This window comes from Hirundo rustica, chromosome 1 (assembly GCF_015227805.2).
Source record: "Hirundo rustica isolate bHirRus1 chromosome 1, bHirRus1.pri.v3, whole genome shotgun sequence".
NCBI lineage: Eukaryota > Metazoa > Chordata > Aves > Passeriformes > Hirundinidae > Hirundo > Hirundo rustica.
The window spans coordinates 23,561,877-23,686,419 of NC_053450.1; the positions used below are offsets into that span (position 1 = coordinate 23,561,877).

At 42.7% G+C, this 124,543-nt stretch overlaps 4 protein-coding genes across 9 annotated transcripts; 2 read left to right on the forward strand and 2 right to left on the reverse strand.

Moving 5' to 3' along the window:
- Positions 1-2,582: 2,582 nt before the first annotated feature.
- Positions 2,583-14,494, forward strand: TP53INP1 (tumor protein p53 inducible nuclear protein 1). 4 transcript variants are annotated; one of them, XM_040077235.2, is made up of 5 exons: positions 2,583-2,683; positions 5,816-6,094; positions 6,603-6,954; positions 8,654-8,687; positions 11,018-14,494. In XM_040077235.2, exons 2-5 carry the CDS (start codon positions 5,983-5,985, stop codon positions 11,033-11,035), a joined length of 516 nt encoding a protein of 171 aa, XP_039933169.1. In that variant the 5' UTR covers positions 2,583-2,683; positions 5,816-5,982; the 3' UTR covers positions 11,036-14,494. The 4 variants fall into 4 exon arrangements, with proteins under 4 accessions (XP_039933169.1, XP_039933141.1, XP_039933159.1 ...); XM_040077225.1 differs by having other exon boundaries at positions 2,598-2,683; positions 6,606-6,954; positions 11,018-11,172; XM_040077207.2 differs by lacking the exon at positions 8,654-8,687.
- A 13,214-nt stretch (positions 14,495-27,708) lies between these two features.
- On the forward strand, positions 27,709-40,360 carry CCNE2 (cyclin E2). Of its 3 annotated transcripts, none has more exons than XM_040080881.2 (12): positions 27,709-27,755; positions 29,197-29,232; positions 29,321-29,429; positions 29,609-29,668; positions 31,714-31,865; positions 33,690-33,825; positions 35,922-36,068; positions 37,303-37,398; positions 38,123-38,257; positions 38,908-39,019; positions 39,675-39,829; positions 40,223-40,360. In XM_040080881.2, exons 2-12 carry the CDS (start codon positions 29,219-29,221, stop codon positions 40,322-40,324), a joined length of 1,218 nt encoding a protein of 405 aa, XP_039936815.1. In that variant the 5' UTR covers positions 27,709-27,755; positions 29,197-29,218; the 3' UTR covers positions 40,325-40,360. The 3 variants fall into 3 exon arrangements, with proteins under 3 accessions (XP_039936815.1, XP_039936890.1, XP_058279083.1); XM_040080956.2 differs by having other exon boundaries at positions 29,612-29,668; XM_058423100.1 differs by lacking the exons at positions 39,675-39,829; positions 40,223-40,360 and adding an exon at positions 39,199-39,342 and having other exon boundaries at positions 27,717-27,755.
- A 34-nt stretch (positions 40,361-40,394) lies between these two features.
- INTS8 (integrator complex subunit 8) lies at positions 40,395-61,867 on the reverse strand. Its single transcript, XM_040080745.2, has 27 exons — positions 61,663-61,867; positions 60,151-60,325; positions 58,111-58,251; positions 57,626-57,697; positions 56,430-56,481; positions 56,018-56,200; positions 55,385-55,492; positions 54,593-54,748; positions 53,989-54,089; positions 53,513-53,654; positions 52,368-52,438; positions 52,054-52,229; positions 51,096-51,229; positions 50,349-50,459; positions 49,481-49,682; positions 48,844-48,965; positions 47,650-47,834; positions 46,210-46,243; positions 45,520-45,576; positions 45,378-45,439; positions 44,841-44,959; positions 43,569-43,672; positions 42,903-42,953; positions 42,241-42,314; positions 42,100-42,164; positions 41,963-42,006; positions 40,395-41,706 (listed from the first exon to the last, which is right to left on the reverse strand). The coding sequence occupies exons 1-27, from the start codon at positions 61,790-61,792 to the stop codon at positions 41,590-41,592; spliced, it is 2,988 nt and encodes a 995-aa protein (XP_039936679.1). The 5' UTR covers positions 61,793-61,867; the 3' UTR covers positions 40,395-41,589.
- A 2,786-nt stretch (positions 61,868-64,653) lies between these two features.
- Positions 64,654-119,197, reverse strand: LOC120762303 (neural-cadherin-like). Its single transcript, XM_040084571.1, has 33 exons — positions 119,141-119,197; positions 106,331-106,525; positions 105,649-105,874; positions 104,073-104,277; positions 103,575-103,686; positions 100,185-100,434; positions 99,122-99,264; positions 97,832-98,004; positions 97,314-97,482; positions 95,460-95,630; positions 91,988-92,160; positions 91,717-91,884; positions 90,556-90,805; positions 89,192-89,319; positions 87,780-87,966; positions 87,495-87,638; positions 85,587-85,870; positions 83,025-84,642; positions 81,053-81,146; positions 80,107-80,291; positions 79,299-79,531; positions 78,065-78,342; positions 76,235-76,449; positions 75,813-75,940; positions 74,880-75,007; positions 74,546-74,675; positions 74,283-74,463; positions 71,369-71,535; positions 70,450-70,714; positions 69,416-69,596; positions 67,764-68,017; positions 66,719-66,873; positions 64,654-66,289 (listed from the first exon to the last, which is right to left on the reverse strand). Exons 2-33 carry the CDS (start codon positions 106,458-106,460, stop codon positions 65,888-65,890), a joined length of 7,527 nt encoding a protein of 2,508 aa, XP_039940505.1. The 5' UTR covers positions 106,461-106,525; positions 119,141-119,197; the 3' UTR covers positions 64,654-65,887.
- Between the last annotated feature and the right edge of the window lie 5,346 nt (positions 119,198-124,543).

Sequence of the window (124,543 nt, forward strand, 5' to 3'; positions counted from 1 at the left end):
ATACAGAACAAAAGTGTGATGGTTGCCAGGCTGAGAAAGAGTGTAGATTTCAGAACTGCCTTTCTCCTGCCAACAGCAATAATATTTGAGAGAAAGAATAAGCAAGTTCATTGTTCCCACCATCTTTGTTACAATTACAAGAGAATTAAGTGAAATGAAAATGGAAGAATTTGAGAGCAACACTACAGAGAGGTAAGCTTCTATTCTTTCAATTACTTGTCAGGGGACTTTCAAAAATATAATAAGTGACTTTTTATCTTCGTTAGGTGTCTGTGTCTCAAATACAACCCAGGCTTTCCTAGGGCTTGCCTACACTGGAAAAATACATTATGTTAATTGATTAACATGTAATGCTTAATATAACAGTCAGTATAAACAAAGACCAAGGCTTTGACATTTTTGTTGTTGTTGACCCAAGGTAACCCAGCTGCCAAACATGACAGTTCTTGTCTACACTAAGTGGTTTGTATCACCTTAATTAATGTGTTCTAACACCATGTATTTTTGCAATACAGATTAGTCCTTTAGGGCATTTATTATGTACATTTAATTTTCTGTCTCGCCTATCTTGAATTTGCAGATATGTGCTCCTTCTCCCCTCCCCCTTCTATCCTGAAGCCACTATCACTGAAAATTGAAGAGGCTTTGTAGGCATTCTCATTTCTTGCTTCAACTTATAAACTGAAAGCTGAATCAAATATACTATTTGTTTATGTTCCTTGGTAGTGCTGTTCTTATAAAGTTGATCTTTTAATTCAGGAACTGCTAGTTCTGCATATAAAAGTATCATCAAATGCTAGGTAATTGAAGCTTTTGCAAAAATATTGCAGATTGTACAACTAGGCAGTCTCTTGGTCAACTTACAGAGCCTATTCCCAGCCACAGGAAGGCACTTTGCAGCATTTTCCCAAAATCTATTTTATCTATTTTGTTTGACATAGAAAAGCCTTGTCCTTACAAGAAAATAAAGGGGGGGAGGTGGGGGGGGGAAGGAAAAAACAATAAAGCAAAAAAAAAAAGTAGACAAAACCATTCATTAAACATTGAGGTTAAAAGATCAAGTTTATCTGGACTGTAGCAACTGACAACTCATGCTGCACACATATTATTTTATTACAAAATGCCATTATTTTGTAATAAATCAAGTTCCACAGCACAACTGAAACTATGAGAAATCCTAAATTATTAGGACATGTTGCATATAAAATGCTGTTTGGCTACATATCACTGATTCTTTTCAGCATCTTCTGAAGGGCCTTTGCCCGTCCAGCACTCACTGCAGTCTGAAAAGACTATTAGCTTTCTGATATACTCAGTTATATTAAGTGACTGAAGGTGTGCCTCACAGCCACACCAGCTCTCCTGTACTGTAACTTCACTGTCTGGAAATTCCTTTCTGAGACATAAGCAGCTAAAAAGAAAAATGCTGCATTTACATTCATTACCGCTTCTTTTTTTCTCCTAAAAAGATGGGTTAAATGATGTAATGCATGAGTTTTCTAGGGCTTTACATCTGTGGCTTGGTTATTTTACAGCCCAGCTAATGTGCTTCAGCCTAATAAATGTTGAGAGATATGATTCTTCTATACTCTGCTCCCGTAAGACCCCACTAAGGAGTCCTGCATCTAATCCTCAGCACGGGAGGATGTCAGGAAAGACATGGACCTCAGTACGAGAGAGATATGAAGTTCCTGGAGCAGGTCTAGCAGAGAGCTACAAAGTTGGTCAGGGACTGGAGCATCTCTCTTATTAAGAAAGGCCGAGAGAGTTGGGCCTGTTCAGCCTCAAGAGGAGGCACCTGAGTGTCACCAATGTCTATCTGTCTCTGAAGGGAGGGCGTCAAGAGGATGGAGCCAGGCTCTTGTCCGTGGTGCCAAGCAATAGAACAAGAGGCAACAAGCAGAAACTGATGCACAAAGGTTCCATCTGAACATGAGGAAAAACTTCTTTACTCTGTGGGTGACTGAGCACTGGAACAGGCTGCCCAGAGAGGGTGCGGTGCCTCCCTCACTGGAAATATTCAAGAACCATCTGGACACAATCCTGTGCCCCGTGCTCTGGGATGACCCTGCTTGAGCAGGGAGGCTGGACCAGATGACCCACTGTGCTTCCTTCCAACCTCTCCTGTTCTGTAATTCTGTGACCTGTCGGAGCAAGTTCAGAGGATTGACACCAACACGATGGGAGGGAACGGAGCACCTCTCCTGTGAAGAAAGACTGAGAGAGTTTGGATGGCTTAGCCGTGAGAAGGCTCCAGGGAGGCCATGAAGTTTTTCAGGGCGAGGGTGGTGAGACACCGGAACAGGTTTCCCAGAGCAGCCGTGGCCGCTCCATCCCTGGAAGCGCTCTTGGCCAGGCTGGACGGGGCTGTGAGCAGCGGGGTGTGGCGGTGGTGTCCCCGTGCACGGCGGGGCCCCGGGACGCCTCCATCTCCGCGCTCCCCGCCAGCGCACGGCAGCGCCGCGGGGGCGGGGCGAGGGGCGGGGCGAGCGCCCGGGCCCCGCCCCCTCCGCTCCCCGCCCGCCCGCCCGTCACGTGCGTTAGCGACAGGCGGCGGCGGCGCCCATTGGCGGAGGGGCGGGGGGGCGTGGCCGGCGGCCGGTCCGTCAGCTGCGCCGGGCCCTGACAACAAAGGGCTCCGCGGAGGCGGCGCGGGCGCGGCGCTGGGCTGACCGCGGTCTGGGTGAGTTCGCTTTGCGGGGAGCTGCGGGCACCGAGCGCGCTGCCGCTGTCCCGGGTGCGATGGTCTCCCGCGGTCCGAGCCGTGGAAAGCAGCGGCGGCGGCGGAGCCCCCGTTTTCCCGCGCGCCCATCCCGGCTTCTCTCCGCTGGGAAGCCGCCGAGGCCGGGGGCTTTTGATGTTTTCCCGGCTGTGGAGCAGCCGGTGGTCTCGTCCGTGCGTCCCCCGCCCGGCCCCGGGAGCGTAGCCGGGAGTGTGCGCAGCTGTGTCGGGCGAGCCCCGCGCCGCTGGGCGCGGCTGTGGAGCCTCCTGGCGGCGGCGGCGGAGCTGCGAGCGGGGGCGCGGGGGATCCGCCGCTCGGCTCTAACAGGGCTGCGCGGGGACTGGGGGCTGTCTTCTTTTGGTTGTGTTTTCTTTTTGCTTAGCACATACCCCATCTCCTTTGCTAGGTTAGATACAAAACAACAACAACAAAAAAAGGAAAAAATACTTTTTTTTATTGCGGTGATACTGTTTTGTTGACATTCATTGCATGCGTTATCTATAACAGCCTCTTAATCGTTACTGTAGCTGAGTCAGTTGTTCCCAGGCTTGTGTTTTCCTGCAGCTGACAGTTCCTGTCTGAGAACTCGAAAGCCTCTTCGGTCTCTGTCGTGTTTTCCTCCTCGGACGATGGCCCTTGATAAGAGCCTAACTTCTCTTTTGCTCTCTGACTTGCACAATAGCGCACAAGCGTGGTCTTTTTAAAGGCGTTTGTCCAGAGGGATGTCAAAGCATCAACCACTTTCTAAATGTGCCGTGGTTTTAAGCCCAGCTGGAGATGAAACCAGGACAAAATGATTCAGATGTTTTTTTGGATCCTTCTTGGGGTGCGGGAGGGGGAAAATGGGACAAACTGCTTTCGATCTGCAGGAAGTCATTTGCGGGTCAAAAGCTGAGGTTTGTTTAGCTCACAATCTCAGGAACAGCGATCTCTCTCTTACTTGTTAGAGGTTAATTATTTTATGTTGCTGTGATGCCTCTGTTGCTCTAGCCGTACTAGAGGAGTGTGAGCTCTCATCTTGCTCCACTCTGCGCACAGAACAAAAAGACAGTCTCTGTCTGAAGGTGCCTCCAGGCTTGATCTAGGAAGGAGGCAACACGTGTGTGGGAGTACAGGGAAAGCCAGTGCTGACCAGCAGCCACAGAATGGCTTACTAGTTAGCCTAAAGAAAAAACGAACTCATTTTTTCATAGGCTTGGTGCCAGGAGAGAGTTAGGGAAGGATGTGGAAGGTAACTGGAAAACTACAGACTTAAAGCTTTCACTTAGAGTTCATTTCCTTTTCCGTAGTAAGCTCTGCCTATAACTGAAGCACTCAAACCTTCTCAAGAAGGTGCTTAGGAACACTGTAGGTGCTGGCATTTAGTTAGGTAACCCATCCAGGGCTTAGTGACCTTAATGGTTAAAAATGTTTCCTGCTACTAACCACTGAAAGTTGAACTTTGCTGCAGTATAAAGCCACTTCTGCTTGCTCTAGGTATAAAAGAAGGCAACAAATGTTTGCCTCCTTCTTCACCTAAGTGACTACTGTTGTAATTTTTACCTTCCTTCTATTGAACTTTTCCATTTTAAAATTTTTGTTGATTTTCTTTAGACTTCTGATAATTTTTGTAGCTCTCTTTAGGATGTTTCATTTTCAACTGTGGTCCTTAAAAATAGACCTGTATCATTATTGCAGCTGAGCCTGTTGTTTCTAGTCTTGTGTTTTCATGCAGTCTGTCGTTTCTCTTGAGGAACAAGAGTGCATAACTTCTTGAGTTTCACTGTACCTTTTCATATTGCTCCTGAATACTGCTTTAAATTCTGCTCCTGTCCTTCTGTGCTGTCTGAATAAGGAGGAAGATGCATAAATGTCTACAGGAGCAATGCTGCATGGAGCAAGTGTTTGTTCTTACCTTGAACAAGTGGGTGATGGGGGCTGGTTTCCTGGGATGACACCGGAGGCCCAAATGGCTTTCTAGTGTGGCCTGAGAGTTCTAAGGTGAAGCAGGGTATACTGGCCTATATATAAATAATATTCTTTATGAGGTGTATCTTTTAAGCTCTTGATTTGTCTACTGTCATGTGTCTTGCTCCCTTTCTGAATGCAAGCATTCATACTGTCTTACAATATATTCTTTCAATATATTCTTTCCCATTTCATTATCAAACAGGTATTTAATCTGTAATAATTCTGACCTGCTGTGCTGATTCAAATATTGCTATGGGCAAAATAGCTTGTAGTTAAGTTAATGAACATTTTCCCCATAGTTTGTATTTTTTCACCTGCTTTAATGGCTTCTATTTATTGACTCATACATAAATATCAAAGGCTGTAAGTGTGCTGATCTGAAGTGCTTAAACATTCAGCTTTTTGGTACTAAGATTTTTCATCTTAACTGCCAGATGCAGAGGTCAGGCTTGTGGTGACCAATAAAGTGTAGATTTAGGGAAATTAATTGAGAAATAAGCACTGGGATTAGTTAAACACATCTGATACTTTTCCATGTTCCTTAGACTTAGGATACATGACTAGTTGGGTGGTTGCTGTGAAAATGATCTCACTGCTAACTCTGTGGTGTACTTTGAACCTGAAGACAGGATGTGCCTTGCTACTGTATTAACTTGTAGTCGATGGCCCTGAAATGTGTGTGGTGGGAGGGGGAAGAAACACTGTTTTGGGCTTCCTTGGAGCCGTCACAGGGCTCCTCTCGGTCAGCAGAGGAGATGAGCTGTCTGGAGCAGGAAACATGCCCTTGTCCTTGGTGTCTCTCTGACATGGAGGGAGCTGGGGGAGCGTAGACACAAGAGTCCTGTACAAGAATCCTCTCCTTCCTTAGGAGAAGGTGGGACTGAGGTGGTCAGCTGAACAGACCTTTTCTTGGGGAGGAGGTCTGAGATGAAGGCAGACAGCTCCCAGGAGAGACCTGGCATTGGATTTTTTTGTATGTATCTAGTTGGGGGGAATGGTGAATGCCAATGAAGCTGCCTCTCCTCTTTGGGGAAACGTGTTCACTGGTACTTCAGACTGCACTAACAAGGGGCTTTTAATATGTTTCCCTAGGGGTGTTACCTGTGGTTTTGTCATTAACGTCCTTGTCATTATTCTTTACAGGTTTCACGTAAACTGTTTACAAGTCATGCTTTTGCATGTCCTGTACCTAAGCTGATAAAGCATCTATGCACTTTAATCTCAAGTCTATGCCACTCTGCTAGTGTGAGCTGTGCCTTGAACCTTGGATATAAAGACCTACCTGCCAAAGTCTTGTTCCTGCCTTAGTAATGTTCCAGAGGTTGAATAACATGCTCATGGGAGAGATTGATAGCTTGTCCAGCCAAGAGCCAGAGTTCAGTGAGAAGGAAGATGACGAGTGGATTCTGGTTGACTTTATAGGTAAGATGTCTGTCAGACATAAGTTCTGCCTTTGTCTTGCTCTGGCTCTTGCTTGTCTTACTTCCATGTGAACAAACCAGTACCTTGGGGAACCTTTATCTGAGCAAAATCGGTGTGGGATTAAAGTGTAGGGTGTCTCCCAAACAAATGTTACATGTTGTGTAAATTGGTGAGGAGAAATGATGTCAGGTTTATAAACCTGACACAGGCTTCAGCAGAACCACTTGTACAAATGTATTTGACTTATTTTGCAATTATATAGCTTTACTGATAACAGTTGTTTGACATGTCTAACGTGGCTTGTCTGGGAGCTCCCTTTTCCCCTCCCCTGTTTTTAAAAAGTAAAAACTTATGTATGTGCTAACAGGGTGCTTTTTTTTTTCTTTCTTTTTTTTTTAATTTTTTTTTTCATATCCCATTTCTGGCTATGTGCAACTGTGTTGTTTTTGACCACCTGCGATCACCAACATCCACGGGTTCCTCTCCACTGCTGAATCGTCCCCTGCAGCAGACACTTGCACTAATTGCTCTGTGGAGGAAGCAGACATTGTTGAAGCATCGGCCACGGACAGCTCACCCGTCTTCTCTTGTTTATCGTCTCCCTTGGAACACTTGCCGGAGGCCAGCGAGTCCTGCTTCATCCAGTTTGAGTCATGTCCTATGGAGGAGAGCTGGTTTATTACCCCTCCCCCGTGTTTTACTGCAGGTGGATTAACCACTATCAAAGTGGAGACCAGTCCGATGGAGAACCTCTTAATAGAGCATCCCAGCATGTCTGTGTATGCTGTCCACAATACCTGTCACAGCCTTAATGAGACTGGATGTGGGGATGAGGAGCTTCACAGCCCAGGTAGTCCCAGGTATGTCTGAATTCTCTTGTCAAGTAGCTCCAGTGCTGAAAATATCTGGTTTCTACTTGGATCGGCTTAGACACTTAATACTGAATTTTCCAGCTTATTTCAGGGGCGGTGAATAAAGCATGAATACTACACAAGGTGTGTAGAGTGGTCAGGTGCCTGCCTGCTCAGAAAAATGTTATACAAATGGCCACGTCAGGAAACAGTTGGGTATGCATTTAGGCACTACAGTGGATATTTATGGAGCCTTATTACTCCCTTGCAGACTGTGTTCCAGTCCCGTGTAAACTGGTGGCAGTTAACTGTATAGCCAGTAATGTAGATATGAAAGCACTTTGCCCCCTTCACAGCTATGTGTGTTTTTCATAACTGCTAGTCAGTACTCTTTCAGTCACCTTGTGAGATGAAACACAGAATTTTAATTATCCTGACAGGGAAGTGGCTTGGGGTTTAGGTGTGAGGCTTCTTTGTTGGTGTTTTGTTTTTGTGGGGTCTTTTTTTCATTCCTCAACCTATTGATGGATCAGGACAGGATTAATTTACCCACAAGTGGCTTGTGGAGCAAAAGCAAACTGAAAGATTCCACCAAATTGAGCTCCCTCAATATGAAAATCTGTGCTGTAAACTTCTGCTTTTAGCAAAATAAGAAGTGCTTTTTGGTTTTGGGTCCTAAAAATCTCTCCCCATGGAGGAGATTGTAGAGGCGTGTTTGCTGTGCACTGACATTCTTTGGTGTTGATGTATACAGCTGTACCAGTATGGCATACATGGCTATGTGCAAGTAAAGTATTTCTTTGCCGTTATGACCCCACACTTGCCTGTGTTGTTCATTGGTTTTGAAATAATTGGGTGTTTTGTGAACCCTGGTTAGTAACAAAGACTGACTTTTCATACCATCTAGTTCCTAAGTTTAGAAACAGTGATACTAAAGAAAAAAATCACAGCATACTAAGCTTTGATATACAGGAAGAAATGAGTATAGCAGTTGAGTTGCTGTAGTTAGAGGCCTCTTGACTTGTCTGATTAGCCCCTTGCTATATTTAAGTTTTTAGTTCAAAGAAAACAGGTGATTTTGAGATGACATGCTGCTGTATAATATTGAAGTATAGCACTGATACTGTTGATCGTGGAGCAGGATTTGTATAATTATTTGGGGATGACAGTTTATGGTGTTAAGCATCAGGGGTGTAGCTTAAGTTAAATTGGGGGAACTATGAGCAGACCTTTAAAATGAGGATCTGAAGAAATCTGCAAGAGTGCTATAGGCTGCAAGGCATGCCCTAGCAAAAGACAGTAAGCCACTTTATCTAAAATACCAGTTTGCAGTGAATAGTAACGCTTAAAATTGGATACTGACTTTTCAGTCACTTGAACTGGGGATACTGATGTAAATTCATCCGGAGAAGAATCCTGTCTTGTGTTGTACAGTACAGTTAAGCTGCTTTAATGTGTGGGGAAGCTAGAGGTGTGCTCTTCAGCTGGTGTGTAATTAAGTTTCTTCACACTGAACTCTGCTGTTGTTTTGTCAGAGGACCTAGGCTCTTGTACAGGGTATTTTGTGTGACAGCTGGGATGAGACTTAAGTCTAAAGCTGATGTAGACTGCAGAATTTGGGAACATTGGTTACACTGATACTGCAGTAAGTTTCAAAAGCTGTTATGAAGTCTCTAGTGGTTTAATGGTTGGCCATTTAATATTGTAGGGCCAAGAAAAGCTGCTTAAGGCACGCTGGCACAGTAAGTACTACTGTTCTGGAACAGTGCTTTTTGTGTGATCAGGCTGCTAGCAACACTGCTTCCTCTAGAGCCTTGTCTGCCAAAGCAATACTGGTTTTAGGACTAACCTTTGTGCCAAATTATTACTTGATCAAGCCTAACTACATCTGCTTTAACAAGCCAAAATGCTAAGTGCAGAAAAATTACTGAAATAATTGGGTTGGGGGTCTGAAGTCTTTAATATTTCTTGTGAGGTGTGGTTCTGTAGCAGAATGAGTAGGACACTTCTGCTTTCTAGCAAAGTAGACACTGGAAGCGCAGCAGCAAATGTATGAAGTGATGGTCTGGCTTAAGACACAGCCCCTCTGAAATTCCATTTTGACAATATGATGGAGACTCATCAGCCTTGTTCTCTCAATACCTGGAGCTCACTTGTGCCAGCCTACCAAATGCACCTAAGGTACCAAAATGCTGCATTAAATGTGGCCGTTTAACTAATTCAAACCACCTCTGCTGTCCCAGTGTCACTTTATGATGACAAATAGAAGAGTGTTGGTTTGCAAACCATTGCTGGAAGGGTATTCAATAAGGAGGAGGAGGGGAGAAGAAGCTTACGTATCTTCAGCCAGCAAGTTTAAACCAGTTTTTCTCCTTTTGTGGAGGAAATCTCTTTTTTTCATTTTGAATTCCTCTCAAAGCAAAAGGACGTTGTATAAACTTCCCTATTTGTCAGATTAGTCATATTTTTCCATAACAAAACCACAACAGATTGTATTAACAGTTGCTGCCCTTTGCTAGCTAAGGGCATACTTAGGAAATACAGGTTGCAATAACTGTGGTGTGGCTTCCTGGCTCCTTAATAGCTTTCCCCAGAAACTTGCAGTTCCACCTCCAGCTCTGTTGGATGTACTAAGGGATCACTCCACATAGAAAATAGTAATATTTGCAGGTGCCCTCATGTAAATTAAACTGGTGTAATCTGCAAAGAATGTATTTACAAGGCACTGTGAATTGATTTGTGCTTGTTATTCACTTATTTTTTGCTTGATATTTCAAGTGCTAGGTTTAGGAATAAACAGGGGAAGACCAGTATGTCATATATGACTGTTCTGCAGTCTCTAGTCTTCAGTCAGTCATATCAAGCTACCCAAGGACCCAAAAGCAAGATTAGGATGTTTAAAATAAGAAAAAAAGTAGAAAGGAGGGGAGTATTCCCTTGATAACAAGGAGTATTTCCCTCTAGTGTGGAGTGGGAGGAGGCAAAAGAGCTTACTTTGTGTCAGGCACCTGCAGCCTCCCAGAGAAAGGCTGCGTAGGGTGTACCGTGGGCTTGGCAGACCTGACTTATGTCTATAGAGACATCATACAAGAATTGCAAGTTAAGCTTTTCCAAAAGAAACTTTATCACAAAGTCATACTAATGTTGAAAGACCGACTTCCCAAGAGAATTCTTGCTCATGCCTGGGCAAGTTCCTAAGCAGCAGCTTTCCTGGGCACCACTGACCGGTTGACAGCTGGTTGTTGGGCCCTGAGTGGGGAGAGAGAAGGCAAGAAACTCTGTTGCCACTGCTCTCACACCAGCTCTGGCACTCAGATTAGGGTTTTGCTTTGCTTTTAAAATGGTAAGGCTATTTTTAACCTTACTTTGGAAATTTCAGGAAATGCCAGTGATTGTTCTGTCAAGTAGGGAAGTCCTTTTTCAATATGTCAGTCGCTGCTTGCATAGGCTGCTGGTTTGTTTTTCACTAGTGCATGATGGAGCAAGGGTTTGCCAAAACTGCTGACTCACTGCTCATGAAATTTAGGGGCCTGGTTGAGGAACAAGCTTTCTAAGTTATTTTTCATGTGTGTCACAACTGCTCTACCTTTCCATTCCTTTGCATGAACATTGTTTGGATTTACTTGTGTGGCTGGCAATTGAAATGCACTTTTGTTAGTGTGCTTCCGTTTTCAGGCTGAACCACCTATGTTCAAGATGATTTTAAACCAAACTTTCCCTAGTGGATAACTCCCAAGTCTTCTAAAGCTGGAGCAGTGTGACACACATTGCCTTCTGGTTTTGCATCTTGGGCTTAGGGAGGTGGTGTGGGGGCGAAAGAGCACAGTAGAGAAGGACACTGAAAGTCCTAAGGCTGTTGTGGGGCCCTCACACAAAAAGTGATTTAGCAGCACTACACATTACTTACCAGTGTGGTAAGTAGCTTGACCTCACCTCAGCCCAAATCTCTGTCCAGTAGAATAAGGGTAGCCTTTTGAAATGCTGGATGTTGATGTCTGTGTTCTGCCCTTTATTTTGCTTGTCTTTCCAATGCACCTCAGTGGTAACTGATACCTGCTTGTTACATTTCTAGACTGGAGGCTCGAAATGAAACGGGACAGCGTGTTCACTGCTATGTCACGGCTCTTGCTACTAGTTCAACTTTTCTGGAAAAAAACAAGAGCTTTCGTCCTACCCACTGGATGAAAGAACATCATGAAAGACACTATCTCAACAGAAACAGTCTCCGTCGCCAAAACCTTACCAGGGATTGCCACTCTCGGCAAATCAAGCACAACGGACTGTTTGTTCACCAGCCTTGCCAGCGTCAGTTCAATTACTGATGGTTCTTGTGGTTTTAATCTATGGTCTAATTGTTTCTTAGGTTGCTCTTGTTTTCGTGTGTAAGTAAGTGTGGTCAATCTGAAGCCGATCATCAATCCCTCAAGCGCAATCGTAACTAGTGTTGCATTATTTTTAAAAGACTCATAAATCTCCAAACTTCTTGCATCAAGTTCTAAATGTTGATGTTAAATATCAATGTCTTGGAAGCCTATCAGTACGATAGTTTGTGTGCTGTTTTATGAACTATAATGTATAGATGGGTTCTTAGTTGGTATTTTAAAGAAACTTAACTGAGATGGAAATCAGTTACGTTTTGCATTAATCAAAATGGAGTTAGAAAATTTGAGGTTAGCCATGTGCTTTAATGACCAGTACTTGACAGCTTGTGTATCTGTCTGTATTCAGCATATATGATTACTTTCTAACAAGGAAATGCTATAGCTGCCAGTGGATATTACATAGCTGCGCTGAGCTGTTTCAAGAAGGACATCTCATCTAAACTCCTAAAACTTATTCGTGTTAGTGGAGTAGGTGTGCTGGGTGCTTGATGTGGATATTGAAAGAGGGTTAAGTCCCCCACCATATTGTTTCACTACAATATGGCACTATTGTTACAGATGTAGTACCTCACAGTGGAGTGGGAGGAAAGCTGAACCTTTGGGTGACGTGCAGATGCACAACACAGAGAACTGAACTGGGGTTTACTAGGTAAAGTTTGAGTTTCTCTAACTATTTCTGCCTTTGAAGCATGTGTTTCCCCTACCCTGTCTCATTTAATCTCTAGTCCAGTTAAAGGAAGAAGAGGCTGGATTGACTGTTCTTTTAATCCTCTCAGTAGTTGACTGCTCTTCAGAGAGGTCAGGCTGATAGACAGGTATTTCTGAGCTACAAATTGCTGTTAGATTGTCTCATATTTACAGGCTGAGAGTAGCTTGGAAGTAGCTAGAAGGAAGCTTTTATTCAAAGTTCTAATTTTCTCTTTCTCTCTATGAAAATGAAATCCAAGTTAATGGGGACTGGAAATGAAGGGCAGTGTGAGGCAGGGAGAAATGGATGCTGAGCTAAACACAGCAATAGCAGTGTATAAAAATTGATTAATCAGCCACGGTTGTTCTCCTAGCCCACAGGAGGCAGAAGGACTGGATAGCAATTCCATGGGCCAACAGGAAAGAAAAGCCATTTAAAACTATCAAGTAGATTTCTTAAAACACTGTGCAAGATGTTTTGGAAGTTGGCAAGCACTGCCAACTACAACTACAGGTAAAGTCCACCTGTTAACAAAAGCTATATTACACAGCCGTCAGTGGTATGCTGAACCCTGATAGATCAATCTGGGAGTAGATTAAATGAGTATGGAAGTAAGGAAGCAGAAATCTGCACTGAAAGAAGCGGGGCGGGGGGGGGGGTGTGCGGTAAAAGTAAGTTTATCTTCCTTTCTGCCAGTGCTTAATGTGACTTGCTGTTTTCCCTTGAGTTTAGTGCCTAGGGCATTACAGTGTTAACATTACACTCAGCTGTGTCTTCCAGTAGTCCTTACACAGAAGTTGGTATGAGGAGTCTTTGAAATCAGGCAAGGTCAATAACGTGAATTGTTCCAGACCTATGAAGTATTTAAATTCAGCCAAATGCTTCAATTTCACTGAAGCAGAGCCCCAACAATTCAAATTGACCTTGGTGTAGTGGTACTGTTGCATGTTCTGCAGCTGGAATTTGTAGAACCTACTTAGCATTCAGGGAACAGCATTTATAACCTATGTTTCACTGCAGATGTGCTGCTTTTCTGGGATTAGGATTGTCACAAAGGGATGTTGAAAATAATAAAATGTATAAAAGCAAGAGGTGCTTTCCTGGATACGCTAGATTTTTGGGGTTGGGTGGGGTTTTTTGTGGGTGTGTTTGTTTGTTTTTTGTTTGGTTTTTGGTTTTTTTTTTTTGACAAATTGAATTCACATGGACTCTGAAAGAAAACAGAATTGGTCACATCATGAGTTTCCAAAAGAGATATTTTGTTACTGCTCTATTAGCAGTATGTACCCATGTCCATACAACAGTTCTTATGTGGTCCAAATACTTTGCTTTATCTGCAAATAGCTGCAGTTCACCAGTCTCTTATCTATTCACAAGTACTCTTACTTGCCTGAGATTATCTATCTTTATCACTCCAACTTTGTGTCTAATTTAAACTTGCTTGTCCTCTTTCCTGCCAACTTTCTAGCTCAGGAAAATTCTTTCCTTTCCTTTATATAGAAGTAACTAGTTTCCTTCAGCTTTAATTTTCTTAAAGTGCAATGAAGGAAGATGGAGTCTCCACCTCCCTGTGTTGGAAGGAGTAAATAATCCCTTACCTCCTAATGGGGAGATGGAGCTGAGAGTATAAGGCTCCCAGGCATTAAAATGAGAGCCTTGGTCTGTTCTTCTCAGTAGGCAAGTAAATGCAACTTTAGACTGCTCCTAGAATTGGGAGATACTGATCTTTTTATACTGCATTACTAGATGACTTTCTGGTGATGAAAACCTATATCTTTCAGGATATAAACTATTTTGTTGCACAAAGCTGTGCTTCTCAATTTGTAATATTGGAAACCGTATTATTGTGTGAGATAGTACTACATCAATGGCTTTTTGTTAATTTGTTTTACATATTTATGTTGGTCTAGCCCTGTTTTGTGCCTGGAGCTATTGGGCAATTAGATTTGTTTTGGTTTTCTGTTTTAATAGTGAGCTGTGTGGCTTTTTATATGGGTTTTTTTTTTGAATTGTATTAAAGTGTGTGTTTTTTCTTGTAAAAGTGGAGGCCTTTTACTGTCTCATACTGATTGATATTCATGAATCTTGCTGAAATTGTATTTTCATATGCATTGGTCAATGGACAGATTTGCATTTTAAACTGTGCCTTCTACACAGCAAACTTGAAGATTCAAAAGGGACATTTCAGTTTGGATTAATACTGTACATCAGTCTATGCATATATGGCAGCTTCTCTCCAGAGCCACTTCTCTATTTGTAGCAGTCCTTTTGATATGGAAGAATGTGTGGCTCTTATTTTTAATAGTTTAACCTGAGCTGAAAACAGACAAAATACAGCACTTTGCCAAAAAAAAAGGTAGCATTGCTTAACCAGTGTGTATTTACTAAAGTGATCTTCTGTATTTTGTTTCCACAGTGTGTTCTGCGCACTGTGGGGAAACATGATCTTAACTCTCAATAAAAAATGGCCTATTAAAAATTGTCAGTCTGTTCTTTTATGCTACAGGTTAGTGAAGATCCAAATGCCTGAGCATCCTGTTCAGGTGGCAGGTGCAAGTACTGGGTGTCTCAATGCCTGCTCTAGCACAGCAGTTGCTCTGGGACTTGGTTTGCGTTGCTGATCAGGTGATAATGTTGCCCATCTCTGCTGACTGCTGCCTTTCATGATCAACATGCAGGAACTCCATAGGTGAACAGGACAGAGATAAAAAACATAAAATGTGCATGGGGTGGGGGGAATTTCTTCGGTATCTTGGCTGAACCTCTCTTGTTTCAGCTCATGCCCCACTGCCTATCACTTTCCTGCTGTGCATCACCACAGAAAAAAATCTGTATAGAAAGCTGCTGGTACAGGTAGCCTCTGAGGGGGCAGAGATCCTGTGCAGGTGCCTAGGGATGGGGTTAGGGAAGGCAAAGCAAAGCCACCTGCAGCTGAACTTGGCAAGGGATGTGGAGGACAACAGTCTTCCACAGATACACCAGCTGCAAAAGGAGGACCAGAGGAAGTGTGTGTCTGCTGCTAAGTGGAACAAGAATCCATGTGACAAAGGACATGGAAAAGGCTGAGATACTCCATGTCTTCTTTGCCTTGGGAACGCCACCCTTTGGGATTGCAGGGCCCTGGTGCCTGTGGGAAATGCTAAAGCAATGAAGATCGACCCTTGGATGAGAAGTTTCAAGGTAAGAAATGCTTAAATAAATGCACCATACAGTTTTATGGGATGTGCCCGTGACTGGTGAAGGAGCTGGGTGATGTCTTTGTGAAGCTGTTCTTAATTATCTGAAAGGATTTGCCAATGAACAGGATTCCTGAGGAGAAAAGCAAGTGTCTTTCCTATCCTCAAGGCAGACAAGAAGATACAGGGGAACAAGACTGTTGCCTTGATGTCTGGGAAGGTAATGGAGCAAATAGTCCTGGAAATCATTTCCAAAATTAACAAAAAGGTGATTAGTAGTAGTCAGAATGGACTTATGGAAGGAAAAGCCTGCCTGACAACTGGATAGCCTTCTACAGTGCTGAGCCTTAGATGCCTGGCTCTGTGGATGAGGGGAGAGTGGTGGATGTTGTTAATCTTGCCCTTATCAAGGTTTTTGACACGGTTCTCCATAACATCTTCCCAAAGCAATGAATTATGGACTGTGTGAAGCAGATGGTGAGCAGTTGTGTTGAGCGGGCTGAACCCTGTGTTCAAAGTGCTGCCATCAATGACATGAAGCCAAGTTCAAAGCTTTTTACTGGTGCACCCTGTCAATGCAGGATCCCTACACTGTTAGAAACCTTCTGCCTGGGTCATAGGGTAGAGTTGTTTATGCACCAGAGGGCTGTGCTGCTATTCAGAAGGACCCTAACATGGAGAAATGGGCTAACAGGAACCTTGTGGAGTTCAGTGTGGGGAAATACGAAATCTTGTACCTGGAGGAATAAAAAAACCCAGGCATCAGGCCAAATGGCTGGAAAGCATCTTGGCAGATGGGGTCCTGGTGGACATGAAGTTGAGCATGAGCCAGCAGTGGACCCTCGTGGCCTCAGAGACTCAGAGCTATCAGGCAGGGTGTTGACAGTGAGGGGAGGGAGGTGATCTTGCCCCTCCACCCTGGGCCAGTGAGACACATCTGAATGGCACATCCAGTGCTGAGCTCCCAGTATGAGAGGGTGTGGATGTACTAAAGGGTACCCAGCAAGAGGCCAGGGAATAATAGGATTGAAGACTGAAATAACCAGGAGAGGATGAGAGCTGGGATTGTTTAGACTGGGGAAGAAAAGTCTGGGGGGGTCCTGTCAAGGTATATAAACAGCTGAAGGGGGCAATAAAGACAACAGAGCCAGACTCTTCTCTGGTGGTGCCTAGTAAAAGGACAAAAGGCAGTAGGTGCAAGCTGAAATACAGGAAATTCTTGAATGTGAGAAATGGGATCAGCGATCTCCACATTGTTATTTTGGCTTTTTCTGAAGCTGTATGAATGAGTGGGGTTTTTTTTGCCTCCAGTCAATGGGATCCTTGATCTCTGTGGCTTTCCAAAGATCATGGAGTGGCCTTGAAATTACATCAGCCAGCTCTCTCAACACATTGGATACAGGCTTCCATGGATTTGTACGGACTGAGTTGTTACAAGTAGTTTCTGATTTAATTCTCACCCACCAAACAAGCAGGGTGACAAAATGATCTATTTAACTGACAGCAGTGAAAAGGTATTTGTGCAACAAAGCATCCATCTTCCCAGAGAAAGAACTGAGTAAATTCTTTCCCTTTGAAATGTAGATTTCGTCCTGTATGTTTATCAAAGCAGCAAGTCTATGCTGAGAGCTGTACAGTATTCTTCAGGAGACAGCTTGATCAATCATGCTTGTATTATTGTACCTATACAGATAACCTAACATAGCTAAGCTGACAGTGTTCCTTTTGGGGGTGCTTATTTCAGACCTGATGCAACTTTTAAAATTTAGCTTGGACAGTCTCCAAAATACCATGAACTGTGTTCTTTGGAACTTCTCTGTGCTGAAGCAAAAATGTTTGTGTGAAGGGTTGCATCAATGTTGCTTCAACTATTGGCTCAAGTTCGCACTTAATGTTCTAATTTTTCTGTCTATGTAAATCCTTGTGTGTCTCTGATAGAGTGCTTTCATCAGTGTCAAATGTCAGAGAGAACCATAATTACCACACTGTTTCCTCTTCAAGCCATTCAGTATCTGCTTTTTGTCTCATTGACTTCTGGTGCACGTTTATAGCCACAAAATATTGTGACTGTTATTGAGTCATACTTGCAAGAAAGGTATGGGCTTTTTTGGAGCATGTAGGAATGATTCATCAAAAGAACATGCTGATGCTGCTGTGGCACTGCTGTTCCCATGGTGTGGTCATGATATATCAGTCTTGGAGTAAATGAGACTGAACTGAGACCTAACAGGATATGTTTTGCAGCCAGTTTTTCTTTATGAAAATACTTGCTTGTATAGCTAATACTTCAGAAGTCTCTTGACTTGTTCAAAAGTTCCGTGGGCAGACTGACAGCTGAACACTCAAATACTTTAATAAGGAAAATAAGTATTGTAACTTCATGAGTAAGCTAAGGAAAATGAATAAGAACAACAAAAACCCACCCAAATAGCTAAGAGTAACAAAACTAGACTAGTGTCCAGGAGCAGGCTTCAGATCTCAGCTTGCAGGCATGGGCTGTGCCATAGGTCTACTTTTTCCTCTATAGACTTCGAATTGTTGTGTCCAAGCAAGGTGACCTATGCAGTATAATAATAAAAAACCCCCATTATATTAAAAAAAAAAAAAAAAATCTCTATCAGAGTGCTAAAAGAATTGTAGATTCCCTGAAATGGGGCTCTACAGAGAATTAGCAGCAGAGAGAGGTGGAAAAGAAAAGGGAGGCCTCAGGCTTTTGGGATATGTGGTTATTGGCCATGAGCTGTCAATTTTTGCAAGCCAATTAAAGGAGATGAGATCTTGATTAAGAAAGGGGGGACTGACACAGGCAGAAGTGTCCCCTTGTCTACTCCCAGCACTGAATTTCAGTGGTATCTATGATATGAGACTGAGGAATGATTGATGGGCCAAAGACAGTGCTCTGAGATTCAGTAAGACCAAGTGCTGGGTCCTTCACTTGGTTCACAATAACCCCATGCAGTGCTACAGGCTTAGGGAAGAGTGGCTGGAAAGTGGCCGGTCAGAAAAGGACCTGGGGTGCAAGTTGATGTGGTTGGATAGTTACAGGATCTTGGGAGGGTTAGACATGGCAGAAGAGGTGGGGGTTGGCACTGTGTGTGATGGAAGGGCTGGAATGTGTGGAGCTCACAGCAGGCAATGGCACAGTTGAGACTCTGGAAAAGAATCAAGGGGCAAACAAACAATGTGGATGTCATCGTGGCATCTACTATAGACCTGCTAGACAGGATGATGACATCAACAGATTATTCTTTGAAGAACTAAGGGACACTTCCAAATCAACCATTCTTGTCCTTACGGGGAAGTTCAACCTGCCAGAAATTAACTGGAAGCATCACACAACCTGGGCCAGAAAATTTCTAGAAGACCTGGACAACAATTTTATGGTACAGGTACTAAGACAGCTGACTCAGAAAGACACCCTCCTTGATCTGCTGCTTGTCTACAGAGTGGACCTCATGAGTGATGTGGTGAGTGGTGCCATCTTGGCCACAGCAGCCATGAAGTAATTGAGTTTAAAATCCTTACTGACAGGAGGAAAAGTGCAGGAAAACCTCAGCTCTGGACATGAGAGAGCAGACTTCATGCTACTCAGGGAACTAGTAAGAAAAGTCCTCTGGGAAATGTTTCAGTAGTGCTGGGATCTGTCAGTGTTGGTCATTTATAAAAACATCACTCCCGAAGGGCACAGGAGCAGCAATTTACCAGAGTCAGAAGTCAAGCAGAAGGCTGGCTTGGTGAACAGGGATCTTCTTTTGGGTCCAAGGCAAAAAAGGAAGGTGTGTGCCCAGTGGAAGCAAGGGCAGGTGACCTGGAAGAATACAGAGATGCAGCTTGACACTGCAGGGAGAAAATTCATGCAGCTAAAGATCAGTTGGATTTGAAGCTGGCCAGAAATGTGGGAGACAATAAAAAGTTTTTTCAAATCCATTAATGGCAAAAGGCAGCATAGAAGTAACATCGGCCTGTTACAGGACGAGGATGGGCACCTCACAAACAGGGACATGGACAAGGTAGAGGTGTTTAATGCATTCTTTTCCTCTGTCCTCAACACAGATGATGGACCAAGGGAGTCTCAGTGCTCTGAGCTGGAGGACCATGGCTGTGAGAATGATCAAATCCCACCTGACCCTCAACTTGTGCAGGATCTACTCCTCCAGCTGGATCCCTACAAATTTATAGGGCCTGATGGAATTCATCCAAAAATCCTCAAAAAACTAGCTGATGCTATTACAAAATCTGTCTTGATGATTTTTGAGCTGGGAAGCTGGTGGACATTGTCCTGATTTTCAAGAAGGGGAATCCTGGAAAATACAGACCTGTCTGTCCCACTTCAGCGCTTGTAAAATCATGTAAAAAATTGTTCTGGGAGGTGTTGAAAAACACCTTGAGGTCAATGCTGGTTACAGCCAGCACAGCTTCATGAGAAGAAATTTCTGCTTGTCAAACCTGATTTCCTTCTGTAACAGGGTAACCCACCTAGCTGATCTAGGAAAGCCTTTATGGAATTCAGCAAAGCTTTCAATGCTGTCTCAGGATCCTTCTGGACAAAATATCCAGCACACAGCAGGATAAACGCATCATGCAATGGGTGAACAAATAGCTCAAGGGTCAGGCACAAGGGGTTAGAGTGAATGGGGTGACGCCAGGCTGGGGACCTGTCACTAGTGGGGTTCTGCAGGGCCCCATCCTCAGCCCAATTCTCTTTGACAGTTTTATTAACAACTTGGACTCAGCACTTAAAGGAATACTAAGTAAGTTTATCAAGGACACCAAACTGGAAGGAGCTGCCAACTCCCTTGAGGTCAGGGAGGCCCTGCAGAGGGACCTCAACTAGAGAGATGGGCAATCACCAACCAGAATGTAGTTTAACAAGGACAAGTGCCAGATTCTGCATGTGGAATGGGGCAACCCTGTGTGCAAGGACAGCCTGGGGAATAACAGATTGGAGAGCGGTGCCACAGAAAGGGACCTGGGGGTCCTGGTCAGTGGAAAGCTGAATGTGAGTCAGCAGTGCCCCAACAACCAGGAGGGCCAGCCATGTCCTGGGAGGCATCAGGTGCAGCATGGCCAGCCGGGCAAGGGAGGGGATTGTCCTGATCTACTCGGCACTGGGGCAGCCTCACCTTGAGTGCTGGGGGCAGTTTTGGGCACCACAACATAAAAAAGTCAGTAAACAATTAGAGAGTGTCCGAAGGAGGGCCAGGAGGATGGTGAAGGGTCTGTAGGAGAACCCTTATTAGCAGCAGCTGAGGTCAGTTTGTTCAGCCTGGAGGAGACTGAAGGAGAGACCTCAACATCCTCATGAGGTGAGGCAGAGAGGTAGGACTGATCTTTTCACTCTCATGACCAGTGGAAAGACCCAAGGGAACAGCATGAAGCTGAGTTGGGAGGTTTAGGTTGGATATCAGAAAAATTCTGGTTCTTCACCCAGAGGGTGGTTAACATTGGAACAGGCTCCTCAGGGAAGTGGTCACAGCACCAAGCCTGACAGAGCCTGAGAATTTTTTAGACAATACTCTTAGGCACTCTGTGTGATTCTTGGGGTGTCCTGGGCAGGGCCAGCAGTAGGACTTAATGATCCTGATGATTTCTAGACAGCATATTCTATGATTCTATGACAGTGGCTGAACATGAGCCAGCATGTGCCTAGGTGGCCAAGGCAGCAAATGGCATCTTGGCCGTCAGCAATAGTGCGGTCAGGTAGGACCAGAGATTGTCCCCCTGTACTTGGCACTGATGAGGTCACACCTCGAGTGCTGCGTCCAGTTCCAAGCCCCACAGTTCAAGAAAGGCTTTGAGGTACTGGAGTGTGTCCAGAGAAGGGCAGTGGAGCTAGGGAAGGGTCTGGAGAACAAGTCCTTCAAGGACGGCCTGAGGGAGCCTGAGGGGTGTTTAGAGTGGAGAAAATGAGGCGTGGAGGGGACCTTAATGCTCTTTACCTGAGAGGAGGTTGTAGCCAAGTGGGGTTGGTCTTTCCTCCCAGGTAACAAGTGACAAAATGAAAGGACATCACCTCAGGCTGTGCTGAGGGAGGTTGAGGTTGGACATCAAGAATTTTGTCACTGTAAGGGTTGTAAAGCACTGGTTGTAAAGGGTTGTAACACAATGGGCTTCCCACAGAGCTGGTTGGGTCACCATTCCAGGATGCATTCAAGAAAATTACTGGAGGTGGAATTTAGTGCTATGGTTTGGTTGACGAAGCAATGTACAGTCAAAGGTTGGACTTCATGATCTTGGAGGTCTTTTTCAGCCTTAACGATCCTACAATTCTATTAATATGTCTTATATTAAATGGGGAGGACAATATGGCTTCCGTGGCTGGTGACAAACTGCCAAACAGCTGAATAAGTACGTATATCTTCATTAATGGTGGGCAATTTGGGGTGGAGTTATCTCCTGCCTATCACCTTTGCCTCTGGAGAGATCCATGGTGTCCCCTAAACATGGCTAAGCCTTAGGCTATGGGAAATCATAAGCCTTCGTCACCAAGAGTTGAAAATGTGTTTAGACAGTGCTTGGAAGCTGGAGCATCAGCAGTAAACACCCTTCACCTTGCAGGCTTGGGAAGGAAAGTCCTGAGCCCAGGAGCTGGTAGCTGTAGGTTTGATGAGGTGATGTGAGTTGTCTGGATGAAGAATCACATATAAGTCACAGGCAGAGCCAGGCAAAAGAGGGCCTTCCCCTACAGCCAGCTGTCTGCTTCTCCTGGCAGCAGGGCGAAGAGGTGTCTCCTTACATGCCTATGAGGTGACCCTAGAATAAATTAAACTGTTTTGGTTTTTAAAAAATACTGCATTATTTTCCTACTTCTACATGGCTTTTTTCTGTGACTCCATATTCCTTATTTTCCCTTACTTACACTTATTTCCTGATCCAAAAAGTATCACACTTGCAGACCAGTGGTTAAGCGGTACTGGAAAATACGAGGGAAGTGTGCCTTGTTATTTCTTTGTGCTGCAGATAAGAGATTCAACACAGAGGTAGATGAAGATAAACTCAATGCTTAGCTGTTAGTTACAGGTGCTCCTTCTCACTGGAGAGACGCTATCCCTACTGGGGTGGGATCAGGCTTTGCTCAGGAGATCAAGTGAAAGTATTGTTCTTTAAAGGTGTTTCACCTTTTGGTGTGTTCACAGCAAGAGTTTAAATCCTTATGTACAGGAAAGGCTATGGGTCTCTGACACAAATATGAGTTTTCATGGATATGAATAAAGTGCCTTCTGCATAAAAGTACTTTCAGGACAATAGAATGTTTTTTTTTCCAAGCTTCTTTCTGATAAGAAAGGTGCAAGATCTCAAGAAGAAAGAAAGAAGCTACTAACAAGAACCGGAAGGACATAGTCCATTGGTTTGTTTTATAATTGCTGTGAAGTGACAGCGTCTACTTCTGAATATAAGTTTAAAAGGCTGGGTGACTCTGACTCCCCACCTCCCTTAAAAGTGTACATTCAAAAATTTAATTTAAAGAGGAAATCCTTGCATCATGCTATACTGTTCAAGGTTTGATACTGTAAATTGTAAGTGAACTAGTCACTTATTCTTGATCTCTACTTGAGTTTTCTTCCTCTATTAATAAAATAGTTTGTCTTGGGTTGCTATATATAACCAAAAGCATGTATTCTATTCCCAGTCTGTTGAAACCAGTTGAAGAGGTGTTTTTTTCTTTATCTCATAACTCTGGGGAGAAGGGGGTGGGTGTCTTCTGTTAACGGGCCAGCTGTTAAAACCAGGTAGAGCAATGTTCCTTATCTCTTCCACAACCTATCCTCCCTCCAGTGGGATATCTTCTGTTAATGGGCCATTAAGGCTCACTGCATGACTGATACAGTTACATCAGCCCATTGTGAGATGATCCACCCAGTGTGAGGAGCCAGCCATTCCTACCTAGATAAAAGCTAAATTCAGAACAGCCAAGGGGCCTGTTTTGGATTGGATTCCCAGAGGAAAGACTGGACCCATCTCACCACCACTGGATCCTTTCTACAGGACCATCTCTACTCCAACAGAACCACATCTATTACTCCAAGAGGACTTATTTGGACTACTCCCAACACCCTGACCCAGGGTGTCAGGATGTATTCTGACTCTGTCATTGATTCTAGGATTTTTTAATTGTTTGTTTGTTTGCTTTACTACATTTTTATTTTTAAATATCCCTAGTAAAAAACTGTTATTTCTATTCCCAAATCTTTGCCTGAGGGCACTTAATTGCAAAATTATAGTAATTTGGAGGGAGGGGGTTTACATTCTCCTTTCCAAGGAAGGCTCCAGCTTTCCCTGGCAGACACCTGATTTTTCCAAACCAAGACTCAGTTATTATCTTTTAGTTAAAACTCTTAGTTTGGATGGCTTAAGCAGATTTGATTGCCATACAAACTGCTTATCAATTGCTGGTCTATGCCTACGCTCTCTGTTGCTGGTGTTTGCCTTAGGAAAAAATATTCATTTGCTTATGACTAAAGGTTTGCTCTCCTACATTTTAGCTAATCGGTTCTTAATAATTGTAATATGAACTCTCTCCCCACCTAAATCGGGACCCCCCCCCAAAAAAAAACCCAAAACCAAAAAACAAAACCACAAAACAAACAAACAAACTCAAACCACAAAACAAATCAGTCTTGTAAGATCTTAAAAACACTCCCTAATGCATATTAAACTGCATCATGCCTTGTTTAAAAATAAAGAGGTTGTGGTGTCTCCCCTACTGGAGATAATCAAGAACTGTCTGGATGCAGTCCTGTGCCATGTGCTCTGGGATGGCCTTGCTTGAGCAAGGTTGGGCCACATGACTCACTGTGCTCCCTTCCAACCTTGTCCATTCTGTGATTCTGTGAAAAGGTCTCTGAATGAAATAAGCAGGAAAGTAAAATATCATAGGTTCTAATAAAAAACAAGAGGTTTTTAAACCTCAGGGTTTCAAGCTGTCTCATGCTCTTCAACAATAAAAAAAACCTTTATGGAAGGGTGCAACTTCCTGCTAAAATATTTCTCTTTAGGAGGTATAAAGCTTTAATGGTGCTTTGTTTAGGCTGTGTAGCTGGAGCCATAGATAACTTTAAAACTCCTCTTAAAAACAGTGAAGTTCATCCACACAAGAGCAGGCCTTTCCCTTAACTACCTTACAGAACAGCATTGACAAAACGGCTGTGACTGAAAAGGACAAAGCCTGACAGCAACAAGCAGATATAGCAATATACTTACTGCACAGTAGGAGGAACATGGGACATGATATTCCATGTAATTTTTGTGCCCAGATCACAGTGGAGCTTGTGAAAATGTTTTAATGAAATCCTGCTTCTTTCCTTCGGAAAAACTAAATGGATTCAGAAACTCCCTGGGAGAAGAGCAGTTTTAAGCACACAGTAACTGGATTGATCCTCATAGCTTTAGATCTCTGCATTTTAGATCCTTGGTAGATTCCAGGCTCCTTCAAATAGATCCATAAAAGAATAACCAAGAAAAACAACCTCAGGTGTGTAAACATGTAAGGAAGGCCTTAACACCTTCTCTGGAGCATACCTACAAGTGGTAATGGGCGGGGGGGGGGGAAGAAAAACAATAGACAAAATCCAAAAGGACTTGCTAGATCCTAGCACAAACACTGCTCAGCAGTAATATATTTCTAGAAACCTTAAAAAAAAAAAAAAAAAAAATCTTCTTTTACATTCATCCTCCCTAAGGAGGCATCCACACAGTAAAAGAGGATGTACTGTGTGTCAATCCTCTTGGAAATGTCACAGCATGGACTAACTCACTTCATTTTTATTGCCACATCAAAAAGGTCAGTGTGTTAGCTTGCATTAAAATCATAATTTCATTGTCTGCTGCAGGATTTGATTACACATTAGCTTCTGGGGGTTTGGTTTGGTTGGTTGTTTTGTGGGATTTTTTTACTGATGAATTTTTTTGGGAAAATTTGCTGGCAGGATAGGGAATGCTTATGGGACCTGGTGCATTTTCCACTACTGAATCAAAACCACAAAAATGTGTCAGGTGACCTGTGGCAGCTCACATCAATAGGTCTAGAAAAATGAGCAGCGTAATTGTTACAGTCTTCATGCTGAAACCTATTCATGGCCAATCTGACCCATTAAATTTTTAGCTATCATTCCCTTTACAGTATCCCTCTTTCACAATGTGCAATGGAACTTATTCCTGATGTACCAAACCTACTTTGCTGTGTGGAGCCTGGTTTTCAACAAGCCCTGATCAGGCATCTCTGAAGGGCAGAGGTTTTTTAGGGGAAAAAATATCATTTGTCTCTCTTCTCCTGCTAGCTGAAGTTTCAGTTGTTTTTAACAAATTAGCTATGGTAGTATTTCAACTTCAGCAAGTCAGCTAAAGGCAGGAGGTCAGATCAAGTTTGCCCAAATTCAGGGTACCAATTTTTTCTATAGTCAGCGGAACAGGAGATAAACTTCCAGACAGCAGGATACATTTTCCTGGTAGGTTTCAGTGGAACTCAACTAAATGAGATACCTGCATGTTTGCTGCAGGCATCATGAACTATGGGTTAGATTTCTTGCAATGAGCTGATGCAACATATTCAGCTGACAAAAGATTGTTTAAATGACAGCAAGTTTGGGGCTTTCTTTGCATATCTTTTGAGCCACAGCTAGCAGATTTTCTTCATGATGAGGTCTGGAACAGACATTTTGCAGAGCTGAGATGGCTGGCTGGCTGCAATGTCCATCAGTGCTTTACCTGAAGTTTTCAGGAATTGTTGTCCCCACTTCATCAGGTGCAGTAAGGACACACAGCTGAGAGATGGCCCTTGGTGCCCAAAACTTGGGACTGTTCAGCTGCTGTCAGCAACCTTGCTGTGGTATCTCTGCCTTGGTGGGCTGCACTGCTTTTTCTCCTGCCATTTCAAATAGCAAAGTTACCAGAGGATAAGCACCTGATTATTGTGTTTAATTACTATAGTACATACTTGGAGGCAAAACCTGTTTACTCTTTAAGAATGTTATGCATGTGAAAAGAAAGTAAGTGGAAGAAAAATATGGATTTACTTGAAGGCAGCCGTGGCTCCTCTTTGTGCTGTTTTGCAGTACATGTGCTCAGCACTACAAGAAAGTGCCAGTTGTTCCTCATCAGCAAAATGGCTGCAGGTGCCCTGGACTCAATGTCTCAAAGAAAAGTGTCTGCTTACAGCATTGCTAGGTATGTGGTGCTGTGGGGTTTGGTTGCTTTTAGGGTAGAGTGGATTCAATTTGGGGTTTTTTTTGGAATATGTATTAAAAGAACTCCATGCAACCATTGAGTGATATTAACAGGAGGTGTGCAGGCACTGAAGGTAAGCTTCGGTATCATCTGCTGGAGAAGGGGATTGCAGGGTGGGTGCTGCTGCAGTGGGCCCTGCTGCCCTTGGACACGGTGGGACCCTGAGGGGCAGTGGTGTGCCTGGCTGGCAGGTGTGGAAAGCTACCCTGTAGAGAACAGGACTTGTCCAAGTGGTATCGTGGAGGCTGTGCTTGGGAGGAGGCGTGCCTTTGGTTGGCACAGAATCACAGAAATAATTACATTGGAAAAGACATCTGGGATCATCGAGTCCAACCTCTGACCTAACACCACCACGTCAACTTGACCATGGCACTAAGTGCCATCTCCAGTCTTTCCTTAAAGAACCTCTAGGGATCGTGACTCCACCACCTCCCTGGACAGTCTATTCCAATGTCTAATCACCTTTCTATGAAGAAATTCTCTGTAATGTCCAACCCCAACCTCCCCTGGTGCAGCCTAAGACCCAGTCCTCTTGTCCTGTCACTTGTTACCCGAGGAGAGGAGAGGAGACCCTTACTTGGGGTCCTTTCAGATGGTCGTAGAGAGCCACAAGGCCATTCCTGAGCCTCCTCTCCACCGCGCCCTAGTGCAGTGGGGCGTGTGACAGCTGCCGGCGGCCACCCCCGTGCATGGTGCGGGGTGTCGGTGCGGTGTCGGCCCGGCGGGGTGCCCGGGAGGCCGGTGTCCGGGGCTGACAGCCGCGGCCCGGCGGCGGCGGGCGGGGCCGTGTTTACATCCCGGGCCGCCGCACGCTGCCGCGGCTCCGCGCGCTCCCATTGGCGGCTCCGCCGGCGGCCCCGCCCCGGGGCGGGCGGGACGAGCCCCGCTGGGCGCGCGGGGCCGCCGGCGGAGCCGCCGCTGTCTCGGCGGGGCCCGGGGCCCGATGGAGCGGGCCGGAGCGGGGGTGACGGTGCCGGGGGTGCCCCGCCGCCAGCGGGGCCGGGCGGCGGAGAGGCGCCGGGGCTGCAGGAGGCGGCAGCGATGGCAGCGCTCCTCCCGGCGCTGCCTGCCGCTCTCCCGGACGCCTCTGCCGGCGGATCCGGGGCAGGCGGGCCGGGGCGCGGGGTGTCCCGGGGGGCGCGGGGGTCGGCGCGGCCCCGCGGCACGGGGGTGGCGCTGGGGCGAGCGGGGCGCGGGCGGCCGGCGGGCGGGCGGGGGAAGCCGCCTGCCGCCCTCGCACATGCGCAGCGCGGGCCCGGCCGCGCTATATAGCGGGTTGGCGCCGGCGCCAGCTGAGCAGCGCGGCCCGGGCGGCGGCGGAGGTGTGCGGGGGTCCCGCCGGTGAGTTACGGGGGCTGGCTGGGCGATGGTGATAATTATAATAATGATGTTAATGGTGACGGCAGTGATGATGGTAACGATGAGGATGGTAGCGGTGGCGGTGTTGAGGATGGCGGTGATGATAGTAGTGGTGGCGGTGATGATAGTAGTGGTGGCGGTGGCGGTACCGGCAGACACGGTGCTGGTGGTGGTGGGGTGTGAGGCGGGCACTGGGAGCGGTGAGGCGGGAGCGGTGACCGGGAGTCGTGACCGGGAGCGGTGAGGCGGGCTGCCCGCCGCCCGGGCGGCGTTTTGGAGGGAGAGTGGCTGAGGAGAGCCTGGGGGGAGATGTCCCCCGGGCGGCCCCATCCGCAGGGAACGGAGAGCGGCGATGGCCTGGGTGGGCAGCCCCGGAGGGAGCAATGCGGTGGGCCGGGGTGCCGGCGGGATCCCGCCATCGGCTGCCCCCCTCCCCACCGCGGAGAGCCCCGCGGGGGGCGGGCTGCCCGCTTTTGGAGGGAGCCCGGCGCGCTGGGGGCGGGGATGCCGGCCGAGCAGCTTGGCGGGCTGACCCCGACCGCCCGCCTGCGCCGCACCCCGGCGGGACCCGGCTCCCCCGCCCTGGCCCTTGGAGCGGGGTGCGTGTGGGGACACCCCCTCACAGCCCCGGTGCCTGCGCTGGGGGGTCCCGCTGAGGGGTGTCCCGGCGGGGGGTGGGTGTCCCCGCGTGTGAGGCGCCGTCCCGGCAGCCCCTTCCTTCCCCTCAGGTTTTGGAGGGAGCCGCGCTCTCAGCCAGGCGGGAGCGCGGAGGGGGGGGCGGGGCGGCGGTCCTGCCCCTCCCGCGTCCCCTCAGCACCCTCGGGAGCGGGTGGGTGTCGGATCGGCCCTTGGGGAGGGGAGGGCGGGCGCCGGCGGTGCCCCCAGCCCAGCCTGACCCCGGCGCAGGCCGCCGCCGCCTCCCCGCTCGCTGGAAATTGGCGCGGAACCGGCGCGGCGGGAGCGCGGGCGGCGGCGCCCGGCCCGGCCCATCGCGGCCCGGCCGGCCCGGCAGGTGTGGGGGCATCGCTCCGGAGGGGTCGGCAGCGTCAAAACGCGTGTCTGTGTGGGTGCCTGGAATGGAGGGCTTGGGGGGACTAGAGGGGTCGCAGCTCCAGGGGCTCCCCACATCCTCTTGTGTGGGACGTGTCCCTTCATAACTTCCCTGCCCCCACCCCCAGGCAGCCTGGGCTAAACTGCTGGCATACCTGGGCACCCTGTAGCAGCACATGGAGCTGCATGTGCTTATATACCACAGTCATGCTCTGCTTGGGCATTCCTCAGGCCGGTGGAATACTTGAGCCCTTCTCTTTGAGCTGTGTGAACCATGCTGCTCTTTGTGATGAGTTCATGACACAAAGTAGGGAACTTGGCTCTAATTTTGCAAGGATGTGCTAACTGAGTTTATTCTATTTCTTTGATCCAGGTAGAGATCTTATAGCCCAAAGATGTCAAGGCGTAGGTAAGCTGTTAGCATTGTACTAAGATTATCTGTACTAATCTAACAAGTGCTGCTCTCCTAATGTCTACTGTCTTTTTTCTCTTTGCAGTAGCCGTTTGCAAGCCAAACAGCAGCAGCCACTGTCCTGTCAAGAAGAGGCTCCACAAGAACTGCAGGCACTAGATTATGTCCAGACCAGAAAAAGGAGAACAGCAGAGGTGAGCAGTTTGAGCAGCTTGGAAAGTTGAATGATACTGAAAGTTCTCCAGTGCATTTGGATGGGACAATCTTTATGTTGCCAAGTTACTAAGTAGGGTGGAGATATTAAGAGTTTGCCTGAGCTTTAGGAGGGTGTGTTGGCCACTGTCAGTGTATTGATGTGTGTCTCTCTTCTCAGCAGGAGATTAAGAAAAGAGAAGATGGCAAAATTGCTAAAAAACATCAATACGAAATTAAGGTAATTCAATGCTGAATACCATTTCACACTAGGTATGGGTGTCCGCCTGGTTTACGTTAGTGAGTGTGAAATCATGCGTTCCACACCAGAAAGTATCAAATAGGGGGAGTTTGTATTCTCAGATATTAAAAACTGCGGGAGCTTAGCACCTTTTTATCTGTTTCTGCTTTTTTTACACGACTTTGTTGCAGATAAAAGATCCTTCAATGTAAAACCCACTGCACAGTAAGGTTAGGTGAAAAAAAGAGAATAACCCCAGATATTTCAGAACAATTCCATATACAGAGCAGATAAGGCTTAGAGGCGAGTCTAAACAAGATCACTGCACTTGTTTTAACTTGAGGTGTTGTTTCATGGCCATTTAGTTAAGATTCATAACCATACAGGCTATCTTTACTTTCATTTAACAGTTATTTTGATTATTTAAATCAATTTAGGAATGTGTTTTCACTAACACAGGAAACTCTTAAAACTGACAGGCCTTACAGTTTTCTGTTGTAAAGCAGATTAGTAAAATATTACCAGCTTCTCTTGCAAACAGTATTGTTTGTAGTTGTTCCGTTTGTGAAGTAAATGAGACCAACAGCTATGGTGAAGCAAAACTCTTCTGATTGTGAAGTTGTCTTTGTAAATCTTGAGTAGGAGAAAATGCTGCAGAGGCAGCATCAGCTATACCTGGGGTTGAGCTTAAGTGTTACAACTTATCTTTGCTGAAAGGAGGATATCCTGCTTCCCTGTCTCTTCTTCCTTGATAGCTGGCTGTGTAGTCAGTCCATCCCCTGCCTTGCTCCATTCTTTGAACAAAGCAGTATGCAGGTTCATCTTGCTAAATTGGCACTACAAAATAAGTTCAAGTTCTGCCAGGTTAGTGAGTTAAATCAACCCAGCAGAGGTTGATCACAAGCATTGGAGTGGAACTTGGGCAGTGAGGATCGCAGGAGAGAAAGAGGAGTGGGACTTCCCTTTTCTCTTGGCTGCGTGCATGAAGGTCAATTCTGCTGGAATATGTAACTTCACTCTTGGGATACTTCAGTCTGGCCATAAATAAGTTTAGATATACTAAGGAATCCTGTGTAGCTTACCTTGCTAGTCAGCTGTATAGGAAAAGCTTCTGTGTTCAGGGACAGTATCCTGGGGTGACTTTATGGACCAGTTGGGGGAGGGGCCGTTTGGGTTTGCTCTCCAGAGGGGCCCTATTCAGGGGTTTTCTCCCAAATTTGCCCTAAACCAGGACAAACAGGTCTTACCATTCTTTGGGAATGGGATTCCCCCTATCTCCACAGAGAATAATTAAAGTTCTGTGTCACCATTTTGAAGGCTGTCAGCCATTACAGCATTGCGTGTACTCCAGGGATTAGATAGCTCCTTACTTGTATTTGTTACATACAACCAAATAAGCATTAGTGAAACAAGTTCTAGTTAACTACAGTAACCTAGAATTCCTTCTCTAGGGCTTTCTGCGTGAATACCTTTACACTCTTCTCTTTTTGAGTCATTGCATCCCATATTTGGCATTGGCAAGCTGAGAGAGTTCACAGCTGCTGCTTGCTCAGTGGGTATCTAGCTCTGGAGCTGAGATGGGTGGCTCCTCTCTGGAGCACTAAACTGAAAGATAACAGGTCACAGAATTTCCACTGAGAGACTGTAGAACCTCCACCCCCTCCTTTCTTTTCCCTCTGAATAGATAAGTAGATAGGACTAGCGAACTAATGTCTTGTGTTTTAGTAGCCATTAATATCTTTGCCTTTTGTACTGTAACTGAGCTTTTTAAGCAATGGATAGGCTACTTGTGGTTTCATAAAATAAAGATAGTCATCTTCTTTAAAGCTGAGTTCCCAAATGCATCCAATTTACTTATACGTGTTCTATCTCGACTACGGAAGGTTTCATTGGCATTTAATTTTCATGTTTCTTGGTATCAGTGCTGAGATCCAGAAAGACTAACGTACATTACATATATTGTTGCTGTTACTGTAATCTACTCTTTGCCTTTCTTTCTCTCATAGTAAACTCAGCATTTGAAAGATACCTTGTTTATTTTGCAGAGTTGTTGGCCCCCCACAATAACAGGAGGCATCTCACCTTGCATAATTATTGAAACACCTCACAAAGAATCAGTAACCACTGACTTCTCAAGATTCAAAAAATACAGATTCAGGAACCTCTTCATAAATCCATCACCTTTGCCAGAACTCAAGTAAGTTTAACAGATGCAGTAATTGTTAATATGTGAACTCCTCTAATAAAATCTGTTGTATTGTGCTTATATAATACACCTCTACTTGTCTCCTCATTCCACGAAAGATTTGATGTACAAGCAAAAGAAAGAAATTCTTGGGTTTGGTCGTTTGGATTTTTTTTTTACTTGATCTTATAAACGCACCAGACAGATAGTTTTCACCTTTCAGAGCTGTCCTTTTATAACTTAACACTGGACACTAAGTGGTTAAGAAGCACATGATGGTTAAACTAAACTTCTTTCAGTGCTATTGGAACTGAGTGGCCGAAAAATACTTAACAAAATTTTCTTAAAGAACTTAAAAATGTTCAAACAAACTTGTGGCAATATCACTGTGCCAGTAGCTTGCTAATGAAATGTGATGTGCTTGTTGTAGTCACAGTCCTGGACAGTGAACTATCACTATAGTGACTAAAACTATAATTTAGTCAGCTAAGCTACCCCTTCTGCAGAGAGATAGCTTAGCTAACTAAACTATAGTTTCCAATTGCAGAATTTCTTAGACATTCAGGTGTGCTAGATAAGTACCCCGTTGCTGTTTGCGTCAGCCTGGGGTTTAATGCAGGAGGTGGTAAATTTACAGTAATGTGTTAAGGAAAACTTCTGCTAAGGTGAATAAGAAGAGAAGCAGAACCGGAGAGCAAGGCAAGGCATTACTTTAAGAGAGCTTTTCTAGATATACCTTGGCTTTTTGTTCTCTGGGGGGTTTTTTTGTTTGGGTTTTTTTTGTTCTGGATTAGAACTTTGAGATGCTGCCCCGTGGTGCCTTGCCCCAAAGACGTATTCAGATACAGAGTTCCATGCAAGGTGTTTAATCCTGTTATTCATAGGTATCTGGTAAAGCTGAACTCCATTTCTGGTTAGCTGAATAAGAGGATAATTTACTTCTGCCTTCTCCATACTTCCCTAACTGCTGTAAGAAGATCATAATTCATTTCTCAAGGCCTGTATACTTAAACGGAGAGATTTGTGCATTAAACAAACAAATAAATACCTCCCCAGCTTTTAAGTTATGAGGGCAACAGAATGAAACTGACCTGGGTTAAGATTTGTAGGCAATACCAGTGATCAGCTCTGTCTCCCTGTTTCTGCCTGGGGAAAGGTAAATACATAACTCAAAAAATTTCAGTAGGAAATCATAATTTCATTGGTTAACATGCTTTTCCTCTTAGTATCTGCAGGATCAATTAATAATAACAATTACAAATAAAGCCATATTGATGATATAGGCATCATCTTCCCTAACAGACTGGAGCACTAATAAATTATAAGTTAGCAATAAAGAACTCATTTTTTTTCTCTAAATAGTCTGCTCCTTAGCCTTGAAGGAAATAAGGAAGGAAATAAAGGGATGGATGAGTGACTTTTAAACACTATCTTCAGTTTTTCTCCAGCTAAAGTGGACAGCTTATGTGTGCTTTGTGTTTCCTGAGGACGAGTATATTGTCCTTTTTTAGGGCGAGGGTTTGGTTTTATCTTGCTCTCTAAACAGCCACCAAACTAGGCAAAATAGGAAACTGGTTGCACATGCAACTTTGAGAGGCACACATTCAGTTTTATTACCTGTTCTGTAGGAGCGGACTTGCTGGTGATCTTGGCAAGCTGCTGTTGTGACGTAAAATGTTCCAAATATTCCTGCAGTTTTCCAGTTACCATAAGGATCTTATAGTATGTGGAATTTTTGTTTCTGAATGTCTGTAAATGATAAATAATGGTTTTATTCTTTTTTTTTTGTGAATTGTGTATATACTTAATAATGCTTTGTGTAACTTTATTCTATAGCTGGGGAAATTCTAAGGACGTCTGGCTCAACATCCTAACGAAGGAGAACAGATATGCCCACTGCAAACACTTCACATCACTACATTCTAGTTTGCAACCTCACATGAGATCAATACTGCTAGACTGGCTCTTGGAGGTGTGTACTTCTAGTTACTTTGCTGTGTGTTGTGCCTGTGGAGTAGGCAGGTAAAAGCACAGCTTTCACATAAAGATGTAATAGTAACATGTACTGTTATGAAGAATGGCAAAACTATTTTGCAACAGAACAAGTGACTGCTTTTGATCCTCTTGGTGAGCTACATCTGGGCCTTCCCAGGCAGGAGGCACTGAACTTTCCCCCCAGGACAGTGAACAACAGTCCATAACTTTTGCTCATGACACCCTACATCTTGCAAGGGAGAGAAATCTAATTTTGAAATTGCTCTAGGCAGACCAGTTATGGATCTCTAACTTATGGGGTAGGCTGTATCTAAGCAATGAGACAGCTGTGTCTATACTGAGGATTTATGGCCCTGACCATGTCAAGAACTCTTGAGTGTCAGCTATGTTCTGATTTCATGATAAAATTTTCAGTTTTATCTTATCATATGAAGAGAGCAGAATATATCAATGGCTGACAGGTAAAGGTTCTTGATATAGACGGCTTCTTATGTGGAAAGACTACAAATAAGTCATATTAGCAAAGAATTTCAAGAAAGATGAATTTTTTTTAATAGGTTGTAAATTTAAAAAATCCAATTGTGTGTTTCACTAGTTCCTCTAATGTGGAATTTACATATCCCCATCAAATTAATTTGTTGGGTTTTTAAATTTAATCTTGAATGAGGAAATCATTCTGTTTCCAAACAAAAAAAAAAAAATCAACAAGGGCATTGGCTTTTGTCTAGCTCAGTGGCTCTATATGCCACAGTGGATTTAAATCCCACCAACTCTGAGACCTCTTCAGTAGTTCTTAACGCTCCTCTGTAACATTATAACAGATACTGCTTAACATGACCAAGTGTCGTTATGTTTGGGAAATACAATTCTATAGAAACTCTGCCATTTATTTATGGGTGGGCCTGGTCTGTACAGTTTTAGTTCTGAATCTTCTTTGGAGCAGTTGATAATTGATGTGTTATTCTGATACTATTAACAGGTGAATATGCCAGGTTTAAAAGAGTGGGGTTGTGCTATTTCTGCCAATCAGTTGCATTTTTGGTGGTCAGAAAGGGCTTTAATTTGCAAATGAGATTCCAACCTTATCTTGGGAAATAGCTTGTAGTAGTGAGATTTTATTCTCACTTCGTATCCAAGTAGAATAATGACGCAGCTTGCGTCTATTTCTTGTATATTTTTTTCTGTTCTTGTTCTATACTGCATGTAGATTGTAAGTGATTAATAGATATCTAGCTGTTTTCTGCTTGTGAAAGGGGTATGGGGTTGCGGACAAGCTGGATGTGTGGTAGCCCCTCCCAATTCAATTAGAGATAAGATGAAAAAATAGGGCTCCCCCTAAGATCTCCAGGTCTGGGCACTTGCCTTTCTTTTTTTAGTGGAACTGGCATTCGAAACACTTTGATACAATGCGAGTATTAAAAGTTCTCCCTGCCAGGGAAAGCAGCAATGGGATGGAGCAGATGGCGGCTCCTGCAGTTTTGTTCCTGCTTAGTGAGGCTGTTGGTGTGCCTGAGGGGCTGCAGGCAGTGCTCCTGGCCTGCCAGCAGAGCCCCCTCCAGCAGGGGCTTCCAGCCTTCTTTGCTGCACAGCCAAAGACTTTGATTTTTTTTTTTTTTTTTTTTTTTTTTTTTTTTTTTTTTTTTTTTTTTTTTTTTTTTGTGGTTCTGCCCAGGACAGACCTACTGGGAATTCATTGAGGATATGACTTCAGCTTGAGGCTTGAGAGTATTCCTAATCAAAGTAATTAATGTGTGTATGTGTAGGTGTTGCTGTTTTGTTGGTTTTTTTTCCTCAACACGCTTTCTTCTTTCAGTGGAAAAATGGTTGCTATTTGGAAAAAGTATTTTTTTTTATAATCTGTTAGTACATCGTAGGCAATTCACATTTATGTGGGAGCATGGGAAATACCTTTTCCAATCCCATGCTAAGTATTGCATCCTACTATATCTTGGTATGCAAAGCTTTGTGTGTGCAAAAGATGAAACCTGCATTTTGCCGTTAAAGCTTGAATACTCCAGTGTATGTACACAGAGTTTTATAACAGAAAACTAATTTTTTTTCCCCCTGTTGTAGGTGTGTGAGGTGTATGCACTCCACCGGGAAACCTTCTACCTAGCTCAAGACTTCTTTGATAGATTCATGTTGACACAAAAGAACATTAACAAGAGCATGCTTCAGCTCATAGGAATTACCTCATTATTTATTGCCTCCAAACTTGAGGTAAGAAGCTCTGTTACAGGGAGGAGGATATTGAATTTAGGCATTCTAATATTTGGACATAACTAAAAAGACAGTGATAACAATTAGTTCTTGTCTGAATCTTTGGAACTCGATGGTGTATGTACAACACTGAAGACCAGAAGGGGAATTTTTTTTTTTTTCTCTTCCTTCAATTGTGCATTTGTCAGTCTCTTGGAGAGTAGTTTTTGTCCTCCCTTTCTCCAACAGCAAGGAAGGAGACCACATAAACTTAAAAGGCATGCAAATGTGCTAGAAGTAGTTTTGTTTTGTCTTGTCTTTTTCCAAATACACAGCAGTTGGCAAACAATCTCAGGAGTGGGTGTGGGACTTGAACAAGACCAAGCCGAAGTCTCAAACTGCCTGTGCATTAGGCTGATACCATTACAGTATCCTCCATTTCATGGAGTGTGAGTCTTAAGTGCAGCGATGGTGATGCCTTGCATTGTGTGCTACATCCATGGGCCAAGAGCATACTTTTGGATAAAGCATAGTGGGCTAGACTGACAGGAAAGCTTGGGATTAAGTTGTTATCTTGGAACCTCTAGATCTCATTGTGGTTCCCAAACCAAGGTTGTGCACTGCAAGGAGGCACCTGTCCTAAGGAAGTGCATGGGGCCGTGGTGGTCGCAGAGCCAGCTGGTAGGGAAGCAGTTTTGCTGGCAAGCTCTCTTCTACTTACACACCAAACTATGCTTGGCCCCAGCTGCCATGACTGACTTAACAAATTTCCTTAACCACCTCTGCACCATGGATTTGGACAGTTACAGTGGCTGGTTGTGGGGATTTTCTCTCTCTTTCTCTTTTTTTTTTCCAAATTTATGTGATTACATCAGCACTGACATTGCAGGTAACTTGTACCAGCCAGCCATCTGTAGGAGAATTGGGATGGTATATGTTTCTACAGCATTGGAATGGCTGAGTAGAAAGATCTATAAATGAAAGGGTGTTCTGATTGTTTGATCAGCATTTATTTCCTCAGAAGCTTTAAGAGTTGCAGTAAGTCCATTGCATTATACAACAGATACTAAACCCCAAGTAGTTATATGTTACTTATCCTGTAAGTTTCAATTCAGTTCATATAATGAAAAAAACCACTGTTGTAGCATAAGAAATAGTAACATGTCAATATGGACAGAAAAGTATTTCCCAGTATCTTCTCAACCTTTCTTAGAACTGTAAGATACACTCATCTTCATTTTCTCTCCCTTTAAAGGAAATCTACGCTCCTAAAATACAGGAATTTGCTTATGTCACTGATGGTGCTTGCAGTGAAGATGATATTGTAAGAATGGAACTTATTATGTTAAAGGTAAAAACTTGCTGTGTTTTTAAGTGCTGGGTTAATGACTCTCCAGCTGAGCTTTGTGTTTTAATGTCACTTATTTTCTTAGAAAAAGGAACCTGTCCCTGTTACTGCACAATTGTAAAGCCTTAGTTGTGTGTGCAGTGGACCTCTGACACCCTGGCTGGGGTGCAGTCCCTGACTGGTAGAAAAGAGCAAGTTTCTCATGTATGTGCGTGAACGTAAAAGCTCTCAACAATGCAGCCAGCCATAGGCAGGCTGGAAGGCTGTCACTGTAATGTACTGCACTTGCCAGCAGCCCTTGCTGTCCAGGAACAGGGGCTTCTGGAGAGACAGACAAAGACCTCACACTGCTCAGTGCTCCTCATGTTGGAAAGGATCCATCTTTACCAGCACAGGTCTCTATACGTTTATTCTTCCTTAGTAGATATGAGCTGCAGGTTCACACAGCTAGCCCAAAAGCTGGAGGAAATAATATTAATTTCCCAGCTTCTGAATGGAGAAGACATAAAATCCAACTGCACAGGTAAAAGGATACAGGTTTGTGCTGATCCTAGCACAGCCTTTTCAAAAAGCAGTTAGAATGCAACCTGAAAATAATATTTATACTTGAAATTGTAAATAATTTTTAGTGTCTTTTAAGGATATGTGCAATAATCTCAGGAGAGGTATAGGAAGAAATCAGAGCATAAGTCTATGGCACTTAAATGTTTGTTAAATTTATTTGCAGGCTTTAAAATGGGAACTCTGTCCAGTGACAATTGTATCTTGGCTGAATCTCTATCTTCAAGTGGATGCTCTGAAGGATGTTCCAAAAGTGCTGCTACCTCAGTATTCTCAGGAAAAATTCATTCAAATAGCCCAGGTAGGTAGTAAACTGTTGGAAAATGGTTCTTGGGGCAATGACAAGCACTACTGAGCATTACACTCTGAAAGCCACTTTGTTCTCCCTAGTTTCCCCTTGCCTGTTACTTTGTTGAGGAACATGCAAGTTTGACTCCATCAAAGAAATTCATTTTGAGGACAAGTACCCCTGTGTTTCTTGTCTCCCTGCTTTCACGTACTTTGACTTTTCTGTATGCTGGAAAAATAAAAAATCCATTTTATTTATTTAATCACCGTGCACTCCAGCATTCTGTAAACAGCAGTGACACCTCAGAGAAGGAAAGGACGGTGGATGATTCTGGACTCAAGGCTGTTTTTACCTGTGTTGCCCCTAGCAGTGTTTCTGTGTAATTGCCAAGAAGGCAGCCTGGGGAGTGTTTTGACTATTTTAGAAGTGCTGTATGGGCATGTGTTGTGCCCAGCCTCAGAGAGGCTTGCTGAAGCTGGGGAGCTCAGTGGTGTAAATACTGCACTAGGTACTATTTAAATTTAAGGCAGTACCTTCCAGGCACTCGGCCCTGTTCTGGGACAGAGGCTGTAGGAGGACTGCTGTGTGTGCATAGCCCTCTCTGAGGCAGGATCATGCTAAAGTATCAGCATGTTAAAATTTGTTACTCTTTATGTCCTCAGCTTTTAGACCTGTGTATTTTGGATGTGAATTCTTTGGACTTCCAGTACAGAACGCTGGCTGCTGCAGCGCTCTGCCACTATACCTCAATTGAAATAGTTAAGAAAGCTTCAGGTAAGATGCCTCTGTAAAGCTTGGCCTTGTTAGGCAGGGCATTCCAGAAGCTGTCACAGGCCCAAATCTGCTGAGGGTATTGGTTTACCAAGCTGTCAAAGACCAAAACCTACATGGACACCAGTATTTGTTCCATGTGTTTCTTTTCCTTCTAATTTCACTTCCTATCACTATTTCAGATAGTACAAAGACTCAAAAGAAGGAAACGCCTTCAGCAGTGCAGCTTTTGCTGAGGAGTTGAAACATTTATTGTTCTTGCTTTTGGGGCTAATATTTGCCCTATGACTTCCAGGTCTTTGGAGGATCATTAGCTATAAATTTGGCCACTTCTTCTCCTGAAATGTAGCTCTCAAGCAGTTGTGCATGTCTATCAGCAGCAACCAGTGTATATTTTCATAGCATGACCCACAATCTTATTTTCAAGCCACAAGTCACTTCAGCCTCCCCTGGAAAGCCACAACCCTTGTGACCTCCACTCACCTTCTGTAGCCACCACCCTTTTAAGTAACAAGCATAAGGAAATGTTGGCTGTTTCTGGGAGGATGTTTCTGAATTGCTATCTGCAGTATTATTTATTTTGTTTAACTCATGGATATATTGGAACTGTGCAACTCCCTCAGGATTTCTAAGTATGTTCCCATGTTCTACCCTTTAGGATTAGATTGGGACAGCATTTCAGAGTGTGTACAATGGATGGTTCCTTTTGTGAATGTGGCAAAAAAGGTCCCTGCGAAGCTGAAGAACTTTAAGAAGGTTGCAGCAGAAGATCGACACAATATCCAGACCCACACAAATTATCTGGACATGCTGGTAAGTGGCTTGTGGATGTGCAGTTGGGGCAGCTGAGAGTTCAGTACACATCCCTTGTCCTGAGGCAGCTGTGAGTGGCCAGAGCACCTCCCTGCTCGCCCCTGGCCCGGCTCACCTCACTGAGTGCCCAACCACCAGTGATGCTATAAACACGTGATTTACCCAGCACTCCCAGGCCATGAGCAAACACTTGCATTACCAGTATTGGAGAGGTGTTTAGACGAGAATAATCTTCACTTTGTTATGCAATGTCACTTTGGTTTTCTCAGTATCCAGACTTGGGAACACTTGAATTGTATGAGTGGTGTGAAGAAGCACTGCTGCCTCCTACTGCCACAAAAAAGGAGACCTTGTCACAGGTATTAACTGCTGTCTTCTTTCTCCATTACACAGGAAGAAGTGAACAGTGGAGTAGTGTCTACTGCCCCAGGGCAGTTATCACCTGTGTCAACAGGAGGAATAATAACCCCTCCCAAAAGCACAGAAAAGAAATGAAATACAGTTTCAATTGTAATGAACAGACTCAGAAACAGAACTTGGTGCTTCAGAACAAGACCACACTAAAGGTGACTCAAGCTCTTTACTGCTATTCAAGACTTGGGCAGTAAACAACACAGCAGTTGGAAACTGAGACCAGCATCTTCCTACAGACTTGACAAAAAGAGCTCAGCTGAGCATTGCACCCTGCTCTCACAAGAGCCTGGACACTTTGGTCCATTCTGACGTGACTTCATGGTAATTGTTAACTTATGACCTTCAAGAACATTTTTAATAGGGCTGGGTGGCAAGATTTGTCCACTCAGCTTACATGGCAGACTTGCTTTAATAGGGGTTAGATGAGCAGGAGCCTGTTGACACCTTGTACGTATTACCTCCTCTTGACCTTCTTCTTTTCCTGGTAAGGTCAGAGCTCACTCATGTCAGTTAGTCCCACAGCTCAGGAGCAGTATTACAGAGGCCTGTGGGTAAGCAGTTCCCATCTCTGAAACCATAGTGCAGCCTCCCTTGTATCAAATCCCAGCTCCACAGGAGGCTGATGAATTTAAGGCCCTTTAGGCCTGCCATAAACTTCAGTTTTAGTGTATCACTGACCTCAGGTGAGAGTACCAGCAAAGAACCTGCTGCTGCAGTAACCCTAACTGGAAAAAGTACAGTCCCCAACCCCCCACTTGCAACAAGAAAGAACAGCATGAGACCTGGAGAAGGTATGGAATAAAGGGAGCCACAGGTACTCTACAACCACTCACATCATAGGAACAGTATTTTAAACTGTGGAGCTGTATGTTATCAGTGTTTATAAACAGCATTAACTACTGTGTTTTCCTTAGAATATTTACTACCTCTGAGTCACTTCTGTGATGAAGGGCAGTACTGGGAGAGAAGGGTATCAGTCCTCCTTTCCTGATGCTCCTATCTGTGCCACACATCCCGGGACAAGTGTTACATGACACTGAGCAGCCCACAAAGCTGCACTAGAGCATCAAGTGCCACCCACATCCACATTACACTCACAACAACTTGGCAAACTTGAATTCATGTCTTCTTCAAACAAGCCATTGTGGAACTAGCTGCAGTTGCTTTCAGCCTTCTGTACAGTTTGTAAAAATAAGGGGTTTATAATAAGATTTCATCTATTTCTAAGAAGAAAGATACTAGACTGTAAATGTTGTACAAAAATTTAAATGAATTTTAAAGAATAATAAAGTCTTGAAAGATTTTTTTCATTTTGACACCTTTTGTAATAATCTTCCAGCATTAGCCTAAAAGTAAAGTTTTGCCATTGCTTGAAGAAACTTCTTTTTCCTTCTCTGCGCAGCAAGCTGTAGGACTTCCTCGGGATTGCTGGCGTTCAGCTCTGTCTGGCCAATGGCTTTTATCTTGAAACAAAAGAGGAGACACAACCAGCATGAGGCCTTCCAGTAGAGCTGTTTCATTTCAAGGCATTTTCAGCACTAGTTCTGTGGGTGATTTCGTTCTGTAACATGCCCTACTGCCCCACCACTACAGCCACAACTTTATCTAAAGCACCCAGGTTCTAAAAGAATTGTGTGACAGAATTAAAACCACCTTTTCAGAGGTGACTTCAGGGATAGAAAGACTCTAAAGAAATCCCAGCACCCTGGGTTAACTTACTGCTATCTGCCGCTTGTCTGTCTCGCCTCTTTTGTGGTGGAGATCTGAGGATGAGTCAAGGAAAGTCACTTAGGGAGGTAATGGGCTTTTCCCAGCTGTGACCATCCAGTATGTGTGCTATTCCAGCAAAAGGATACAGGTCAAGTACTCCAAGATGGTGACATCCCAGATGTATTCATAGTAAGAATCCATAGCATCATGACTGAAAGGCAAGGCAGGTTAACTGACACAGCCACCTACTATATTTAAGCACCTATAAAATTTGCTGTAACATTTACCTGTTCTGTTCCTGCAGTGCCTTAAAAGCAGTTTTATAGTCTACTTCTCTGAGGAATTGGCACAAAATAGCTACCTGTAAGGAAACACAGTGATTCTGACAGCCTTAATTCCCCACAATGCCTCATTCATTCCACTCCTTTTCTAGATCTAATCTAGACCTTGCTTCCAGGGGAAGCAAGTTCTGAGCACCTGAACACAGATCATTCTGACATCAATAGCAGCAACAGCTAAAAGAAAAAGGGATTTACTCAGAGCAGAAGGGACTGAGTTGGCTTCCAGGTTTCCAAATGCATTTAAGTGCTTTTAAAGCAGAGCCCAGTAAAGCTTTGCTACTTCCTGGAGAATGACTTACCCCATGGAATAGCAATAGCATCTGCTGTTACAAAAAACGGCCAGATTCCCAACATTTCCCAACAGCTGCCGTCTCAAAAAAAATAAATAAATAGGACAAAACACCCCCTGACTACTTCTACTTTGTACATTTCCAAGTAGGTGCTTATTTGTCCTAGAAGCAAGCTCTAGGACAAAACCTACTCTACTATATTTGCATTTGCATTCATTTCATTTGCAAGGAAAGTTGAATTCAGTCTTTTTAAAAGTTATCCCCTATATAAATATTTCTAAACAAATGTTTTAGTTAATGACATGTTTCACCTCTTACCTGGGTGTGGCAATTGAGTAAAGAGCAACACTTGATCATTCTTTTTATCACCTACAGAAAGGTTAAAAACAAAACACATTCTGTAATGTTTGTTTTGGAACACAAACTGCAATTTTTGTTACTGTTTTCTTTTTTAATTCAAGGGACCAGCTAAATAGCTATCTGCATTCTTCTACCCACTAAAAACTCCCAGGCTTTAGAACACCCACTGATGAACTGAGCCTTCATCACTAGAGATTTCCAGCACAGTAGGAGCCAGATGTTTTCAGCAGCTGGAGCTCAGGTGAACACTGGAGCCCCACTGGTGAAGCAGGACTGCTGCCAGGGATGGTCACAGCACACAGTGATTGTGCTCTGGGCTCTTCCATTTGCTCTCTGCTCCACTGGTGTCCCACAGTGCTTTCCCAGCACACATAATGTTCTGCAGGCTCTATGAACTAACAGCAAAGCCTTCTGTGATTCAGCAAAGGAGAAGTCTCAGATTTACTGTGGCTTTCAAGCAACAAGCCAAAAAAGAAAAAGGACTGATCAGGACATGTATTCCTAAATGCATCAAGACCTTACATGTTAGAGGAATGTGTGTGTGCTGGACAGTTTTGTCTCTACATAGAATCAAGACGCTGACTGAATCCAAAGAGAGATTTTTGTAAATCCCACTTATCTCACCTGGTCTGTGTACACATCTGGTGGCACCATCTTATTAAAGAAGTCCGAGCATACAGCTCCTGCCTGCAGGTAATAGTGAAGGGCTGCTGAATACTGATTAGTTGCTGCCAAGGGAAAAAAGCAAAATCAGGTCTCAAGAGTAAATACAGCAGTTATTTAATACTCAATTGTTTACAGATTATTCAGATGTGTATCTCATAGCTGAATTCTACTGGGAAAACAACTCATGTTTCATTAATTAAAAAGTATGGACACACAGAAAGTGGTTACACAATGGTAGATGGAAAAACTACATGGATGGAAGGAAACTAGCACCACAGGTGAATTTCTGCCTTTTGGGGATTACTTTTTATTTTTTCAGGTAGTTGATCTAGAATCCATCAACCTTAGAGCGGAAGTTTGTCTTCAGTGAGCTTAGCACACAGGGGTAGTGAAGGAGTTTAGTTGGTGTGAGTGAGAGGAACAGCACTCTCATGGCTCAGCACTACTTCTACTCCCAGTAAGCCCTTCCAGAGCCGCAGAGAAGGCAGCAGCCTCCCAGGAGCAGCTTGCTTGTCCACGGCTGCTGAAATACAGACCACTGCCACCACTCCAAACACTGTTCTTTTAAGTACCAGCTTTGAGGCTCCCTACTTTGTGTGTCTTCCTTCTGGGATGCTGCTGCACTTTCTACAGGCAGTAAACTGAAAAACAGGTTTATAACCCTGAATCAGTCTCCTACATGTAACGTGACAGCATTGAACACTGGACTAAGACCCTATCTCTCACACCAAGGGTTATAAAGCTGGAGCTATTCCTCATTCACAAACCCTTCCTCATGCTTCCTCATTTACAAACCCTTGATATTTCCCTATACAGAATAAAGATCCTCTCCACTTTGCTCATCTTGTGCTTCACTGAAGCTGATCTCCACATTTAAAAGCAACCACTATTCACACCTCTCCATTCACTTATAAAACAAACACTCAAGTGCCATGGGTCTGCACAATTACAACCCTCAAGGGCCAACTGCACTAGCAAAGTGAAGATAAAGGTAACTGTTAAAGTTCCCCTTACCCCAAAAACAAGTCTGCATGACCTATCAAAAGCTCAGTCTATCTGTGGGCTTAGACACCTTCCCACCCACACCCACTGCATCTGAAGATTTTAACCTCATCTATCACTTAAACTTCTTTTCATAAAAGGAAATACAAGGAGGGTTAAGTCAAACAAATCTCAGAGCAGCAAGGTACCTCTACACTCATGCTAAACACAGACATTGGTTTCACTTACCAAAATAAATATCTGCCTGAATAATTAACCAGAAGTGGTTGTTTGCATTGATAGTCAAGGCATAGCTGACCAGCTCTTTTACTGTAATAGCTACAGCTTCAAAGTCCACTGATTGAAGACTGAAGGAAAAAAGAAAGAAAAATAATTTCTAACTTACTGCTTTTTTTTTTTTTTTAACCAATAATTTGATTTCCCATCTAATTCAAGTCCAAAGCACCTTGCATTAAGTGTGAAGCATAAGTAACTCTGGAAAAGATTTTGTGTGGACTAAGACTACTGTTGTTACAATACGGTAATACAGTAAAGTAAATCTGTAAAACAAACAAATACAGCCTTCACAGGCTTGAACGAAAATAACTAAACCAGATTCTGAGATCCCACAAACTAGGAACAAAACTCTCCATGCCCTCAGACCAACCTTCAGAGATAGAATGGGGGCAGTGATGCCTTTACATGGAGAAATCACACTAACAGTAACTGGGACCAAACCCATCACATACAGTATTTTGAAAAAAGTGTCATTCATCACCATCTTACTTGGGGATGGATGAGGGCCAGATAGAAATGTGTTCTGCTGCAATATCATTCACAATGTCTTCCTAAGAGAAGAAAGATGGTATGAGAAATCACAAGAAACATTTCAAGAAAATCAAGAAAGACTTTGATGATATGTACTAACCCGAACATTATGAAGTTTGACAAACAGAGACAATATTGTAGTTAGAACCAACGGCTCCTGTAGGGGGGAAAAAAAAAAAAAAAGTATTCCAATGAACTGATGAAACTCCACTTTCTTCCCTAAGCTTTAAAACTGTGTAAGAAATTCTGCCATCATTATAATTTCCTATTGAAACAGGACAGTATTTTGTTAAGAGACCTGCAACACAAGGATACTGCAAGAATGTTTCTGCAGAAAGTTTTTAATTACTTCAGATTCTCCTGAAGAACTCCTCGGATATGAACTTTAATTTTGTTTTATGCATCTTTATGTTATTTCTGTGATTACTACCTAACCTTAAACTTTACTACAACTTTCTATGCATTTACAAACCCAGAAGCTATAAACAATTTCCCTCCTTCTTACTTCTGCTGCTTAGTATGATGCATGTAGCAGCTTCTGTCTCCCTCCAAAAGGAATGCTTTGCTTCATGACAGCTGCAATAAAATACACTCCCACTGTAAAGAGATCTCCATCACAATTCAGGGTAATTTTTTTTTACAAGCTATTCCACACAGCTGCATGCCAGGTATAGCAAATTCAGACGTTTTTCAGCCATACAAAACACCCATAACACAAAAAGTCCAGAAAAATACTACACCAAAAGGAAGTTCTGGTTGCAAACAAATTTTCAACACCACTGTGACTTACCCGCAGCTTTTTGATGAAGGACAACAGTTCACTCCTAAATTAGGGACACAAATACCCCTGTAAGTCATTTACACAATAAAAAATATATGCACACTTAAAACAGGAGTCAGTGGAGCAAATTCCTCACCTGCTAAAATACTCCTTCACCTCTAGGTTTACAAATGCAGGGCATGTAAATGAAAATGCTCAGGCAGCCCATATACTTTTAGTACAGTTACTAGCAAATTTTACACTAAAACCAGCTTATGTAAGAGGTATGTTCTTCTATCAAGTTATAAACGGCATGAAAATTACTGAAGTCAACCACTGACTCTAAAAGAGAAACCAATTGAACTGTACTGCAATTCCTCAAGCTAGGTTTGCAACAATGACCTACACACTTAGAGAAGAGGGTACACAGTGATCATTTATAATACACTTCGATTTCCTTGTAATGAACATCAGAAATTGTCACCATAAGACAATCCAGACAAGGACAGCCTTTGGAAAAGGTTCCGCTACTCCATTTCCATAATAACAACAGGGTCATTGCCCTTTACTGTTTGAATCAAAGGGGTCAGGAAAGGTTCAGTAACCTGGAGTACACCTGTACTCCTTTTCCTTGCCAGAGTACACAAGTGGAAGCTACAGCACTGTACCCTCTTACATGTGCCTCACAGCAGCGTAAGCAAACGCAGCTGGGCTTTAACACACGTTAACCTGATTAGCTCAAGGAAGGCAAAGACACAGACAGAAGTTTGATAGAGGCACCCATCCGAAGGCTTTAACATGGAAAGCCTCAATATAATCACACATGCCAAACTATACCACATTAGACAAGTTATATTTGGGCTTAGACTTCAGAGCAGGCCAAATCACTGGACAAATCAGAGAGTCCTGGATCAGTCATTTGAGGCTAAGGCTACAAAGGTGTCTGACAGAGAAAACTCTTGACCAGAGTAATTTGATTTCCTTACTCTTTGCAGAGCTTAGCTGGAGTAGAATTTCATTTCAAGAATGAGTAACATTTAGCTTTAGACTCAGAAACAAAGCTAAGTATAGATATCCAATGCTGTGAGCTACGTGCTTGATACAGCTATAGAAGCATAAAACTGATACAGAACAATGCTATTTGCTGCAAAGCAGACACCTCCAGCCCATCAGCTAAACTGGCCTCTAGATGCCCTTGACTTTACTGGAAGATATGCACTGGTTATAATGGAAGCACAGCCATATATGCTCCAGTTTCTGCTTGGAGAGCTGCCTCCCACACACTCCTTTTTTGCCTCGGAAAAGGAAAGTCAACACATCCCTGATAATACCCAACAGTGGACAGGATTTCTACTCAGCTCTTCACCTGCTGCCATCACTCTGGTAGTGGAATCCAGACAATCTTTGACCAGAACATGGGATCAAACAAACCATTCAAATCATTTTCAAAAATAATTTTAGAGAACATACCTGTACATAATACCCAGTGTAGACTCCCTGTGTTTTATCAAACTCACTCTTCCATCATTGCCACGTTTGTGCTGGTTGGATACGCTGCAGATTTGTACAACAACTTCCCAGAGATCCTTAGCTGTGCGTCGACTTTCTTTGGGACCTGGCAGTTCCTTGCATGTGGCAGCCAGCAACTGGCCCAGCTGTGCAATGCAACAGAAAAAATACAGGAACTGAGCCTTCTCTGCATATCATCTACAGCAAAGGAATTACTGGCATTTAAAATGGCTAAGCAAGTGATTTTAAATTACAAGCTACAAAGCAAATGTTACTAAATTTTGCAGCAGAGGACACTGATGAAGAAGCTGGAAAACAGAAATGAAACAGCATTTTTCCATTTATTAGCTTTCCTTGGTGTGTATTTCATTATTACAAGCTCCAGAAAACAAACACATTGCATGAAACATAAACCCTATAAAATACCATTTTACAAAGACTGGCTCTTTAGAGCTCACTTAACTTCCATATAGTAATTAATCTTAACTGAAACTGGCACAATGTTATGCAAAAAAGCTGAACCTCAAAACAGAAATTAGGAAGTATCATGGGTAAGCAGAGCAGGGTAAAAATGAACCTGTCCTGTAATACGACCTGCCTTTTGCTCCATGGCCTAACTGTGAAGTAGAAACATTGCTGTGAAACCATTTTGAAAACAAAGTTTAAAGAAGGCAGGGCTTGAATGTGTCCAAAAATTCAACACTGGTGTTGGGTAAAAGAACAGAACTCTTACAGTGCATTTGGAACACAAGTATCTTAGGAAGAGAAAAGAAGTCAAACATGAAACCAGAGATCTGCACACTTCCCATACCTCCTACATAAATCTAAGCTGAATTCCAGCTGAGAGGAGAGTCCTTTAGGGAAGCGCTACAGCATTTCAATCATGGATCACACCTGACAGAACTAGCCTTAGCTGGCAGCCAACAAAGGCCGAGATTTCATGTGTTCCTGCAGCACAGTTTCCATGTTTTTTGTCAAGTGCTAAACATGCTTGTTGTTCAGCCTTACTATCTTCTACCCCATGCTTAACTCATTACAGGCACAAAGCCTCACACTCTTGAGCAGGAAAGTGCTTGCTTTGAAAAGTACAAAATACTTCAACAGAAAGTAAGTCAATTACAGTCTGAGAAAGCTTTGAGACTGAGCACTGGTTACCTTCACATAAGGATTAGTTTGAACCAGGGGTAATGGAACTTGCATGGTCAAATACTCATTCTCACACCAGTTTAGCAGGAAGGCAACACATTCTTCAGCTATAACTTGTCGAAGAGGAATATCTAAAAGGAAAGGGATTCTTTGTTTAACTTTTTATTTTTGAGAAAACAGTTTTGTATGAAAACAAGCAAATCCCATTCCCTCTAATCAGCTGTTTTTGTTGCACAGCTATCACAGGAAAATATGATGCCTAGCCCTATAAGAAACCTCACCTCTGGAAATTAGGAGCAACAAGGGTTTCATCTAATCACAACAGTACAATGTTACTCTCTCATTGTGAAGCCAGGAGAAAGTTTTAACAAATACCAAAACCTTTCAGGTAGAAGTGCAGACATGTTGATACTGTTCAAGTCCTTTAAGTGGCACTGAACAGAAACTGTCAATGTTTAGCAACAGGTAGGCATCATGCTCATTTCCCACTTCTAAAAACTAATGAAACTTCTAAAGACTTACTAAGACCAGTGCCAAAGTCACTGTTGTTTTTCCACTTACACACTTAAGTGATTAATCTGCAATACAAAGTTGATTTACTTTGTTGTGCTTTACTGCATCCTAGGAAAGCCAGTAATGTACTTACCAGGTACTCTCATTTCCAAATATCCTCGGACTCTGCTTATAAGATCAGAAGGAGGACGTTCTCCAGAAACACCAGCTCCAGCTTCGTGAGTGTAAATGTCCAAAAGCAGCATTTCATTCAGCATGACCTGACGGAGCTTTGGAGAAAACTCTGTCACAAGCTCCAAGCAAGCAGCAAAAAGCTGTTTTGCATGGACAAAATCCTGCAATAAAAATTATATGCATTAATGATTCCTAATGAATTCATAAGGGGAAACACTACAAGCTCAAGTGCATTCAGCTCTATCCTGGCTGATCCAGCCTCAGCATCCATTAGCATCAGCATTGCTCAAGCATCTCACAGTGTCTACTTATGAGTCCTCTGGACGTGTTATTAAGCTTGAGTTCCAGATCTTTTGAAAACAAAACAAGGAGTTTAAGCAAAAACACGCTAGAACCAACTACTGGTATGTTTGGTACAATTTTGTTTTAGCTGCAGTTTAGGATATTCATCAATTACAAGGAAAATAGAACAGCATTCCAATAAATTCCTCATGTAAAACACTTATCCAAAAGAACAGCACTTCATATCAGTAAATCAAATCACCACTGGATGTAGATGCCACACGATACAGAACATTACAATCCAAACTTGATATGAATGAAATTATCTCCAGGCCCAACTCACTGGAAAGCCATAATCTTTGCTCTGCTGATGGAACTTTGAGAGACAGAAATACTTAACCATCACACAACATATGGAACTTGTTACAACACCTCCCTCAACTCCCAATTTTTCAGTTCTTTTTCTAAAAAAGGCCTTCCAAATTTTCCATTTCATTAAGACTCAATTGTCCAAACCAACCAGTAAGCTCAGATGGTTTGCTCACCTTAATGGCACAGCAGTGCAATCCCTTCGCCATCAGGATGTAGACCAAATCCCTAGTCAGACTGTCTTTGATTCCTAAAATAACATTGCCGTAAACATTTGGTACTTCCCACTGGGAGAGAAACGCATAGGACATTGGCACAGAAACAAGTTTTAGAATTCACATCACTGCTTAAAACACCGCAAACAAAACCCAGATACTGAAAACAACTGCCAACTCTTGTCTTTACATCTAATCACAAGTAATGTATGGCTCACTTAGAAATACAATAAAAATGCCCAACTACCCTTTGTTCACACTCTGAATATGCAATAATTAAGAAGAGGAACAAAAAAACCCAAAAACCCCCAAACAAACAAACAAACAAACAAAAAAGAAAAGCAAGAAATCTTTACTTAAACAAGAAGTCTCTCTTTCCTGCTCCCACCTTCTAATGACAGAAATTTAAGCTAAAAAAATATTGCTATCTAGTCACAACACTAAAAGCAAGAGCTATGAAAACATCTTTTTTCATAAGGAAAGCTTGTGATACAGCCAATAACTCCTTAAAACAAAGGCTACAGGTTTTGTTGTAATACCCTTCATATAAAACATGAGTTTAGATATGTATCATCATTCTTATTAAACCATCACTATGCAGAGAGGGAAAAGATAAGTCACCCTGAAGATCCATGAAAAAATGTTTATTGTTCACTGCAGTATGATACCTAACCAGTCCTTGAATTATAATAACATGAACTAAGTTACCTTATTAGAAATTGTCCAGAATTGGCGTTCTGAGGTCATACCATGCAACTCTATCAAGATCTGGCGAATCCTCCAAGGATCCACTGACAGTATGAGCTGATGTTCAAGCTGGCCAATATTGACGCTTGCTGAAGCTAGAAAAAAGGGAACCAGGTCTCCAGCATTTCTTCTCAATGTAGATATTTACAATTCTTTAGGATATAACAGTTCAATCAGAACAAAGTAAGAACAGCAGATACATTATGCTTCCATAGGTTCAGCCATCCTTTTGTACCTTCACCCTGACCTAAAGGGTTGCTTGCAAGCTCCCTTCCTCACTCCAGCAACTCTGAGTACTCTTGCTATAGCAAAGCAATAGATTCAAGATCTACATTAAAAGGGTGTTCCTATACTGCTCTAGTGAAAATACACAGTCTTAACCGGCTTAAGTTACTGCAACACTGAATTAGAACTGAAAAGGTAAGGCCTTTCTAGCTCCAGCCACCATCTGGCACCTCTCGTTAGCTTCACTTTGTGCAACTGCACAGCCAGAAAGCTGTATCAGGGAAATTAACTGGTTGAAAAAAATCTGAGTTTTACTTTGGTAGGTTTAAAATTTCATTCAGATGGCAATCCTGGTCCAGCTTACCACACAGTCACATCATCATTAGTGTATGCAAGCCCAGAGGCAGGGTTCCCTTTCTGGGAACAGCTGCCACAGCCACATTTTGTTCAAGCCAGTGCCATACTCTCTCACTCTGTCACCTAGGACACATTCATTTGAGCTTATCTATTACACTCACTTGAGATACAAGCAAGTAACAGATGCCTTCTTGAACAAGCAGGTGTACTCTCTCTAAAAACATTCCAAACTTTGAGAACAGACCTGCACTTCGTAACCTCAAGGTTTTCATCACGGAAACAGGGCACTGTCTGTGCCTAACTTTTCACAGGTTAATGAAAATGCTGTGAAAATTACCTGGGATATCATAAAAAGAAGTCACAGGTTTCGTACACAGATTGATTCGAGGAGATCTCTTCCGCATTTGGTCAATGAGCAGCTTCCTTTCATCATCTTTCAGCAGTTTTATGAAAAGCTCATGAGATGAAATCATGAAGACAAACTGAAGATCTTCCATGCCCAAACACAAGTTTCTAAACAAATAAAAACGTTAGTACATAAGCAGGAAAAAAGTGCTTATTTTTCCAGTTATAAGTTCTTGAAATATTTATTGTGCTGTATTACATTGCTTACAAAGAGCAAATTCATGTTATCTTAGTATGGGTACATACTTGAGAAATGCTGCCATTCTTCTCTTCATTTCTTCAGAAGCACTTTCCAAGTTTATTGACCCTGAACAAACCTGAAAAAGAAAGCAGAAAAGAACTAAGCAGCCCCCTCATGCATTTATAAAATTTAGTTACAGCCAATGTTACTGACCAGCTTTCTGTCTCACAAATAGTAACAGCCAGTAAACCTCTATCTCAAGCGAGGCAACAAAGTTATAGAATAAGGGAATGGTTGGGGCTGGAAGAGACCTTAATGATCACCCAAGTTCTAAGAGTCCTGCCATGGACGGGGACACCTTTCCCTTGACCAGATTGCTCAAAGCCCCATGCAGCCTGGCCTTGAACACTTCCAGGCATGGGGCATCCACAACCTCCCCGGGCAACCTGTGCTAGTGCCTCACCCCCCTCACTGTAAAGGCTTTCTTCCTAATATCTAATCTAAACCTGCCACTTTCAATTTGAAACTATTACCCTCATTCTGTCCCACAACAAAATACAAAAATCCCAATATGAGCAGTTGATGTAAGCTTTTACTTTCTCTGCAGCAGAGAGTACTGCCAGTTAATTTTTGGCACATGCTTGAAGAGACAAGCAAAAAAATTAAGCTCAAATTAATAAAAGACATTAAAATAACATCAATACAATTAAAAGATTATGTTTAGTTTAAGCAATAACAGTTTCCCAAAAAGCTTCACTAAGGGTAACACTGTAGGTCTCACATGTAACAGTAACTCAGCATCACTTCACATGTTAACTTCCACAATAAAGCTGGCAAGGGAAAAGCTGTCCTCTCCCACAGGTATTTTTTCTACTCATTCTCTCTGTCTTGGAGAACTTGATTCTTTGTTCCATGAAAACAAATATTCAGCAATATCTCCATATAATTTAATGATGCCAGGATAGCAGAGGTTTCAAACACAAGCTAAAGCAACAGCTCACCACTGAATCCTCCCCAAGAGAAGGACACAGATGCAGAACCAATCAATGAGTGGAATTATACCAACTGCAAACAAGTTGAATAATGTTTGCGAAGTTACCTTTCTCGGCTTCAGAAATTTGAGTATCACTTGCAATAATAATAGTTATACAGGGAAAGAAATCTCTCACTAAATACCATTTTCACTTTTCATTTTATATTAATGTTTTACCTCAAGAAGGAAGTCTATTTTCTCTTTGCTGGGTTTCAGGAACAGTTGACAAAACTGAATATCAATTATTCGATCTTGTAATACATCACAGATCGTGTTGCACACACAGACTTTGAAACAAACTTCATCCAGAGCCTCATTCCTGCATGAACACAAAACTGAAGATCACAGGATAGCTCTGACAAAGAGTGGTATCACAGCAGGTGGAAAAAAAATTCTAAAAAACCCAGTAAAGCAATAAAATTAACTGTTTATGGTCATGTTTTTTCCATATATGGTCAGAGTGAGATCCAACCAAGGAGCTCTGGTGTAATGTCAAATGTAGTTTAGACTACTCCTTACAGAAATGAAGGCTGAAGTTTCTTGGATGTAAGTAGCCTGTTGTTAAAAGATTTTACATATTTTTCACAAAAAACATAACGAATGAAGATCGCTCTTCATCATCATTGAACATTGATCATTATTTAATGTCTCACCCTTGCTGAGCTTTTTGGAAGAGTTCTCTCAGCACTGATTGTCTGAACTGTTCAGGTAAACTGAGGGTTAGGTTATCTTCAAGGAATATCTTCACTATGTCCTGTAACAAAAACAGTTGGAATAGTCAAAGCATAATGCAAAAGGACCAGACAGAAAATTATTTTATCTGGTAAAAATGATGAAACTAAGAGAAGCAGCTCACATCCATATTTAATACTAAAATTCACTGAACAACCAAAAAGGGAATCAAGTAACAAGAAAAATTCTCTAGCATCAGAAAAATCAAAGAAAAAAACACAAAAACACAAAACAAACTTGCATATCCAAGTAGCAACATTCCCTGAAACCCAAAGAATTATGATCTACCTGAAAATCCCTTATCTCAACTGGCAGGAATTATTAACCATTGAATGGAATCCAGTATATTTTAATCTAATATGTACCAGACTATGTTATATTCCTAAACACATAGTATTTAAAACAGTATGTTAATGGTTAAATTACCATTTAAAATTTCTTAAAATCTGTACTAGTTCAAATGGAATCATCCACACAGAATGATAAAAACCCCCTCAAACACGTGAGTTTATTTAGGCATCCTACCTGATACTTGCCAGATTTCATACAGCTGTGGATTTGACTATACGGAGTTGCCTGTTGAGAGGCATCATCAGAAGATGAGGTAAGAACTTCACAAGCTTGACAGTAGCCAGCTAACCGTTCTTCATCTATGGTAAAATGAAGTGACGATGAGCCATTCTGGAAAGCAAGAGTTCCATCAGATCTAGGTATCCAAAGTATTATCAAACATATGTTTAATTCAGAAACACAGACTCACTATTTGCCCAAGTAACAGCAAAAGAACAAAAGAATGCACATGTACACACCTTTTTAAAATAAAAACGGGAGTTCTGCAGTTTTGGAAATACGAATATTGAGCGAAATAAAAAAGGAAGCATAATTCACTTATAAATTACGATGTACTTTTTTAAAAGGTTAGAACATAGGCAATCTGATTTCCAAGGGAAAGTCAGATTAAAAAAATAGGAAGTGCTGTATGGTTACCTTCCCTGCCATGGACACAGGATGCACTGCTCAGTCAAGTTACTATTAGCACTGGAGATGTTATTCCTGCATTTTTCGCAACAATACAATTTGAGTAAAAGGATATTCATTACAAAATGTAGAACAAAGCAGCAATATACTGCAACCAATTAATATAATTTCAAACCAGGCACAACATAAAAAAAAAATTATGTCAAAACTTCAGGAAGTTTCTTTAAAAACTCTGTGTATCATCAAGAGTTATTAAACTGCTAAAGAAGGAAGCAATAGTTTAGACAAGGGTTTGTTTACAGAAGAGCTGAACATGCATGCTAAAAGAACACTAGTTACCTTTGCAATCAACTCCTTTGTTTTGAAAAACTTTTCCTTAGCCTTTTCATGAACAGCTGCATTTGTAGATCCTTGCTGGAAATAGATTGCCCCCAAATCATAGCAAACCTGCAAACAGCAGAGATATCAAACACATGGTCTTGGACATCATGATTTGAGTAAAGATTAAGTATTTCAGCTCAAATGTTGCACATACTTTAAACTATTCCTACTTTAATCTATTTTACCAACATACACTGCACACCTTACACCGCATATTTCAATTGTTTCCTCTTTAACACAATCTCGGTCTGAGGAATTCTGCACAAGCATTACAAAGAAGAATGATTTTCCCATAATAATTGAAAACAATGCAATAAGCCGTCTTTGTCATGTAATGGGTTATTTCAGGGGATTGAGGGGCCAAAAGTCAGAGGTTGGTGGGAAGCAAAAATATTTACAATGATTAAAAAGAGTTCCATTCATGTAAAAATGAAGTCGGTATTATTACACTGCATAACAAAAAACACCCAACCAAAACAACAGAGGGAACATTAATAGAAAAATACTGTAATTTACCTTAAAATTAATACTTCACACTTTTTCTAAAGAAACAGATAGAAAGTGAAAGCCTGAGTAGAAAATGTGAGCTACCTGGCACTGTATCTCCTCTGCACTGATTTTCAGTCCAGCTGTGGAACTCTCTGTTTCTCCATTCACCATACCAGGTTCCATGGCCAATAAATCCAGAGTTCTTATAGTATGGACATAAAGATCTTTGTTTAATTTAAGTGCTCCTTCTAGGACCAGGATGGAATCAGCAGCCTGCTCCTTCAACTGTAATAGTTCAAACACATTAAAAGAAATATCCTCTTGGTTTTGAGTTTAACTCTGGGTTTAAGTTAATGTTACAGTTTTAACAGTTCAGTAAAAAGATAATTTTTAAAAAACTCCTTACACAACTGTTCTATGCCACGTAGAATTGGCTTTTGTATTTCTTGTACAATAAAGACATTCATATTTACATATAAATTTGAGCAAAAATAAGAAGGGAAAAGAGTCTCACCACTTTCAAAATATTTTCAGTTAGTTCCTTTTCTTGCTGGATATGATTCATACTGCAAATTAGACACAAGCGGTCAACAGCTCAGTAATAAGGCAGATCTGCACATTATTTTATTTCATGTTCTAGAGTACAATAATTCATTCATGGTTAGTTATGCTTAATTACGTTTTGAACATCATTATGCAGGATCACTGACTGCTCTTATTTATCTATATCTGAAATACAGAACTATATATAACGAAAAGTTTTGTATGAGATCATGGTTCAATAAAACAAAATGTTGCAAAGTTACCACTGCCTTTTTTAAGATCAGATTGCTAATACCAATTCAATGCCAAAACAATAATGAAGAAAGCTTCCACAGCCTCAAGTCTCATGAAGCTTCGACATTTAAATTTTCATGTGAGGGGCAGAAGTGTGTTCACATGTTTACGTAAAAAATTTAAAGTATTTTTAAAATTATTTTTCCACACAGATTTTTTTTATTATTATTATTCAGGATCAGACTCTGACACACATAAGACAGTATAAGACAGTAAAATAAGAAGTGGAAGAAGAGTATGTTTAATCAACATATTTAACAGACTCTCTCCAACAAATATGGTCTAATGCTTAAGTATAAAATTAACATAAAACATATTTAGATACCTCCAAATTTTGAAGAAATCTCTAACATAAAAGTCATGGACAAGCTGTTACTAAAGCCTCACAGCTACTAGAAGGCAAAATGCAAAACTGATTTTAAATTACAAATTATTGCCTAATGACGCAAATGAAAATACTTCATTTTTTCTTAGGTTATCATACAGAATGCTGAAAACTGGTGTAAAAAAAACATACTAAGCAGGCTACTGTAAGTTAGGGATGCAAAAGAATGCAAGAAATGTACCCCATCCAAACTAGAGCATAAGCATTCTGCCAAGGCTAATTGCCATCTCCCTCCCTCACACGATTTTTCGTGCCATGACAAAGTCACAAAAATTATAACCCTGACAGCATGGAACAACCGACAAGTATATGTATCAAACAGGTCTGACAGGGAAGTGAGAATATCCTTGAAATAAATCCAAGTTTTCCATGTCACAACTAGACATTTTTAGCAACTGAATGTTACTAACATGATTTAATGACTTAGAGATTACATTCTTGATTATAAAATCCCCACAACATCCAAATGAATTATATCTGTAACTTACACATTTAACTGAGGTGGACCAGGTTTCACTTGCTTTACAGGAAAACTACTTTGAACGATGGTCCTTATGGCCCTGCGTAGGGGAAAAAAGTGAAGCAAAGAATGGTATTAGCCTCAGAAGTGTAATAAGCAGATTACAGGCCTCTTGATAGCAGCTTACCATTTCAGAAACATTATAGCATTAGAACACATCCTTTACTCAAGAGAACATCTAGCAGCTAAGAAATGCTCCATAAAAAGCCAAAAGATGAAGATTTTTATATTTATAAGGAGAGAGCTCAAACCACTATTTGACTATTTCTTTAGGGAAGAAAACCAGCTCTAGAATAATTTTTCAGACTCAGCTCCTTCACTATAACCTAGCAACAGATCACAATATTTATGAGTACTTTAGGATTCTTTCTCCTTCTATGTACAATTATATGGATAAAAGAAAACACTGCTTTTTCTATAATGATTTTATATTATTGCCTTGTAGTAGTTTACCATCTGTTGTAGAGTAGTATTGCCATTGCAGTGGTTGGGGGTAAGCTGGACAGATCTACATCCACATGTTTAGTTCCTGGAGGAACTTTGCTGATACACAGAAGTTCATTCAGTAGCATGTTCAATACAGGAACAGACAAGCTATTAAAAAAATAAAAGAGAGAATCAGATACTTCATAGAATAAATCTACTAAGGGAATGTTAAAACAATATACACTTCTATTCAGTACTGGATTATTACTTAACATCACATGGATGTTTACTCAGTATTGAAGATCAGGTATGTAAAGCAGTTACCAATATTAGCTGCATAAATTAAGCCCAAGTGAATGGGCCCAAGTAGCAATCACCTGTCCTGACAGCTAAACCTCCACTCTGCACCACGGCATCAGCCCACACAGGCACCTTACCAGAATAATCCAGTCACCTGAAACAGCACGACTCAGCTAATAAGTTTTTTCAAAGCAGCCCCGGATCATACTCCCCAAAGGTAAACAACCCCATTTCCATCACAAATGAAATTTCACTCACATAAAGTGAACAGTGAAGTTAAGACTAGGAATTTTTTTAATAGAGATAAGTAAAGTATACACTAGCTGGGACAGAACTCTAATAAAATGGGAAGACATACAGGCACTGCATGGAAGACACTGCTCCAAGCTTTTGTGGTATAATTTAACACAACTAAAATACTATTACTAATTTAGACATTATTTGAAATTAAATCAGCTACTGCCAAAGTACCTTTGATCTTGTGAAAAAATCTCATTCTTTGCAACCATTACTGAAAACAACCAGTGAAACTACACTTTTAGCCGCTAAAGCCAGGATTTCTTTTTAACAAATTTGAGGTCTCTTGTTCTATCAGAAGTGTTCTACAAAGAGCGGCTGAGGGACCTGGGGGTGTTTAGCCAGAAGAAAGGAAGGCTCAGAGGGGACCTTATCACTCTCTCCAACTCCCCAAAAGGAGGTTGTAGCAAGTGGGTGTTCAGTCTCTTCTCCCAGGCAAGTGACAGGATGAGAGGAAATGGCCTCAGGTTGTGCCAGGGGAGGTTTAGAATAAATTTCAGGAAAGGTTTTTCACCAAATGGGTGGTCAAGCATTGGAACAGGCTGCCCAGGGAAGTGTTTGAGTCAGTATCATACCCTGAAGGTTATTTCAATCATATGCAGATGTGGCACTACAGGACATGGTTTAGTGGTGGACTTGGCAGTGTCAGATTAACAGGTGGCCTTGATGATCTTAAAGCTCCTTTCCAGCCTAAATGATTCTACAATTCCATGCAAGTTAGAACCAGGGCAAATTATTGCCCCCTTAAGATTTTACATCAAGTTACAGATAAAGGGGGCAAAAGACCTGTGTGAATGAATAAGGAACTCCTGCCATTACCTAAGAGTAAACACGGATCACCTGGACACAGTCCTGTGCCATGTGGTGTGGGATGACTCTGCTTGAGCAGGTTGGATCAATGACCCACTGTGGTTCTTTCCACCTTGACCCACTCTGTGATGCTGTGAAGTGAAGCCCTCTAATGTGCAAAGGGGGGCTATGCACTTGCACTACTGCCAAAGTGAAGTCGTTCCAGACTGTTCTAGCTCGTCAGACCATTCTTCAGCTGAAATTTCCAAAGGAAAGATGCAAAGCTGGGGCTTGTCTATCAACCAGAGTAATTTCTGTGACCTACTTCACAGATACATGGAGTTCTTCACATCAACAAAAGTGGAGAAAGACCTCCAGTTTCAGGCATGTTAAAATGAGGAAACTTATATTAGTTCTGTCACTGAAGAAAACATAACCTCCAATTCATCTTTATACAGTTTACATGTACATATCTTAATGTCTAAGTCATGTTATTTTTCTTCTCTAAATAGTGTTGATTTGTTCACACTGCCTTTATCAAAACCCTTTCCTAACTTACAGCAAAAACTTGATTTCAACTGTCACACCCAAGAGGGAGCAATACAGATTTCCATTTTTTAAAATAAATATCTCAAGCCACTTAAATTTAGCAAACTTAGCATGAAGATGCACAAATTATACCTTTTTTCTAATACATCCAAATCCCACTTCAGATGAGCAGCAACTTTGAGAGCAAGAAGTTTTAGAATGCGGTTTCTTTTGTTATCAGGTGGTGGCTGGACTTGGTTCTGCTCATTCACTGATGGTTTTGAAGCTTGTTCCAAGAACTGAACAATCAGCTGCACGGGTGGTGGGTCTGCAAAAAAAACACAGCCACTCCTCAAATTCTTTGTAAGCCCAGACTTATTTTTTTTTCCCCCAGCTATGAACATGGCTCTTTTATCCTTGATGTTTATAGTGCTGAGATTGTTACCTGGCAGATTCTAATCCCAAATAGTGCCCTGCATGTGCCTGTTAACATACCTTTGCTTAACATTAAAGTTCACATGACCATGGTAACCACATTCTTACACTTTTATTTATGTTCACTAATTTGTATCAATTATGTTTCAGTACTTCCATCTACTGAAAATGAATGCTGCCTAATGAAATCACAAGTGAATTGTTGTAAAAATTATACATCTACTTGTAATTCTCTGCACGTTAAGTGCAAGCAATTGCTGGTACTTCTGAATACATTTAGAAAACACTTTCAGATTGATTAAAAAACAGCACCAAAAAAAGCACCCAGATCTTTTCCTTACAATAAGATAGCCAATACCTTTGAGATCTTTTGAAAAAGGGGCCAAACTACAACTATTACACTCTCACTGAACTTTGTGAAACACAGAACAAATATTATTAATTTACTTAATCAATTACCAAATAGACTATAAAATCTAAGCATAAGATCCAAGCTCGATTATACTTAAATTTACTTTTTATATGCACTATATAAAGTTACTTCATTATATAAGTGCAAAAACTTTTAAAGCATGAATTTTCTTGAAAACTTTGGAATGTAGGATATCTACATTGACAACACTGGCCCAGGTCTTCCTGCTTCCTCTACCTCCTCGCAGAATTCGGGCAGTGAAAAAGATAACTACTACTCATGACTGTCAAAAGATCAGGTAATTTTAAAAATGGTCACTTTCCTATGATACATCAGACGAGATTTTTATTTATTCCAGATCCAGAGAGCAATTTCAGCACCGAACCTTTCGGGGGACTTCAGCTCCTACCACTAACAAGACTCCAGTGGGAGAAAACCAGGTGCGAACCGCAATGATGTTCACGAGCATCACTTCCCACCGAACAAACAAAAAAACCAAACTACAACACTTCCGCATACAACATTCACATACGCGAAAGGAAAAGCGATCTAACGGACAAGAAAGACAGAGAAATTAAGTTACTAAATAGGAAAGATAATGTGCAATGAGAAAAACCGCGTTATTGCCGGCGGTAAATGCCGCCGCAGAGCCGCGGGCAGGGCCCGGCTCCCTCGCCCCCACTCCCCAGCACCGCAGCAGAGCCTCCCGCACCGACACCTCACAGCCCCCCGGAACGATGCTGCCCCAGGAGGGGCCGGGGAGCGGGGCCGGGCCGAACCCGAGGCCGCGGGGAGGCGGCGGCCCGCAGGGCACGCACCAGGAGAGGGCTTCTGCAGGTGCTGCTCCAGCAACGACTCCTCCAGCACGAACTCGAACCACGACGTCTGCGGCGGCGTGCATGGCCGGCTGGAGGTGGCGGCTTCCCGGTCGGCCGCCTCCGCGCTCATGCCGACCGCTGGGCAGAGACCCTCGCACAATCCCCAGAGCCCACGGCCGGTCCCACAAGATGGCCGCCGGCCCCGCCCCCCGCGGGCGGCCCGCGCAGGGCCCCGCCCCGCGGCGCCGATGGGGGCGGCCTGAGGGGCTGGGCGCTGCTCCTCAGCCGGGCGGGGCTGTCCGCCGAGCAGCCCGTTTCCCTTAGGGACTCGGTGGTTTGCTTTCCGAAGGCGCTAATTCGATGCATATCCCCTGCCACCCCCCGCAGCCGCCCCTCTGCCTTTGCGTCCACCGCGGTCCCCGCAGGGCGTCCCCTGTGAGCGCTCAGGCCGATAAATGGCTCACCCTCCACGCTCCTGCCCGTGCACAACCTAATGCCTCATGACAGGGTAAAGAAATTAGAGCCCTGATCCACGGAGGCAGATTTAAATCATAGATTCATACAACGTTAAGGGGTTGGAATGGACCTAAGGATCATCTAGACTCAACCACCCCTGCCATGGACAGAAACCTCCTGCCAGACCAGGTTGCTCAGAGCCGCATCCAGCCTGGCCTTGAACACTTCCAGGGTTGGGACATCCACAACCTCCCCGGGCAACCTGCTCCAGTGTTTCACCACCCTCACAGCTGATGGGAAAGATGTGTGCTAATGTCTTCACAAATGATTCAATGAGGAGATGATTTAGGAGATATAGGAGAAATGGGTCTTTGAAATGGGTCTCTAGGCTCATCAATCTGCACGGGTTTGTGACAACCCAGGGGCTTTGACCAGGCATTTTGAATTCCTGAGCTTTAGGGTATTAGGAGAAATAGGTCTGTGAAGTCTATTGGAGAGCCCAGCTGGTCTGAAATTTTGGTGGATCCGCAGAACCCAGACAGTCTAAACTTCTGAACTTCAGGGGAAAATGACAATACGTGTTTTTGGGGGAATATACGGTAGGCATTTTGGGAAGGCTGTACCTTCGTGGTACCTCGGCCAATGGGAAAACAAAGAGGGCAACATGTGGTCGGGAGTTTGGGATGAAAGGCTGCATCCTCCAAAACCTCAAGAGAGACCCCATGGAGGATTGGCCCAGTGGACTCTCTCCCTTTAATAGAATAAAATCGCAGGACTCCTCTGCCTCCTTTATGAACACTGGCTTTCCACAGCGTGTCTTTTACGTACATAGTTAAGAATTTTTTTCCTAATATTTAACCTACATTTCCCCTCTTTCCATTTGTACCCACTCATCCTTGTGCTACCACTACGGTTCCTGACAAAGAGTTCCTCTCCAGCTTTCCTGTAGTCTTGCTTCAGGTACTGAAAGGCTGCTATGAGGTCTCCACACAACCTACTCCTCTCCAGCCTGAACAGCTTCAACTTTCTCGGCCTGTCTTCACAGCGGAGATGCTCCTGTCCTCTTATGAACTTCATGGCCCTCCTCTGGACTTGCTCCGACAGCTCCATGTCCATCTTATGAATGAAGGGGCAGAAGAGTTACTCTTTCAGCAGTAACAACTTCCAGTGTTATTAAGGTGTTAGTATTTACATAGTCCATGTCCGACTGTGCCACTGTCTCAACTGCAACTAGCCAGGATCTGGTTCTGAACTTTTTCAAGTATTCCTGTTCTTAGAATGTAGATGTCCTGGGGAGAAGCAGGATGACTAGCAGAAACTTTTATCAGTTTCAGTAATTGGCTGAGTTTCTCTAATATTTTTTACCAAGAGAAGAGTTCACAAAGGCTGCACAGGAGGTTTGCCATATAGATATATGATTACATACAATAATACTACAGTACTAGAAAAGTTTTTCACCCAAAGGGTAGTTGGGCAGTGGAATGGGCTACCCAGCAAAGTGGTTGCAGCACCAAGCCTGACAGTTCAAGAAGTGTTTGGACCATGCTTTCAGGCAAATGGTGTGACTCTTGGGGCTGTCACACGTCTCAGCTAGATGCATTCTGCATTTTGCTATAAGTGACCCAAGGAGAGAGAGGAAAGTTCTTCTTTCTCATCTTCCATGAGGACAGAAGTCCATTACATGTCCTGAGTTCAATGTAATTTATCTTCTGTCATGCAGGTTACTTTGTGTGTTCAGTTGTTTGAGGGGAAAAAATAATGAATGCTTCAGCTTTCCTGAGTTATTGTTTAATGCATCCATATGTAAAATGTTCAGGTTTGAAATATGAACTACAAAATAACCCTCAGGGAGATAGTCTGTTAACATGATTTGTAGCACATTGTTCAAATTAGTCTCTTTTGGAAGAGACAGTTTACCAATAATTATGCTAAGCTTTACTTGATACCAAGTTCAGAAGAGGCAATTTAATAAAGAGCAATAAAAATGTATATCCACTTCATGAAAATGTTGTAAGAATTCAACACTTGGAAGAGTCACCTTGCTGAAGTTCTTTAGCTCAGCAGTTTTCATTTGCAGCAACAACATATGTAATATCCCTTAGTATAAGAAATGTTGTTGTTTCTTACCAAGCTACTCATATATCTTTAGAAAGGAGGAAAAAATTACATTAAACAAGATGTGGCTATATGTTCATATATCCACCATATCTTTTTATGACTTCATAAGAATGATCAGTGCCCAGGCATGTGAGCTTTTGGCATGAAGGAGTGGCTCATGGTGATTTGTTCTCCAAATCTTTCTAATAAATATTACTAATTTAGTATCATTGATACAAATAATTCAATGAAATGAATGCAAATTGTTTTATTCAGTTCACATGGTACTTCTGTTCAATCAATTTTTGATGTAAACTATTTGTCCTAATAGTATCAAAATCTTCCTTCTAGGTACAAAGCTAATTTACATTTGCATACTTTATGCCAAGTAAAATGATGAAGAGTGATGAAAGATCTAATTTTAAAACATTAATCATAAATCAAAGCAAGTGTCAAGACTTTGATAAAAAACAAATGTTGAGAATCATGGTAATTAAAACATCCAACTGAGTTGAAAACAGTTAAAAAACCCTTGGCTCTTCAGAGCTTACATGCACTCTGTAAGCACCTATTAATATTCACTTATCACCCCATTCATTGGGAGCTGCCCCACTTCAGAGAGGTTAAGAGAGAAAGGGAAAGAACAAGGTGGTTTATCCATGGTCACAGAGGTGAGTGTTTAAGTCAATGCCAGATTTCAGAAGCTTCTGATTTTCCATATTAAACCAGTCATTTTTTGGAGAGCAGGAGGAGGCAAGGGAGTAGAGGCTAGGTTTCCCATGCTTTCTGTTTTGAGGATCCCAGTTTTTACAATGACTGTCCTGATTGAAAGAATTCAGTTCCAACTTCTGCCTGGATGCCCTTCTATCTTGTCTTTGCACTGGCTATCAGCTCTTCTGTTTTCCAGCTGCACACTCCAAAGAAGGGTTCCATGTGAAAAGCAATGTTGGACATAAAAGTTTACAGAACAGAAACTTCTTCCAGTCTCATAAGTGCCTTTAAGAGTGTGAAATTGTCACAAAATCACGTTCACAGATGGGATCTTGCTACTCTTTTCCCCTTGGTAATTAGAAAAAGGGTCAGACAAAAGAAGTCCCACAGAACTGAGCAGCCTGTAGGTGAGTGAGGTGATGTGTGTCATGTCACAGAAGAGCAGAGTTTAGGAGGATAAAACAAAAGCTGACAAGAAACCAGAAATTGTAAATGCTTTATATTTAACATTGGTAATACTTATTTCACAGTCTAAAATTAATTCATTTTTTTTTAAAAAGAATGCCCTATTGTTTCCATTGTTACCCACCTGATAGGTTTCATATTAATACTAGGGAGAAAATAATTCAAGTTCTTGCATCCAGGATAATTCTAGTAAGCCACTGTGGTCTACACAAATAAAAAAGGATGTTATAATACTATTCTACAGATATCCTGCATTCTGAAGTTTTCAAGAAAATTCATGCTTTAAAAGTCTTTGCACTTATATAATGAAATAACTTTGTACAGTGCATACAAAAAGATCATTCAGATAATCACTCCTGGGAAAAGTGAGTTTATAATGCTGTTGTAACTAAAAACTTGCATCACATAAGTTACTTGCTGTAACTTATTTATAAAAAAGGGCATTTTTAAAAGTAGTGCCCATATGTCATGACATGTCAAGTTCTTTTAACGCCGGTTACAAATTTTCATTTGAGACCACATAGAGTTCTTTAAGCTTCTCAAACTTTGGCCCCCACTCTTGAAGGCAATCGTAATTTAGATCTTCATCCCCAGTGATGGAATCTAATGAGCTAAGGCTCCCTGCTAGAGAGCATTGCCCTTCCAAGCAGTAAAAATGAATAGTGTCAGCTGGAAGACTCTTTAGATCATTGTCTGCATCCCGTATGATTTGAGAAACATATTCCTTGAAGTCTGGGATGCTAGAAACAGTTGATATTGATTGCTTTTGATGTTCATGTTTTGGGAGTGAGTCTCTTTTGGGGCCAGTTGGTGTCCTGGAGTGTGGAGCAGCTGCTTGCAAAGAGGAGCGGGGAATTTTATGGAGAGGTTTCTTCAGTGCATCTATATTGTAAGCATTCTGGAAACAAAGAGAATGCAATTATCAGAAAAAAAACAACTCAAAAGGAAACAGATTCAAAAAATGTTTTACAACACAAGGCAACACAAGATTAAATTCTGTGAGTTTTCTACAAGCTGAAGAAGAGAGTGCCTAGTTCAGAGGACTAAGATACCAAATCTCGTTGTGTAATGATAGTTTTTAGCTAAAGAAACAATGATGTGTCCAGAGCAGCTCCCTTGAAAATGAGCACACATGACCAGCATCATTAAAGGTACAGACCAGGCTGAAATAGAAGCCTCCCACTTAAGAGGACTTCAAGTTTAAAAAAAAAAAAAAAAAAAAAAAAAAAAAAAAAAAAAAAAGCAAATTTGTTGAAAAGTCAACTAAAACATCTGGAAAAGTGAGGAGAGGTTGGATTTGCAAAGCTGGATTGAAGCTGCATCACACCTGGTCACGTTCTCCACCTCCTTCTTCATTATAATTGAAGACATTTTCTCTAACATCCTCCCAGCTTTCACGCTCTTCAGGAATGTGGTAAATTCCTCCTTTCCGAAACCCTGAACTTCCCCACTGACTCCACACTGTGTAGGAAACCAAGAGTGCTGGAAGAAATAAAGACACATATTTGTTATATGATGTATGGCAATGTGTGTTGCATGATAAACAAGCAGTTATATGATTCCTGAGATATTAAATCAACTCTTAATTTGACAACAAAATTTGCAGGTAAGAAATGAGTATTGTTAATATACAAACAACTTAAATTAATGAATGTAAAGAATAATCTATGTATATTACATCATAAACTTCATTAAAAGGGTATTTTACTTACCTAAAGGAATCCATTTAAATAGAAGGCATTTTGGCCAATCTCTGGCCTTTCACCAATCCTGAGTAAATAAGATACCCAAAGTAAGTAAAACACTGTTTTAATGAAGGTTACAAGTGTAATATAATCATGGGGTCTGCTATTATGAGATGTGTATGCAATTTATCAACATGAACACTGTTTTATGGTGTTATTAATTTTTCAGCCAAAGTGCAGCTGAAAAAGGACACACTGTGAACATTTCTCTCTGCCTACACTTTAAATGAGGCTTGCCTTTTAAGACCATGAACTTTCTAGAGGGTCTCTTTCTTACTCAGCACTTACGTAGCTGTAGTTCCTACCTACTACAAGTGTAAGGGCTCAGGGCAGGTGGGAGTTTCAAATGAATGTGGCTGCGCACAGAGTTGCACGTAAAGATGGAAAGCTCTTATTTAAAGGTTGAAAGTAAGTGACTCTGGAAGAGGAAAGTCCTAACTTTGCTTGAACTGTCTTCAAAGCAAGTAAACTGTAACTGTGTGCTCTTGTCCGTCTCTTAGCATCCTCAAATAGGGATTTCCAGAAAAGATAAAACACTGATCACAACACTCAAAGGTAAAGCAGACTTAATTCAGTGCAACAAGGTACAAGATTAAAAGTAAGGAAAAAGGGTACATGATCTCCTACCTAGGAAGACAAGGAGGCACATGCTGATTGCCAGAATAGAGCCAGAGCTTAGTCCAACAGGTCTTCCAGCCTTCACCTGGCTAATTTCACACCACCTTCCCTTGTAGCCTTCAGGGCACTGGCAGATAGTCTTGTCTTGGGATTGAACCACACAGGTACCCCCATTCCTACAGGTCCAGTGTCCACAAGGGGATGAGGTACAGTGTCTGAGCCCTGTGAGGGTGTCAGTCACTTCTACTTTCCCAGCTGGGCACCTGAACAACCAAAGCAGATGATATCTTATAGGCAAGCAAAGCGTCTGGAGTCGTATGTTTGTTTTGTGCAAAGCTCTTTACTGTTTTTCTAAAGTAAAGTTTCATTATTTTCAAGCCAACCACAAATCCACATTGAAGGTTTAAAATACATGAAAAATCTAACTTAGTGAGCTAGTATACTTAAGAAAACATGAACATGTGTTCCGGTTTCCTGATCCAGAAGATATGCAGAAGAGCTTCACGCTTTCCTTAAATGCGGGAGCCATCACTTTCTGACTAACCCTTTTTCTACATCCATGTTCTAATCAAAGCCCCTAAAAGAAAATGGACAGCTGATATCAATAGGAAATGAGCTAGCAAGCACATCATATAAGTTTAGTAATGTTCCTTAGGACCCTGGGGAGAAATGTCATTGACCTCAGAATGACTCGTCTTGTCTTTTAGGATTGATTTCTTCTTGCGTGTAATTGGAGAGGCCCTGGAGGTATAGTGTGAGGTCACAGACTTTCTTTCTGCAATCCAAAGAAGAAATTCAACTGAAAAAATGGCAGAAACTTCATATTGTTCTTTCAGAAGCAGTCTGAAGAATGGAGTGTCCCCAGGTACACTTAAAACCGTCTCACAGCCTCTTCTAGCAAAGAATCACCAGACTTCAGAAGTGCCAAATTTTGTCTGAATTCCAAGAATTCAAGTGACTCCTCCTCTCAGTCCTGTGTGTATTTATGTTTGGGTTTTTAAAACAGAAATGCCTGTATTTTGATCTGCATATTTTTATAAATATTTTAATTTTTTTCTTTAAATAGTGGATCTTCTCCAAGAAATTAACTGTGTAGGATTAAGAGCTGTTGGGCTTTGGCTTTGGCCCTGAGAAGCCAATTTTATAATCAGATTCTGTGACAATCTAATTTTGAAAGTACAAATTATGATTAATTTTATCTTCTTTACAGGAAATATGTGTAAATATGTATTGCACTTGCAATATAAATATATCTATTTATAAATAAATAGATATATTTTTATATACATAAATGTATATATCAAAGTGTCTATGTACACTGTAAGTGTATATATACACTATATTAGTATTTTCATACAGAGGACAGACCAAAGCTTTTGCAATCCACCTTTTACCAAAAGACATTTCATTTTCTCACTGGCCTTCTGGCAATCTTCTCACCATGGAAAAAGAGGTGGAGTAATTAGGTTCCACACCAGACTGGCAGAAAAAGGCAAGTCTAGTCCATGATAGCATATGAGTTGGAGAGGATTTGTCCTTAGAATGGTTCTCTCTGGCCAGCACCCATAGGGAATTTCACTGTTAGAAGTAAGTTGCCTGGTCAAAGGTGGAAAGAAAAAGCTTCCCAGCCATCTCTGGATGAAAACAAAAGCTTCATGTACCTGCATTCATATTTTCTCCAAAGGTCTACACAAAGAAAGGGGCTATAACAGGGCTGGCTGCTGCAGGCGCTGGAATGGCATCCCATGGTGATCCCTTGCCGCCTCAAAATTAATCCAAACTCTGTGCTTCTGCCTTCCACGAGGAGCGGCTGACCATCCAGCTGGACATCACGCATACAACCTGCAACAAAGCAGAGGAGTATGCACAGGAGTGCCTTAAGTTAGCTACTTCCCCACCTCAAGCTTTGCCCCCAGCACATAAGCAGGAGAACGTAGAGCATTGCAGAAAACTTAAAACATTATTGAAAAATATCCTTATGCTCCTCAGTTTAATTTTAGGACAGCTACAGAACATGTGTCTATTGTGCTCTGGTCAATCTACAGGTTGACAATACCTCTCCAGGAAAGCTGCACTGTGCCAATGCCACAGTTCAGCAGAACTGTGCTAACAATCAGAACAGCTCCAGGAAATTAATCTGGACTTAAGATATAATCTTAAAAGTGGGGCTGAATAAAAAGCAACAGAATGGAAAAAGCTGTCTTCTTGTTGAACCACAGTCTCAAAGCCTCAGCACCCAACCCCAGGAAGTGGAGAGAGCACCACAAATTGCCTTGCAATTCTTTCTCCTCCTGCCAGGAGTTGCTTTCTCTGTTCCTTAAATCCTTCCAAAGCAAAAACAGGAGAGAAGATCACAGCATGAGCACACTGCTTGAAGCATGGGAAACCCTGATCTAGTGGAACTGCCCCTGAGAGAGGGTTTGGAATGAGATGCAACCTCTTAAGACCTCTTCCAACCCATTCTATGAAAGAAAAAACTGAAGTGCTACTTTTTTTAATATTTACAGGAAATCTCATGTCTTCACGTGAAGCAGATACAATGGCAAACAGGGTTGCACATTGAAATCCCCAGTAAAGGAAGGGCATAGTAGTCCATATGGGAATTGTTCCCTGGGCTTTAGACTATCCAGTACACTCAAAGATACCACTTTGAGGCTTTAATTCCCCCCTCTTAGGAATCCATCATATCACTTACCTTGGAAATCACTCTCTGAATGACTGGAAATGTGGTTTCCTAGCACGATGCTTGCCCAATCCATTTCAAACCATCTATTCGTACCCAGGACAGAGGTGACTTCTTGATCACCTCCACCACTGTTAACACGCAGGGTAAATTCATTGTTGTAGCGCTCCATGGTCAGAAGAACCCACTGGCCATTGTTTATACGTAACGTTCTCATTCTCAAAGAGTGATTTTTGTCCCCCAAACTGAAGTTAACACTAAAGAAACCCTCAACCACCTAGAAGAAGATGATAAAGACCTTTAATAACAGAAATGCACTTCTAAATGTTATTACACAGTCCTGCCTCAAGAAATGGATGTGAGATTTTAAAATGGAAATGGCGCTCTTATTTTTAAGTGCTTTATTCCCAGACAAAAGTTACCACAAGAAAACTGCAGATGCGGGAATTATCAATTCTTTTTTTACAGGCCACTCTTCTAACTCATATGAACTCTAATATTTTTTTTCCCTACTGATATCTACATCTAAGTCTCCCCAGCTGACTCTCCTCTTTCAATTAGAATAATTAGCCTGTCTCTAGCTAGTACAGTCCAGACAGCTTTTTTCAACAGCAACAAAAATGTAGAGGCAAGTTTTACAGACAGGGAGAGATAGAAGCCAAGGGAAAAAGCAAGCAGGATGAGAAGAACAATCTTCTTCATTCACATGCATCACATGGACATTTTACAGGCAGTGCAAACTAGAATTTATGGCGTGAAAGAGTAATACTGAGAAGGACAACACAAATGAGAGTAGTTACCCTCATATGGAAAATTCTTGCTCTTTATTACATTACAGAACGGGTGTCTTTAATCAGAAACTGCATCTTTTTCTCTCACTGTGGTACTCCATGACAAATTAAGGGCACTCAAGCAGAACAGCTCGGCTCACCTCCAGTCGGATGTATCCATTGCCATCTGCAGAGGCCAAGCTGAGAAGGGTGCTGTGGGAGATCCGGGTGCGCACCATCAGCTGGATCCGAGTGCTTCGAGTGCTGAGGGTGCTCCTTGGCTCATAATGGATCCAGCTGTCCCTCCCGAAAGCCCACTCTGGAAGAACTGAGCGCAGCACACACAATCAAAGTGAAAACCTCAGAAATGGCTGCTCCCTCAGGTTTCTGCTCCTTGAGAATTTACTAGCTTTGAATGTCAGAGTTTTAGTTCTTAAGGAATTTTGGCAATACAATGAAGCATCATGGAAAGCAACCTCTGTCCCACTTCAGAAGGAATTAAGAGAAAACCAACAAATCAAGGATTCAGAATTTAGGCAGGAAAGGGACAATTACATACTGTCTCTTGCAGTCTGCCTGTTACAAATTATATGTTCTACCCTTTTTTTTTTTTTTTTTAAATCTGAAGTGTATTTTCCAGTAAAGTAGCTCATGTTGATCTGAAAAATAGAAGTACTGAACAACACCCCCCCCCCCCCAAAAAAAACCCCAATCAAAGAAAAAAATCAAATGTTTCTTTCAGTAGTTTAGTCCCAAGTTTGAAACTCCCATTGTTAGAAAATATGCACTTTACTTCCCATTTCAGTTGGCACAGGAGAAAGCCTCAGGGAAGGCACATGATTTTTTTTAACTACAAAGGGAGATTAAGCTAGTGTTTACTATTTTAACTAGGGAAAATGCACTGAAATGAATTGTTTCCCTATCTCTCTGAGGAACCCAGGATCCAGCACAGAGTTTGATGGAGTGGCACTGCACACTTCTGTGGAAATCAAATACCACTAAACTACCCAGGCCCTGATGCTCTTGCAGAGAATGCGCCTATTTCAGTCTTATTAGCTGACAGCAATTCTAGATCTGTTTTGGACCAAGCTTAGTTGAAAAAAATAAATTTCTTTTCACCAAATAAAGAGATAGTTCAAGTTAGTTCATAGACAGGACAGACACTGGGTCACCAATGCCTCATCAGACGTCAGTGTCATGCAGTAGAAATCCAGAGAATCCAGCTTATCCTGGGGCATTTAGTTTGGTTCCCAGGCCATGAAATATCAAATGATCAAGAGACTTAACTTCTGCACTCTCTTTTCTTTTCACTGTTTGTCTTCTCTCTTTCCTTTCTTGAAGCATGTTTTCTCCTCTAGATTTTTCCCCCCACATTCTTGTTCCTAACCCAGTTCTCTCTTTTTCAGTGTCTCTGCAGCTACAGGCTCTAGCTGATGACCAGGCATGGGTTTCCCTGGGATGCTCCAGTGACTCCTGTCCTCAGCTGTCTGCTCCTTGCTGTGAGCATGTCACAGTCCCTCATAAAGCACCAGCTGCACACCAGCATTTTGCAGCCCAATATTAGAAGAAGCTGGTGCCTATCAAAGTGTTTCTGTTACATCAGGATATGACTTACGGATTTTGGACAATTACTTTCTGAGCCCTTGGTTTGTCCCACAGTAATGAGGGGTAGAACCAATACAGCAGCTGGGCTTGTGAAGCAGCATTTCAAAATAACGCAAAACAGAGTAGGATATGAATTCAGGCAGATGTTTATAAACCAGTCATCTGTCTGTAGTACAAATAGCTTAATTATATTAACCAATTTTGTGGTCATTATGAACACCTTAAAAAGTCAATGCTCCAGGCCTAGACCATGCCAGTTACAATTCCAGTCCTCCCCCTCATTGGACAGACAGGGTTTCCACTGAGTAATTTACTGTCACACATTTTAAACCTTGTGTGGCAGATGGAGAAAGAAGAGAGGATCTGGCTGCCTGCACAGGTTATTATTGTTCTCTGTACAAGAAGGAAAATTAAGTGCATTGAGCTGAAAGGATGTATGTAATGTACCGTTGTCCTGTCCATTGATTCCAATATATTGATCCAACACTAGCTTGCAAGCACTCCTTTCCAGCTGCTCACTGCTGCTTATCCTCTCCTGTAGCTCACTCAAACTACAGGACTGAGTAGGATAATTCTCTTCCAACAAAAGCCCCCAGAGTTTTGGGGCACTGGTGCTCTTTACAGACTGTTATGATCAACCACATAATTTGTATCTTGTGCCTAGAGGCAGGTAAACCTGCCACTCACTTCTGATTCCTGCTTGGCTGATGAAGGTTTTAAGATAGAGGGGACAGAGTCAACTTCAAGTGTATATCCCCTGGAACCTGAACATGGTTGTGGGCTACTTGGAGTTAAATAATTTATTTCCTAAGTTTGTGAATTGTGCTAAAATTTTCCACTTTGATACAACATCTCTGAGGTTTTCATCATGCACCATGGGAAGCTTTTGTTCTCTGATACATATTTCATGCTGACTTTGTACAGGATAGCACATTTATTGCAGCCAGCCTGGTATTATGCCCCCATGTACATCCACTGCTGTGGTCTAGGGACATTGCTCAACTTGCAATTCATTCTAATGACAGACGCAAATGCAATTATCACCATTTTATAAATGGGAAATGGGGGTTGAAGATAGCAAGAGAGTTGTGCCCACAGGTTTCACATGTTCATTAAACTTCATTTTTTGATCAGCATGAGCAGAGGAAAAAGGCACAATGCAGAATATTTCCCCTTTCGCCACTGAGAAATAAGATGGTGATAAAAAGGACAAAACAACCTGAACACTTCCCTACCCTGCAAAATAAAGCAGCTCTTAACGTAACCCTCATCTGTGACATATCTTTATTTAACAAGAGTTAGTAGGATCTTTACATCTTTGAAGATCTAAGTCATTCTCAGAGTACAGCATGGTGTTATTATTATATTCAGTTCAAAGTGATGACGGTATGACTTTGAACACTGGAACAGTGTGTCTGATGCTGTTCCCACAAATCCTCACCACAAATTTCTCCCTAGAACTTGCAGTACCTTTTTCACATGCTAATCCAGCATATCCTGGGGAGCAGTCACAGTGAAAGAAATCCCAGCCACCAACACACTTGCCATGGATTCCACAGGAGGTCATCCCACCATTCTGACATATTTCATCTGTAAGGCTACAGCCAGGAGCACTGTTCAGGGACTCTGCAGGGTGCCCTAAATCATAGACCTGGAAAAGGTCAAAGAAAACCATCACAGCAGGTGCCTACAATCATCAGCAGTAAACCCAAACCTGGTCTTTGTGGCCCTACCTTACTATCAACGATGACATTGCGTATGCAGCCCACAAACCCTCTGAAGTGCCTTTCTGAGTTGAGGTAAGGCAAAGTCTTAACTCCACCCAGCTGCAGGGGCTGATGGCCACTGAAGAGCTTGCCCATGCTGAAGAGGAGGCAGGGAAAGAAAAAGTTAGTGGTATGCAAAATACAGCAGCTTGGCTGATTTCACCACCCCATCCCCCCCTTTTTCTGTAGCTCTTTTGAACAGTTGTGTTTCAGATTTTATTTTGGAGGGGTATTTTTTGCTTTTGTTTGTTTATTTGTTTTGGTATGTTGGTTTGGTTTGGGTTTGTTTGGTTTTTTTTACCTTTGAGGTCCCACAATCTCTCCAGAGGCTTCACAGACAGACAGATCCCTTTGGGAAATCTTCTTAGTGACACTGCCATTATCTCTAACTGAGACATTCACACAGTTGTCAAGAATCAGCTTCACTTCCTAGAAAAACACATTATTTAAAACAATTAGATCCAGAGACGTGCATATATTTTAATTATATATTTTCTTTCACTTAGCAGAAGATAAAATAGTAACTAGCAATTACAGTGCAGGAAGCTTTGTTAAAATAATAAAATATTCCACATAGTAATCTGGAAAGTTATTGCACATGGCATAAAACTAAGGAGCCACACAAAAGAAAGGTCTGACTCTGCCATGACCGTGCCAAGTCATTGACATAGTAAAGGGAGCATGGGACATTCTTGGAGTTTTCTGCAAGATGAGAACACAGAGAGATAATCTAGCAGAGCAGAAGCTCTGTCAGGCTGCATCCCAGACTCTGACATGCTCTTCAGCTTGTCTTTTGTGGGAGAGAAGGGGGAGCCTAGCAGATGCCTTAAGCAGTGTTATATCAGCAAGATATTCCCTGTATACAAAAGTGCATCTGCCTCCTTTCTGCTCTTGCTGGGGCAGGGCTTCTCACTCAGATAAAGTGTGAAAATTTCACTCAATCACATCAAGAAGCATTTAGCCCCTGAATTATCACAACTCTGTTGTCTAAGCAACAGGCAGGGTAACTAAATAAATGAAATAACATGGCCAGTTTCATAACTGGATCAGACTTCTCCAGGCCTTGTTCCGCTTCACTGCTTCAAGACTAAGAGGATATCTGAACTGACAGACTTCTACCCTTGCTGTTTCAGAGATTATGGAAAATAGATTGATTGATAAGAGTTCTACAGAAGGGAGGAAGGATTTGGAAGGAATGACACACGAATTAATGTGTACACAGGGCTGCACTTGCCTTTCCATCATTTATAATTTTAATGTTGTGCCAGCGGCGATCTGCAACGTTAACTTTTTGTGACAGCTTCAGGAAAAGCTCGCCAGAGTTGTGGCTCACGGTCAGTGTTGGGACACCACCAGAGAGTTCTGCAAAAGAAAGAGTCTTATTGCATATGCAGTAACCATGTTCCCATTCAAATGAAGTTGAAATGACTGTTGCAGTTAGATCTTAGTTGGATAAGATCTTTAGACAGCTTAAAAACAGTCCAGGTTCTAACAGTGACACAAAGACATGAATTAGGCATACTGGCAAACTATTGTGCATTCTCCTTATTCTCCAAAAGCAGCTTTCTGAGTATTTTTAAAAATAAAAACCCCAAACCTATGAACTAAGTAGAATCTCACCTTCACATAAACACAAATACTTTATAAGGTGCTAACCTAAAGCAAGGAAATTTTCCCGTTCTCCAGGCTGCCCCTGTGCCGCCGGTCCATGGTACAACAGAAGGCCATCAACAACTTCAGTGATAAAATCTAAGGAGATGCGGCTCTCAAAGCAAGGCTGAAGAGGAGGAAACCAGGCATAACCATGGCCTCTGAAGCTGTGTTTTGTCTGCTGGCAGTCTGGTCCATGAAAATTTGCAGCACATTTGCATCTATTTAATAAAAAAGAAAAAAGTAAATATCCATCATGCAAACAGAAGATGCAAAGGTCTCTCCTGACAACAGAACTCCATGTTCCCTAGGCCATAGCACAGGCAAAGTACTGGCAAAATTTCTGTCAAAAATGTTTTGACTTGTTTGTACAAACACAATATAAGTTTGGTCTAAATTATAATAGGTCTATGCAAGGGTATTCTGTGAGTAAATGATGTACCTGTTGTAATATATAAAGTCCATGAAAACCTCTTACCTCTTCAGCATAAAAAAATTATCAGCTTGTCTGAAGACTTTATAGTGCTGACAGGAAAAGCAAAGCAAACACAGAATGATAGAATGACAGGTTGAAAAGGCCTCAAGTATAATTTAGCCCAACTTTTCTTGTCAAAAGAATGATCTAGACAAGATGGCCTAGCATCCTGGTAGTCGAATCCCAGAAGTGTCCATTGCTGGGTAAACCACCACCTCCCTGGGGACATCAACACAATGGTTGATTATTCTCATTGGGAAAAAAATTGTGCTTGTGTCCAATTGGAGTCTCAGCAGGAAGGGTGTGGGAAGGTAATATCATCTAGAAGAAGTGAGATGTGGCAGTCATAGATCTTGATGTCTTCACTCTTATTGCAAGATACTTGCTAGTTTATTTCTTTTACACTGTCAAACAAGAGACGCTTGGAGTTCTTTCCTTAGTATGTAGAAAAACGAAGCCACAGTATGACAGTAACACAACCTGGAAGTGGGAAACCGAAGGAACAACAGAAATGGGCAGAGGGACAGGAAGGAAGATCAGCTGGGCTCCTATTTCTTAGTTTCTGTTTCCGATAGATTTCTAGTACCTTTGAGAGCAGAATGATGGGGGTAGGATGCAGGCAAAGATGACACACAGAACTACTGAAAATGGAGCAGAAGCAAAAAAGCCTCAGAGCTGAACAAATGATGGGTGACAGAGCCTGTCTAGAGTTTCTGGGCAGCAAAATTTCCCTGTCTGATTATACCTGAGCAGCAATGAGAACTTTAGCATGACAAGAGCTTCTGCAGCTTCAGTCTGAGTCCTGTCACCCTTACCAAGGGTGCTACAAAGACACTGGCCAGTGTTTCTGCTTTCTTATATTGGGATGATTATTTTTAAGCAAACATGCTGGAAGTCACATTCTGGAAGGGGATCAGGCTAATTCTGAGCTAGTGTAATCCTATCTTTTTTTTTCATCTTTATGCTATATTACCTACTAGATCTCATTTTTGGAGAAACAAATGAGGTAAGAAATGTGGGGAAGAGGTTACTAAGTGACATGAGAGATGTTATTAAAATGTTTAACAGCATTAAAATGTTTAAGGCAGGCTCCACAAACTAAGAGCATTTTGCAGGGTGGCATTAATGGCACTGGTACAGCCTGGAATATTCCCAAGGTTTTCCTGGAGACTACGTTGAACACAAAATATATGTACCTGAAAACAGAAGTTCTTTTGCAAGATCTGTGTGTGAAGTATAACAAAACTTAGATCTGCCACAATGGGAAGACGTGCAATGATGGCTCCTGAAGCTTCGACTCATCCTCCTCACAGTCTGCGCTATGTGCATTTTGTTTGCACACCTTATGAAATTTTACCAACCTGTAGCCCAAATCAGTATCCACACATGTGCCACCATTGAGACAAGGGTTTGTCTGGTATGAGGAGCAGGAAAGATGAGAATTCTCCCGAGCAGCGCAGCCACACACAGCGTGACTCAACACCGTCACAGACACCAGTGAAACGCTTCCAGCTGTGGTTATGGTTGGTACGTGGTTCTGTTCATGCTTACTGATGCACCCGCTGCTGTGAGTGCAGTCTGCAGTCACACATTCATCAATGCCAATCTGGGTGATATTTATGTCCAGAATGCTTTCCAGCTGAAGAGGAAGAATAATTAGTTGTATCCAGCTGACTTTTCCACTGAGTTCACCCATGACAGCAATGAAAAGCCCAAGTCTTGTTTATTTTCAAAACTGGTTGCTGTGCCAATACTTTCCAATGTCTACCTCAGCCTATACAGCCAAAGGCAGCTCAGTCTGGCATCTGTTAAGGCCAAAGCCTTGGTGTAAGTCAATTACAGCATGAATAAGCATTTAGAGGGCAAAAATACTGTCAATATTCATTAGAGACTGAGTAGATAAATTTTTATCACTAAAGGTTCTGATTCATTATTTATACAGCATCTGAACAATAATTTAAATCTGAACTTCTGACTTAAAGATAGTGGGAATTGGCACTGGATAGTGAAGAAATATCTTTTCTGGCAAGAATGAGTTGGTATAGCTCTGCAACAGCATGTTTCCAACAGAGCAAATAATTTAACGCTTTTCAATTTTTTTTTTTCCTAGACAGGAAGGAACTTTACTAAATTTTAAACACATATTTCCAACCTGATTTTGTACTGGAGAGTGGCTCTTTTACTACTTTGCTCTCTTAAGTCTAGAAACTTGGAACATTTGACTGGTTTGGGAGTTTCAACTAGAGAGCTAAAAATTGAAATATTAAGGCATCATGTAGAAAGGCAACAGCCAAACACATTCTTTATACAGTGTTTTACAGTCTTTTCTATAAGAAAAAAAACATGTTTACAGTCCTAAAGGTATAGTGTGTTTAGGTGACAATATGTATTTAGAGTCTGGCATTCAAAACATTTGTATTTGAAACATAGTATAAGTGAAAAAGGATTGTTTGATTTCACTGATAAAATTATGTATTTTTCTCACACATTACTCCCTCAATCATTCTAATTGTTCACATTCACTAGGCAATAGGCATTACCTGAATAGACACAATGAGAAGAGGCTGTGGTTTCATACACAGGATGGATACTTACCCAGGCTCTGGAAGCTGCTACATTGCCATTAAGTTTTTCTGCTTTATAATAAGGTGGACCATAAACTGCAAACCAAATATCAACCCCTCGGATTTGACTTGGGCTCTTCATTACACTGAAAATATGAACATTCTCCACTTGAACAGAGATGATTTCTGAAAGGATCTTCTTCATCTGATAGTATTTACTTTGCCTTTCAGGGGACTGGGATATGAACTCCTCTGGTGTGATACCTGTAACAGAAGTTGAGAACTTGGCACACATGTTTCTTGCAACTGTTGTAGCAATAGAAGAGAAGACCATCACAGAATAAATCATAAGGCTGCCAAAAATGGACTCAACAGCAAGTTCAGGGTATTTTCATTTTTAGGCTCTGAAATTTTCTGTGCTTGCTTCTGCTACACTCTATGTTCTGAAACTTTTTTGACTTTTATTAATTTCCATTTTAAAATTGTTTTTTTTAAATCAGAAACACATTTAAGAAGTTTTTACTTTTCCACAAAGGTGGAAAGAATTCAGTGAATTTCAGGCAGACACTTGTTCAAATAAAGTTTTTCTTCTGAAATATAAGTTGCTGGGGTTTTTAAAAGTTGGTGTGGAAATCAGAGAAACGTTTCCTTGCTGTCTTTTTTTCTCCATAGATGTTCCTTCATATGCAGTATCAGAGGACCATGCAAAGATGCATTTTCAAACCCTTATCTAGAAAACTATTAGTTCTCATCCCATGTCTAAGAGTGTTCTAAGTGGAATTCTAAGTATCACAGCAGTAACATTAAAGACATGGACCGTACTTGAGCACATTGATTACCTTTTATTCGTACAGAACCAGCATTATGGAGGGCATCATCTTTGATTTCCTTCACTACAACTTTTACAGTCGAGATAACATCCGGCCAGACTCCATCAATGACTCTAACTCTTATGTTGTATGTTCCCGGTGGGGTTCCTTCTTTAATAGTCAGCAAACCTGAGTTATCATTAAGGATAAAGTACCTGTAATAAGAGTTAAGCCAGGGAACAAGCTATGAGAAGTTCAAAAGCTAAGTACTGATTATCATCACTGGTGGTTTTTCTGAACCACTTACTATTTATCAAAGAAAATGTTCAGATGTGTTCCCTCATTAAGGGACAGAGCAGAACAGAATTTTTTTACATTGTCTCCTGTTGGCTCCTAATGATTCTTCGCCAGAGTATCATGAAGGTCTCTTCCTGCTGCTATGCTGTATAAACTATGTAGGAAGACTAAAGCTGCAATAGTCATAACTTTGGAAACACTGCAAACTCATGGTGTAGAGTTTCACTGAGAGCGATGCCTCTGTCGAAATCTCTGAGTGGCACCTGTATATCTCAGTCCCAGTCACAATCCAGACACTCCCAAGCCTGTACATCTGGTATAAATAAGGTCTTAAAATAAGTGGTGACATGGAAACACCAGGAGCTTGGATGGAGGAATTTAGAAGTTAGTAGGTCCGTTTCTTGTAGCAGCTCACTAATGCAGATTGTGGGTATGAGTGTGAACAGAAATTTAGAATTTTGGCCCATGAGGCAATGGGCAGCAGTCTGGTTCATCATGCAGTGTTATTTACTGCAGCCTCACATTCAGAACGGCTTTTGGAGATCTGCACAGACAAGTGTCTAACCAACAAAATGCTTTTGTACTCTTGTTCTCACAAAAGGGTCAGTGTAAATGCTTGCTGTGATTTTGTGAATTTCCCCACAAAATTTACGCAACTCCCATTTTTCTCTCCAAATACCTTGATGTTTTCCCTTCAAATTGGTAGATTTTGCGATCCCAGTCATCAGCATCAGGGGCACTGACCTGGCCCAGTACTGTCGTGGGGAGAATACCTAGAACAACACAGCACACAAGTGGCACAGTCAGACCCCTCACATGTACACAAACACGTGCTGGTCTAAGCACATGTGTTGTAAGCCTACACCTCTACAAAAATAGTTGTACTTCTCAAGAGACGTGCACCAGTTTGCAAATGCCACACAGTGCCCTGCTTATCACATGTTCGCTGTATGACTACCTAGATTTAATTCTACAGGTGACTGCAATAAAGAGCAATGGGAAGGAGAAAGGAAAAGCCACCTCTGAGAATTTTCACGATTATATCTGCATTATCCAAACAACTTACAAAGCGGTTTAGACAGGGATTTGTGTTTGACAGGATAAACAACAAAAATGCAGACTGGGTAATAAAGGGCGAAAAACAATAGCAATTACAGAAAGATAGAAATGACAGTAAGATAGAGAGGATGTCCAAAATACAGTGGCCAGGCTTATTTTGAGTACATGGTGAGACTCGGGGTGAGAAGGAAAGCAGCATGTATGCTGCTGGTTTTACATCCTCTCAGCAAAACTGACAAATTAGTATTTTCTGGATTTTATATATATGTATTTATATATATTTATATATATTTATATTTGTATAATTCATAAACCTACTGAGTAAAGAATCAAAGATACATGAAATATTGGATAAATATGGGACTTCATGTAACATGGAACACAACCCAACAAACTCCAACAACCAAGGAACTGAATGGAAGGAGAGAAAACTGTACCTCTTTGGCAAAATTCAGTGGATATTGTGCAGGAGACAGTATACCAGATGCCCTGGTGTTTGATTCCCACAGGATATGAATGTAACAACAGTGTCACAGTAGCTTTTTTATTCTTTCTCTCCTTTATGTTTTAATTAATCAAAGATCTGAGATCTAGAGTAGTCGCTCACAGAAATTAACCAAGGTACCGATGATTTTAAAGAAACAACTAAAATGAAATTCAGACTTAATAAAAATGTTTCGTATTTAAGCTACAGGTGGAGTTTCTCAGCAAGTAGAAACAGACTTGGTTTCAATTTAACAATAAGCTGAACTTGAATAATCACGCAACAGGCAGTACAATGTGTCAGTGCAAATAAACATGAACAGCATCTACTCAGAAGTAGTTCCTGGTGTGCCATAGCAGACCATTTATTGTGCTAGCAAACCATAGGACACAGAGCAGAGTAGAAATGGAAGAAATGCCCTGAGCCAACATGGATGCAAGCATCCCAAAATATTTTCACCTGTGTGGCTTATTTTCCTGATAGGCTTATTATGGGGGTCATCAGATCACAAGAATACTGCTGCTTAATTGCCAAGGCAAGAAGGGAAAGGATGGGTTCTCTCACACTGCATGCAGCCAGCATTCACAGAGAATTCCCCCATAACAGCATTTTTCAGCTGAAGACTTAGGTGAATGTTTCAGCAGTTTACATATGAGTTCAGTTTAAGTGCATTCACTAAAATTCAATTCAGTCTGGAGAAGGAAAAAGGTTTAAGGAGGAGAAAGAAGGTTCTCAGCATTAATAGTTTCTCTCATCATTTCTCAGAAACATTATGAACTTTGATAATTTTTTCTCCCCTGGTATGTTAATGCTGTTGCAAAAACTGTGTCTGAAACCAAGAGATCATTACTCAAGTTTGACAGAAAGGTATGAAGAAAAGCAGCCAATTATGCTCCTTCTTCAAGGCTGGCTCACTTCTTCCACAAATCAAGTGGCCCAGAGTCCTGTGCCCCACATACCTACTGCTCTCTGTTGGGGTTTAAGCAAACTTCAGTAACATCCCTACTGACAACTTATGTGGAACAGGACAGATTCCTCCTGTAAAACTTAAAGCTGCCTCTTTTGACCTTATATTATCCTTGGAAGCAAACATCAGGGAGTGATTTACCATCGTAGCTGTAAATGAGACTTTCCATGTAGCCAGCCGAATGCGGGTGGTCATTTTGGTCCCCGATGTTCACGGTCAGTGTGTTGGTGGAGCTCATGGGTGGGATCCCGCTGTCTGTGATCAGGATGGGCAAGTAGAACGCCTTGTGCACCTCCCTGTCAAAGGTACGCAGTGCTGTGAGCATGGCACTTCCGTTGTGGAAGTCCTGCAAGCTGAAGCTGGTCAGGCTGTCCAAATCACTGAGAAGGCGAAAGGAGAAAGGTGCTCCATTAGCAGCAGTGTCTCGGTCCTTGGCGTACAGCAGCGTGGAGGTCTCATTCATTTGGACAACCTGTGGAGAAGCTGTGTTTTCCCAGACCACTGGGTTATAATGTGCCTCGAACTCTGGCCCATTGTCATTTACATCCTGCAGAGTCACTAAAACAGTGGCACTGCCAGTCAGAGGGGGCTGTCCCATATCTGTGGCAATCACAATGAGTTTGTACTGAGCCACTGTCTCGTGATCCAGCGATCCTGCAACCACCAGCCACCCATCACTAGTCAAAGAGAACTGGCCACCTGGATCCGACTTGTTTTGCAGGTGGAAAGAAAACCTCCCATTCAGGCCAGAATCCAAGTCAACAGCAGAAACCTGAATAACTTTGGTGCCAACTGGTACATCTTCCCCAAGTGCAGCCACTTCATAGAACTGGGGATAGAAGACAGGAGCATGATCATTCGAGTCCTCCACATAGATCACACAGTGAGCGATGCTGAAGAAATCCATGTCCTCTGCTTTCACAGTCAAATTGAATACCCTCTCATGAGGCTTCTCAAAGTCAATCCTTTTGCGTAGTCGGATAAACCCACAGTTGTTGACTTCATCTGTCTCTATGGAGAACTTGCGGTCATTGTCCCCGTCAATGATGCTGAACGTCACCATGGCGTTCTCTCCCTCATCTCTGTCCACAGCGGACACCACCACCACCTCAGTGTTAATGCTCGCATTCTCGGAGACAAATGCTGTGTAAATCCTTTGCAGGAAGACCGGAGCATGATCGTTTACATCAGTCACCAAAATAGTGGCGGTGCCTGTCCCAGTGAGTCCTCCTCCATCTCTGGCCTCGACTACCACTAGGTATTTGTCTTCCTTCTCACGGTCCAGGGACCCCAGCACCGTAGAGATGGTGCCACTAACTGAATCAATTGAGAATAAGTTCAAATTAATTTCGTTTTTGACGTTCTGAATGATACTGTATGTAAGGACAGCATTTATACCAGCCTTGGGGTCATCGAGGTCCACTGCTGTCATTTCCATGATAGGAGTGTCAGCTGGAGAGTCCTCAGGGATGCTGCCCGTGAAGCAGCCATCCGACACACAGAGGAAAAGGGGCGAGTTGTCGTTCACGTCCCTCACTTCTATGATCACATCTGCAAAGCCAGTCAGTCCCTCTCCGCCTTCATCCGTTGCGAGAACGAGAAAGCGCCACGTTGATCGCTTCTCTCGGTCTAACCTCTTGTGTGCGCTGATCTCACCCGTGTGCTCATTGATGCTGAACTCGCTGCTGGCTCCCTGTCCATGCAGGGAATAGTTAATGGCATTTTGATCTGCTGCTTGGTCAGGATCTGTTGCAGAAACCTGGAACAAGCCATGGCAGGCGAGTGTTTATGTTAAAACAAAAGGGGAAATCACAGTTCTCTTATTGATGGCAGCTGCTACAGTGCAGGCTAAATGAATAACATGCATTTTAACAGCAAGCATCTATTGGTTTGAGTCATTCAAGCACTCTTTTAATAGACATCATGAACAGCCTAGAGAAACAAAAAGAGGGCACTTAGACTAATACATTCTACTTCCTAGTATATTTTGGAAAGAGAAAAAAAACTGTAGGAAGAATCAAGTGAAAATAATTACAGTTCTGCTGAGCAAATATTTCATGTTAGATTCTTTGAAGCTGGAATACAAAGGCAAGTAGGGGCTGATTTTCTCTAAGTGAACAGACTGCTGTGAAAACAGGCCATACATCCAAGCTGATGATCAGCACAGGCCAGGGAGAACTCCCAGCTCCTGATTTGCAGCCAGGGATTGTTTGGGAGATTGCTAATTGGGCCTACCCAGAATTGCTCTAACAACAAAACAATGAAGATGATTGAGCTGGAATCAAAGAACAGTCCCTGGTAATGTTTATTTAGTAGATTAAATTTAACCATTACATGCATGAGGTACACATGCCAAGCATTCTGTGCTTATACAGTCACTCAAAATATGCCAAATCTTCTTTGTAAAGGAAAGTTAACATATTTTTCAATACTTAGAATCACATAATTTTAGAATCAGTTTGGAAAAGACCGTTAAGATCAAAATGAACCATTGTTTATGTTGGTCAAGAGAGCAAAATTGGTCCACCACGCAAAATTACCAGGCTTACTTTATTCTGTTCTTTACAGAAAGTTGCTAGCTAAGTCCTAATACCAGGCCTCTCCCCTACCCTAAATAAACTATCTTTTTGGATTGGTGTGAATGAATGGGATTGAGCTGAACACAAAGGCCAGTTTTGGCCTGCTTTGTGGAAATTGCTTTACCTTTAGGACAAGTACTGGCAGATCTGTGAGCTCCTCCAAGACACTGCCCTGGTATTCATTCTGAGTGAAGACTGGTGCTTCATCATTCTTATTGACAACGTTGATGATGATAAGAGTATGGTTTTCCCATTTTCCATCAGAAGCTACAAGACGGAGCTCATAATGTTGTTCTTGTTCATAATCCAGAGGCTGAGCAATGAAAACAGTTCCAACCTCAGGTTCCACATCAAAAAACCCTTTCACATTTCCTGAAGTGATCTGATACCTTAGTTTGGCATTTGCACCTATAAGAGAAAGAAACAATTGCCCCCTTTGTTCACTCTATGAATGCTCTATCCAGCTATGCACAATGGACATGTATCCAAGAGAAACCTTACTTGCTCAGACTGCTGTGGTGTGTGTGTGAGCTAAAACATAAAAACATACACAGAATGATCTGTGTACATAATTTGAAGGTTTTGTGTGTGGTAGATGGGACGCTAGGTTTGCATTTATATTCACAAGTATAATTTACAGACACAGACAAGCACTTGCTGATTGATAATGGAGAAATTGTGTGCCTCTAAATTATTGTGCGTTCATTTGCCAATAATAAAAGAGTAACAGACCAGGAAAATACAAGAAGCTATTTTTACTAAATGTTTTCTAAGCCTCTCATTTAAAATGCCAGTATTCCTTAACTTTTTTTAAACCACTGGGTGGTGCTAAAATCTAACAGAAGTCCTCTATTTTGAGCAAAAATTAATCTTAGAACATTCCACCTGAGCAACAGCAGCTGTTTATTTACTGCAAAACTTTTAGGAACAAGAGCAAATAGTTTAGTGCTTTTTGTTTACTTATTTGGAAAGGTAAAAAACACATTGCAATGCAGTATACAAAGTAATTTCCTAAATTAAGTAGGTGAACTGCTAGGAGCGAAAAGAACATTCAGCTTTTTAAGTTGAGAGTCAGCTGTGGATGAGAAGACTAGAGCAATATGGATTGCTAGAAAGGGAAAAGGCTGTGCTCAACATTAGTGCTTGGAAGGACTTGGCTGCCCTTGCAGCAAGAGTTTGAGCAGCACTTGCTAGCAGCCTTTGTCAAATTCTCCCAGGCTGGTTTCAAATGGCCTCTTTACACTTCCTCATGGGCACTGAGAGGCACAGGCATTGCAGCACTGCTACAAAAAGGAGCAGCAAACTCTCACCTGCTCCCAGCAACACGTTCCTCTGCTTCTCATTTGGGCTCTGTCACCAGTTTGTCTTCTTTTAATTAATAGATTTGTTTCTCTTGAGCAAGTTGAGCTTTACCAGCTCACAAAAGTAACTAAAACACAAAGACAGGGACTGACTAGTGATCCATGCTGTTGGACTGGCTCTGCCCATCCGTCTCACCACATTGTAGGGGCAGCTTCACACCATCAGAGCTGGTGTCAGTGTGAGCCCAAATGGAAGGTCTGACTTTCTTCCAGACTTCATTTCTGGCCATGTCATCCCACATTTTCCACTGTTTGTCAGATTCTTCCACAAGCATATTTAACCCACTAACTCACCAAAAAGCACACATTTGATTTTCTTACAACAGAAACTGACTCCTATGGAGATCTTGAAAGCACAGGAGTCAGCAAAAAGTAAGCATGAGCTCTGCAAAGAGTGAGCGTAGATTTACAGCAGGGCTGTGATTCCAGGTGATTTCATTCTACCCCAAAGACATTGCCAGCTAACTTAACCTTTGCACTACAAACCTGAGCACCTAATTACAGAAAACACTCACATGAACCCAGAACTTCTCTCCCCACTTTTACAACTGTTTGAAATGTGGAATTGTCTCCTGAATGCAGAGAACTTTTTGTCCATGAAGGAAGTAGCCCTACACACAAACACACATTAACACTAAAAGGACTTAAAAAGACATGCAGGGTCCACTCACCTTCATCTTTGTCATCTGCTGTTGCTGTCACAACAGGACTTCCAACATCCCTGTCCTCATCTATGCTGACCTCATACACTGACCGAGGAAATGCCGGCGCGTTGTCATTCACATCGCTGACAAAAATCCTCACGTAGGCTGTGTCTGAGAAAGAGATGCAAGAGGAACGTGCAGAGTAGAAATGGCAGAGGTGGAATACCTTGTGTTATTCCAAACAGCTCACATACCTGCCAAGCCTATGAAAGTTAAAAAGCCCAAAATAGAATTCCTTAGGTTTTTTTTTACCTGTGTTGGGCTGCCCATGAACACCAGGTCTAGCAGATTCTGATAAGTCCTGAGACTGAACTTCAATCAAGTAAGAGGCTCTTTTCTCTCTGTCAAAAGATGCCTGGGTGGAAATAATTCCTGTCTCAGGTTCAATGGTGAAGAACTGATAATCCTCATTAGCATCTTTTAATATTAAGTAGTGCACCTAAAAAGGAAATGGTTAAAAGAGGTTGTATTTTCAAATTTCATTTGTATGTCCAAGTGCTGTGACCTCCCCCTTCCTCAGAAGCCTCTTGGTTCTTTCTGCAAAGTATCAACACTGAGGAAAGACAGATCATCCGAATATATTTTTTCTAAGTCTTTTGTTCATTTTGATATAAAAAGTGCAGAATTCTCGAACAGAAGAACATCTGTACCAGTGATGTCAAGGCCCATCAAGCCCAGTATCTAATTTCCAACAGTGGCCAGTCAAAGCAGTTAAGAAAGATCATGAATAACAGGAGAGAATGTATGGACTGGCATTTTCCCTGGTGTCTCCTCAGATTTTAGTAATCCACTGTGCTTCTGATCTCAAAAAAAACCAAAAACAAACAAACAAAAACAACAGAAAAACCTACCAAAACAAAACCATAAAAAACCTGCACAAAAAAACCCCTAATAATTTGTGTCCTATTCAACAAGACTGCATAAATGAAAACCTCCACCAATGAAAGCTATTCACAATTTTCCCTTTAATGAAGGTCGTTCCCTGAAAAAACACCATTTCCATCCCCACCCCCAAGTCATGCCCAGAGCAGCACCAGACTGTTCTATCACATAGGTTGCTCTTCAGAAGCTGCAAAATGACAGCTTCAGAACAGCAGATCTCCACTAGCTAGAGCTACTTCCCAGAAGAGCTAGTAGGAGTTTTAGAGATGGCTCAGTAAAATGCAAAGGAAATGAGCAATTCCCTTCAGAATTCTGGTTTTTCCTAGGGTTAGGTCACTATTACTATGATGGCCAAATGTTGGTTTGATCAGTGATGGTATTTAATTGACCATATTTAAATGGCTGTTAATTTAAACTGACAATAATAACTGATGGTCAATTAAAAAAATGAGCTAAAGAGGCAAGAGTTTGTAAATATGTCGTGCAGCCACATCCACTTGTACTGTCATGGGAGCAACCCTGAGAACCATGCAGCAGTGCTTTGTCATGGTTGCTGGATCAGGATGAGCTGCCACACTGCAGGACGCTGAGATCACGAACGGGATCTTCTCTGCCTGCATCCCGTGTGATGCACATCAGCCATAGGTCAGACAAATGCTTGACAGGTGCTGTAAGAAGTGCTGGTGGCTCATTACCCTGCCATCTGCTCACTTCACCTTCTCACTAATTACAACGCTACAACTTGAGTATTGTGAGGAAAAAAAACTGGATTAAGGTCAAACCTCTCCATGCAGGCCAGAATCCAAGTCCATAGCTAACACCTGAACCACGGACGTGCCAACATCAGCTCCTTCTGGCACAGACACCTCATAGTTAGAAGACATGAAGAATGGAACATTATCATTGACATCTGAAAAAGTAGGTGATGAGGATCATGTTAAGAAAATATTTGAAGACTTTTTTGTTTACTGTGGTTTTGGTTTTTTCCCCCACAGTTGTATTTTGCTTGGAGCAAGAACTTACATTGTTTATAGTAATAAACAATCCTGCTTTGGGTTTTCCCATTCCTGTGGTAGCAGTCAAGAGGCATTTTATAGACACTGGGCAGTTTCTGGGAGACAGTGGCCTAATCCCAGCTGAGATACTGGCTGATGATTTGACCAGATACTAAGTCCATTAATGCCAGGACCAGGAGAGTTTTCATCCCCAGCTAAGTGACTGAAAAAGGATTTTTTTCTTGTGAGCAGAATGAAGTTTCTGCCAAATTCTGGTACCAATAACTGCACTACAGGAAAAACCTTTTAGGACAGGGTCCATAGCTCACAATGAGGCTCAGACCCTGCTCTACAGCCTGAAGGGGTGGATTTGGATGGGTGGATTATGAAAGACAGGACTATGCCATGATAAAGAGAAGCAGGAAAGTCAGATTCCCTTTCAAACTACTACCCCATTCTCATTTCCATGGTGGTGGGGAAGACAAATGTTTTTTCCTGGAGACTTCACTTATTCATATTTTCATCTGAATGTCTGCCTAACGAAAGTAACTCCAGTAATCCTGCAACAAGCAGGTATTACTATCAGATTTATAGTTTTATGTGGATCTACAGGAACAGAGCCTTATGAAAAGAACCTACTATAAGAAGGTTTGGATCAAATTTTTGAAAATGGCACCTAACATAAGGACCCTTGAAAATTAATTTCTGTAGTTTTAACCTCAGTGTACAATGGAAAATTCTGAATGTAACAAACCCCCCTAAACATATATCCAACAAACCCAGCCTATCTGGGCTGTTTCCCTTTCCATAGCACAGATTATTTCCAGTAATACTCATCTCCTTTCAATAGCTTGGGAACAAGTACCAGATTTCCCCTCCTTTTGAAAGAAAATCTTTCTAAGTACTTTCACAGAACCAGGAGTTAGTGCTGCCCAAACATTCAGACAGCCATTTTTTGCATTATCACATCTCCACATCTGATAGTTGTATTTAGGAATTGTCCCAAACAGACCTTTTTAATGACTGCAGAACTTTTTACAGTATTAAAATGTACAAACCATTCTGAGGTAGCTTGGCATTCCACGGATGTTACCTTAATTTGTGACATTGCACTAAAAATAACAATTGTTCTGAACAGCAGCAATGCTTACCTGTTATATTCACACAAACAGTGGCAAAGGAAGCTAAAGGAGTCATTGCTACGTTTTGTGCCCGGACTGTCAGGGTGAAAAACTTAGTTGTCTCAAAGTCAAGTGGTTCAGCGACTAGAAGAGAAGCAGATCCATCAGCTCTGTTTGGCTTCAGATAGAAACGAACTGGCATGTTAGTCTCTGGAACTTGACCCTCCTCCAGGTTATATGTAACCCTGGGATCACCAAGAGGGGATGTGGCTTTGATGGTCTGGAGAAGAAAAGAGCCACCACATACATTCATGAAGCATGGGGCTGCAAGTGTTAGGTGTTGAGTTTGATGGCAGAAACATACATACATGTAAGTTCTCCAAGAACATGCATGCCTGTATGACTCGGGTAACAGACAAATGGAAACATTTACAGAGCTGAGTTTTATTTTACTATACCTAGGTTTAATGCAGGTGTTTAATCAAGAGGAAATTTATCTGCCTGTAAATGTGCCAAGTGAGAACTGCTGCACAGCTAAAGGAAATCCCTCCTCTCTCCTCCTTCCAAAGCAAAACCGATCCATAAGGAGACCATTTCTCCACTGAGTTGTACATTTTACCCAGCATGTTACAGAAAAAAACCCCAAAACCTAAACTGTTTCCAAGTGCTTGAATATTACATGTATGAGGAGGAAGGCAGGAATTATGTGTCAATATATAGAAGGCACTGTCCTTAAAGACTAAGTCTCTATGAGTTAAAAAGTAATTAGTTTGAGTTAGAAGAATCTGAAGCAAATTACGTCACTCCATGCTCTCATGCTAAACTGAGAAAAGCTTTAAGAAAGACACAAGCAGATAACACAGCCCACTGAGGATGGAGGAGCGAGTGCCTGGCTCCTGGAGGGAACACTCAAGGATTTCCTTCTCTGGCAGCACACAAGTCTTGCTCTTGTGGAAGCAGACCTTGAGGGGCATTAGTGTAAGAATTCACTGGGAAAATTGCTGCCAGCTGAAATGCCAGCCTATTGTGTGACAGGTACACCTGACAAAGTTTAATGGGTACACAGCAGTGAAGGCTCATAAGGGAACAGTGTGATGCAGTAAGGCTGGGCATCCACCTACTTCTGCCTCAGAGCATGAGAGGGAGAAGTGGAAATGGAGAGGGAGGGAAGTAATCGCGCTTTTAACATACCACAATCTTGGTGTCACGAGTGGTGTTTTCGGGGATGGTTACCCAGTACGTGCTCTGCTCCCACTGGGGTGGCTGGCTTTGTGCACTGGTGACAGTCACCGTCAGCTCCACGGTGCTGCTTCTGTTCCCACCATCTGTCGCTACGATATAGCAGCTAATGCGCATTGTCTACGAAACAAAGACAGAGCATACTTGAAAACCATTCTGTACAAACCAAGAGAGTGCAATTAACCCTCTGCACTGGATTTGAGGGGTTGGAGTCTCACTTTACCTGGGGTAGCGGGCGATTCACATACACCCAGCCTGTGCTGGGGTTGATCTGGAAGTATTCCATCTGATGCTCTAACACTGAGTATGTGACAGCAGCATTCACACCCTGGTCACTGTCGTGAGCTGCAACTCGGAGGAAGCTCATCCCCACCGGAGTGTCTTCACTAAGGAAGTCTTTGAAAAGACAAAGGTACTGTCAGCAGGTCTGCTCTGGTTTAGCAGGCTGTATTTGTAAAGAAATACTCCTGTAAAACATCATTGTTCCCTTCATGGGAGGTTAAACGTTTCTGTACTGAGGCAGGTTATAAAGTATTGTCACCAACAGCGTCTCTCAGCTTCCCCTTCCCTCTCCCCTGCCATGTGGGTTGTTAAGTGAGCTGCTGGTGATGCAGATTTGCAGACACTTGTGCCTCTCCAAGGCGGCGCTGGCAAGCCCCAGAGCAGCTCCCATGCCCACTGCTTCGGCTCACAGCCCAGCCTGCTGGCCTCAGCTGATGACAAAAGCAGGCTGGCATCGAAAGTAATTCTGTGTGAATTGAATTAGTCTTGAACATGAGTGGTGCCGGCAGCACTGCTGGTGGGAAGCACTAGGTAATTGCAAAGCATACAGACCTGGGTCACAGTGAAGATGTGACCTCCAACCCCCAGTGTTTTGGAGAAGCTGCCCAGGGCAAGGGCAATGATCATTTTATGTGCATCCCTTTCCTTAGGTTTCACTCCCTGTTCCCAGAAATCCACCGGTGTCAGAGGTTGTGTCTTTCTGCCCATAGTTCTAGAGAGACGAATCCTTCTTTGAACCTGCTCAGATAATTGTCATCTAAAAATCTGGTGGCAAAGTCACGCATTTGAAGAGCCCACTGCACAGAAGAGTGATTAATTCTATCTTCCTAAAGCCTGATTTCTGGAAGGGACACCAACAAAATGATGGGAAATCATGAGCAGTCATTTCTAGCTACCCTCCACTGTGTGAGGCACAGTTTTGTATGAAGCTATCATGTCCCTGACAGCTGTCTTTCTTCCACACTCGTCTCTACATTACACTGATTTTTGGTCCAGCTCTTCCCTCTATCCTCAGCCATCCAGTCCCAATTCCTCCTTCAGGTGTGCTTGCCTGATTGTGTTTTTGAGCCATTTCCTTGTACTAAGACCCCATCAGCTCAATGCATTAAAACTGACAATGGGAAGGCTGTTGCAGTTTGGTTTAGGCAACACAGTCTGTTAATTCGTGTCTTGTTCAGAAACTATTTCATATCTTTGATCTCCCTTATATGTGTCTCCTTTAGCATTTTTGAGGTGACATAATCAGAACTCCACACTACTTATGGAGTGTCATGTTTTCTGTTTTGGTCTCCTCCTTTAACATCTACAGTCTGTAGTAGTGGAGCAGTACAACTTTAACAACAGCAACCACTTGCACCATGGACAATAATTTGAGATTTAATTGGCTTCACTCATCCCTGGGTCATTTAATTATCCTGGGATTCTTGTCTTTGGTATGCCAGTAACAGACAAAGCTAATTTCACAAGAGATTTACCAGCACTAAGATAGATTAATGAAAATTGAATTAACTGCCATAAATCACTGTAAAATACTCCTTTTTTGTGTTTATGCCTTTGTGTACATGTGTGTATTTATGCTCTCTTTAACAGTCAAATTCTGTTAAACTGCATTGTAAAAGACAAAGTTACTTGGAAGGGTGGTGCTCTCCTTAATTAATTTGCTAATTACAAATTTCATGTGCTTTGCTTGCTGCTGACACAACTTTAATGTTTACTGTATCATCCCTACTACAGTTAAGTATTTCTTTAACGCCTGTTTTGCAGACAGATTATAAGATGCGTGGCTAAATCAGGAATTTGACCAGCATCCTAGTGTTGAGAGCAAAGAACCAGCAGTTTCCAGGATGAATAGAAACCTATGACTAATGGCATTTGATCTTGCTAGGGAAGAAGCTATTTTTAATTCTGTGATGTTCAAGCATTGATCACTTATGTAGAGATGCTGGGAAAGTGCTAGGCATAGTGTGACCTCATTATCTGCAGTTTTGCCAACTCAAAAACACTGCCTTTGCTTCAGAACCTTTGCTGGTACTCTCCATTCATGAAAAAAGAAAAAAAAAATCTGCCTGCTCTTCAGAAGTGCTGAAGCCACCATAATTTTAAATTCAGCCTCTCAGCTTCAGAGTTTTGAAAAAGAAAAATCTTGGGCAGTTTCACCTGAAGGACGTGTGTGACGGTAGAATAGAAGGGTTCATCTTTGCACAAACATTACCTTTACCTCAGAGACTTACTTGTCTGCTCTGCTCAAAAATATTTCTCTCCAGAAAGATCATTCCTACTCAACTTCTCAGTGCTATTTTGGCCAGGTTTGCAGAAGACACTGGTAAGGATATAGAAGTGGCTATTCCAAATCTACACATTTTAATGAATTTGGCATTTAGAATTAGTCACTACAAGATACTTTTAAAGGTGCAACACAATTTTGCTTCTGTCCTTGTACATAACTCTGAAGTGTGGATGTATATTTGGATTATTTCCAAGCATGTCACTTTTGTAAAAGTCATCAAATATAAACAGCCAACTTATTTTTGAATCCTTCTAAAATGCTGGCATCTATAACATTAAAGACAATTTTCTTATAAGCCATCTCCATTTTAATAAGGCATTGGTCACGGCTTTGCCCTCCATGACATTTCCACACAAGTGGCAAAACCTCCAAAATTAAGTTGTTGGCAGATGCATCAACAACAATTTTTTTCCATTTTCAAGCAATTATGCAAGGGAGGACCTTTTCCAGTCCTACAACTAGAGATTATGCTCATGACTTGTGGATGACATTAAATGTAGAGAGTCCAAGTCTAATGAAATGCAGGATTCTACTGGAGAAGCATCAAGTCAAATTAAATGAAAGACTGATGTAAAGCATATCATGTGGAGATGAAAAAGGGAATATCGCCAGGGCAAGTGGGAAAAGCTAGCTCAGCAGGACAGATATCGCAGGCATTGGCTCCCAGCCAAAGGCAGCCTAGAAATCAAGGATTTTTTGCTGTTTGACAAGACATAAATACCACTTCAGTCTGTTCAAACGGGTGCTGTGCTACAGAGACACAGATGACAATTGTACTTCTAGTCAGGGTTGATGATTTCCCAGCTAAGATGTCATGTTTTGTTTTGGGACATCAAATAAAAATTCAGTGTGGAAAAAAGCTGGGCAGTAAAAAGCTGCAAAGAGAAGGGATCAGATCCGCTTCATCTCTAAGAGTGAAGTATGTCAATGTTTTTAAGAGAACTTTAATGACTAAAGAGGACGGGTTAATTCTGCACATTTGCACCGATGATGGGTTAAACAGTGACTGGCTTAGTGGGCAACAAAGGAAAATCAGCCGTCTAGCAAAATGACCACTGTTATAAGGAACAGCCTTCTAACAAGACTGATGTGGCAGTACTGGCACAAGTAGTTAAGTGGCACTCACACTGATAGCGACTGTTCTCAAACTTGGGATCGTTGTCGTTGAGGTCAGCGATGAGGACGGTGACCTGGCACACGCCGATCAGCGGCTCCTGCGCCTGGTCGGTGGCAGTGACAGACAGAGTGTACTCCCTCTGCTTCTCCCGGTCGAAGCTCTGCGTGGTGGTGATGACCCCTGCAAACACAGATGCCACCTGTTCTACGTGTCACAGACTCGGGACTGAATTTGCAGAGAGGAATCTGCACGTCTCCTGCACAAAAGGAAGCTCTGACCCATGCAACACAACCGTGAAGCTTGATCCTCACTGATCCTGCAACGCATTGTCTCGGACTAGACCAACTCCAGTTCTCTTGTCTCTCCTCTCCTCACATGTCACCTTTTTCCTGCTGCCCTGATAAGAAGCTCAGCCTGAGTATCTTGTTATCTCATGGCTCATGGAGCACAGAAGGACTTTCTCCCTCTCATTGAAGGACCTCTCTAGGCTTACTCCAGTGGTAGTCAAAGTAATTGAATCAGCTCATTGAGGGAGCTCTTTGAGTCACACCACAGAAGACGCAAGTGATGTGACCAAAGTAACCTCTGCTAAGGAGCTGGAGGCTGCTTCATTGAACAGATTCAAATTGGGTAAAATCATAGAGTGGGTAAATCAAGCAATTTTCTCCAAATCTTAAGGTTTTCCTCCCTACTAATCAAGTCTCTCCATACCTCAGCTTTTCTTCTGGTTAGCAGATTTCAAACTGGCCTTCTTGAGGCCACTTCTAGACCTATTTCTCTACTATGCTCAGAGTTCTTCAGCTCTGTTACAGTCCTTTCCAGTCTCCTGCACAGTCCTGGACATAATGATATCCCATTTTCCTATTTTGACTATAGGAACATCAACAACTATATAACATCTTCATTTGAAATAAATCATATATTAAACCATTGTTGCACTGTTCTGATATGAGGGTTTTCCTGCGGTGCACTGGATCTCCTATTTGTGCATGAGATGAGAAATAAACTGTGGCCACATCATAGGGAAGAATAAACTTAACCTGTAAAAATCACACTTTCTGCTCTGCATTTTTATAGCTACCATTGATCCAAATAAGAAGGTGATACAGAACACATTTTTATCTTCCTATTGACCTGGGGTTTGTTTCCCTACTTGATTTGCATTTGGGACCCCCAATATAAGGAGGATGTAATTCTGTTGGAGTGAACCAGAGGAGGGGCATGAAGGGTTCCAGAGAGTTGGAACACATCTCCTGTGAAGACAGAGTGAGTTGGGATTTTTCAGCCTGGAGAAGAGAAGGTTCCTGGGTGACCTTTCAGCACATTCCAGTACCTTAAGGTGGCCTACACAAGAGCTGGAGAGGTTCTGTGGGCATGTAGTAATAGGACAAGGGGTAATGACTTTAAACTGAGGGATAACAGGTTTGGATCAGGAAGAAATTCTTTACTGTGGGGGTGGTGAGACACTGCTCAAAACAGGTTGTCCAGGGAAGCTGTGGAAGCCCCATTCCTGGGAGTGTTCAAGGCCAGGTTGGATATGGCATTGGGCCACCTGGTTTAGTGGAGGATGTCCCTGCCCACAGCAGGGGTGTTGGAAATATATGATTTTTTCAGGTCTCTTCCAATGCAAACCATTCTATGCTACTATGATTTGAATTACTACAACCTTCATCTAATCGAATCTAATCTACATGGCTATTTACATACCCTGAGCATTTTCCAGTGTTTATCCTATGAACTGTCACAACTAGCCCTGCAATTACATTGTTAAGCATGAGTCCACATGGACATACTGATACAGCAGCATTTTCATTGCAATACAATGTCATTTTCATTCTTTCTCTGCAAGCTGAAGCCACTGACCTGTGTCTGGGTCAATGCTGAAGCCAAGGGAAGCTCCATCTCTGTGCATGAGCCCGTATTTCACCTCTCCATTGATGCCGAGGTCTGCATCATAGGCTTCTACCTGTAGCACATGCGTGCCTGGAGGCTGATTCTCCAGAACCCAGGTGCTGTCACTGTAGTAAGCGCACTAAAAATACACCCAAACATCCAACCCTAAATATCACACAGAGTCACATGAATTTGCTGCACAGTGTCAATATTTTTTTCCAGCAGGTCTGAGTAAAACTTCAAAGAAAATTGCTACTGTTACTGATGCACACAAAGAAATCAATCTCTAAGGGAGAGGAGGGAAAAAGGAGAATGAAGGCTTTCCACTTCCTCTATGAAGAAAGCTGAGTGTTGTTCACTTACAAGTTCATTCTGCTCTGCACATGCAGACCCTTCAGCCCACTAGCAATCACCAGTAGCTATGGAGACTCTATTTACCCCAGTTATAGTTTAGATGGGAAAAGAATATCTGCAGAAAGACATCTTACCTCTCTAAAGACAGGCTTGTTGTTATTAACGTCGTTAACTCCCACAATAACCTCAGCAAAACTGCTGAGAGGAGTGGGTCCCCCTGAGGCATTGTCATCTATCGCAGTGACATTCAGAGTGTACTGTGGCCCTTTCAGACTGGGTGGTGGGTTTCTGCGGAGTTTAATGATACCTGAATTTGGAAGCATAAATTGTCGTGTTAATTTACTGCGCAAACACACAAAATCGAGAGAGCATCACATTTCTCCATCACTGTATTGCTAGCTCGGTTTGTGTTTTGGTTGCAAAGCACAGGAACCTGTGTCCTAGGGTAACTTTATGATGCTTGTATCCCCAATCATCTGTTCTGTTTGTGCTGTACATTGAGTCCTGTGCCTTTAAGACTGGTTCTAAGAGCAAGGAGAAGCGCGGAGTTTGTTTTGAGAAAACTGCCCGACTCCTCCACATTCTGCTGCGGACAGCGTGTTCGGCGGAGGCTTGGAGAGACTGCAGGACAGAGATTTTTTTCCTTTGCTTTTAGTTAGTTTCAGCTAGCTAGGGCAGAGAAGTTCCCTGGACTGTTTTTTTTTTTCCTTTTTCTTGGAACTGTTTAAACCTGCTCTGGACTGAAAACCCAGGGGAGCACTGGGGGCTGCACCTGCGGCCCACCGGGGCTGGACCTTGGCATTTTCCAGCAGCGCCGGAGAGACTGGGACTGAGGAGACGCTGAGAGAGAGCCGAGCTACACCCACGGCAAGGACTTTCTCAATTTGCCATCTCACTCCAGAAGGAGAGGTTTTATTGTTTCATACTATTCATTCTTTATACTTGTATGCACTTCATTTGTTTAGTAAAATAGTTTTTTCCACTTTTCTCCAAAGAGGGTTTTGGTTTTTTTTTTCCGGACCGGTTGGAGGGAGGGGCCACATGGGTTTGCTTCCTTGGAGGGATCCTATACAGGGGTTTTCTCCCAAATTTGGATTTATCAACAATTGCACCCAGTTTGTTAGAGGAGGAGTAGGGGATGAGGCTCTTCAGCCTCTTCTTTCCTTCTTCTCCAAAAGTGATGTAACTGACTCAAAAGAGAAGCCTGTCATCTTAGCCTGCACAGCCTTGGAATAGGATCCCAAGTTTTGGCTGATAGCTGAAGAACAACCATCATATCAAAGAACTCATTCTCACTGATACAAGGCATCCTCATTTGGAGATTATATAAATATGGCGCTTTTTATGGGTTTTGACATATGGGTGGACCAGAGTCAGTAGAGATTAGACAGTAAATAACTGTGTTCTGAAAACTCTTTCCTCACCTTTCTGGCTATCCAGCTCAAAGTTGCCCTCCTCATTGCCTCCTGTAATCAGATAAAGTAGCCCGTCTCCGTCAGGGTCCTCTGCCCGGACAGTAGCCACCAAGGTGCCGGGACCAGCGTCTTCGGAAAGGAAAGTCCTGTAACTGATGGACACAAGGGAGCAATGGCAACACACAAAGTATCAGAATAACCATCACCACGTTAACCACCAGCAAGTTCATGAATCCATTATGAACGTTTTTTTAAAGCTTTGGACATGAAACCATGGAATCTTAAACTGGTTTAAGATATGACTTAGGTCTTCTTTGCTCAACATAGGGAACTCATTTTCCTGTACTTTTGCTAGACATAATTTTGAAGGATCCTTTGGAGGATAACAATATGCACCGTACTACATTGTACTGTAAAACAGGATCGTGTATCCCCTAAAGTTGAGAAAAAGGACTAGCATCTGCCATGCAGTGTTTCTTATGTCCCTATATATTAATGGAAAGCATCAGGTACTACAGAGATGAATGTAAAAAAAAAGTATTTAATTTGGTAAATAAATATATGCAGGTTTTTATTTAAAACATGTCCATACTTCAAAATTGTGTAAAGAATAGAAATTGTATTGATTAGGGACAAGAAAGAAAAAGAAGTCTTAAACAAGCAGAGGTTAATGAAATTAGCTTACAATACAAACTGTTGAGGCTAAAATTAAGTTTTATTGTCTGCTAACTACCATATTTATTTCTCATCCATTTATACATGGATAATCACTTTGAGACCTAGGAGTCAATGAAGTCAAAATCATTCTCTGTATAGATAGGTCTTTGATTCATTCTGTTCTCTCTCTATAAAGTCAATATACTGGTATCATAAATGATGTCTTTTTTTTTATATATATGGTCTAGAAATGAAAGTCCAACTCCTGAAGCCTTTCTATATAGAAATTACCCTTCAATTTCACTGGTACTTACAGTTGCACAAAACAACAAGTGACCATTTAGCCAAGTGCCATTAAGATTACATGTAGGAACAGCATCTTTTACAACCAAAGCAGGTGTTCAAGGTTCCTTACACGGGCTGGGAGAAGACAGGAGCCTCGTCATTCACGTTGGCCATTCGGATGCGCACAGACGCCGTCCCTGTCCGAGGGGGATGGCCTTTATCGACAGCTATCACCACAAACTCGTACATGTGGTTTGCTCGCTCAAAGTTCAGCCTCTGGTTAGAATTGATGACCCCGTGACGTGTGATGGAAAAATCAGTGCTCTGGATGAAGTAAGAGATCTCAGAGTTGGAGCCAGAGTCGCAGTCTGTCGCAAGCACTATGAGAGAACACATTTAACAGAACAGTCATACTGCAAAGGAGGTTTGGTTATGCTGTTTCCCACCAAGCCAATTTGGGTTTTTGGATAGTTTTTGAGAATAGGCATCACTTAAATCTGTTTCATCCATAAAAGTTTGTTTGTTTGTTTTGTTTCAGGGGTTTTGTTAGTTTGTTTTGTTTTGGTTTTTGTTGTTCTTGTTGTTAAAGTCTGGGAACTCAGCAGGAGGCTGGGAGTGAAAAATCCAAACAACTGTCCCCTCTGCTCCAACCCAGCCTGAGTGATCGCAGCCAGGTGAGTTTGCAAGAGAGCTGTGACACCAGCACTGCACAAAATGTTTTGTACAAATAGCAGTCAGCACTGGTAATTAGCACACAGTCAGTATGCACGTTGTTTGAACATTTCCAGTCATAAACTGCTTCCTCACTCTTCCCAGGAATGCCATGTTCAAATTTAATTAGGTCCCAGCTAGTTATATACCTTTTAATTATCTGGTGCTTCAAGGCACAAGGAGTGATTAAACATTCCTCCCAGTAAGTGTTTATTCAGTTTGCTGTGTGTCCCATCTGCTCAGAAGCAGCAAACCAGCGCAACAAAGACCTGGAGCTCACAGCATAGCATCAAAAGTAATTTTTAAAAGCGGAAGCTCACCTCTCCAATCACCTTGCAATTTTTTTAGCCTAACAATGAGGCTTCACCTCATACCCACACTGCTAGTAAACGAACTCTTTATTCTGCCAATAGGATCCAGGTGCAGGCACCGTGGCAGCACACAGCCTTCTGGAAGCAGAACAGTGATTGCAGTGCATGGACACCCCAGCAAACAGCTGCAGCATCACCCACAGAGGGGTGGCAGAAACAACCCATCTCTATCAGAATATTGAGTCAAAATAGAGAAGGAGCAGAAAATTATTTCAAAAGTAAACTGAAGAACTGTTCTACTTAGCTGCAAAAAATTTCGACTTCATCTGCCTGTGGAAAGTTACTCATCTTTATTTACAAGGATGTTTAGAGTGGTTGTAACATTTTGTTTAAAATCTCTCCAAATCCTGCTGTGAATAAATGTTTGCGTGTGTTACAGACTACAAAATCAAGGGCTTTCGAGTTAATCACTCTCTTGCTGCACTGATGGACAAAATATATTAAAAACTCAAGAAAGACTAAAATGAGAGTGATTTAAATCTGCCAGATATAGTGGTTAAGTATTGTTTTTAGAAAGACATGAAGAACGTGAAAAACTTATTTGATTTGAAAAATTCTGATTTAATCTACAGTCATTAGTGAGCCATTTTAACCACTCACAAAAATACATTCTATGTGCTTAACTATAGGCTTCTTTTCTCCCAGATGTTTTCTGGCAAATAGGGAATGTGGCACTTACTTGACACTTCTGTACATGACAGAAACATGCCTTGCCTCCCAATAGCAACTGGGAATTCTATTCTCCTCCATTTCATTCATTCCTAAAAACCTGTGTGCCTTGCAAAGGATATTTTAAGGATCCTATGCCAGGCACAAGCAGCTCTGTGCTGGCTTTGCACGTGTTCTGAACTAGCTCAGTGCCAGCGAACTCTGGCTCAGAAGCTGACTGAGTGGCCAGCTACAGCTCCAAGCCTTGCTCTGCTGGAACAGCGACGCAGCTGAAGGCTGAGGGCCCTGCTGAGAGCACCCTCTGTGCTTCAGACTTTGAGGGAGCTAAAACAAAAGTGGCTGATAACTGAAACCTACATTTGCATCACCTGCAGTTTTAACAGAAGCATATATCTACTACCTTTTTCACTGCCATCAACAGTTGCAGGCATGCCCAGAATGTCAAAAGCTGTCTCATATTTGCATTTATTTTTGTTTGTGGGTTATTCTGAGGCTGCAACTGTTTACACCTCAAGGAACTATGATGAAGGTAAGAGCTGTTTGTCTTTATTTTTTCCTGAGACATTTGCTTTGGCAGTCAGAGTTAGTGGCACAGGTCTCGTCCTGCACAAGGTATGGCTTTCCTTGCAGCCACTAAGAACCCTGCTCAGCCCTTCTAGAGCAATGAGTCTTCACACACCCATTTCCACTGACTGTCACTGTGCTTCCACCTCACATCTTCCTTTCTAAGATGGCTCTTTCTCCTGAAATTTACTCTATGTGGCAAAACAACAACATGGGATGCAATTGCACAGCTTTGACGTTCTGCTTGCTTGGGACATGGGGCATATATTTTTTCTCCCACAAGAGGAATTTTGATGAGCTTTACAACTCCTCTGGACAGAAGAATATTCGTCTCTTTAAGGAAAATCACATGCTTAGGAATTTTAGGATTTGGCTATTCTGACCAATTTCTTTTCTCCCAAGAGCAATTAAATCTAAAAATTAAGTATGACAAGCTCTGAACTCTCTTAGTAAGTGTTTGGAGAAAGCAGGCCCTGCAGCCTCCTTACACAAGGGAAGCTAAAATTCTTATCACCTCTGCAACCTACAGAGTTCAACTCCACCTCTGGGAAATTTCCACTTTTGTCTTTTTGCTAAGTCTTGCCTTGGCACATACTCATTTCTCAGGGCTCATGCCCCCTGAAGTCTTTTATCGGAATACTATTTTAGCCTCTAAAAGTGTCATCTATGCACTCAGGGTTTATATGCAAGTGACACATGGCCATGTTAAAAACAACAATCATGGGATGATGGCTGGTAAGCCACAACCACAAATATAAGTTCACAGGCTTCCAAAATATTTTTCTTTTAACACTTTGCAAGTCAGTTATACAGCAACAAAGACTATTTGACAAAACTAGCTGCCCATTTTTTCTTAACATTGAGAAAAGACAAACTAATTGCAGCTGCTTCTGGGACACAAAAAGATTACCAAGATGAGTTAAAAGACAGCTACAAGATTTAAAGGAAACTAAGCCACTTCCTATCAGCTGCTTTAACTGTGCTTGGATCTCTCCTCTGGCACAGCACAGTGATCCTCACCTGAAGACACAGCTCTACTTCCAGGATACCTGAAAGGCATCCACAGACCAAGAAAGCTGCCATGCACACCTTAGAAAGGCAGTGCCTGTGGAAGAGAGCGCTTCCTCACAGCCAGAACATGAAAAGGTAATGAACTAACAGGTCTGTGGAAAGACTGAAATGAAAGGTGACAGGATGGTCCCCACCTTGCAGGAGAGACGTGCCGACAGGAATGGTTTCGGGAACGTTGTCTCGGCTATAAATGGAGCGCTGGAATTCAGGAGAACAGTCATTTTCATCGGTGATATGGACCATGACCTGAGGAAAAGGGACACATTGAGAATGGATTTTAGCTTCTACACTGCTAAAAGAGCACCTCTTTCTGAACACCACAGTGGCAGGCAGTGCTTTTGCTGCTGCCCCATCCTTACACCTCTGCTGCTGTACTTCTCACACTACTCCTGTAACACAGAGAAGTATTCTCTTCTCCACTCCCAGGATGGAAGGCAAAGCCAAAAATTAATAACAACAGGTGCTTGCAGAGCCTAGATGTGAACCCAGGCCAGAGCCCAGATTTCTGCCTGTGCTAGAAGGCCCCCTCCCTGCCCAGCATCCTCACGAGTATCCTGAACCATCCATCTGTGCAGCTGGTCCCAGAGCAAGGGATTGCAGACCATGGGTAGGACGTGAAGAGATTCACGTACCTCAGTCACACTGCTGAGAGTGCTCTCAACTTCCATGGCTTTCAGTAAGAGGTGGTAGAGGTGGTGCTCGCTCTCGTAGTCCACGGGGTGGGTCAGGCTGAGCTCTCCGCTCTCTTGCCTCACGCAGAAGAGCCCCGAGGGGTTCGTCAGGAGAGTGTAGGAAAGAGGCTGGCTCTGGAAAGAAACAGCCTCAACAACTGCTACCCTGCAAAGAATGAGAGAACAGCCCTTTGCTTCACAGCAATGACAACAAAAGATATTTCCTCAGCACCTAGAGGGGGAGGATAGGATGAGGAGAGGTGTCTTGCTTACTCTCTGTCAGTGCTTGGCTCAGCTTTGTATTCAGACTGGAAACCCCTCTTGCTACAGGGAGCCCATCCACCTTCCCTTTTCTCATCAAACTTACTCACTGGCAGCAGTGCTGAAATAACAACCCATTTTAACCCCAGTAACACTAAAACATATTTTTCTTCCCTATTGTAGCCTTTTAAATATTTGAGAGCGGTTGCTGGTCTACCCCCAGTTTCTGAGTTATTCAGAAATAAATGACCTTTTAAAGTAAAATAAATACTTTTAAAAATAAATAAATAAATAAATAAATTTTTACATAAAATACATTTGAGTTTCTCTGTAGTTATATATTTAGAAAATAAACAGGTTCACACATGGATGGGAAACCCATGGAGCACAGGGTTTTCCAGATCCTGCCGTCCACCCTGGCAGGACATCAAAGGAATGTTTGCCTCCCTACGGTGGCTTACGTTTTTAGGCTCCACTTCTCACACCAGTCTTTCAGCAGCATAATACATATTTGGATCATCTCTCGGAAAGCTCCTGGGAAGTAGAGAAACTTTCCTTCTCCTTCTCATTCAGTCTCTCTTAAGGATTAGTGGCACATCTCCAGCAATTTTTCCTAGGTCATCAGTTTACTTTGAGGTTTCCTGCTCCTTAGAGGCTTTTATGGCACTGTTCCACCTGCTCCTTAGAGGGCTTAAAGTCCATTCTGATCTCAAGTATCTGAACAGTGACAATAAATCCAGAGCCAGCTTGAGAGCATCTCCCCACAGTGGCTTGGCTTAGATACTCTTCATGCAAAAGCAGAGCCCCTTAGAGATTGAGCTTTATCTATTTGTATTTCACACCAGTACTGTTATCTCAAGAGTCTGGCAATGACTTGTCTTTCTAGAAATTTAAATACATGTCAAACAGGAAGCAAACAACTCCAGATCTGGTTAATTAAAAGACTATTTTTCAAGAATTTGTTTAAATCACCGGGAGATGCATAGCCAGTAGTTTGGCTGTTCTAATTCACGATGCAATGCACTAGGGACCCCAAAAGCATTTTAAAAATTCCAGCACCCAGACTACATTTGACGCATGGAGACTCGTGTCACACTGGAGACTGAAGCATCAGAAGGGGTGTAATGTCTTTTAGAAAACACTACATTATTTTTAAAGTGTGATAAGCAAATCCATACGCCCTGAGAAGCAAAACCACAAACATTTCACTCTGTTGTGCTCTGTGAAGCTCCTCTCAGACTGCAGGGAGGGAGCCCCTGAAGCAAGTACAACTTACTTTTCTCCTGCTGGAGTATTTTCAGGGACAAACACGCTGTAGGACATGTTAGTGAACTGCGGAGGTCGGGAGCCTGCCAGGATGGAAACGGAGGCGTAGGGGCTTTTGTTGCCGTACTCGTCAGCGGCTTCCACAGTAACCACATACTCCTTGTTCCATGCCAAAGGCAAACCAGTGGTCATGATAACGCCAGTGTCCTTATCCACTCGGAATCGCTCTTCACCACCTATCAATACATGCACAAAGCCTGAGCTGAGACATGCCCCACAGCAAGAACATTTGCACCTTCAGTGTTTCAAGATAAGCCATCCTCAACTCATCCACCTATGTCCTAGCATGCACTTCTATTTACCTTTCTAGTTGTTCACCTTTTCTTTCACTCGCACTGTTTTGTTGACCAGTGCAGGGTAAAAGAGAGAAAAGCAAGTAAGAAATGGAGCCTCAAGCCAACAGTAAAGATGCCATCAATTTCAAAATGAGTAAAGAAAATGGCAACAAGAAAGATTCCCGTCCACATAACTTCTACTTACAGCATTTCCAGCTTCTACTTGCTCTACTTGCTGTATCTTTAAGGATTCCTCAAGGGAAAAAATCTACCGATGAAATTATAAAATGGGAACTTGGTAAGAAACACCTGCAACTAAACAAACAGAATTTTACCTTTTCTCCAGACTATCCCTACCTGCAATGAGTGTGTAGGTGATGCCAGCAGTGGTGTTTTCGTGGCTGCTGTAATGCGCCACGAGCTGGTAGATGAGAGTGCCTTTGCGCGCATCGGGATCCACGCGTGCCAGGTACGGGTACGGGTACATGCCCCAGGACAGAAGCTCCTCTTCTGGGGCAAGGAGTGTCACATGGCAGAGGTACCAGTCATCATCTGCAAAAGACACGAGGATCTCTAGGCAGCTTGGTCACAAACTTTAGGCAGGAATGTTAAGATCTTATCCTCTAGTTTCTGTAAACAAGCTGAGAAGGGAGCTTCAACTGCAAAGGACATGTAGAGATTTAATCACAGTATTTTTACCTCTAGGGAGACCTATATTCAAGCCTTTTTAATTCAGCAACTCACTAACAGATGCTAAAGGTAAATATGGGCTTCTTGAAGAAATTTTCCTAAGCACATTTGTGTTCTAAAAGTGGCATTAAGATTTGACTTCAAATTAAAACAAATGTATTATTGAATGTAGAGAATAAATTTGAATAAAGAGAGAAACTAAATGTATAAAGGGGGTATGCAGAAAAGTACATTGGAGAAATACACGTTTTCTGCCTGTTAAAACATAATCACATATTTCAACAAACTGCACTGAGGATGCAGGTCTGTTAAGGGCTACAACACTACAAAATGAAACACCCACCCAGGTGTATGTGTGTCTCATACAGGAAACCCTTCATCTCTGCCTTCAAGAAAGGCTTTTCACACAGGATGGAAGAAGGTAGGAGCAGAATGACAAAACAAGCACCAAAGGCAAGAAGTAAGCCAGAAATTCTGAACAATTTTAAGTGTATGTCTCAGGGATGTGATACTAAATTAAATGCTACCCACAGACAGACATTCCCTGCCACACCAGACCTGTACTTACAAGCAGCCTTACCCCACAGTAAAAATACATGCTAGACAAATTTCCCAGAGATAATCATTCCCAGAAAGGAAAAAACCTAACTGAAATTTTGTGGGGCTTTAAAATATTTAAAATAATTCAAGACATGGTTTCCTTTATTTTTCTTAGTTTGCATGGTTTCTGGTTTTCTCCTGTGCCAGCACTGCATACAAGAGAACATTGGTTCACTTTATTTTTTTCCTCTGTATTGCTATGTAGGACAAGGCACAACCCACAGCATGAGTTACAGACTGTTATTTTTCTAGTAAAGAGGTGAAAACTTGTAGACATGAGCATTTAAAGATATTTTTGTTCATTTATTGGTCTAATTCAGGCAGTTCTAATTTCTGCAGAGACTGAATATCTAGTCAAGTATTTTTCCCATTTAGTGAAACTTGTAGAATTATTTTAAAAATATAACTATACAGATTATTCTTAATATTGTTCCATGTAGGTGATCCAGTTAAGTAGCAATGAATAATGAGGTCCTAATCTTGCTGTAGATATTGTAAAACCCACCAAAAGTCAGCACTAAAACAGAGATCTATGTTTTTTAAAAAAACAGACAAGGGAACAAATTTCACTGAGTTCAGGACGGCATGTCAGGGAAAATATTTGTGTTGTTCAAATTAACCATAATTTTCTGGACTTTTACAAACCCTTCACCTTCCCCCTCTATGAAAGGTGCATTTAAATAGAAATATAGAAGAATTTGGGTTGGAAAAAACTCTAAGATCATCAAGTCCAACCATTAACCTGGTACTGCCAACTTCACAACTAAACCTGGGATTCACCATCCCTGGAAATGTTGAAAAAGCACGTGGACATGGCCCTTGAGGACATGATTTAATGGTGAACATGGTGCTGGTGTTAAGCTGACAGTTGGACTTGACAGTTTAAAATTAGTTAAGAATTCTACAATTCCATGAAACCATGTCCCTAAAGCCACATCCACATATCTTTTAGGGATACCTCCAGGGATGGTGACTCAACCACCTCCCCATACAGCCTGTTCTAATACTTGGCAACCCTTTCTGTGAAGAATTTTGTCCCTAATATTGAATCCACCCCTCCCCTGGCACAACTTGGGGCTATTTCCTCTTGTCCTCTTGCTGCTTGGGAGATGAGACCAAGCCTCTCCTATCTACAACCTTCTTTCAGGCAGTTGCAGAGAGCAATAAGGGTCACCCCTGAGCTTCCTTTTCTCCAGGATAAACACCCCCAGCTCCCTCAGCCATTCCTCATAGGACTTGTTCTCCAGACCCTTCACCAGCTCTGCTGCCCTTCTCTGGACACGCTCCAGCACCTCAGTGTCCTTCTTGTGCTGAGGGGCCCAGAGCTGGACACAGCACTCGAGGTGTGGCCTCAGCAGTGCACGGTCCAGGGGGACAATCCCTGCCCTGCTCCTGCTGGCCACACTGTTGCCACTGATACAGGCCAGGATGCCATTGGCCTTTTGGCCACCTGGGCACAGCTGGCTCATGCTTAGCCCTCACTGAATATGGGTAAAAAAATTGTGACACTTAGCAAAGACTCAGATCAGACCCATGGGATGGGTGAGGGTGGCAGGACCTTTGGAGATCATCTGGTCCAACTGCTCTGCTCAAGCCAGGCTACCAAGAGCTGTCTGCTCAGGAAAATGTCCACAAGGCTTTTGAATATCTCCAAGGAGGGAGACTCAAAAACCTCCCTGGGCAATCCAGTGAACTAGAGTTCTAGGGGCTGGATGTCAAGAAAGACATGGACCAGCTGGCAAGTGTCCAGAGAAAAGCCAAGGGCATAACCACAAAGAATGTCCTTCAAGAGAGGTGAAAAGACCTGGAGATATTCAGGAGACTGCAAGAGACACGTAAAGAGTGATATAAGAGGCTGAAGGACTGAGGTATGATGTCAGTCAGCTGTTCTGTAACCTGCAAAACAAAAAATAACTAACTCTCATTCCAAAGGAAAAGACTGGCATTAGATGTTGGGCGTGGGATCCCTCAGCATGTTTTTAATTATAAGGACAATGAAGCCCTTGATAGTGGCCAGAGAGGAGAGGCAGCATCCATCACTGAGATCTTTAGGGCCAGACTGGACAAATACCTGCTGTCAATGCTTTGTTGTGACAAAACCTGCCTCTAGGCAGGAGCTGTGGAACCAGCAAGACTATTAAATCCTTTCCATCTCACATGAATCTCCCTGCCCTTCAGCTTTCCCATCTCATTGATTTTTGAGGCATACACGTCCACATGTCACTCGTTCCCCTGCAGCTTCAAGGAACTTCTAACATAAACATTCTTTGGACTTTGTGTTTTATCTTTGCTCTTTGCTTAAGGGTAAGAAGTGAAAAAAGAAGTGAATGGCAGTCTAGAAACATCCAGAACCACACATGAAAGGAAAAACGTGGGATGAAGCCAAAGCTGGAGGGCTGTAGTACAGCAGCAGGGGTAATAAACTTCAGCTATAGGGTGGAATATCTTTCTGCAGCTGAGACTGGGCTCACTCCTTCAGGCCATCAGCATTTATTTCAGATTTTCAGACTTGAAGCTGTTTCCTCAATGCAAGTAAGCAAAATTTAAATTGAAGCAACCTGCAAACATGCTGACAAACCATCCACGTTATATCTATATAGATCAGAGCTCTATTTCTAGCAAGGTATAAATGGAAAAAAGGTAGTTACAAAGAACAGATTTTTATCAGTTCAAGTCCAAAACTCTGAAAAAGCAGTGTTGAACATGGTCTGGAGACTAGCAGGAGGTCAGTCAAACAGCACTAATTTCCCCTATCATCCAGAAAGAGCTGTTCAGAAGCAGCCCTATGAGTACAGACATTTTTGTTCAGGTCGCTCCCCTTTGCACACACACCAGGCGTGAGAAACTCAAGGATTTTAAGGTGTTACAGGCACATGGCAATCAGATACTGTGTAAAATTATCACATTGTCTTGAAACAAGTCAGTGAAACAAAATCAGCCTTGATAAAGTAGAGTTTTTCCCCAGGAATGCATTGGGTTTTGAACTGTCATAGCTGCAAAGGCATTAACAGATCAAGCCTCTGAAATCAATAGTGTTTTATTTTGTTCCTGACACGACCACAGCATCCTATTAAATCAAAATGCAACATCACTGGGTGATGTTGCAGTTCACCCATGTTGTCAATATGAATCATCCGCTGCAAGGAAGGAAATAATCAGGAAACCAGGCTCTACACCCCGTGAAACCAGACTATCCACAGGATGGTCTGGCCTCTGCACCACACACTGGAAAGAGTCTTGGTAGGATCAGTCTGGAAGAGAATTTTAAGGAGTGCAGATTTTCCCAGAAATACTGGTGTATCCTCCAGCTTTACCCCCTGCTCACATTTAAAAAATAAATGTAAACAAAAGGATGTCAATCAATCACCAGGTAAGGGCACCCTGAGAAAAAAATGTTAGGATGTAACAAGTGCAAGAACAGGGTGGAATGAAGAGATACTAAGTTTGTGTGTTGGAGGGCAAAACACTCCTCAGCAGGTCAGAGGAGATGTACCCACACCATCCTTCGACGAGGATATGAAAGCAAAGGGAGAATTGAAAGGGGTTTTGAAACTGCAAGTGGCTATTCTTGCAAGCCTGTACCAATTTCACTCCTTCGATCATTTCCTTTCCTCCCTTACCAGAAGAAGAAACATAGGAGAACAGAATCTCTTTTCCTAAGATTAGGATTAGAGCTGCACTGACTGATAGGGGTTTGAGGGGCCTAATGTTGGAAAATCAAGAAATAAGTAAATGTGCATTAAAAATGGTAGCTTGTGTTTTGTTTCTATCTCCTCAGGCAAAAAGAATCATTTGAACTGAAAAGAGAGAATGTGGTATGTGAAGGAGTTTCTGAAGTACCCAGCCTGAAATAAGCCACCAAGGTGGGATGCCTAGAAAGCCTCTCATTGTGCTGTCAGGCCACACCACTACTCCTCAGCAGCAGAGCAAGACATCAGGAACTTTGGCTCATTATTGAACCATAGCCAGGAAATCAACTCCTGAGAAATGGTTACTCTCATGCTAAAACCCCCTTGTCATCTTCAGGTCCATAGGCATAATCTTCTTAGGGATATCTAAACTTAAACCAGAAATTTTTGTGGCAGCCATTGATCTTTAACCAAAGCTCATCATCACTTTTAGAAATCCCCCCCTTTTTAATTTTTTTTATTTTATTTTTTTTTTCATTTTAATGATTCTGTTAGTGATTTTTACACAGTCTTGCTGTCCACTGTGCCACTCTCCTGCACCTTTTGAAATCTTTTGAAATTATTCCTACAAGCTATAACATCAGCAGCTGGCCAGAAGATGAGCACCCCAAATAAAGGTATTCAAGGAGGTAAAGGAGAAAAGAAAGCAGTTTTAGCTTGGCCTTGAGGACTAGTCCAGTCAGCAACACCTATGATGCTCATGCCTCTGTCCCAGCTACAGCACGTGCTGTCACTCCCACTGAGAGAAGTGCAGGAACATCAAGAAGTTCTTACAATGGGGACAGCCTTCACAACATAGATCTCCCTTTCAAAACTGAAGGCTTAATTTTATAAAATTCTTTTCCTCAGCTTCCTTAAGAAAAGTTGTATGGGATCACCTTGAGTCCAGCTAGTCTGCTGTCATGAACATGATGGGTCAGCTCCACCTCAAACACTGATGAGAGATTCCTGAGCGTGATGCTTTTATTAATTAACAGATTTGGTGTCTCACAAATATTCCTAAGGTTTGGATACAATGCCCAGGAGTATCACATTCCTTTGCAACAGACTAGGGCACTGACTGGACTCATGTTGGACCACGTAGTGAGTACTGTGTCCTGAAGGCAAGGCAACACCCTCACCATGGAAAACAGCCTCTTTACTCCCTTGGTAGTCCACAAACCACTGCAGCAGCCTGGGGATAAAGAGCCCACAGCCACAGTACACCTGGGCAATGTGACTGTACCAACTGCCTCAGCTAAAGCTATCCTAATTTCAATTTTCCTTCCTCAGTTAGCCACAACCAGCAAGCTTGAAAGAGCAGCCTGCAGAGATCATTTTGCATTATATCTCTTACAAATTTCTTGATATACACCAGCACTTGGACACATTTTCTATGTACACACACCCTCACCCAGTTTAGGAGACAAGGTCTTGCTTTTCTCAGTACTACCTGTGGACTCAGCCAGTGCACCATCAAGCTAAAAGGCAACTGCAGGTGTCACTGAACACATGGAGAGCAAAAAAATCTTCAGCCAATTTTTCACTTTCTGTGTGAATGCACAGCTACAGTGGGTACCTCCATCACATGGGGTGTCTGAGAACCAAGGCATTTGTCAGGCACCAAAGATAATTTCCACAGGCACATGTCTGTACACCACAGGAAAAACTTCAGGCAGTTACAGGAACAGGACTTCAAAATCCATCGCATTTTTACTGCTATCTCATAATCTTGCCTGTGGTGTCCTCCTCTAGCTTTTAAAATCTATTTTGTTGTCTGATTCCAGAGGAAAGCTCTGAAGCCCTCTCAGACCTGTGATTATAGAAGCAGCATTTCTGCCTCAACCCTTAAATCTACTGGTGTCTGCTGACAGCTGCTTGTTACCACACAATCAGGAGAATTGGAAACAGGGCACCACAGAGAAGGTAGGAGGTACAACTACTAACAGGATCTCAAAAGGTTCCATATTACAGGATTCTACATAAAACTAGCTTTTTATTACAGTTTGCCATGTTAACAGCTGGCTAGTCCTCAGTATAAATGTTATTAAATACTACAAACCAAATAATTATTTGCAGGCACGTCAGTTGATGAAGAAGGCAGATCACAGCGACGTAGTAAGAATAGCTGAGGAGTCAACAGCACAGAGGGCATTTGGGGGATTTTTTATGGCTTTTAAAGAAGAAAAGTGCAGTAAAACACAGCTACAATCATGTCTTCTTGTCATCCTACCCAGCACAGCACCTGCTCTCCCTCATTAAAGTGGCACTTATTAAGTTTAAAGTAGTTTGTGTGGGACATAAAAAATCTTGTTCCTGAGAGGCTGCAGCAGAGTCTGATTGCTTCAGTGGTTAGGAATCACTTTGTTTTGATGTCCAGTCTTCCTGTGGAAAAACTACTGGCATTTATCTGTGTTGTCCTTTAATTTAATTAAGTCTCTTCTCCCTGAAGGTTGCTTAAAGTTGCTTTAAAATGAAAGATTGCTTGCAGAGGCTTCAAGCACTAAGAGCTGTTCCTATGGCCATACTTACAGTGTATTGACTTCTTTCCAAACGCTTAAAAAGTTAATGTCACCAGCAAAATACAATAATTTTAGAACAGCAAATGTGTTTGACATGTACAAAAAGATGCCAAGAAACCTCGTAGCAATATTAACTTTAACTCTTTGACATCACTGGACGCAGTTGTGAGAACAGCTCAGACCCAGCAGCACGTGTTCCTTTGCTGGGCAGCAGCACTGAGAGGAGTGTGTGGAGCAGCAGCCTCCAAAGGAGCCCTGTGCTGGCTACTCTGCTGTGTCCTGAGAGATGAAAAGGTAAAGCTGCTAGGACACCTTCCAGTTCTCCTTATATATTAAATTTCTAAACAGATCCTCTTCCACAGACATGGCCCTTGACACTTTGCTACTTCTCTCCCACAAATCAGCGTCCATGCCGTGCACAGGGTTTGCTTACTCAGGCAAAATCTCAGCCACCCAGAGGAACTAATAGCTCCTTACTCTGTTGTCATCAAGCACTGCTTTTAGGGCATTCCGTCAGCAACATTCACGGCAGGAGCAGAACCCAAAGTCCTTTCCATCGCCTCTTTCCTCAAGTCAGGTTTCCAAAGGCTTTTCTCAAACTTCCTGCTTTAGTTTTTCTTAAATTGTGGGCAGTTCCCCCAGCAAGCCAACCTCAGTGCTCCCACTGCAGCGCTGTCGAGCTCTGCACCAGCCAAGGTCTGACTGCCGCAGCAAGGAACCCCCGAAAGAGCGGCTGTGCAGCCCTGCTCTCGGGGAGCACACGGCTTTGCAAGCCCACTGGAGGTGCCCCGGCAGGAGCAAGTTCCATTCCGCTTCAGCCGTAGTCCCAGAAGAGAAGGTTGTGTGCACATCTGCCGTGAGTATGAATAGGTCGCCTGTGCAAACGCGGTACGTGTGAATTTTGGGCCTCCCATGTGCAGTGCAGGTGTGTAAAGGCAGCCCCAGGTCAGCTGGCTCCTGCCAGTAAACGAAAATCAAACGCTGCTGCGCGCTGCACAGTGCTGCTGGAGTGTGAGACGACACCAGGAGCGTGCAGGGGGTGTTTCTGGCATGGTGCACCGTTGATCTGGGTCTAAACCCAGATTTTTAAATGCCTTCCTGCTGTTGAAATGGAATGAAAACTCAGAAATGCTAAATCATAATCTGTATGAAAGGACTCAAGATGCTAATCTTAAGAATAAAGGGCCGAATGTTCTATTTTTGAGGTCTCACACTGCTTTCCTCTCACACTTGTTACGATAGAGGCTTTCTCATTGTTTCAACAGCTTATGTAACTTACCAAGGATAGTTGTAACATATGCTTTACATTTACCTCCTCAGTTTTAAGCCTTTTCTAAGCTTCTCAAAATGTCTGACTTTATCAGACATTCTTATTTATTTCCTCTGGATCATTATATATGTTTACATTAATTTTTTCTTTCTTTCTTTTTTTTTTTTTCTTTACACAGCAAGGCTGTTCCAAAGATAGGTACACACAGGGTAACGTAATAACCTTCATCCCTGAGCTTGCTCTTTCATCCAATGATCCCTGGCCATTGAAGGGGTTTCACGGGTTAAGTGAAGCAAGCTTTTTCTGTCACTACCTGAATTTGAAGGCACACTAATGGCATCCACAGATGGTTTAAATCAGTCTGATACCAGGAGGAAACACCACCCCACCCCCCAAAAGAAAAAAGCAGCATATAATATGACCTCAATATCTGATTAGGTCAAATTTCTGTTTCTGGAGTGAGACTTATTTTCTAAAACTGTCAGGGGGTTCCAGGAAGCAGCGGGCCATTTCTGTCTCTGTTAACAAAGAAAAGGAAAAAAAAACACACTTCCAAACCTAAGCTATGTCTTGATTTGAAATCATGGCCAGCAGCATACACAAATTCCTTGTTAGCTTTTACAAAAGCTGTATTACATAGATTGAAAGGTTCCCCTTCCTAGTACACATCCCGATGAAAGTTTCTTAAGAAAATAGAAGAGACTCAAAACACATATTCTTTCCAAGGGCAGCCTAGATTATATTTACAGGAATGTCAAGATCTGACAGGTATCTTTTTAAAATGCACTTTGCTTCCAGTGAGTCATAAGAGTTCAACACTGACCATATTCCACCATAAGACACTGCACTGAAAGAACTGCATTATGCTACAGCCTCCTTAGTCAGACTGAAGATCTGTCCTTGGAATTCACTTACAGTTCTAAACAGTTGTTATCCCACCTGAAAGTAAACAGAGAATGAGATATCCATCTCACATCCAAAACCAGGAAAATTCTGAACAGCCTTGCAACTGTTTTACTCAGTTCAGTCTGAAACTACATGCTGGTGTTTACCCCTCTTTGAGGTCTTGAGGCATCCCAGAGTTAAAGGGTTGCTAACATCAAACCTTTAACCCTTCAGTGCACTGCAGACACATTGGAGGGAAAGTGATTTGTCTTGTCATGCTTTTTTTGAGTTCCTACGGTTGCCAAACAAAATTACCCTTTGTGGATTATGGAGTGAGTTCCTACACAGTTGTTTTCAGTTAGACAGCATGTGGAGTGTATCTGCAGTGTGAGTGTGTGCAGGAACACAGACATCTCTCACAGGGTCTCACTATTCCAAGCCAAGGCAGCTTGCGCTCTGTAAGCCCTTTGCGACAGACTCTTAAGTTTAAAGAAACAAGAAACCAAACCAAACCAACCAAAACCAAAATAAACAAATCCCCCCCAAACCAAACCAACCAAAACTAAAACAAACAAATCCCCCCCAAGCCAAACCAACCAAACAAAAGCCCCCAAACCAAATCAGAGAGCTAAAAGCCTTCTAGAGTTGAAGAACAGGGGTAAGAAATTGCTTTTTTAAGTATGATAGACAAAGTCCTAAATGTCAGAGTACTACACAGTGTGCACCAGTACATATTGTCAGCATCAGGGAGGGCAGCTGAGGGGGCAGAAGAGGCAACTGCAACTGCACATCCCACCCTGTGTAAGTAGGTAAAAGCTACGAGATCCTGTGTAGGTACTTGAAGGTGTGCATAAACAGAGGCAGACTTGGAAGAGAAAGAGAGCTTCAACTCTTCCTCACCACTCCAGCCTTTCCATGCTCAGGTCCCACACTGCTCTGATGGTGCAGTCAGTGTTTCCAGGATGTGAAATGTCCCAAAAGAAAATCTGGATGAGAAATGTTTGGTCTGCAGCTCATCCCTTTGTATGAGAATCTTATCTAAACTCCAGGTCTGCTCGGTAACTATCCATGCACAGAGCCCAGAACAACAAGTCTTTGACAAGATAGAGGCTGCCAGATTCCTAAAGAAGTTGTAAACTCCTTGGTGTGGGTAGGTAAGACCAGCCACAGAAGTTGTGCAAACATCTTTATGATGCACAGTCCATGTACCAAGTGCATAGTCAGTGGGAGAACAGCTGTGTTTTCACAGTGCCTGCTGCAAGATCCCCTCAAAACAGATGGCAGCCCCCTCCCTATCACTGCTATATGTGCTACTGAGCAACTGGGAAAAATCAGACCGTTTTTGTGCTCTGCACTCAGTTTATTTCAGTAGTTCAACTGTGCACAGAAATACCTTGTCTTCCTAGGACTACTGTTGCTATCTGACCTACTGTTTTATTTTTTTAAGCTTATTTTTTTTAAAGCTTTTATTTTTCTCAGGGAAAAAAAAAAAAAAAAAAAAAAAAAAAAAAAAAAAAAAAAAGGCAAATGCATCCAAAACCCCAAAACACATATTTCTCTGGAGAAGCGGCACCTGTAAAATGCCTAAGTCCATTTATGTCTTTTATGTAAGAGATGGCAATTAATGAAGGTCTGATAGCTTTTTTTTTTTTTTCAATTAAAGAGGTGATTAAAAGTTTGGCACATATTCCATAATATTGATTGCTTTGTGAGTGATTGTTAATTACATTTAGTAAGAGATGTGAAGAGAAATGAGGAGCAGACCAAAGTTAATTTTGTTTGACTTTTGACAGTTCACCAGGTCTCCTCAGATTAAAAAAAAAAAATGGATGCTAAAATTCTCTCACCATTTCACCATATTTATGTAAAATAAGCAGACAGAAAAAGATCCCAAGTTTGTTGCTGTACAAAGTTATGAGAGAGTTTTGATTTTCAAAGCAGCTTAAAGGAATGTCTAAATGACCTTGTCCCACTTGATCATTGAATTCCTTTCTCCCTGAGGCTCATCTCTTGTCAATATATTATTAGCACACAGACAGTGGTAAAACCATGCTGTGCACCACCAGATTGGAGAGGACAACACAATTATATGTTGAACACTGTTCACAAGGTTATTTGTTTTCATTACAAATAAGCAAGACAATCAAGCTATGTGTCCCCTTTCCAACTCCATCTTTAGTTTGAATGAGAAGTTCCACTTTAAACATCAGGTGATTTGTTTAAAGTTAATAGCTGGAAACACTGTGCAGAGTTTTTCTAATGTTAAATGTTTGTCACTTGCACAACACATCCCATTCCTGCAAGAATAAGTTTCTCAGGCAGACAGCTCTGGACTCGCAGACTGCACACAGCAGTCTGGTAAAAATCATAGCCCCCCGTATACTTCAACATGTTTGTTTCCTCCCAGTTCCGTGTTTCACATTTCCTGAGCACTAGGCTGTAAAATTTATTGATATAAATTGGTAAATATTCCCTGTTTAGTAAAGTTGCATCTAAGAAAAAAGGCAAGCAAACAATACAAAACAAACCCAAGCAAATGATAACCAGTTGTGTTATTAGCGACCTGAGCTGCACTTACAAATGCACTCTAAAACTTACTCTAAGATGAAAGTAACACATAGAAAGGATGCAACCATAACACACCTCAAGCTCAATGTGGTTTAAGAAGTTTATCAAGCCTAGCCATTCTCTTTGCTGTCTTATTAGGAAAACCACACACAACAGGATACGAGCTTTTGACAGATAGATAGACAGACAGATAGATAACTACAATATCTGCATTTAGTTCTCTACAGCAACTCCTAGGATTCCTGATTTTTCTTTTTTTTTTTCCTTTTTCTTGTCCTAGGCTCCTTGACATCTATTTTGTAACATCTCGTTTCCCTCCCCTGTGCGCTGCTGTGCCGCGCTGTGCCGACTCCCAGCATCACTCGGCGCGGCTCAGGGAGCGGGCGCAGCGGGATCCCCCAGCGCTCTGGGCTGCAGCTGCAGGTCTATAAGTGCCCACATCCAGGACAGCGTCACCTCTTCCTTCTCAGGTCCTTGCAGCAGGACCAGAGCGACAGGAGACGCTCCCTGCTAGCTGCTCCTGCTATGAAACAAGCTATCCATTGTGGCGTAGCCCCTTCTTTACCGGGCCCTAATTGCTTCTTAACCCCTGAGCAGACGCCTCTGGTCCCACAGAAGTGAACCTACCGTGAAAAGTATTCCTTACAAGACAACATAACCAAAACACCATTCCCTACGTTTCCAGTTGCTCTTTCAAAGGCAAGAGGCAGAAGCTCTGCGGGCGGTACCGGGGAAGAGCCGGCACAGCCCCACGCCACCCACCGAGCTCCAGCGGCCGCCTGCGGCTACCGCACCCCACCGAGGGCAGCATCGCCGCGGCCGTATCTCCTAGAAAGGCAAACGCCCGGCACGGCCGTGCCTGGCCAGCATCCCCATCCTTCGGGGCAACCCTTCGTGCCCAGCCATCCCTTTCGCTGCCATCCCGACCCCACCCCGGCCTCCCCGTCCCGTCCGGGGCCGCTACCTCCTCCGCCGCCGCGGTGCACCTTGACCAGCACCTCCGCCCGGCCGCCCGCTCGCAGCTCCCGCCTCAGGTAGAGCCGCCCCGACGTCCTGTCCACCCCCACGGGGATGGCGCCGGGAGAGGCCAGCTCGAACCAGCCGCCCGCCGCCCGGTCTCGGCTCCTCGGGACGGTGAAGACGGTGTCTCCCACCCGCGCCCCGGAGGGCAGGCGGGCCGTGTAGCGCCGTGCTCCGGGCCCCGGCGGCTGCAGCGATCGCGGCTCCCGCCGCCGGCCCGCGCCGCCCGCCGCCCCCCGCCCGCGCACGGCCAGGCGCAGGCACCGCGCGGGGCTGCGCAGCGGCCGCGGCCGCCCGTGGTCCAGAGCCGCCACGCAGAGGCGGAGCCGGCGCAGCCCCAGCAGCGAGCCCACGGTCAGCACCTGCCCGCTGCGGGGCACCACGAAGAGCAGGCGGCTGCCGGCGCCCGGCGGCCAGGGCCGGTAGGTGAGGCGCGCGTTGGCGCCCTCGTCGCCGTCCGAGGCGCGGAGCCGGGCCACCTCCGTGCCCAGCGGCACCAGCTCGTCCACTTCCAGCGGCCGCGCCGGCGGCAGCCGCGGCCGGTGGTCGTTGCGGTCCAGGACCCGGACCCGCAGCAGCGCCTCCCGGGGGGAGCGTCCCGCCCGGCGCCGCAGCCGGAGCCCGTACTCGGGCTGCGTCTCCCGGTCCAGGGGCTCGGCGGTGCGGAGCAGCAGCAACCCCCGGCCGCCGCCCGGCCGCCGCTGGAGGGAGAAGCGGGAGGCGCCGTCGCCTTCCAGCGCCCACTCCCCGGCCGGCTCCCCGGGGCCCAGCAGCCTCCGCAGCGGGACCCGCAAGCCCCGCACCCGCGTCCCCGCCGGGCTGTTCTCGGGCACCCGCCCGGAGAAGAGCGGCAGGCGGGGGCAGCCACCGCAGCCCGGCCCCGCCGCCCCGCCGAGCAGCGGCAGCAGCAGCAGGAGCGGGAGCAGCCCGCGGCCCTGGCCCCGCCGCGCCCGGCCCATCCCGCCGAGCGGAGCGCAGCCCGGCTCTGCGCCGCGCCCGCCGCGGGCACCCAGGGCTCGGGCAGCGCCGGCCCGGCCCGCGGCCACTCAGGGCCGTGGGCGGGGACGCAGCGAGCCCGCCCCGCCCGCTCGAGCCGGGAGCGCGCCCGTGGCAAAGAGCGCAACGCCGAGGTGCAAATCCCTCGTCTTCCCCTATTCCGAGGCAAAGCGCGCAATGTTGCCCGGCAAATTCCTCATCTTCCCCCATTTCACATTGCCCGTGAGGATCATCTGCGAGTGATCTCTCCCTGGCCCTGTTTCAACTCGTGAACTTTTTGTTGTACTTTCTCTCTGCTGTCCAGTTGCAGAGAGCAGTGATAAAGCAGCTTTGGTGGGTGCCTGGCATTCAGCCGGGCCCAAACCACCGCATGCAGCCGGGGTCCAAACAGCACATGCATCCAACTGCTCCCTCTGGCTCTTCTGCAAGCTGAGCAGACACAGGATGAACTACACTCCCTGGGAGAGTGATTTGGAGGAAAATGGGCAATCTCCTGCTCTCCTGAGCCCGTATGAAAAAACCCACCCAGCCAAGCTACAAGAACCACCATAAAAGAAACAGAGGATAAAAACCACTATTGCCTAAAGGAGAGTGGACCTTGGGACACTTGAATCATGAGAGTAGTTGTCACCTGGCAGACATGCTTCTCTGTTGTCAGCTGGGTTTGCCTTGGAAGCACAGCCACTCAAAAGTGCACATTCAGGTTGTTGCTCCTTCAGTAAAGGTGCAGTATTTTTGGGACAAGAACAGTGTGTGCCATTGTTGAGAGCAAAACTGAATGAGCGAACACATCCGTCCCACTAAACGTGCACAAAACAATCTGGGCATGGAACTCATGGCTCTGGTTGGTCTGTGATCAATGGAAGTGTGAATACAAGCCAGACCACTCTGGTGTCAATCACTACTCATCAAACAAACAGTAATCATTTTCTCATTGCTCCAAGCATGAGTTCCCAGCAACATCTTCCTGTTAACAAACAAGAACATCTCCCTCCACATAGTGATGGTAACAGCTCAGGAACAGGCTTTTGCAGTTTCCACGTCCAGCTGGTCAAACAGTGTGAGGTGTTGTTCCTTGAGAAATGCTCTTCCTTCCTGCTTTGAACAGGCTTGCTAGTTTTACCAGAAGGTTGTTAGGAAGGCAGGGGTGTTTGTTGCCAGCTGTGTTGTAACTCCAGCATTGACATACCTAGGCTGGAAGTGAAGCTCTCCTCAAGAAAGCCAGAACCCCTTTCACTCTTCTTTATTCAAATATTGCGGGCAACAGTCAAAGGTGACAACCAACCGCTAGACCTGCACCTGCACCACCTGGGGAATCACCAGTTTTAAGGAGAGGTAATTGTTGAGAGATCACATCCCATTATTACAAGCTGTCAACCTTTATTTTTAACCTCCTCAAGGTGAAGGGATGATAGCTTCTGAAATGTGGCACAATGCAAGATTTCAGACTGGGAAAGGTAAAAATAAAACTAAACTGTTTTACAGAATGGTTTACCAGTAACAACAATGAAAGTATCCATCCAGATCCATGCCCAGTTAATCTGCTGTAGCAAGCTTTGAGTATGCTATGCTATGGTTGCTCTTTCTGCCCTACCTCCTTCCTCCACAAAGGCACTAGAAGGCTCATTAATTTAAAACACTTAATGAGCTAGCCAGACCATGAAAACAATCATTCAGTTTAGGACAAGCTTAGCTCTGTACAGAGACACAGCACAGCATTCCCTCTTCTGAAGTGTGTCACATCCTTACACAACTTTAAACAAGCAAATTAAGTCCTCTCAAAATCAAGCTCCCATTTTTAGCCTACATTACAGGACACACTACCTACTACACACTACCTCACTTCCTATTCTCTTCTATTCAAGCACTTAGAAACATGCAGTTTCCCCTACTGACTGTGAAGATATAAACTAGATTTTATTCACAGTATTCTCTCCCACCTATGAACCTATGTATTTTTAATACATTAACACAGCATTTTGGTGATGGAAATTCAAGCTTCTCCTGCATGTCACTCCCACTGCCAGATTTAGGGCACACCTTACAGAGCAGAACCAGAGCCAAGCTCACCTTGTGGATACTCACTCAGACAACTGTTATTTTCAACATCCAATTACACAAAACCTGTGTGATGACAAAACAAGAGCAGATATTTGTGGCCACAGATCCTACCCTACCATTTAAAGAGATGCAAGCACACTTGAGTGTAGCCATGTTTTCCAAAGGAACTTGTCTGTTCCTGTAAAACTGAAGCAGAATCCACAGACACTGACCCAGTGTTAATCCAAGAGGACATCTCAGTAAAGACAGTGGCGATGGCTCTTGGCTTCAATAGGGAACAACACAGACAAGAAATAAATACAAATAAATAAGCTCCTTAGATAGTGTCTAAACCAACACAGATACCTTCAAGACAGTGTCAGCTTCTATTGCCAAAGAATCATAGTGAAATTTAGTTTTATGGTTCTTCTTAAGCAAAGCTGATCTAGTGAACTGAGGACTGTGAACTGCAGCCACTAGATCTAAGAACTGCCATTATGAGGCCAAAACATCAGCAAGCCCAACAGCCTTCCTCTGGCCTTCCCTTGCAGCTGGGACAAGCCCCTGGAGTGCAGCCAGCAGTTCAGACTTCAGCTCAGATTGTCAGATTGTCATAAAATGGGCCAACTTGGGAGGAGAGGAAAAAAAAAAAAAAAAAAAAAAAAAAAAAAAAAAAAAAAAAAGGAGAAGCATTTATCCATGTGCTAACAATGCTGAAATAGACGAAAATGACAGTGTTTCAGAACTGTTTTGTATTTCAGAAAGAGGTTTTCATGATGAAATTAAAAACAGGTTTGATTTTAATGCACCTTTGTAAAATTGCATTTCTAAAATTGTTTAGTCACATCTCCTGCAGTGATTTTCTCCTACTGCCCACAATTAAAGTCAGCCATGGAAACTACAGGCGCACCCAGCAGTTATTCCAGGGAGACCACAGCTCCTGTGCTTCGAGTCTCATGGAGAATGCAACATGAGGCAGTGAAGAATGGAGCTGCATTCTTACCTGTCCTTTTTCAACTTTCTTCAGATGGGAGAAAAGCTTAAAGCATCACTTCACATTCACCCTCACCTTACAGAATATTCTGGTATTTACTGCAGTTTAAAAATAAAGTCAGTCTTAACAAGTTTTAGATCTTTTCTATTACCAGTCAGTACAGCACCAGCAGGAGCCATGCCTTCACAGCAGACAGTACAGTATAACTGTGAAAAGGAAGAAATTCCAAGGCATTGAAAAGCTCCTCAAAGTTCTGAAAATAAATGTCTGTACTGAATAGCTCTGTAATACTCAGGATTGACTAATGTTTCTATATTCTATATATGCAGTTTAATCCATAACAAGATGCATCTCATCACTATTAAAAAACGTTCATGACATTTATTACCTAAGCAACCTGAAAGCATACAGGGGTTGAAGTATGATAGGCTGGGTTACTGCAAAAATGGGAAAATCTGGGAAATTAGGTCCTACAAACAGATTCCAGAACCACTATTTAGGTGGAAAATAATCCAAACCTATAGTAATTTGACCTAACAACTCTGAGTCATTGATTATAAACAGAATATATATTTTATACAGAGACACAGACTCACATAAAACACATATACAGTTATTTATAGACATGTATCAATACAAATTCTATTATATATAATAAATGGTCTCTGTTTCACAGCTAGTAACCACAGCCTCAGTTTTGCATAGAGGCATAGAAGAATACACGGATACCAACATGCTTTTGAGCTAAGCAACCACAAAGCCTGGTTGCTTGAGTGGCTAAACTTGGATACTTCAACATCAGCTCACTTCTTGACTAGCCTCAAAGCGGTCTGATAAACTGCTCAAACTCAGAATCATTATAAATTAAAGATGTAAATACATAATTTTTTTCAGTTGCTAAATGATCTGTTTTTGAAGAAGTGCTCTGTAGGGTATTTCTACTGTCTTTGGAATTTAACTAAAAAAATCAAGATTTTTGTATCATTACATGCTAAATTATTACAAAGTAATCTGCATTCAAAGATTTCCACTAATAACACTGTATAAAACAACAGAGGGCTCCAAAATATATAATCATGATCTGTAAAAATTCAAGGCAAATAATACATTAGTAGATAAAAAAAAAAAAAAAAAAAAATCAGTAAGCATTTGATGTGATGTTGCATAGCAGCTTATTTCCAGGTGACACGCTTGCTGTAGGAAGATCTTTAGGGAGAAAGTCACAGAGTTCAATAATTCCATATGAAGCAGCTCACATTTTGCTGTTCATCCTCACACAAGTATGTCTCAACAGGCAGTCACAGTCAGCACGACATA

Coding starts and splice junctions, on each gene's coding strand:
- CCNE2 (XM_040080881.2), top strand. Junction 29,430..29,608: donor GAAAAAGGAGAACAGCAGAG/GTGAGCAGTTTG, acceptor CTCTCTTCTCAG/CAGGAGATTAAGAAAAGAGA. Junction 31,866..33,689: donor TCACCTTTGCCAGAACTCAA/GTAAGTTTAACA, acceptor TTTATTCTATAG/CTGGGGAAATTCTAAGGACG.
- TP53INP1 (XM_040077207.2), top strand. CDS start 5,983: ATGTTCCAGAGGTTGAATAACATGCTCATGGGAGAGATTGATAGCTTG. Junction 6,095..6,602: donor GATTCTGGTTGACTTTATAG/GTAAGATGTCTG, acceptor CGTCCCCTGCAG/CAGACACTTGCACTAATTGC. Junction 6,955..11,017: donor CACAGCCCAGGTAGTCCCAG/GTATGTCTGAAT, acceptor TTACATTTCTAG/ACTGGAGGCTCGAAATGAAA.
- LOC120762303 (XM_040084571.1), bottom strand. CDS start 106,460: ATGTACCCGTACCCGTACCTGGCACGCGTGGATCCCGATGCGCGCAAA. Junction 105,875..106,330: donor CACCTACACACTCATTGCAG/GTAGGGATAGTC, acceptor ATGTATTGATAG/GTGGTGAAGAGCGATTCCGA. Junction 76,450..78,064: donor GATACTGATTTGGGCTACAG/GTTGGTAAAATT, acceptor TTTATTAAATAG/ATGCAAATGTGCTGCAAATT.
- INTS8 (XM_040080745.2), bottom strand. CDS start 61,792: ATGAGCGCGGAGGCGGCCGACCGGGAAGCCGCCACCTCCAGCCGGCCA. Junction 60,326..61,662: donor CCTGCAGAAGCCCTCTCCTG/GTGCGTGCCCTG, acceptor TTTTTTTTGCAG/ACCCACCACCCGTGCAGCTG. Junction 45,440..45,519: donor TCAAACTTCATAATGTTCGG/GTTAGTACATAT, acceptor TTCTTCTCTTAG/GAAGACATTGTGAATGATAT.